Genomic DNA, 134,407 nt, shown 5'->3' on the forward strand with positions numbered 1-134,407 from the left:
TCCAGGAAAGCAGGGCTTCATTGCATGGAATGGTAATTCGAAGACAAACAGCATCACTCCAAATGCCCTCCTTCCCCCCCCCCCCCCCCCCCAGCTTTATATGCTGATCATGGTGTCATATGGTATGGAATATCCCTTTGGTCGGCTGGTGTCAGCTGTCCCAGCTGGGGTCCCCTCTCAACTCCTTGTGCACCCCCAACTTACTCACTGATAGGGTGAGGAGCAGAAGAGGCCTTGTCTCTGTAAACACTGAAACATCCCTGTGTTGTTAGCAGGGAAAGGGTGGGAGTGTGGAGGGTGTTAATTGCACCTGAATAGTAGGTAATCCAGATCCTGAAAGACCTACCTGCAGCTTGCCTGTGGGCTGTGAAAACAAAGCGCGGCTTAAAACAGGGGGCAGCTAAACTAAAGCGGGTGAGAGGGGATGAGAGGAAGATAACGCTCGGTCCCGGGGACCAGACGGTGTTCGGCTGCACGGGCGCCACTGATGGTAACCGAAGTGAGGGAGGTTGGGCAGGCAGAAGAAAAGAATTGCTATTGTGTCCTAAACGGCACAAGAGACCGTTCAAAACCGAGGGCGCTGTAGCCAAGCGCTCCCTGGAGACTTGGTGCGTGCTCACAGCGTTCCTTGTCCTTCCTGTCCCCACAAGCCATGCTGGCCGGCTTGGGAGCACCTTTCGGTGGGTGGGCGTGTTTTAGGACCCATGAGTGAAATTACTTTTGTTTTAAAATAAAACTGCCTTTCCCTTCTTTGTATCTTGTCGCACTGAGCTGCGCTGCAGCACCTCAGTGTTCAGGTGGTGTGGGTTACTTTAGGCTTGCTTGGTTTGTTTTCCATTTTCCCTTCTTCCTTTTCATACCAGTTAATCAAAGAGAAAGAAGCATTTGTTATGCAGCTCCTAGGCTGGATAACAGCTTAAATTCCAGAAGTGATATCCTGCCTTGCAGGGCTTTTTACCTGCAGGCACTGTGACCACTTCCTAGCATGGGACTGGGGAAACGTGTTACTGAGCTTGGTCTCACCCCATCTTTACCCATCAGCAAAGACTGTGCTCTGCCATGCTGTGTCATCTGTTCTGCTGCACACATGGGGATTAAATGCAGTTGATATATTCCAAAAGCTTCTCAAATCTCCTGTGCATCACTGGCACAGCTGTCTTTACCCTGACCCATCACTATAGGTTCCTGAAGACCTTCCAACATTTCACTGCATGCCTGCCCCATATTATGAGTGTTTGATGAAGTTATGATTGCCCCCTTTCTCTTGGCACCTGTGTTTCTGTATCCTATCCCTATCCCAAGCATACCACTGACCCATAAGGATGAGCCAATAAAGCTGTACAAAACACTGGTCTGTAAAAGCTCCAATCTGTGAGGCCATTAATAAGGAAGAAATTGATCCAGAGGGCACACACAAGTATTTTCAATAAATGCTCATTGTGTTCCCATGGATTTCAGCACTGTGTGCCAATGTTGTACTGAACATGTGGATGCAGAGCTCGGGGCATGATGGAAAAAGGAGGGAGAATGGTCTCTTGGACAGAGGCTTTCAGGAACAGCCAAAAATAAAATGCAATACTTCAGTTGTGATTCAGATTAATTCAATGTAATTCAATGGGCAGAGCTCTGAACATTTTCAGCATTAATTCAGACTGCTAATGGCCCATTAGAAGCAGGCAAGATTCCCCAAGATTGCAGCAATGCGGTGGTAACTAGTAGCTGATAATTTCTCTGTGCCTCGCTGCCCTTGGCCAGCTCATTGTCAAAATCACCATCGCACTGAGACGAAAGGACTCAGAAGCAAATGAAGGGATGCAAAGGGTTAATAAAAAGGCCTTTGTGATACCAACCGTAGCTAGAATGTAACAAGAACCCTGAATAAACACCACATTCATGGTTGACTGTTAACATACTAACAAAACTATGAGCAGAAGACCTTGAGGAGGAAACTTTGTACATAAGCAGAGCTTCCAGGAGAACACTTCGTAGATATAAGAGGAATTCTTGCTGTAATTGGATGTGCATGAGGAAATTGGACCAACCATGAAATTTAATGAACTCAAGAGTGTGGTGGGATGAAGATGCAACCCGTGAGGAAAAGCGCCCCTTGAGTCTAATTAGTTGAGAAGCGGAAATAACAAAGAGAGGAAAATATGTAGGAAGCCCCACTCCCGGGCTAGCTATGGATATATATTAGATTGCCAGTAATTTTGTTGACTATGTATGCAATGCTTTATGGAAACACGCTACACCTGTGGCTTGGTTTGCTGCAGGAGGAGGAATGATCCCCTAAGCCCCTGGCGCTGCAATGAAGGATCCCTGCTCAGCTGTTACGATGGACTCTGGTAAGTGAATTACCACGTTTCACAAAGAACCATGCTAGCTACCATTTAAATTATACAGTGAAATAAAACATTGATAAAAGTTTATTTTCTTATTACACACACACACAGGAAATATGGTGCTGGTTGTTGAAATTGAGCACAGTTTTCCTTAGTTGTTTCAGTTGTGTTCTCATGAGTTCTCCTAAATGGGATCATCTGACTGATTTTTTTTCCTGGGTTTTTTTTCACAGAATCACAGAATTATCAAGGTTGGAAAAGACCTAAAAGATCATCCAGTCCAACCATTCACCTGTTACTACTAGCTCCCACTAAACCATGTCCCTCAATACAACGTCCAGTCTTTCCTTGAACAGGTTTGGTGGTGATGGGGTGTTTGTGTTTTGTTTTTAGTATGTTTGCTTGTTTGTTTTTAGGAAAATGAAACATGTCCAGAAAAGGAATGCAGCTCACTTCTGGAAGCTGACTAGTCCATATCCATACAAATTACTTTAAAACCCTAACAGCACTAACTCTGCAGACACCAAAGAAAACACAGGGCTTGCCAGTGTTTAGCATTCTCAGGATAGTTTGGTAAGCTCAACCCAGGCCAGTACAGCACAGAAATGTCACCGGATGTAATGTGTCATCCCACTTCTGCATCCAGTGCCTGAAAACTGTAACAGGCAGCCACCCTGCCAGGCCAGTTCTTGCTGTTTCACTGGTTGTTTAGGCAGGTGTGTGCTGAGTTTGAGTTCAGCTTGCTACAGTGCAAGTGCAGCCTGCAGAAATAAAATGAGCAGCCAGTACTACATGAAGGAGTCAGTACTCATGTCGTGCTGGGAGAACTGGATGGCAGTTGGTATAGTGTGTGTGTGTTCATCTGTATGTGCAGTTGTTGTACATTTTCAGATACTGTAACTTCTGGGATCTTTAGGCTTAGCCTAAGCAGGATGAACAACTTCTTGTAAAATCCAGCTTGATGGTTGGGAATGAATGGTGCTAAGGCCACATTTAGGGGTGTTTTAAAATGCAGTGTGTTTCATGAACACTCTTACACAAAGTATTTCAAGAACACTTCCTAATAGTGATAATTTGTATCCTCAGGAATTTCAGAGAGTTAGTTTTGACTTTTGTTAGTGTTTTTAAGCACATTGGAAACAATGTTTAAGAGTTTCTATTTGTCAGGTGTTTTAACTGAAAACACAGGGTTCCCACTAGTTCATCACACTGCCCCAGTATAGATACAGAACTCCACTACATAGGCAGCCACCCTCACCCATGTCCCCAGAAATGCAAAGCAGAGCTCCAGAGCTTCCTTCAGACCCTCCATGAGGGTCGTTCAGGTGTTTGTTTTTGCAAAAGAGATGGTATTGCACCCCTTCTCCTCCTCAAGATATCTTTCTGTAGCTGGTTCATTTATCCATCAATCCTTTAGATAATTTTACTTTAGTAAGTAATATAGGTGGTAGGGGGACGGTTGGACTAGATGATCTTGGAGATCCGTTCCAACCTTAATGATTCTATGAACATTCTGATTTGTGTTTTGGATTTGTTAATTGCTTTTGCTTTGTAGGAATAGGAAGTTTATCTGGCTGAAGGATGACACACATGTGCTAATGGATGTATCCCTTAATTTTAGAAGACTCTAGTTTAAATGTAGAAATCAAATAGAAAGCTGAGTGGTGATAAGAAGGTGACTAAGCACAAAGGTCAAGAGGACCTCAGATGTGCTATGATGCTTAATGCTGTGGTCACAATTCCAAACCAGACAGTTGCCCAAACTGTAAAGCAAATTTCTAATAATGAATTTACTCGCTTTCATAAAACAAACCTGAACACTTTGGGTCAAGTTTTTCTGCTGAGGAGGGAAATAGAAAAAGAGCCAAATGACAATGTATGTTTAAAGAATACCGCCTCCCCCTTATGTTTCTATTTGGAAAAGGTAATATGTATCATCTTCTAAAAGGACTGCACTTTCCTTTTTGCACATTATCTGGCATGTTTTCAAGGAGATGATGGAGGGAAGGGAAAACGAAAGAGGTAAACATATTTCTTATCCTAAAAATATGTGAGCCATTATGATTCATAAATAAGAAATATGCAGGGGTGGGCTATGACAGTTTGCTAATTAAACATTTTTTGATTGTTTATTTTACAAAGAAGTTATATAAAGTTCTGACAGTGAGGATATTTGATAATGATATGAGGTCTCAGAGTATGAAGACCAAATGGAAATTAAAACATAAAATTAAACAAATTTCCTGAAAACTTCTTCAGAAAAGTATTTTTCCACATTTTTCAGTGACTGACATGTTTATTTCAATATTCCTGTATTAAAACATTATTTCAAAAAATAACTATAATTTTTGTAAATCTGTGCTGCTAAAAAGAAGAAAGGAAAACTCTAGGTAGCCCAATAAAATTTTATTTTTAAATTGTGAAGTTGTGCCTAATCTCAGAATAAATTAGTCTAATATTATCCGTGCCAGGAAGTAAACTTGATTAGTCCAAGCAAGTCTACCTTAAGCCCGGAAAGTTCGTAAAATTAGAACCGAGGGGTATTTTGTCGTTAAACCATTAAAACTGAGAAAGCATCTCGATGTGAAACGGCGCCTATTCAGCAAGGAGCCAACCCAGGCTTTCGCGGGAGTGTATTTGATTATAGTCTTCCGTTTCCCTGCAGCTGCTGAGCAGGAAAAGGTGCCTGGGTTCCCCCATAGAAAGCAGCCCCGGCACAGGACGTGGTCAGTTCTTGCTGTTTCCTCCCGGTCTGTTCTCTCCGGCGAGTTGTTTAGGATGATCCCTCGGGCCCGCAGCTTTGCTCGCAACGGTCGAATCGGGCTTGAGAGGGGAAGGTGTGGCAGAAACATATAGGGGTCTACGTGTGTGTGTGCGTGTGCGGCAAGGAAAACGGTCACGTTTTAATGCACACGAGGGAACCGCTACGTTACATTTAAAAAAGGAGACACCCCCGCCCCCCCTCCAGACCCCAACCCCCCTTTTTGAGCCTGTCCCCCCCCCCCCCCTGCTCAAACCAACGCCGAGAAAGCAAGAAGCGGCAGGTCGCAGAGGACGAGGCTGGTGGGGGTTATTGAAAAGCAACCGAGGGAGGTCTCTGTGGCTGCAAAGCGAAACAGCCCCAAGTGCAGAGCGGGACACGAAGCGTGCGGAGCCCGGCCGGGGGCGGGGCGGGAGCGCCGAGTGCGGCCGCGGATTGGTCGGATTTTGCCGCAGACCCGCGGGCAGCGGAAAGCGACGGGACGGGACGGGGGAGCCGTAGCCCGAAAAACGGGCCCGGGGGGCCGCCACCCCCCCCGCTCCGGACCCCATGGAGCCGCCTCGGATCAGACACCCGCGCACAGGGCCGGGGCAGGAAAGCCGCGGGGAGAGGCGCGGGCTGAGAGCGGGCGGGGGGGCGCGGGGCGGGAGCCCGGCCCCCGCCCGGCCGAGCAGAGGCGGCGGGCGCGTCCCGGGGGGTCGGGGCAGGGGCGAGCGGACCGGCCGCCATCTCGCGGGAATCACGTGCCGAGCAGCGCGGGGGCCGGCCGGGGGGCGGGGAAAGGGCAGAGACCGCGCCCGAGCCCCGCCTCCCCGCCGCCCGGCGCAGTCCTCAAACAGGTCGGCTCCCGGGGAATATACCGCGGCGCCGGGACGCCGCCAGCGTGCAGTGTGAGGCTGCGGGCAGAGCGAGTATGTCTGGCAGAGGCAAGGGCGGGAAGGGGCTCGGCAAGGGCGGCGCCAAGCGCCACCGCAAGGTGCTGCGCGACAACATCCAGGGCATCACCAAGCCGGCCATCCGCCGCCTGGCTCGGCGCGGCGGCGTGAAGCGCATCTCGGGTCTCATCTACGAGGAGACGCGCGGCGTGCTGAAGGTCTTCCTGGAGAACGTGATCCGCGACGCCGTCACCTACACCGAGCACGCCAAGAGGAAGACGGTCACGGCCATGGACGTGGTCTACGCCCTCAAGCGCCAGGGACGCACCCTCTACGGCTTCGGCGGTTAAGCTCCAAACACACACTTGATACTGTCAAAACACCAAGGCTCTTTTCAGAGCCACCCACACATTTCACAACGAGAGCTGTTTATTACTCTTACTTTCTTAATAGTTAGTACACCTGTGGTATTAACTGTTAACGAGTCGTTCAGCATTTTAGAACTTAACAGCAGCTGAAAGTACAATCCCTCTCAAAATGCCCTGAAAAAAGACCTGATTACTGTGTACTTTAGATTATGTCATTAGTGAATGTACTTTAGTGCATTTTCTCATGATTACAGTTGAGGTTTTTTACCTCTAATGATAGCAGTACTGTAGTCACCATCATTACAAAGCACCATAATTGTGTACATGCAGCGCCTAAGTTGTGATGGTTAACGAGAGCTGTTTATCACTATAAAAAACAAGTAAATGTTCACGCCTTGAGAACATGCAGCGCGTTTTTTATTTCAGGCTATATACCTCAATTGGAGCCCTTTCAATGAATGCCCATGCCCTTGGATGAGATTCCCATGTCGGGGTGCACTTTGTACACGTAGATCGTGTAGCTCTCCTAGTCTTTCTACACTTCTTATCACCCTTCTGCATCTTGGTCACAGCTTTTTTGGAACCCTTATTTGGTGCTGGAGCAGATTTCGCTGGCTCAGGCATCCTTAAAAGTTTCTTTACAAGCTACTCCCTAACTCAACAAGATTGAAAATGGCATGACACACAGGAACACTGTGCTGCCATTCAGCAAGACCTGGACAGGCTGGAGAGCTGGGCAGTAAGAAACCGGATGAAGTTCAACAAAAGCAAGTTTAATGTCTTGCACCTGGGAAGGAGCAACTGTTTGTATTAGTACAGGCTGGGGGATGACCTGCTGGAGAAGAGCTCCGTGGAGAAGGACCTGGGGGTCCTGGTTGATGACAGGTTTGCCATGAGCCAGCAGTGTGCCTCGGTGGCTAAGAGAGCCAATGGGATCCTGGGGTGCATCAGGAGGAGTGTAGCTAGCAGGTCAAAGGAGGTGATCCTCCCCCTCTACTCTGCCCTGGTCAGGCCCCACCTGGAGTATTGTGTCCAGTTCTGGGCTCCTTGGTATAAAAAGGACAGGGATCTCCTGGAGAGAGTCCAAAGAAAGGCTACGAAGATGATTAAGGGCCTGGAGCATCTCCCCTATGAGGAAAGGCTGAGGAAGTTGGGACTGTTCAGCCTTGAGAAGAGAAGACTAAGGGTGGACCTAATTAAAGTCTATAATTATCTTAAGCAGGGGATGCAGGGGGAATCAGCCAGCCCCTTATCAGTGGTCTGTGGAGATGGGACAAGGGACAATGGCTGCAAGTTGGAGCACAGGAAGTTCCGCACCAACATGCGGAAGAACTTTTTCCCAGTGAGGGTGACAGAGCCCTGGGACAGGCTGCCCAGGGAGGTGGTGGAGTCTCCTTCACTGGAGATATTCAAGACCCGCCTGGACGCCTATCTGAGTGATATGTCCTAGGGAGCTGCTTTGGCAGGGGGGTTGGACCCGAGGATCTCTTGAGGTCCCTTCCAACCCCTACAATTCTATGATTCTATGATATGCCCCTCTATTTATAAAGGAGTTATTCAAATACGAGGATTGTAATCGTTCAGTTCCTATTGGTGTAAAAAATACTAACGTCACTTCCGTCCTTAACCATCACAACTTAGGCGCTGCATGTACACAATTATGGTGCTTTGTAATGATGGTGACTACAGTACTGCTATCATTAGAGGTAAAAAACCTCAACTGTAATCATGAGAAAATGCACTAAAGTACATTCACTAATGACATAATCTAAAGTACACAGTAATCAGGTCTTTTTTCAGGGCATTTTGAGAAGGATTGTATTTTCAGCTGCTGTTAAGTTCTAAAATGCTGAACGACTCGTTAACAGTTAATACCACAGGTGTACTAACTATTAAGAAAATAAGAGTAATAAACAGCTCTCGTTGTGAAATGTGTGGGTGGCTCTGAAAAGAGCCTTGGTGTTTTGACAGTATCAAGTGTGTGTTTGGAGCTTAACCGCCGAAGCCGTAGAGGGTGCGTCCCTGGCGCTTGAGGGCGTAGACCACGTCCATGGCCGTGACCGTCTTCCTCTTGGCGTGCTCGGTGTAGGTAACGGCGTCGCGGATCACGTTCTCCAGGAAGACCTTCAGCACGCCGCGCGTCTCCTCGTAGATGAGACCCGAGATGCGCTTCACGCCGCCGCGCCGAGCCAGGCGGCGGATGGCCGGCTTGGTGATGCCCTGGATGTTGTCGCGCAGCACCTTGCGGTGGCGCTTGGCGCCGCCCTTGCCGAGCCCCTTCCCGCCCTTGCCTCTGCCAGACATACTCGCTCTGCCCGCAGCCTCACACTGCACGCTGGCGGCGTCCCGGCGCCGCGGTATATTCCCCGGGAGCCGACCTGTTTGAGGACTGCGCCGGGCGGCGGGGAGGCGGGGCTCGGGCGCGGTCTCTGCCCTTTCCCCGCCCCCCGGCCGGCCCCCTCGCGGCTCGGCACGTGATTCCCGCGAGATGGCGGCCGGTCCGCTCGCCCCTGCCCCGACCCCCCGGGACGCGCCCGCCGCCTCTGCTCGGCCGGGCGGGGGCCGGGCTCCCGCCCCGCGCCCCCCCGACCGCTCTCAGCCCGCGCCTCTCCCCGCGGCTTTCCTGCCCCGGCCCTGCCGGCTCGGCCCGGCCCTGTGCGCGGGTGTCTGATCCGAGGCGGCTCCACGGGGTCCGGAGCGGGGGGGTGGCGGCCCCCCGGGCCCGTTTTTCGGGGTGCGGCTCCCCCGTCCCGTCCCGTCGCTTCCCGCTGCCCGCGGGTCTGCGGCAAAATCCGACCAATCCGCGGCCGCACTCGGCGCTCCCGCCCCGCCCCCGGCTGGTCCCGACTCCCGCTCACGGGAGCCTCGGAGGGACGTTCCCTGCGCCGCGCTCTCTTTGTTCGCTTCGGCCGGGGCTTTTTCGCGATTTGTAAATATTTATTTTCCCGGATACTGCGCTCCCGACAACTTCGCCCACCCCCGCGCCGCCCGGGGGGTCGAGACCCGAGAGTCCTGCGCTTTGATGGCCGCACAGAGCGACCCGCAGGTCGGTGCGAGGGACAGAGCAGGGAGCGAGCGCCCGAGTGACGCGTATCAGTGAGGGGCTCCGGTGAGAAGCGCTTCGGCCTGAGGCTCCTGAGAAGGCAGCGCGGAGCGGCTGCTTGGGGCCGCAGGAGGAGCCGTCTGCTTTCCAGCCTCCGCCAGCCCCGCAGCTGGGGTCCCGGGCTCGTTCCCGGGAGATGCCACCCACTGAAACAGAGGCGAGCTCGGTAACGTGCAGCTGCATCCAACAAACGAAAAGAACCCCAAAACCAAACCCAAGCCTTGTCGGTGTTGCCAGCCAGCTGGCTGTGTGATACCTGAATAATCACCGATAACCAAGTGAGCAATACAGAAATTTTGGGGTGTATGTTACCCTTTCCCTAACAAACATCACGTACACGCTGCATGCAGTGGGTTGGGCTGTATTTGTAAAAGGGATGATTCATTACTGAAAGAGTTACAACGCTACATTGCTAAATAAAATGTGTTGAGATTTTAAATATTCCTTGCACACTCAGACCCAAAGTGACGCAGCTGTGGTACCTGACCGTTGCTATGGTATTCGTGTTTCTACCTTTGAAACACTCAGATTTCTACCATTGTTTAGATAATTTCATCCCTGAGCAGCATTTACAGAATCTAGGCAACATGTCAAGAATATTTCTTGACAGAATATATTGCCTAAATTCAGGGGAAATGTGATTGAAATATTCACATGTTAAATTACCGGTGTACAAATAAGCACAAGTATTTTCTATTATTATAATTATCAGTGTGAATTCAATTTTCATTCAAACTGTTATTTTAAACAAGTTAAAGTGAAGGAATTGCCACTCATACATGACATGAGCAGGCAAAACTAGCTTTCATTTAGATTGTTTGCTTTTACCCTGAACAGAATGAACCAGAACTGTTTCTAGAGAGCAACTAGGAAGTTTGTCACTAGTTGTCCTGCCAGGCTAGTGCCTACATTTGGCTCCAGAAAGTCTGCTTTGATCCTCATACCTGAAGTCCTGTGCATCAGTATGTTTCCTGAGGCAGTTATAATCAGCCTTCTGAAAAATAAGGGAAGCCTAAAGGAATTGCTCTAAATCTTATATTGTGTCAAAATCATAATTTCTTCAAATCTCTTCCTAGGTGCAGGGCAGGTGTCCTAGTATAACTTTTCCTTCTAGCAGTGTACCCAACAGGTTTGGAAAAATCACCTTCCAAAGTGTCCTGGCAGAAATGGGTGATGCAGAGTCTGAGACCAGTAGCTCACAGGTTAATTAACTGCAACCCCCTTTCCCCAAAGTGTGGAGAACATTTGATATAATTTCATATCAAATTAAATTTTATATTTGCGTGCACATACACTTAATCTTGGACACTTCTTCCTTCTTCAGGCTTGACCCTAAGTTCCCACAGCAGAGTCTTGGGGTCAGATTTTATAAAAAACTAATTTAATTGAAAGGTGCAGCAGCAGAAACAGCCTGAGCTGGGTGCCTTCAAAGAGAGGGACCCTGAACAAAGAAATCCCAGGGAAATTATACCCTTGGCACTGTCCTTGCATCTAGGTCCAATGGTGATTTTTAGTCTGAGGTTTTCTAACATCCAATTGGATTATTTTTCTGCATCCAGACAGGCTCTCATCCTGTTAATTTGCAGTTTCAGCTGAAGGTTTGAGCCTCCTTATCTTCTGTTTTACAGTCCTTGTGCACTTGTTGGCAGAACATTAACTGAAGAGTCCCATACTTGGGGAAACGCTACTGAGACATTAGTGTGATAGCAAAACACTTTGTTGTACTACTTGTTAGGGAATCTACTAGGAAAATTATTGAGAAAAATACTTCTATCATGGCCTAAAGGCTTCAGCAAATCCATCCTCTCCTGCTAAGCCAAGCCAAGCAAACAGCACAAATCACACTCTATTATAATTCTAAGGATTTTATATTCTAGTGAAAACCTACTTGTTTACACTGATGCACTAATGCCCTTCAACAACTGCACGAGAAAGTACACAGCTAGCAAAAAATAATCACATTGGTGTATTATATCCAACTGAAAAGTTGTTCTTCATTTTCTTGAGAGGTTGTATGGCAATTTAAATCCATATCTCTACCTGCTGCAGCTGTAATAGTGAGAAGATGCAAACTGAAGTTATGTAGGTCTTTTTAACAGAGGATGTTATTCCTACCATTGCAAACAAAGTAAAGGTGAACAGGAACAGAAAAGCCTCTCATCTTTTTAACTGTGCAGTTTTGAGACTTCTGATATATAGACTGACATAATTGGATTATCTCTAACTTAATTATGACCTGTAAAATTGCAGAGTTCTTGATTGCAGTGTTTTTTTTACATCATGAACTCTTTAGACTGTGAAGGTGTGTTGGAGCCCAGTGACACAGCTATGGCACCATAGGGTATGGTCTTCCTCTTTACTACTCTCTGCTGTATATGCCAATGAAAGAAAGCTCATTTTTAAAAATTTGCTTTGCTACATTCCTTCATCCAGTGGAAATTCTTTGAAAGCCACAAGTCTCTGATGCCAGCAGATTTGCCAGCACTCTTGCCCAGCTGACTTACAGGACACTCACGTCTGAGGCCTCATCAGCACTGGGGCAGCACAGGGTGCACAACAGTACAACTACTGGTGGCTAAGAGCCAAAGCAGGGACCTCAGTAGGACAGAAGGTGAAACCCCAGTGACTGATGTGAGCAGGGCCTGAAGAAAGAAGTGTTTGGAATGGAATTCTGAAGAAAATAATTTCTGTTCACATGGCACAAATGTGGAGGTGTGTATGTGTGTGTGTGTGTGTGTGTACTACCTCCTCACTCAGAGAAGGGCAGGACCCTCTCCTGTGATACCAACTCCAATTTCAACATGTAGGAGTTTGTTTATGGAGAAATCCTGTTCATGAACACAGATGCCTCCACAGGCTTTCTATGGAATTCCAGTGCTCTGATCTATAATGCACACTTGCAGCCCAGACATCAAATGTACCCTGGGCTGCATAAAAACCAACATGACAGAAGGTCAAGGGAATTGGTTCTCTTTTGCTGCTCTTGTGAGACCCCAGCTGGAGCACTGTGTCCAGCTCTGCGGTCCCCAGTACAAGGAGCTGTTAGAGTGGGTCCAGAGGAGGCCACAAAGATGATCAGAGGAGTGGAGCACCTCTGCTATGAAGACAAGATGAGAAAGTTGGGGTTGTTCAGCCTGGGGAAAAGGTAGCTCTGGGGAGACCTCATTGCAGCTTTTCCACATAGAAAGATGTAGGGAGACTTTTTACCAAGGCCTGTAGTGACCAGATATGGGGAAGTGGTTTTAAACTGAAATATTGTAGAGTTTGGTTGAGTAGAAGGAAGAAATTCGTTGCAATGAAGGTGAAGGGAGACTGGACCAGTTTCCCCAGAGAAGTTTGGGTGCTCCATCTCCAAGAAGTGGTTGAAGTCAGGCTGGACAAGACTTTTTTGTAGTCTGATCTGGTACAAGAGGTCTTGGGTAGGAATTGATGATCTTTGATGGTCTTTTGCAACCCAAACCACTCTATGTCTGCAATCTTCTGACACACACATATGCAGGCCTGTGATCTGGAAAACTAAATATGCAAGACTTGTGCATGTTTAAACAGTTTTTGTATCATCACAGTTCTTAAAGAAGCACAAATGCCAAGAGATATGCAGCTGCAGCTAATAATAAAACCCCAAACCCAACAGCATAACGAGAACATTACAGTACTAAATACACCCACTTGCAAACAAAACCCTTCGGCAGAGACACCATCACTGTATCAGAATAGTTTGGTGCTCCAGGCAGCACTCTTCCTTTCTATTTCTCTCCCAAAACGATCCCTGATGTCTCACCTTGGCTGTGACACAGGCCTACCTGAAAAGTCTCAGTACAACAGAATAAAGGTTGGAAGGAGAGGTACAGGTGGTAGTATCTTGCATTTCCTTTCCTCCAAGCCCACAGCATTCCTCATTCTCTTCTGAGAACGTGGAGAGTATGTGCTGCAGGGGTCTCAATGCACATTGGGTGCAGCTTCTGGGAATATCCTAGCAAGAGGAACACACCAGGGAATCCTGCTCATAACTTGTAATGATGAAGGTAAAGAGCTTTGACATTGTGCTCTTGGGTAATCCTTGTATCAACAATGCAGAAGACAACTTGAAATAATATTGCCCACTATTAATTGATGCAACGATAGAGCAACCTATGTACAGGGAGGGAAGCATGGCAAGTTTGAAAAATCCCACTTAAACTGGAAATAAACCAACAGTGCAAGGAATTTATTGTTAACAAAAAGATGCTACACTGCTGCTTTACAGAGCAGGCCTGACTGGTTAAAGCTCTAGACCTAAATAAGCCATTTTCCCTACAGCGTTTCTCTTTCACTTCTAAATAAAGTGAGTTCACAGGAAAGCTTTGCATCTTTTAATGAACAAAGCTCGACAAGGCCAGCTTTCATTCTTAGATGTAGTCATGACTACACAGGGTTTGGAACGGTTTCATGCTGCGTAGCTTTTCCTCCTTGCCCCTCTGCGTTCTGGGCACACACCACCACCAACCCCCCAGGGTATTCCCCACCTTAAGTAGCCTGCAAAGTCATCAACAGATTCAATATTTAAGTCTGTTTTACCGATCGCGTTACAAGAACACAAAAGAATAAATCACTGCAAATGTAACTCCCATTTATTCTTTAAAAAGGACTGATGAAAAAGAAAGCAAATGTATCACACCGCTCTTCGGCTGGGAACCAAAGTTTTTAGATGTTACACTACAGAGCAGGCATTCAGCAACGAACAAAAGCTGCACATAAAAGCCCCTTATCACCACAGTACTTCTGCGAGGAAAGCAATACAACTCTTTTTCTGACTGCGTGGGTGGCTCTGAAAAGAGCCTTTGGGTTAAATGTTTTACGAAAAACACGAGCAGCTTTGCTCGGTGAGCTTATTTGCTTTTCGCCTTGTGGCTCTCGGTCTTCTTGGGCAGCAGCACGGCCTGGATGTTGGGCAGCACCCCGCCCTGCGCGATCGTCACCTTGCCCAGCAGCTTGTTGAGCTCCTCGTCGTTGCGGATGGCCAGCTGCAGGTGGCGGGGGATGATGCGCGTCTTCTTGTTGTCGCGGGCCGCGTTGCCCGCCAGCTCCAGGATCTCGGCCGTCAGGTACTCCAGCACGGCCGCCATGTAGACAGGCGCTCCAGCCCCCACCCGCTCCGCGTAGTTACCTTTCCGGAGCAGCCGGTGTACGCGACCCACGGGGAACTGCAGCCCGGCCCGTGACGAGCGGGACTTGGCCTTGGCCCGAACTTTGCCTCCCTGCTTCCCGCGGCCGGACATCTTTCAACCGCTGGCAAAACAGCCGGATCCCCGATTCAAACCACACCGAGAAAATCGTACTGACGCAACCGCCCTTCCCCTTTTATGCCTTCCCTGGGCGGGATGGGGGCTTGGTGATTGGCTGGGAGCATGCATACCGTAAACAGCCAATGAGAAGGCGGATCACATCGTGACCAATCAAAGGCAAAGTTACACCCCCGTGCGGGAAGGTCCAATGGGATTGTGCGAGTTCGAGGTCGGTATTTGCATACAGCCCTATAAATAGGGGCAGCCGCAGCCATTTTACTTGCGTTCTGTCGAGCGAGAGAGAACGGTTTCAAAATGCCCGAGCCGGCTAAATCTGCTCCTGCGCCCAAGAAGGGCTCCAAGAAGGCGGTGACCAAGACGCAGAAGAAGGGCGACAAGAAGCGCAAGAAGAGCCGCAAGGAGAGCTACTCGATCTACGTGTACAAGGTGCTGAAGCAGGTGCACCCCGACACGGGCATCTCGTCCAAGGCCATGGGCATCATGAACTCCTTCGTCAACGACATCTTCGAGCGCATCGCCGGCGAGGCCTCGCGCCTGGCGCACTACAACAAGCGCTCCACCATCACCTCGCGGGAGATCCAGACGGCCGTGCGGCTGCTGCTGCCCGGCGAGCTGGCCAAGCACGCTGTCTCCGAGGGCACCAAGGCTGTCACCAAGTACACCAGCTCCAAGTAAACGTCTTTGCAAAGACTTCTTAACCCAAAGGCTCTTTTAAGAGCCACCCACCTTTTCAATAAAAGAGCCGAACGCTAAATTTATGAAGTTTTTAAGTTTAATTGAATTAGAAATCATACTACAACCTGCAGTGATTAAACATCTATCTATTAAATACTTTATACTTGTCAACTTAAAATCAAAATACTTTAATTATGTAAGTATTCTTGAAATTCTTTTAGATGTAAGCGGCATGGTTAAGCTTTTTCCCAGCTGGGATATGGGAAGAGGCACGTTATTAGACATTCCCGTCTAATAAATTCACATTCCACTAGCTGCGTTAACAGCTGCCCCAAAAATCCAGGGTGAGGGGGAAAGACCCCGGTCGGTGTTTGTGGTGTTTTTTTTTTTTCCCGGTAGCGCCGGAGCTTCAGCCGTTTCCGTTCCGCGTGAGGAGCCGGGAAGCTGCCCTGTGGCTGGGAAGATGCTTTGTGGGGTCGGGCTCTGGGCGGTGCGCGGATCCGGGACCGCCGGGTCGCGCCAGCTCCGCTCCGCGTCCCCTGCCGCAGCGCGCGCTTTTCGAAATGCGCTGTCACCCAATCAGCGCCGGCGGCTTCGCCCAACGGCCAATCACAACCGGCCGCGGCTGAGGTCCCGGAGCCGACGGTTGCTGCGGGGGTCTCCCCGCCGCTCTGCCACAGCTCTCCTGCGGGACGAAGCAGCCGCAGGCGCAAAGGGTCCTGCGTGCAGCGGCTCCGGGCGCCTGCCCGGCAGAGCTCCTGCCGCTCGGGCCGCACCGCCGGCAGGGTGCGGGAGAGGAGCGCCGTTAGAGATACCCGCCTCCCGGCCACGGCAAACTCCTCCTCAGAAAGCCGGTCGGTGAAGTCGCGCAGAAATTAAGACCTGCGCCGTGACAGCGGAGCCAGGAGGAAAGGTCATTGCCAAGGAAGCGGGAGGAGCCGTGCTGACAGTCTCGCCTACGGTCACTAAGAGGCGTGGCAGCCGCACCCAGGTCGTTAGGAACCGCGCTGGTTAAAGCGCCGAAACCTCCGAGCCCCGCAGCGGTACCCGCCCTAAGCAGTCCCTTTCACACGTACACCCTCCTGCGGTGCTCAAAAAAAAAAAGTCAGCCTTTAGAAAACTATTTCGCAGGAAATGTAAAACTTTATTTTCCGAGTCTCGGCGTAACCACGGCTGGAAGTTTAGCGTCCCATCCACTCCACAGACTAAGTCCCACACGGATAACGGCGCGTGATTAGCTCTGCTGCAGGCAGAGCTCGGTGACGGGAGTGTATCAGCCTTTTTCGGGACAATAGTGGGTGGCTCTTAAAAGAGCCGTTGGGTTTAAGTATTTCCACTTCAACACTTCACTTCTTGGCTGCCGCCTTCTTCGCCTTGGCCGCTTTGGGCTTGGCCGCCTTGGGCTTGGCTGCTTTGGGCTTCACCGCCTTCGCCTTGGCCGGGCTCTTCGCTGCTGCCGCCGCCTTTTTGGGCTTGGCAGCCTTAGTCGCCTTCTTCGGGCTCTTGGCTGCTTTTTTGGTCGCCGCGGCCGCTGGCTTCTTGGCTTTCTTGGGGCTCTTCTTCACGGCCGCTGCTTTCTTGGGCTTCTTGGCAGCGCTAGCAGGCTTCTTGGCCGCCGGCTTCTTGGGCTTGGCTGCCGCCGTCCTCTTCTTCGGGGCTTTTTCCTTCACTTCTCCGGGCTTCTTGTTGAGGCGGAAGGAGCCGGAGGCGCCGGTGCCCTTGGTCTGCACCAGGGTGCCCTTGCCGACGAGGCTCTTGAGCCCCAGCTTGATGCGGCTGTTGTTCTTCTCCACATCGTAACCGCCGGCGGCCAGCGCCTTCTTGAGCGCGGCGAGGGAGAGCCCCTTGCGCTCCTTGGAGGCGGACACGGCCTTGGTGATCAGCTCGGTGACGCTGGGGCCGGCGGGCTTGCGGGCTTTGGAGCCGCCCGCCGCTTTCTTCGGCTTCTTGGCGGCGGCCTTGGCGGCCGGGGCCGCGACGGCGGGAGCGGCGGCGGGAGCGGTCTCCGACATCGCTGCAGAGACTCCTTCCTAATCAAAAGAAAGTAATTGGACTACAGTAACCCCGATGCCTGAATTTATAGCGAAGCGGTGATCTGTGATTGGTGCTTTGCAGAGCCCGCCTAACTGTTAGCCAGGAAGAGCTTTTCGTCCTCCGAGTCTGTGTTTCTTCGGAGTTATAAATTCATATTTTTTGTAAAAAGCGGGCTACGAAATCACCCCAGTTTCTTCGGGGAGTGAGGAGAAGACGGTGGACTTTCATTCTGGAGAATTTCGTGCCGTTTGGGCCACAGATGAGGGAGAAAAGATGAGTTTAACCCCGCGTAGTGAAGCCAGAGAGACCCCCGGAACGGCAAACTTTTGTTTTTCCTTCTAAATTAAAATAAAACTCGTAGATAAAACGTCTCCCCTATAATGCAGACTTATTCTTTAGGGGGTTTTCTCCAGATTAGGATAGAAACCGAGTGGGCAGCTTCAGCATTTTTTCCGTAAATTGATTTTGAAGAGAAGGAAGTAACACAATTTCATGGCTGAGCTTTGAATATGGATAAAGATTCGAGTCCCTTAACCATATCTTTAACTATTAAGGATACAGTATATCCACAGAATTTCGTGTTTTGGGAAAATAAGGGACCTTCAGAAGATTATATATACTGTTGAAAAGTGACTGGGACTTGCTAGGGCTCTATATTTTTTGTGGTGTTCTGTAAGTGAATAGCAAGATTTTGATATTTAAAAAAATATCTTCTGTTTATAAAGTGAAGCTGTCAGTGCTCAGTTAATGCATATAACTTCAGGATAAAATGCTAGTTTAACGTTTTCTCGGTTAAAGTAATGTATAATATTATTTTTAAAGGCAGGAGTCAGAAGCAGACTTTTAGGGGGAAAATGTCAAACAGGTAGAGAGTGACACCAGTATGTGCTGTGCACTACTCATCACTCATGGAGCCAGCTGAAGCCTCGATTCTCCAAAAATAAATAAAAGAATGGACAAATCTGGCCTATATGAACAAAATGCTTCAGCTTCAATATTACCTATAAATATTTGGACACAGATTGTTGGGATATTTTTTTTTCTCTTTCCTCCCCCCCCCCCCAAGTTTCATAAAACCTGCCATTCTTTTCTTTAAAAGAAAAAGAAAACTCGTGCCAATTTAGGTTTTCTTCCAAATCCTTGGAATATTGAAATAATTTTCAGAGGATCCCTCTGAATCGTAATCAGCTTTAATTAGTATGATCCCACATAATTATTAAGTATCACAGAGTGACAATAGAAATTAATTTAATTTCTTTTGTGGACTGCTACGAATTGTTTGGGATTTTTTTTTTCTTTTTTATTAAATTAGAAGACATATGCCTCGACTGGCTTCTGAATAAAAGCAGCCAGAACTTTTTTCTTGGTTGAAAAGAAAAAATTGAGCCTAAACCTGATATTGCACCCCATAAAAAAGCTTGAATGCAAAACGTCAGTGGGCTCTTTCAGCAAAGTAGCCGCTCTTCTAGCATGGGTGAATTTGAGATTCTAAAAGAGGAGCAATATGTCGCAAAAGGCCCTGGTATTATTTTCATATATTAAAAATTGAAAACACAATTAAGTTATACTTAATAAATATTTTTAGTTTGATTGAAATTAAAGTGCCAAGAATAAATGAGATACATTAGAATAACAAAAGTTAATTTAATGAAGTGTTGCTTTTTCATATTATCTTTTAGTTCTGTTTTAATTTTCTTGTATCTGCATGCAGGCCAGCTAATAAATATTTAGAAGGCAAGAAGGTCAAGAAGGGAAAAGCAGAGAAAGGGAAAAATTAGGCTTTATAGTACCTCATGGTAAAAACCAGACTGAAACACGTACTGAAGTGGTCTGTGAAATCTGCCACGATTCTCCTGGGAATATGATTTTGTTGCCACAGAAGCAATTAGACCAAACCCACAGTAGCCATAGAGTTTGAAAGCTCAGGCTGGTAACCCAAAGCAACAATAAGAATTGCTGGTAGCATGATGAGGACATTATGCTTGTTTTCCACGTTAAGTGGACAGAGAGGAGCATAGAGCAGAATCAGACTAAACGATACAAAAGACAGAGCTGGGAAGCATTGTCATCTATCCAGCTCCATTTGATGTATTGCACATTCTTCTGGGAATAAAGACTGGAAGAAGTTTAATGTGCCTTCATCTCTGCAGCTTTGACAAATTAGTGTTAGATCTCTACAAATCTGTTATTACACTTGAAACTGGTAAGGATGCTGGGAGTAATTTGGACCAGTAATGGCTGGTCCAAGAGTGCATATGTAGCACGAAGGATGGGTCCTCTCCATCACCTCCACCCTTCACATCCACACATGTGGACAAGTTTCCCTTCAAGCTCGCTCTTCATAAATCTGTTCTCAGCCCACCAGGAGAGGGGAGAATTCCTTTCTGCCCCTATAACCAGGCTGTATGTTGGAGATAAAGACAGCAGGCAGAGATAGGAGCTCTCAGATCTCGCTCCCAAAGTAGCGGCAGTTCCTTGAACTCCATGCACAGCACATAAGGATGGCTGTCCCTCCTATGTGACAAGTTTTAAAGGGACAAAAATCATCAGCATTTTTGTAAAGAAAGCAGATGGAGGTTGTTGTGATCTGAGGATTTCAAGGAGCGGAATTTACAACTTCTCCCTTTTTAATTCTGGATGGGACTGTGTAAATCCACACGTCTTTTAAACAGATCCTTCCTCCAGGTGCTGCCTATTTTGAGTTCCACTTTTGAAGTTCTTAGCAGGCACTGGAATACTTGACAGCGGGCCCTTTATTGTGTCTGTTCCTCAGTGATCAAACTTGTGCTCTTCTCCATACAGCATTATTCCTGGTCTGCTTCTGAATGGTGAAAACATTATTAAAAAAGGCAAATTTTAATTTTTTTTTTTAATGAGGGGCTTTAGTGATATGAAGTGGTGTGGAACAGGAAGGCTTTTCTTGGGTAATTCCCCACCTGTCCTGTGTCCATCACTACCCACAGCACTAGCAACGACATTTTCTGCTTAACTGGATAAGATAAACTTTTCAGGACCTCTGAACAATTTGCAGTGCAGGAAGTAGCTGTTAAATGCAAGTCTGGACCAAAATAACAATTTTCAGTTTATAGCAAGACCAATTACCATCCGCCTTAGAAACAACATTGATATCACCTGGGGGTTTTGCAGATAAGAGAAAAAGACAAAGCAAAGCAAACATTCCACCACAGAACTTAACAAATCACTGTTAGACTATGGAACAGTTTTTTGACTTGACAGAGAAAACTTCTTACTGCCAAGCGACATTACTTCAAAATAAAATATTATTTTTGAAAGTGAACTGTTAAAAAAATAGAAATGGTTTGCAGTTTCCATGTGGAGAGTCAAATATTTAAATATGACTAGTTTCATACTAAATTTCAAGCAAAGAGCAAAGATTGAAAGATCTCCTGGCTTTCCTGTCTAAATCCTGTCCAAAGGCAGGCTCTGTTTACCCCATACTCAGAACCTCAAACAGATTTCTTATGGGTACTTAAAAGTGCATACCCTTGCTTCCCCAAAACAGAACCCCATTTCTATGCATCATCACACTACATGCCCTGGCTTCCTTCCTTGCCTATCCATAAAGGTGTTAGTGCAAAAGAGCCTACAAAACACATCTTTGGATTGCAAGGATCTTCTAAACAAAAATATAACATGTTTTCACTTTCATTCCGAAATCTGTACAGCAGAGAAAACACTTCTGGGTTAGTTTGGTTTTCTTTTTTTCTTTTCTTATCAAGAAGAAATTTTTCTCCTCCACACGGAGGAGAAACAGATTAGACATTAGACAAATAGAGGAAGATTCAGACTGCAGGAGAACAGTCCAGATAAACTGATCAGCTAAATTTACCTGAAAGTCTACCCACGTTCAATTACAATTAGTACTGTTGATGAGTGAAAGACACAGTTTTAATTGAATCATGCTATCATCTTTACAATGAATGATTTTGCAGACATTCAGGTAACCTCTCTCAATGTAAATAACAAAACCATCTTGCCAAGATAAAAAGATGTTAGCTAAGAGCCTCTGGCATGCTGCAACTATATTGGTAATGCTGATTTAGCAATTGCAAAGTTTGTATAGTAGGGAAGAGTTAAGCTGTCAAAGATCTGTCCATTGTAAAGAAGCCTGTAACCTTTTTGACATAAAGTTCAACTAACATAACAAAAATACACCAACAACTTTAAATGTTTGGCCAATCACATCTCCAAAATAAAGTGCCTTGCCATCTAATGTAACATCCAGCCACATGCTCAAAGAAGGGTTTGCTGGAGCCGGGATACAAAACAACCTTTCTGGGAAGCCTGTTCCAGAAATGTTTTTCTTATGTTTAAGAAGAATTTCCTGTGTTTCAGTTTGTGCTCATCACCTGCTGTCCTGGGCAGTACTGTGCAGACTCTATTTCTTTCTCCTTTATTCCCCCATCAGGTGTCTGACCACACGGACAGGACTCCTTTGAGCCTTCTCTTTGTCTAGATGACCAGTCTCAGCTCGTATGAGAGATGCCCCAGTCCTTTAATCACCTTTGTGACCCTTCACTAGACTCACTTCAGTTATATCCATGTCTCTGTTGTACTGGGGAGCCCAGAATAGGGCACAGCACTCCAAATGGGTTTCACCAGTACAGACTGGTGAAAAAAAATAATTTCCCTTAGCACTATTTTGAAATAATACTTCTCTGGACTGATTTGTGAAACCTGTTTACAGATTAAGCCTGAATGGCACTCCCACCACTTTTTAGTTTTGGTAGTTAAATCAAGGTATCTTCAAAAGACATTGTTACTTCTCACACAGTCCTTAGTCTCAAGGCTTGTCAAGATCAGTTTGAGCTACCCTAATTCATATCAGTGATCCGGTTATCCATTACTGTAGGACTTGTTAAGGCTAGTTGGAGTCTCAGCAGAACTTCCATTTTACAAGAAAATCCCTACATTGTAGGGTTATCAAAAAGCGTGGAGAGGGGACACACTTGCCTGTCGTAACTGCTAAGTACTTGACAACCAGCAAAAGAGAAGGGCTGTGCATTTTAATGATTCAGCCTCAAAATCCAGAAGATGACAGCCTAAAGCATCAAAATATTTCTTCCAGCTTCTGAAAGCCTTTAGATCACACAAAAGCATGGAAAATGTAACCCTATCTGTAACTTGGCTGAATTGTGATGCAGTATCTGAACCTACGTCACACATTATCTGTTCTCCCAGGTGTACAACGCAGTCAAGTGACACTTGTGAGTCATATTGCAAACACTGATTCAGCCAGAGATGGAAATCGAAACTGGGTCTCCAATATAGAATATGTATGTCCTTCCCCTTCAGTGGCTCTCAGGATGTATGTACTGTTAGATGCCATTTTCTGAGCTGTCAAAGGTAGCTCTAGCCCTTTGTGTTGAGCAGAGGGAAATAGGGGGCTGAAAGCTTACCCATTAGAAGTGAAACCAATAATCATGGAAACTTGACCCAGCACAAATTTTGTCCCCCGCCCCCCCCCAGAGGATAGGAATTTAGATTTAAAAGTTTATAATTGTCAACTATTATATTAAAATAAGGATATTTCATATATTAAAGGTGCCTGATAAATTAGAGACACTCTCTTCAAAAATCTGTAAAATATTTTACCTGGGAGAAAATATATCAGTGTTATAAATACTGGGCAGCTTCAGACAATAGTTATAAGTTGACAATGAATTAATAACTATTTTAATAGGTATTAGGAAAGGAACAGGATGACAACATCAAGACAGATGAAGATGATCTTACTCTTACGGGTGCAAGTTGCAGCATAGGAAGTTTCATGTGAATGTAAGGAGGAACTTTTCACTGTGAGGGTGACGGAGTCCTGGAACAGGCTGCCCAGAGAGGTTGTGGAGTCGCCTTCTCTGGGAACATTCAAAACCCACCTGGATGTGTTCCTGTGGGATTTAGTCTGGGAGATCCTTCTCTGGCAGGGGGGTTGGACTAGAGGTCCCTTCCAACTCCTAATGGTCTGTGATTCTGTGATACTCTGCAGTCAGATGTGGTATGGTCTCACTTGGGGTTTTAGGCCTAATTTTTATTATCGGCCTGGTTTTTAGTACTGAACTTCAGGTAGTGAGAAGTGAATAGTAAGGGAATACATAGAAGAAAGCCACAGTAATAACAGTCATTATCAGAGAGGACTAAGAACTGTTCCCTGATGGGAAGGTACATACTGCTGGAATTCCATCACTCAAAGAGGAGGCTAAAAAAATGAAGTTTCTTCTCAAGCACTTAAACCATGATGAGAAAAGAAGTCATTTTTCCTCAGCACACATCATAGGAAATACAAGAATTCATGTTCTTTGCTGCATCACAGTAGCAGTAAGAAAATAATTTCTGATATAGAGTGACACACTAGAAAATGTTACTTGGGAAGATAGTGGGGTCTCCAAGAACCAGTGAGATGGAAAACTATCAGAAATAAAATGTGTTGACTCCTGATGATGGAACAAAATTTGCTGATGTCTAGGGACCGGTAATTATTACAGAACTTTAGATAAGAAAAAATCTATGAGGACAGGGGAGAAGTGCAGGATGCAGTACTCTGGGTTTAGTGAGGCTTTTGGAACCACCTCACACAGCATTCTAGTTAGGGATTTGAGGGAGTATGGGGGAGGATCAACAGACTGGTAAGTGCTTGAAAATTGTCTGTAGAACAGGGTCAAAGGGCTGTATTTAACCACTTAATGGCTGTGGGCAACCACTAAAGAAAAAAATGCTCTGGGGATGAGTGAATACTTGATATCAATTGTGTTTTCAGTACAGACCTGGAGAACAGATGAGAATTGTGCCCTTAGGAGGTGAGGATGATACTAAGTTAGGGAGGGTAGACAGAGGCAAAAGTAAAACATCCAATTAAAAGGGACCTTAATAAACTGAGGTGTGGGGAAAATTAAACCTTTGCAGTTTGTCAAAGTGAAGTACAAAATGCTGCACATGAAGCAGAACAGCTACTTGAATCAGCATGGGCTGGGAAATGACTGGTCTGACCTGGACAGAACTTAGATGTTGTGGTGGCTTTCTCAAATGTTGGATCCTTAAAGGCTGCTGCTGTGTCTGGAGCCTAAGCATAAATAAAGCCCTGTAAGTAGCTGGGATTTCCAACTGAAGTATTTGTTTTTCCAACCAAGTGTGACTGTAACAAAGACAGCACAGCAGTAATGTCTGGAGGCACTGACAAAAAGCACATCACCATTTTCCAGACTTGGCTTCCTACAGAAACACACAGCCCAAACCAAAATTCGATACATTCCTACAAGGATGCTTGTGATAGATTCATTTCTTGGAAATGTAATGAATGTGGAGATTGTTCTGACAGGGCAGTACTTCAGCTGCTCTTAAGTACTTACAACTCTCTAAGACTCGGTTGAGTTCAGTGGGGAAACTTACTGCCCAGTGCAGCTCTGCAGGAGCCCAGGCAAGGAGAGGAGCTGAACAGTCTCAGCTGTGTGGGAAGCTTTGTGGTCACAACACTTTCATGATATTTCTTTCTATTTTAATCAATGCTCAATGTATCAGGAGACCTGTGCTGCTTTAAGTGTCAGTTTAGAAAGCAGAGTAAGCATTTAAAAGAAGCAGTCAAGTGTCAGCTGGGGTTGCAGAGTAGCTGATTTGCAATTTGCGGTCCCTTGCTCAAATGCAGGAGCAGATTTGCATGATGTGCTACAGAGCTCCGAACCCCATTGGACACCCTGTTCCTGGGAAACCACCTGGAGTGCCTGTTGGAGAGGTCTGACTGCGTCTGATCCTTCATTTTCTTACTGTGAGGAGCCCAGAGCCCAGGAAGGAAAACACTGGCAAAGGGGTACCTCTATCACTAGTTGCAGGTTATTGACCCTATTTCATGTCATAAACCAGCCTCACATAAGGAGTTTGGTTTATTATTTTCTTCCCAACACCTAAAACTTGTTTTAGGAGTTCCTCCAGCCTGGAGTTGATAACAAGCCTGCCAGCACCCTGCCCATGCCAAGGGAGCAGACGGGCTGTAGGTGAGGGTAACTGCTAGGCTGCAGTCAGAATTCAGGAGTGGATGTCACCTATAACTTTGATGACAGGGGAGAGGAGGACCTATGTATCTTAGCTAGGCTGCAACTTGTGCATGGTATGGTGGGGATGAGGCTCACACAAGCCTTCTCTTTCCAAGGCAGAGAGAGATACATTACAGTCACTACTCCAGAGCCATGCTGGGCAGGCCAGGAACTGCTGTCCAGACAGCTGGTATGTTGTTGTGTGAGAGAAACACCCCAGAAACCATATTTTTGCAATTCTGGCACAAACAACGTTGGTTTGAAAGGAACCTTGAAACATCTGGCCTGGTGAGGAGGTGTGAGTGGTGGCAGAGCCATGTGAGTGTTTGGTGTTGGTGGCTGCCAAGCACAACATTCCTTCGGAAGCGCGTGTGTAGTGTCTCTTCCTGTGATCACTAATCCTGTGATGTTATTTTCCAAAAGCAAACGGCATCCAGCTCTTGCTGGTTTGCAGAGCAACATAGCAGTGATTCAGACACCGTGCACTTGCTCTTGCCCACAGCTGGCACAGTGCAGGGGAAGCAAGGCAGTTTTGCCCCTGAACAGATTATCTTCTGACCTGTAAGGTGCCACGCTCTGTGCAGGGAAAACTGCATCCTCAAAGGTCAGGCCAGGATGGTGAGCCACGACACAAGTCTTTTCTATCTCCGGGTAGTTTCTGAACTTGGCAGCAAGGAGGTTGGAAACAGTCCAAACCAGGGCTGAAATCCAACCTCTTGGACCTCCAACTGTCTCGGTTGGGAGATATCCTCTCGGGGGAGAGGATATATGAAATTAATAATTAAAATACCAACTATTAGACTAAATTAATGATCACAGTCCCCCCAGATTTTTTGTCATACCTATCAAATGGTAGGTATTCAACCTAGATATGATCAACACACTGGGAAGCTGATAATTGGAACATTTAAATATTAGGTAACATTGTCAGCTAGTTTTACTTAAGCAACACAAACCACTTCTGCAACTATGCCAGGAGATTCCATCCAAATGGCAAATCTATAAGTGAAAACGTCAACTTGGTCCTCAGCCTCAAGATAAAACCTTTCAGTGCTTAAATATTTCTTCACAAAATCAAGTGGTCTGCTTGATCTCAGTAAGCAGAGCATTGTAGCTTGGCTTACATGCTGAACTGAAGGTGACACATATGGATACAGGGATACAGAGTATGAGGACCACTGAAGCGTGCCAAAGTAGTCAATTCTTGTGCTGTTTACAGTCCTATGCACCAGTACACAGTTGACCACATGTCTGTGCTACCAGAGCTGAATGATCTCCAGCCAGGTTCTTTTAGATAGTACACACAAGGTACTATCTGTTGTGGTTTCACCGCGGCTGAGAGCCGAGATCCACGCAGCTGCCTGCTCCTTAAAGGAAAAGAGCAGGGAAAAGGGAAGGGTGGGTGTATGTGTGTGTGTGTGTGTGAGAAGTAAGGGAAGGGAAAAGGAAGAGGAAGGGGCAAATAACCCCAAAACCAAGAAACTAAAAGGCCCGTGGGTTGTGATAAGGATAGTTTACTAAGATAACAGAAAGATAAAACATAACAATGCTAACAGGACTTTAGAGCAAAAATCTATGAAGCTGTTGATACACAATGCAGTTTCTCACCGAACCCACAGCTCAGGCCATGCCACCCAGAGCCGTCCTGGAACCCGACCGTCCCCCAAGAACCGCGCGTCCCGGAGCCGCCCCAGGCCTTCCTTCCATCAGCCCCCGATATCCTGGGCAGGACGTAACTGGCGTGGAATACTCTTTGGCCAGTTAGGTCACCTGTCCTGGCTTCGCCCCTCCTTTCTCATGAAGAGCTGAGAAAGTCCTTGACTGTCTGACAGCAATTAACAACATCAGGGTGTTATCAGCACTACTCCCATTTTAACTCTCAAACACAGCATTCCATCTGCTGCTACAAATGAAGTTAACTCCATCCTGACCAAAACCAGGACACTATCTAAAGTTAGTTCAATATGTAATGGACAATTTTCTTAATCAGCATATATAGCTTCAGATGGGATTCTGATTTAGCAGAGTGATACTGGGATGTACTGCAATCCCAATCACTTAATACAGAACTTGGTTGCATTCAGCTCTGATAGCAGAGAGATGTGGTTACCTGCACAAGAACTGACTTGTTTGGCAAACTGCAGTTTTTTAAAGTAGCATTATACAACTGAACCCAAATACAAATATGATTCTTGTGTCTGGTCTCTATATGTTTACTGTCACAATGCTGGGTGTTCTTAGTCAGTGGGAACAAATATGTTGGTCAAAAACATCTCAGGCCCGTTGCTCTCTCCAAACTTTGTTTTTTTTGTTCTCCAGGTTTTTTTATACTTTATGTTGGGCTGAGCCACATATACATAACCACCCTCTCCACACCCTTCATGCTGGTGTGACTTGTTCAGAAATACATTATTCTTTGTTAATTGTCTGAGGGAACCTGATGATTCACTGGTGCATCTGTCTTATCCCACTGTAACCCTACAGTCTCCCCGGTGTCTTTTACAGGACGTTATTCCTCAAGATCATTGTCTTTTTGTCCTACTCCTCTGAGCTCTCCTGCACTGTGGGGGTGTACAGCTCTGCCAAAAGCACCCAGGGATTCCATTTCTTTCCCCCAGATAGACCAGATGAGATCTACCAAATATTCAGCACAGTATATCACAGGATGATGACAACAGCACAAAGCAGAGGTCTGAGCAACTGGTCTCACTGACAAAGAACAGATTGAAATTCCATTTTTCCTTTGAAAGTGGCAGAGAATATTTTAACAGGGAATAAAGCACCAGCTGCTAGTGTGCAGAAAGCATGAGAAATATGAAAACCTGTAAAATATTAATACAAATTCAAAACTACTAATTTCAAAAACAGAAATACCTTTCCCTTTCCAGGAGTTTATTCATATATATTCTTTAATACAGTGTCCAGTGGTATTTTTCCCCCCTAATATCGTTTTAATCTTTAAGCCTGAAGTTCTATAGCATCTCATGAATTATGTGTTTTAAGTCAGGATTAAAATAATAACTGTATATTCTAATTACCCTGAGGTTATCAATACAGACACAATACCCTACCTCAACCCTAACTTATTCTGCTAGGCTTTAAACACATAGCAATCAATTACATGGAGGATGCAAAATCAGAGTTTAAACACAGCAGTTGAAAACCAATGCAAAACAAAAGTTGAGTGTTAAAATCATGGGTATAGAGAACAAACATTCTCAGTACACTAGAGGCATAATCATTTGCCTCTATTTTGCAAAATTAAATGTGTCTTGATGTCACCTTGTTGCAGATCTCTCCTTAGTCTACATGAACAACATTTTAAGTACTCTTGCTTAAGCACAGTCACTAGTAAGTACAGGCAGCTGTTGGGGAGCAGAAAGGGAGACATGTTGAAATTTGGTGTTCTGCTGCTAATGAGGTGCTAGTAAGCAAAGAAAAAGTCAGGGTTTTTTTTTTTTTAATGATAAAATCTTTCTTTATTCTAGTTACAGCAGACCCAGCTTTGTGATTTGTCAGGTCTGTATAAGAAGTGCAGCAAGCATAACACATTTCTAAGCCCCTGTGAATGCCTCTGCTAGGTGAAGGACAGTAACTGATTAAAGTTCAGTGAGGGGTGCTTCATATTGAAAGAGGGGAAAGGGAAGATCATTCCACGTTTCTTAAAATTCTCCTTTTCTATAGTGGTGCAGATTAGTTAGCGAGAATATTGATCTACATCATATTTGTTATCTTCTTCTTAAAAAGAAAACTGAAAAAACCCCAATCCCCCCATCCTCCTGACACCCACAAAAGACACATATTTGATATCAAACATGCTCACATATACGGACACCCTTATGAGATGTCAGGATAATGCATTCCTCCGTTAAGCTGTTTTGTATGACCACAGAGAGCGAAACATTCCTGTGGCTCTATAATGGAATTTAAATCCATCATTATCAAATAGACTGAGGGAAGCTACTCCTTCCCAGTATGTTTGCACAATAGAGATAAACTACTTAATACGTGTTCAAAAGAGTATCTAAAAACTATACTCGCATTTTCTACACAAAAGGACAGAAGAAAATCAAGTTATAAACATTCCCTCCCCTCCCCCTTGAAAAATAAAACCATTATTTATGTGTTAGTCCAGTATTTATTCTTCTCAGAATGTATACAGGAATACTGTGCATTTCTGACATCCTCAGACAAGGATTGCTTGTAAATACTAATTCATAACCATGCCTGTTACTAGTAGAGATAGACCCATATTACTATAGACCCATAAAACAGAAGATAAAGTTTTCAGAACTTGATTAAAAGGGCAAGTGAAAGGTAATTTTCTTACTAATTAAGAAACAGAATTTTAGTTCTATAGACTAAAGAACATGTAAAAAATAATAAAAGAAAATGCCGACAGCAGTACCTGCAGATGAGACAAATCAGTAACAGTCACAATCTAATATAAGGGTAATACTATTAAAAAGAATTATTCTTCTTGTGGTTAATATGTGCTTAAAGACTCAAATTTGCTTATGTAGAAATCGGAGGATATTATCAAACTTCCCACCTCAGAAATGGGAGCTAGAAAGCGAAATGCAAACCAAGTAAGTTAGAACACCAGATAACACAGCGTGGGAAATGCCAGTTTCGAAGCATTAAAAGATCGAACGAAGAGTTTATATACCTTTGGGGACAAACAGAACAAAACTGTTAACGAACAGCAGCATGAAACACCGAGACTTTCAGGTAATTCATATAAACTTCGGCCATTGCAAGAACGCAAGACACACACGCATGCAGGGCTGATGGGCTTGTAGGGATCCAAGGAGGACGGTAAACCCTTTCCCGGTGTCACGAACAGGCACCTCGCTGGGTTTTGTGGGTTCCTGGGGGGGGTTTGGCGGGGGAGGGGGGAGTGTTGTTTTTTGGTGTGGGGTTTTTTTTTTACTTTCTTCCTTCGTGGGCGGCCCAGCACTAATTAACGTTCATTCACCTCCTGTAACGGCGGGAGAAGAAAAAAGGCGGGAACCCCGCCCCTCCGCGCTACAGTCCCCAAACAGGTCCGACCCCACCGCACAAAACGCGCCGCGCAGCCCCAAGCCCGCCACTCTCGTTTCCACGAGCTCAGCGGTAACATGTCTGGCAGAGGCAAGGGCGGGAAGGGGCTCGGCAAGGGCGGCGCCAAGCGCCACCGCAAGGTGCTGCGCGACAACATCCAGGGCATCACCAAGCCGGCCATCCGCCGCCTGGCTCGGCGCGGCGGCGTGAAGCGCATCTCGGGGCTCATCTACGAGGAGACGCGCGGCGTGCTGAAGGTCTTCCTGGAGAACGTGATCCGCGACGCCGTCACCTACACCGAGCACGCCAAGAGGAAGACGGTCACGGCCATGGACGTGGTCTACGCCCTCAAGCGCCAGGGACGCACCCTCTACGGCTTCGGCGGTTAAAAAGCCTCTCGCTCCCGCACCATTCCGAGAACCCAAAGGCTCTTTTAAGAGCCGCACACTTGCACAACAAAAGAGCTGTATTACTTCCAAGGTGGATGAACGAAAAGTGATTGTTGTTAGGATTTTTCTTAATTAGTTGGTTACCTGCTTCCCTAGCCTGTGTTAAGCACGCGATAATGAACTACGTGTGCTGTTAAAAAGTTAGGGACCATCAAGTAGATTAGGGAACACACAAAGCTATTAAAGAGTTCGGTACTGGCGTACTTGTAGTAATGAATACCTTTGCGATTTCTAAAACCAAGCTGAATAGTTCAGAGAGGACCCGGGTCTGAATCATGCATTCATTGCCCGGTGGGCACCTCTCGCGGTCCGTTTTACAGTGAGTAAACGGTAGCAGAAGCAGTGAAGTATCAGTGTTTAAGTCACTTGGATCCCTGTAAATGATGCTTTGAGGTGGAAATGTACGGGCGAGAGGTATCACAGTTGATCGTCCCCAGAACACGGCACTGCAAAATTTCGCAACGCTCTAAATTCTGTCCTCTGAAAGGGGCTTTTAGGGAGTCGTCCACTATTCTTTGTGCATCCCATATATTTTAGGAAGCGCTTCCTTTCGATTCAAAGCTGCTGACGCCAGACCAGTTCTCTGTATTCAGTGGCCGTACCAGCCATTTCCTCGCCCCAAAAGTCCTTCTCTAATCCGACTCTAGGGAAAACTGGCTGGCAAAGCACCACCTCGGAGACAGCAAAGTCTTTATTTCAACAAGCGAGAGCCCGGGAATACACAATCCTTTGAACTCAGAGCATTTTCCTCCGGAATTCGTCAGAATCCGTTTTAGCACCGGTGTTACCTTTTTACTGTTTCCGGATTTTATTTATGTTATGTAAAGAAGACAAACACCCCCCCCTCCCCCCCCGAACCCCCCCTCTCCCGCACAATGAAAGCACACACACAGAGAAAGGTAAAAAAACTATTGCAACTACACGCGCAGATATTCTTAAGTGCCCCCGGCACCATACGAGATCAAACCAAAAACGTTATCCATTACCTAAGCCCGGACCACCATTACAGATGTGCCTATCGAGGAAATCCCGCTCCACTCTGCTCTGTTGTCCAGAGGTCTTGTCTCAAGTGCGTTACAAGGAAATAAACGTGATGCCTGCAAGAGCCCGTTCCCTTCTGAACAGGTTCCGCTGACGGGTTTGGGGTCCGGCTGGGAAAACTGCCGCAAGAAAGAGACAAAACCGGGAACGAGAGCAGCCAGCTCCAGGCGGGGGGAGGGTAGGAGCCAGCGAGCCGTTGATGAACAGGCGGGCTTTTTCGAATTTGAAAGTACCCAATAGGAACGGTCCGTTGCTGGCAGCCAATCAGAGAGGGGGACATTCCATAAAAGCCGCCACTGGAGCGGCGCGGGCTCACTCGGCAGCGGCTGTTGTGACAGGCAGGTTGTCTCGGTCCGGACAGAGCGATGGCGCGTACGAAGCAGACGGCGCGTAAGTCGACGGGCGGGAAGGCGCCCCGCAAGCAGCTGGCCACCAAGGCGGCCCGCAAGAGCGCGCCGGCCACGGGCGGCGTGAAGAAGCCGCACCGGTACCGGCCCGGCACGGTGGCGCTGCGCGAGATCCGGCGCTACCAGAAGTCGACGGAGCTGCTGATCCGCAAGCTGCCCTTCCAGCGCCTGGTGCGCGAGATCGCGCAGGACTTCAAGACCGACCTGCGCTTCCAGAGCTCGGCCGTGATGGCGCTGCAGGAGGCCAGCGAGGCCTACCTGGTGGGGCTCTTCGAGGACACCAACCTCTGCGCCATCCACGCCAAGCGCGTCACCATCATGCCCAAGGACATCCAGCTGGCTCGACGCATCCGCGGGGAGCGCGCATAAACCACTCAACGCAAATACTATCGCTAACACAAAGGCTCTTTTAAGAGCCACTCCATACACAATAAAAAGGGCTGTTACACTGCAAAGGTGTATTGTTAAAGTGTTAAAAATATATGGTGTCTGCTACAAAATAAATATGGTAGGCAAAAAGGTCTTTTATTCCCTCTTAAAAGTGCATGGACACACGTGTAACGTGAAATTATTTGAGTTTTGCCTATAGTACGAAAATAGGGGGCAGAGTAGGAAAGTATCCCAGTGTTTAATTTCATTGTCCTGCTGTGTCTTTGGGAGGGTGGAGGGGAGTTCCGTGCATGAGCGAGCTGTGATGGGTTACAGCTGCAAGGAAGCGTGTTACAGTGCTAGAAGGTCGGAAAGCTTTCGGGTGGCTCGGAGTTGGGTAGGAGTAAACCCTTGCAGCGAGGAAAAGATGCCGCGTGAAACGACAGCGGGAGTAGTTCCCGCTTTCACCCCGCTCCTTCCCCCCCACCCCCCACCCCTACCCGCCCGCCAGTTCCTCTCCCCTTCCACGCGCTCCTGCTCGCTGACACAACCCAACCGCCTCCCCTTCCCAGCCCGCGCTTTGCCGAGCCAGCTGCTGGCAGACAAGAGAGAGAGAATCCGGTCAGAAAGCGGCCATCTGAGCCGCGGCAGGGCGGGGATGGGGCTGCAGCAACAATGGCGGCGGGAGCGAGCACTGCTCGTCCCGGGCGGAGCCGCCACGCGAAGCCCGCCCCTGCCGCCTCGCCATTGGCCGCCTATAGAGAGAGGGCGGAAGCCAACCGGAGCTGTGGCCCTCGCTATTGGTCACGACGAGATTCGCTCCGCCATTGGGTGCGCGCCGGCCGGAGGCGCCCCAGCCTATGAGGAGGCTGCGGCTCGGCAACGGGAGGCGGTATAAAGGCGGCCTGAGCGAACGGGTGGCCTATCTGCTCTTTCCCGTCCATCAGCCGGGATCCTTTTGCTGAGAGAGCGTGAGGCCGATCGACTGAGGGAAGAAAGATGTCCGGCCGCGGGAAGCAGGGCGGGAAGGCGCGCGCCAAGGCCAAGTCCCGCTCGTCGCGAGCCGGGCTGCAGTTCCCCGTGGGCCGCGTGCACCGGCTGCTGCGCAAGGGCAACTACGCGGAGCGGGTGGGCGCCGGCGCCCCGGTGTACCTGGCGGCCGTGCTGGAGTACCTGACGGCCGAGATCCTGGAGCTGGCGGGCAACGCGGCCCGCGACAACAAGAAGACGCGCATCATCCCCCGCCACCTGCAGCTGGCCATCCGCAACGACGAGGAGCTCAACAAGCTGCTGGGCAAGGTGACGATCGCGCAGGGCGGGGTGCTGCCCAACATCCAGGCCGTGCTGCTGCCCAAGAAGACCGAGAGCCATAAAGCCAAGAGCAAGTAAGCCGGTACCGGGGAAGCGTCCCTGCCGCAGAAGCAAAACCCAAAGGCTCTTTTCAGAGCCACCCACCTACTCGAGAAAGAGTTTGAATCACTGGTTTAGTAGATGGCAGGGGAACTTACTGCCTGTGCTTTTTTGGGGAGTGAGGGATTGAAAAGGGGAGGAGGGTTGCCTCGTTTTTACGGTGAGGCCGTGTCTCCTCTGTAGCCGCCTTCTCGGCTTGGCCGTGCCAGAGAACTTGTTCGCCGCTGGGAAAGTGCGTTTCCTCGTGTGCCCCGCAGCTCCGCTCGGGCTGGCGAGCGGCGGTTCGCGCTACTCGTCCGGGGCGGGGCAATGCCGATACGATCGCTCGGGGAGCAGAGCATGGGCTCTCCCGAGCCAGTTGCTGCCAACCCGCGCGGAGCTCCCCAAGCAATGCGGACCCTTAACCCGTTTTCTGCCAGACAAGCCTGGTGTACAAACACCTCCAGCCCCCCCCCACTCGGCCGTTGCCCGAACCTGGTGTCGTCACCGCAGCATTCCTGCTTTAGGAATGAGCGGGCAGGAGGAAAGGAGGGATCTGCTGCCTTGTGCTGGAGAGCCTAGGGCTTTATTTATTTTACACACACGTACCCTTTCCCCCTCGTTCCCGAAGCATCCCCCGCACACACATCCCCCTTCACCCCACTCCCGACATCGTCTTTACTGGTTTTGTTGAGTCGGGCGGTCTTGAGGCGCCGTTGCCTTGGCGCGCGTTTTTCCCAGAGCCTCGTACAGGCGGGCACCGGACTCGCTGTACAATCCCCGGCGTTTTCCAGGACTTCCAGACAGCCGTAAATGTCTCCCCAAAACGCCCACCCTTAATCTCCTTCAAGAGCTACGCGCCTCGGAAAGGGAACTCTCCCAGAGCAGGGACGCGGGCGGGCAGCAAAGCAGCAGGGCGCTAGAGGAGCCCGAGCCACGCTGCCATGGCTGCCCGTCCCGGCCGCAGCTCCGCAGGAAAATGGCGGGTGGAGACCGAGAGCGGTGGGGGACAAAGAGAACGGGAATAAGCGAGCAAGCTCGATACACACAAGAATCGAGTCACTGCGACACAGCCCTTTCAAAAGACGGAGTGGGTGGCTCTTAAAAGAGCCTTTGGGTTCTCGGAATGATGCGGGAGCGAGAGGCTTTCTAGCCGCCGAAGCCGTAGAGGGTGCGTCCCTGGCGCTTGAGGGCGTAGACCACGTCCATGGCCGTGACCGTCTTCCTCTTGGCGTGCTCGGTGTAGGTGACGGCGTCGCGGATCACGTTCTCCAGGAAGACCTTCAGCACGCCGCGCGTCTCCTCGTAGATGAGCCCCGAGATGCGCTTCACGCCGCCGCGCCGAGCCAGGCGGCGGATGGCCGGCTTGGTGATGCCCTGGATGTTGTCGCGCAGCACCTTGCGGTGGCGCTTGGCGCCGCCCTTGCCGAGCCCCTTCCCGCCCTTGCCTCTACCAGACATGATGCTTCTCAGCCGCCTGCCTCAAGCTGTGGCCCCTGCCGCCCGCGCCGCCGCCTTTATGCGGTGGGGTCCGACCTGTTTGGGAGCAGGGGCGGGCACGGCTCGCCGGGGCGGGGATGCGGCTCTGTTCCCTCCGCAGGCGCGGCGAGGCGGAGCCTTCGCTCTTGGCAGCTCTCGGGCACCCCCCGGGGGCCTCGGGCGGCCGGGCGAGCAGCTGCGCCGGGAGCCGGCGGCCTTGCGGCCCCGCAGACCCTTGCTGTGGTCACGCCGTGTCTCGGGAGTTCACTGGTCACATCGCAAGGGCTCAATGTGCTGTGCCCCTCGTGGGCTTTTCGAGTGGGTTGGCTCATCTCTCCGTGACTGCAGTGCCGAGAAGGCTGGGAGAGCCTCTCCTGACTCTCTCTTGTTTACTTCCGCCATCTACTGGGCATAATTTAATTTTCCTCATACTTCTCATCTCTGTTTCGACAAGTTCACCTAATTTTTAAGATCATCTATTGGTCTTTCAAATTGTCTCTGTTTTTTGTCAGGTTTTCATTACTTATTTGATCTTTACTGCACTGCTATACGTTCAGCACATTTTTACCTTTCCATATCAACGTTTGTGTATTAGTTACCCTATCGCTTGGGAGTACTAATTATCATCCTATGGCTTTCTTTTCTGCATGGCACTAAATTCTTGAATTCTTTATATATAGTTCTTTTGATACTCAGAACTGTATACAGGGAACGAGCATTGCGGCACTCCATAATCTGTCTGAAACATGTAGTTTACAGTCAATAAGATCAGCAGTTTTGTTGTTTTTCAGAAAATGAGCACATAAATGTTTTTGTATGTAGATGAATTCTGATTTATATGTTAGAAACACAAAGCTGGCCTCTATATGTCATCAGTGAGTGTGATCATGAATACGTGAAATGTGAGCATGACAGCTCTAAACTGAATTTTAGTTAGTGTTTACATTGTTGGGAGACAGTGTTCCCGAAATTTTTTAAATTTACTCGTGAATTCCAATGCACCAATACCAGAGTGGGAAATCACGATAGCTTTGCCACCTTCTACTCTCAGTTTGCAGCCATTAGGTTAAATATAAATCACTCTCAAGTTATGTGTATTCAGGTAAAAGGTTCCTCATAGTGGTGTTCAAGAACAAAAGGAACTTACAGAATTAAAGGAGGAATGTAAGAGACTATCTTAGCAGAATAGTCAATTGACATTGTATGTTAGTACAGCGTAGAAATTGAGAGAATAAAAGGTCATGTTATGATCTTATTTTACAATTATTTTTTATTTTTAATGTTAAAATTACTGTATCTATTTAATAGGGATTGAAGCAGGCAGAGATACTTTCCTTTCACAGTACAAATACCCAGAGTTTGATATAAAGTAGTCCTTTGAACCTGGGCTGTTACACAGCAACAGTAGTTAAGTTATGGGGTATCAGTGGTGTCAGGGAACATCATGCAAGGCTTTTGCAACATGGAGGAAAACAGAAAAAAAATTCCAAGTGCATAAGGAGTTTTGCAAAATTCCTTGATGTTCTCACTACTACAACAAAACTCTTTCTGTTTGTGCCATATTTGGTGTTTCCAAAGAACATTGACTGGCTGTGGTCAAGAAGGCCCCATTCACATCCTAATCCTGCAATTTTGGTAGGAACTCAAATATTATTTTTAGAAAACATTGTTGTTCATTCTTCAGTTGGCTTTGAGACTCTGAGAGCTGGAATTAGCCTAAAGGTATTTTTTAGAATGTATACATTGAAAAAGCACAAATTGTTCCTTCTTATCATCCTCATCCTTGTGCCATTGAACCAGCAGCCTTTAGGTCCAACGCTGTGCCAGAAACTGCTTTTGATCCATGTGAAAGAAAAAGGATAATGAAAAATTCCAGTCCACTGGAGATTCTGGATACTGAGCATCTGCATTTCTGGTAGCTGAGCATCTGGGTTTCTGTCCTCTCAAGAGTGTTACTGAAAAAAAGCTGAAAGAGAAGTATTTGAATGGCATTCCTGAGAAAAAGAAAAAATGTTTTCAGTTCCAAGGAGGCGGCATATTCTGTTGCATGAAGAAAAACAAACAAACAAACAAGCAAACTGTATCTTTCCAGTATGGAACACAGACTTTTCTGAACGTTTTGTGATGCCTATCTCAGCATGACCTATGGCCTATATATAGGAATTTCGAAGAAGAAGAAAATGCAGCCAGTCCAAGGGCCTCACCATCATGGAAGCTGCAATTCACAGTTAAGAAATTGACTGCTGTTCATATGTGCATGGTGATAATGAAAATATAGCAGGCCTAGAAGGCCCTACAATTTATTTAAGCAAAAGGAAGCAAGGATTCCCAATTTACTGAATATTAGGATGCTTGTGTTTAGCATTAGTTTTGAAAGAGGGGATTAAAACACAGGGCAACAATCGTGGTGCTGTCTACAATGGTTTTCTTTTAAGTAAGAGCAAGTGTAAATGTCCAAGTTCAGTAAACACTGTGGATATAGTTGACCTGGTCCAAAGTGGGTGTGAGGTTTTGATGTTGAACCTGATCCCATCACAGACTTCTGTCAATGATGTATTTTCTTCTTAGTTACCTCTCAAAGAAATTCTAGATAGAACTTCTCCATAGGCCTGCACTAGTTCATAGGAGTGTTTATTTACTGGGGGGAAAAATGTGACAGCATTTTACAAAAATATTTCAGCATTTTTACTGACACTTGCTGATGCAAAAATTGAAGAAAAGGTGGATGGTGTGTTGATACCCAAATACATCATCTTCCTGAAGAAATAATGGAATATCAAAATGTGGGGATGCCTTCCTGCTTTATAGGTGTACCTGCATCAAGGTCCTGTGTTGTGCATGTGCTATCTTTTTGGAGTTCTATTCTACAGTGACTGAAAGAAAAATTTAGTCTACAGTGGCTGAGTCTACAGTAATTCACTTACTGGATTAACCCCCAGATGTTTGGATAGTTCTAGTACATTATGCTTGAACATCCAAATGCAAAACACAGATGAATAAAAGAGCCATAGGGGGGCAAATGATCTTCAAGTTGCTTCAATATCCAGACCCATCCTTCCCGTCTTCTGGTTCATGCCCTTCTTGGTCCTTCTTTGATTTCACCTACAGTGTAGGGAAAATGATAATGTCTTTTTTTCCTATGAGAACCCACAGCCTGATACTACTAATCTGTGTTTTCTTGGTCATAAATCTCTCTCATAGTGGGCATGGATAATGTCCGATGTACAGAAATATATACTACATGGAGCAGTGACGGGCTTGGGAGATCAGGATCAAATCTCTAAACACTTTCAACTTTAGAAGTAAATCAAGAAACAACCATCAGAATGAAAGTATGAAGAACGAAAAGAATAGATTTTTTAAATTATTATTTCCAGGAATCAAAGAGCCAGTTTCTGCCTTAAAGAATTTGGGAGGAATAAAAACATTACCAGGTGACATTAAACATGAATACCTTGAAACAAGCCAACCACTTTTATGCAGATATCAGTGGACCAGAGTTACAAAATCCTCTTGGCCTGGGACGACTTGAAATCTCCATTCTTTTTTACCTATGAGGGCACTGCCACTTTAGAAAAAAGCTTTTCCTCAGAGTGTCAGTTCTGACACAGTGTCCAGTCGTGCCAAGGAGGACTCAGGTTATAGGCAATAACCATTAGATAAAATGGGTAATAATTTTAGTTTCCAATTTCTGTGTGTAATCTATACACAGTTCTGCAGTCTCAAGCCTTTGTCTTACAGGCTGAAATGGTTTTCTGGGAGACCTCAAAAATCTGTATTTCTTCCTACATTTTCCCTCCAAGAAGAGAAAAAAAACCACCCAAACAACCGGTATGTTACATTGCTAGAATAACTCTTGTCCTTTCTTTGACTGCAGCCCTTCACCATTTTCAGGTAAACACGCATAGTCAGAAAATATGACATTTCTCTAATGTCATGGAGATTCAAGCCAGCATAACTGTATATTTTCACAGTCCCGGGTAGAGGGAACTCTACGTTTGCTACAGGTTTTGGGTTTTTTTCCTTAACCCGGAATAGATCTGTTCACCCGTGTTTAGGAGCTGGTAATGTCCTGGAATCTGCTGTATCAAGTACCATTTAATTGCAGGCAGACTGTTAACCGTTTCGTATCGAAAAGAAAGCATCATGCAGTTGAAAACGAAGGAAGAAAGTGAGAATTCGTGTATTCTTCGGAATATGGAGCTGTCGCTGCCCCAGGGCAGGAGCCCTCTTCAGAAGGTATAAATTCCTATCTTGCTTCTGAGACGAGCGATGCGGTGAATCACCAGATGCTGTTATCAAAGCAGGAAACTTAGAGTTATCAACATTCATTCATTAGAACAGATAAATTGGTTTTGCATAATAAAGTTTCCTGATTGTCCTCAACGGACGGAATTTTCAGCTCTAACTCCCCGACCACTCAAATTTCATTGCTCCCCAGATTCTTTTTCCCGATCCATTTTAAAAATCGCCAGGCAAAACCGAGTATTTTTATGTGTTTTAAGACTAAACCCCGATATATTGCAGTTGCACCTGCCCTGATTCCTTAATTTAACATATGAAACCGACTTTGTTACGGCTACACAGAAAGTGCAGAGACAGGAACATCAGCCTTCAGAGGGGCACGTCGGTGCTTAGATCCACTGAAATACCTGAGTGGAGGTGAAGTGACTTAAGTGACATCACCCCTCACGTACGATGCTAAAGCACAAACGTCTACCGAAAAGGCATCAGCTAAGACACCGCGGTGTCCGAAGGTACACTGAGCGGGATTGTGTGATTTCGGAGAGAAGCTGCTCGGCCGAAGGAACCAGCTCTTCATCCGCGTCCGACACGACGGGGCAAAGCTGTGTTACTTCCCCGGCTTTAATATCTCTTTACCCTGGTATCGACGGTTCAAATCACACTGTTCTTTGCCCTACTCTAGAGAGGACCTTCTAATGTACCATAATTCACGGCTGCTCTCCCCATTTAGCCGGTGGTCTCATTTTAATTTAAAAGATAAGTGGAAAGTTTCTCTCTCCTGAGGTCTCTGAGGCTCCGCGCCGCGGAGTTTCTGGGGTCGTTTTTCCCTCACTCCTGTTCCTTCCAGGAGAAAACTCCGTTGGCTGGTACGACGGACTCCCTCTCGCCGACCGGGAAGAAACGGGGTGCATCGGCGCTGGATTTCGGGAGGAAAACCCCCTTTTTGGACCGGGAAGAAACACAACGGGAGCGACGGCGGGCGGCGGGGCGGGGCGGGGCGCACCAATCAGCGCGCGCGGCGCCGCTATAAAAGGGGGTGGCAGGGCCGGTGCCGCTATTGTTTGCGCCAACGCCGAACGACGCGACATGGCTGAGACCGCTCCCGTCGCCGCGCCCGATGTTGCCGCAGCCGCACCTGCGACTCCGGCGAAGGCTACCGCCGCCAAGAAGCCGAAGAAAGCGGCGGGCGGCTCCAAAGCCCGCAAGCCCGCCGGCCCCAGCGTCACCGAGCTGATCACCAAGGCCGTGTCCGCCTCCAAGGAGCGCAAGGGGCTCTCCCTCGCCGCGCTCAAGAAGGCGCTGGCTGCCGGCGGCTACGATGTGGAGAAGAGCAACAGCCGCATCAAGCTGGGGCTCAAGACCCTCGTCAGCAAGGGCACCCTGGTGCAGACCAAGGGCACCGGTGCCTCCGGCTCCTTCCGCCTCAACAAGAAGCCCGGAGAAGTGAAGGAAAAAGCCCCGAAGAAGAGGACAGCGGCAGCCAAGCCCAAGAAGCCGGCGGCCAAGAAGCCTGCCAGCGCTGCCAAGAAGCCCAAGAAAGCTGTGACAGCGAAGAAGAGCCCCAAGAAAGCCAAGAAGCCAGCGGCAGCAGCGACCAAAAAAGCAGCCAAGAGCCCGAAGAAGGCGACTAAGGCTGCCAAGCCCAAAAAGGCGGCGGCAGCAGCGAAGAGCCCCGCCAAGGCTAAGGCGGTGAAGCCCAAAGCAGCCAAGCCCAAGGCGGCCAAGCCCAAAGCGGCCAAGGCGAAGAAGGCAGCGCCCAAGAAAAAATAAGCGCCCCTAAAAAAACCCTGTCTGCCTCGCAGATAAGCCCAACGGCTCTTTTAAGAGCCACCCAAGGTTTCCTGAAAAGAGCTGAAACACTTTTTCCTTTCGTTAGTGTGTACCTTGGCGTGTAATACTCGCTCCCTTCTCGGGCACTGCTCTTGCTTAAGGTCCACCCGGTACCGGTACCAACCTCTGTGCTCCTGTTCCCCACTAGCGCCGGGCAGCACGGCAGCAGTGCTGATTGCGGCACAGCTCACTCCAGTTCACTCCCGCGGCCGTGGATGCGAATAGCTTCCCGGTAGCTGCAAGAAACTGGTGCGAGCCCGAAGACCCCGGGGAAGGTTGGGCAGGGCTCTTGGGGAGGGGGGAGTGGTGGTTTGAGTCGCGGCCATCCATATCTTCCCTGCGATCAGACGGAGGATGAGAACGCGCTCGGAATCACTCCCGCCTTCCCCCCGGAGATCTACCGATTTCGAAAAGCCCGCGCTGCGCCGAGATTGGCCGCGACTCTGGGGCTTTGCTGGTGCGCAGCAGTTTTTGGGTTAAACGCGCTTGTTTTTTTTCCGCTTTTTCACTCGGCGGAAGGCGCTCATGAACTTCCCGGGTACGTGCTCGCCTCCCCTCCTGTGGGTTGTTTCTGTCCCAGCCCAGTTCTCGCCCTTGCGAGCTCATCCCTTCCCTGCAAATCGCAGGACAAGCGGCGCCCGAGAGGCACGGGTGTCTGGAGCTGCTTCTTGAGCCGCCCGTGGTGCTGCCGGCAGGTTCTCCGCTTCGGGGCTGAACCCTTTGCATCTCGAGGGGGTGAGAGGTGGGGGGGAGGGGGGGAGGGGCGGATCCGGCTCATTCCTACAGCGGAAAAAAGCTCTCGGAGGCAGCGCTTGGGCGGGGGTCGGAGCCTCCCACATCATTCTCCTTTTCCCGGTGACTCGACCGTACCCTCCTGCCGTTGCCGTTACTGCATCAAGCGATGCCCTTCGGTCCGCTTAGCGATGCCGGGGCGCCGGCGATGAGCAGCGGTCGGAGGGAGTTGGTGGGGAAACGCTTGGCAGCACCACTTCCCAGCGGGTGGCAAAACGGGGGATTTTGTGGAATTCCCTGCTCGGATTTCCACATAGACGGTTGCGTCTGTAGCTGTTAACCTTGTTTATCTGAAGGGATTACCCGGGAACGGGGTCGCTGAGGTTTGGAGGAGAAATGGTGGGGTCGGTTTTCTGCGGTATTCGTGTTTTGCAGACTGTCAGCGTCTGAAATCTCTGTACTAAGAGGGAAATAAATAAAAGAACAGAGCTCCTGGTTTTAAGCCATTGCTTCTTTGTGTGCTTCTGACTTCTTGGACCTTACTCGGGTTCATTACCTCTTTCTCTGACATACAAATCTGCATGCGCATCCCACTGCAACATTATCGGGCCATTTCCCTTCACTCCGAATTCCTGAGCTCGCATGGCTGTGCCCCTGTTGGGGATGGAGATGCACCTACCAGACCCTCATAGTTACCATAAGCGAAGGATGTTAGGAGTCACACCCACTAATTCTCAAAGGGTCTCACCCAACTTTGTGCGCTGACCCCAGAAGACTGGGTCAACCACAATTTTCCAGCCCTCTACCACTAGTTGGAAGGGAATACATTTTGACTGGTTCCTGTCAAACAGCAGGTATGCTGAGGTAACAACTGGAATATTCATGCTTAATTTATTTCTTTACAGCTGAGCCCGAGAAGGCAAAACCCAAACATGGGCAGAACTGTATTGCACACATCCCTGCCGATTGAATTGACCTCGGTGGCACTGCCCTGGAATAAACATTTCAGCCTCCGAAATGAGTTGGGGTAATGACAGCAATTCACTTTTGGTCTGTTGCAATTTGCCCTCCTGCTCAATTGGGAGCGGTGTCAGGATGCTTCTTTCTCTTTTATGAAAGGTAAGAGGGAAAACTCAAATTATAACAATTTAGAAATAATAATAATAAAACCAAACACCCCCTCCCCCCCCCCCCAAAAAAAAAAAAATCAGTTGGAGCATTTAGAAGATTAGCACATCACTGAAAACAAGTGGTGATGGAGAACACCAGTAAAATGATACGAGTCTAAAATACCTTTACAGGCACGGACTACATAGCCATGGGTTCAGCTGAGCAGATTTTATAGTCCTTAGCTGGAGGTGCTTGGCAATAATGTAAGAGATTGTTCCACACCAGAGAAAGGAAAAAATAGTATATGTATATATATATATGTGGGTACACTAAATGGACTAGCTGTATCAGCTCCACTGGAAATAAGCTCAAATTAATATCAAAACAAAACACATACACAGAAAAATGCTGTTCTGATTATTTACTAAACCAAAATGAACAGGCAATACTATTTTGCTGTCACAGTTCGACTTTCTACCTAACCTCCTGAGCTGAGGTTCAGGTGTGTGATTTATGATCACATTGACGACAGATCACATCTGCCTTTGTTGTATCATAGTCTTTTTGGATATCTCTGCATTAATTTATTTTCTCAAACTGTTGTTTTCATGAAACTGGGAAAAGAAGGAAGGGAAAGAGAGGAGCTCTGCCCAGTATCTGTCAAGATGTGCCATGTGCCAAGATGAATATTTCAGGACACCTGGAAAAGACTTGGATGCACACTCATAATAAAAAGTCAAAACTTAAAATTACTAAAAGTGCCTAATTTTGTCATCTTGGAATGCTGACGATCTGTGCAGATTCGGGATTTGGGTACATTTCTTGCAAGGATCATCTTCTGTCGTGCCCCATCTCTGTCTCTTTCAGTTGAGCATCCTTTTCTAAGAACTGCTGAGCAGAAGCTTCCTGAGATCATTGCTACCACATTCAGGGGTTGTATTAATCTCCCAAAATAAGATTCCAATGATACTTTCATATTATATTTCAGGACATCTTTGTGACAAAGAAGCATTTGTTTGTTGAACTGTTTATAAGGGCTGTGTCACGGCCCTAGCCTGCTCCACATTTTCTAAATGCCCAGACTAATGTATATTCTGTGTAAGTATTTCTACAATGCTCTCACTGCATGGACACTTCCCCACATTACAGACTCTAAGGAACTCGAATGCCACTGCCTGGAACACAATGCAGAAAACATATTCTGCTTTTTGTGAACAGCTCTGCTCTGGGAACAGGATTGGAACCAGACTGATCGGTGATTTTGCATAACTATTTGATGTGGAGAACTGAGGTGCTGGTTGCAAAAGAGGAAGTGGCTTAACAAGAGGCAAAAAACAGCCTGTGTTTACTGAGCAGCCATACTGAGATAGAAAAAACAAGTAGCCACTCCTTTTTTTTTTTAAAAAAAAAACAACCTAAGATGCTAAAATTAGGAGAAAGGTCAAAAAATGGGTTCAGAATTGCAAATTATTACAAAGCAGATTTGCTTTCATTTTTTTCTCTTCAATGAGGTCAACTTGTTATTTCAGAGGTTTACTTATTCAGTAAATGGTGATTTCAGAAGTCTGTGATGTTCCAGCACTGGAAGTAGAAATAGAGAACAAAAATAATGGCAAAAGAATCCATGAGTTTATCTAAAAAGTTCTCCATATGAAGACAGGAATGGACAGCATGGACAGGAATGCTTTTCAAGTCAGGTTACCCCCTCATACAATATATAAATCACTTCAGTCTGCTGAACACTTTGATATTATGGGTTTAGAGGATTTCTACTTGTCATTAGTCACCACAAAGCCAGATTACTACAAAACAGGTAATTTCTGTGCATATAATTTATTATCTCTTTGTTCTCTGCTATCAGTTTTGGTTACTCCTGTGCCTTATCACTCTCTCTTTTGATGTAGTTATGGTGTTGTTCTGCATGGCCTCAGCATTTCTTTGAAAAAACAATTAAAAGGTCCCTCTTAGAACCTAACTTTTTAAAAAAATATCAAAGCTGGAATTTTGGAGAAATTATTTCAGTAATAACATTAAAAGCTTCTGCATTTGTTACATGAAATGCAAAAATATATATTGAGAGGCTTAGGGGTTGAGATAAGGACAGGGAGAGATCATTCTGTGATCAGTATCATGGGAAAAACAGACTCAACACAGAAGAAAGGAAAGAAAACCCTCTAATTTATTACACTGCACCACATACCCAGTGACACCAGAGTTGGGTTAATGAGAAGTTTGACCAGATCTTAAAGCACCTTCCCCCCACCCCTCCCTTCTTAGCAGACTTCACTCTAATCATGATTTCGTTCCCTTCTTTCCCCCCATTGTGGCGCAGGGAGGGGCAGGGACTGGGGGAACGGGGGTTTCGGTCAGTTCCTCACGAGTTGTTTTCCTTCTTAGCTGGGGGAGAGGGGAGCACATTCCTCACACCCTTCCCCTGCTCCCGCGTCGGATCCCACCCACAGGAGACAGTCTTCATTAAACTTCTCCAATGTAAGTCCTTTGCCACTGGGCTTCAGCTCTTTACCAGCTGCCCCAGCGTGGGTCACTTCTGTGTGGTGCAGTCATAAGTCATAGAATGTCTCTGTCTCTCAGACCCAGACTACTCCAGCCTGGTCCTCCATGGAGCCGGAATTTCTTCCCCTACAAACCTGCTCTGGTGTGGGTCTCACTCTCGTCTCTGTGTTTCTCTCCACAGGCTGGAAGTGCTGGCAGAGGCTTGCTCCAACGTGGGTCACAGCATCTTCTGTGTCTCCACCTGCTCTAGGGCCCTCTCCGTGGTCTGCAGGGGGGAGTCTGTGCTTCCTCTTCCAAGGGCTGTGGGGGACACCCGCTTCACCATGGGTTTCTCTACGGGCTGCAGGGGCATCTCTATCCCAGACCTGGGGCGTGTCCTCCCCCTGCCCCTTCACTGACCTTGGTGTCTGCTTCTCATTCCCTTCTGTGGTGGCAAAAAGCATCTGCTAGTGGTTTTTTCCCTCTAAAATGTGCTTCCCAGAGGCACTGTAACCGTCGCTGGTGGGCTCGGCCCTGGTCAACAATGACTCTGGCCTTGAGCTGGCTGGTGTTTGCTCTGTTGGGCCTGGAGAGAGCTTCTAGCTGCTTCCTGCAGAAACCACCCCTGCAGCTCCCCTTCTCCACCAGAACCTTGCTACGAAAAACCACAACACGAGATCTTATTGTGGCCTTTTACTATAATAGCAGAACTTGTAAGAAAGACAGAGAAAGAGTTTGTACCAGGGCCTGTAGTGACAGGACAAGGGGCAATGGTTTTAAACTAAAAGATAGTAAATTTGGATTGGACATAAGAAAGAAATTGTTTATGATGAAGGTGGTGGGACACTAGATCAGTTTCCCCAGAGAAGTGGTTGATCACCCATCCATAGAAGTGTTCAAAGGCAGGTTGGAGGGAGTTTTCACTTAATGAGGTGAAAGATGTCCCTACACACAACAATGGGGTTAGTCCAGATGATCTTTAAATGTCCCTTCCAATGCAAATGATTCTATGAATCTTAGCAACCTTCCAGAAGATATTACTTTTCTATCTCACATTACAGTCACAAAGGGGTTCTGACATTTTGCTCAGGACAGCATGGAGACAAGGAGACAGACAGCAAGTGACGGGGGCAATATTCTATTTAGTCACAGATTTATGGGCAGAAGCAGCTCATTATGGAGCAGTTTGAAGGTGTAATACACTTTTATGTCATGGAAAAGGAGAAACAAAACCTCAGGTCTACAGAGGTGGATAACTAATCAGGAACTACATGGGGAGGTAATTAGTGAAGCCCAGAGTTGTGCAATAACCTCACAGCAGGGGTCTGCAAGTGGTAGTCATTCCTAGGGAGATGCTGTGAGCCTCCCAAGGGTTGAGTAGAATAAAGTGCATTTTCGTGGCAGAATGTTCAGGGAGCTCTGCAGCAGGTAAGGCTACACTGTTACTAATGTCCCAGAGACCTGCCTGTGCACTCAGAGAGTTACAAAGCCTGCAGCAAAGGTTTCAGAACGTGCCTTTCCTTACCAATGCACGATACAGCTACCTTACTCTCAGAATTTCTCAGGAATGACAGAGGACCTGACTACAGGTTGCTGTTTCTCACAATGGCCTGATCTCCCACAACAGTCCAGTTATGGTCCCTGAACTTCCCTCCCTGGAAGGAGAAAACCGGCCTTAGGGAGGAAACACCATGAATTTAGCCATGGGACTCCAGGATTATTGCCATAGCCCAACCTGGGATGCTATCAAGTCCCTTGTGGAACTGGTCTGAAACTTTAGGACTTCTCCTTCAGAGTTTTAGCCTTTGTCTTGCTCCATTCCAGTTTCCTTTGGGTCTATACTGAAAAGATTGTGCATAAACAGCATGACACTTGCCATTATATTCATCTGCCAGAGAAGGCCTGGAACAACAGGGATTTCTTTGCTTGCAGAAGCTACATCTGTATCTGTGGCCTACATGAAAATACAGACTGGTTATTGATTAATCTTATGTTGTACGCTTCCATAAGGATACGTTATATAAAGCTGCTCAGCCTGTAATGGGAAAAAAAACCCCAAAACAAACCCCAACCCCCCCCCAAAAAACCCTCCAAAGATGCCCCCAGCCCCAACCAACAAACAATGTCCATGAGAGGGCAGCAAACGCTCAATACTGAAAACTTTTTTTCACCTTCCCAAATTATTTTCAAGCCGAAAGGGAGCTACTGAATGGTATTTTTAAATACAGCTTCCGGCTTTCAACAGTAAAACATCGAATGATTTTCTGCCCTATTAGAAATCAATACCCCTGAAAGGCAAAAATACTTTTTTCCTAAGTACTAACTTTTTCAATCTCTGTAAAAAAAATCCATGTTATTGTCTAAGGCACAGCAAGAATGGAAAGTACTGTCAAAATATTTGTCTAAAAGAACCACATTACCTTAAAAAATGAAAATGAATCACGTAGGTATTAAACTCTTGAATAGTATGCCTTTACTGGTAAGATCTCTAAGAAAATGGAGGGAGTGAAGGGAGGGAGTTGGAAATGAAGATATACAAGGAGGAATAGAACCTCTCAGATACATGAGGGTCTGATTTAGCTGCAAAATGCTCCCCTAAAAACAACAGTGCAAGAGAAGCTACTGTGCAAAACACTCAAGTCATACATGAGAATCAATGCAACCAGGTGAAACTACAATTCCTATCACCTACCAGTGCATTAAAGTAAGAAGTAAAATTTTAAAAAACACACAAAATCAAAGAGCAAATCGAGTGATTCAATAACCGGGATACCCCGCTATAATCGAGGTTTTATTCCCGAATTCTCATGGTTTGTGACGTATTTTAAAAAGTTAGATAAACTATTATATCCACAGGCCCACTGTCTGTGGTATATGCATATGAAAAAAAAAACACCAAACCCAAAAGACAAAAAGAACCTGATAAAAAAGGCCTCAAAGAACCGAAATGAAATATAGAACACGCAAATTATTCTTATATTGCAGCTGTATCAACTAGTTGTCTCTTAAGCTACACCTGTATCAGTCTACTCGGCATTATCACGTGTCGCTGCCTCAGTACCGCTAAAGGGAGGGGCAACGGCACGAAACGCGCGGCGCGCGAAAGGGGAAGCGGGGAGCTCAGAGGGAGCGAGGCCAAGCCCCGCCCCTCCGCGCTGCAGTCCCCAAACAGGTCCGACCCCACCGCACAAAACCCGCCGCGCCGCCCCAAGCCCGACACTCTCGTTTCCACGAGCTCAGCGGTATCATGTCTGGCAGAGGCAAGGGCGGGAAGGGGCTCGGCAAGGGCGGCGCCAAGCGCCACCGCAAGGTGCTGCGCGACAACATCCAAGGCATCACCAAGCCGGCCATCCGCCGCCTGGCTCGGCGCGGCGGCGTGAAGCGCATCTCGGGACTCATCTACGAGGAGACGCGCGGCGTGCTGAAGGTCTTCCTGGAGAACGTGATCCGCGACGCCGTCACCTACACCGAGCACGCCAAGAGGAAGACGGTCACGGCCATGGACGTCGTCTACGCTCTCAAGCGCCAGGGACGCACCCTCTACGGCTTCGGCGGTTAGAAAGCCTCTCGCTCCCGCACCGTTCCGAGAACCCAAAGGCTCTTTTAAGAGCCACCCCCTTTCTCCTAAGAAGAGCTGTGATACTCTCGGACCGGACATCTGAAGCTTCTACTATCCGATTTCTAAAATAACTTTGAATTTCATTCATGTTTGTGGAATACTGCTGAAACGCTTGGTTATTAGATCAGTGTGGAATGTTTAAATTCAACTGTGAAAAGTAATGCTTTTGCAAAGTGAAAACCTTTTATGTATTCACGAAGTTCCCCAACAAATGTCTTACCCCACTAAAAATTACTTCTAGTGCTCTTTGTAATCAAATCTGAATGTACCGTTTTTAATCCCGATTCAAATCCTCTAAATTATTACTGTAATGTGCTTTTAAATTTTCTTCGAACTGATAATTTACCACAAGGAGTGAAGTGAGACAGATGTGTTATCTAGGGAAATAATGCAAGTTGCTCTGAGACAAATTTTCATTCTGCTGTTTCTAAATAAACTTTATGTAACTTCTCAATTCTTTGTCAGTATTTCTTCTAAAATACAGTTCCAGGAGCAAATTAAATAGTTTTGACTGCGGGGGGGGGGGGGGGGGGGGAGGAGGCGGTGGGTGTAACCCATGAATAAAAATTATGTCCCTGGCAACACGTTTCAATGAAAATGTGTTAAACAGGAGCCTCGTGTGAAGCTTTTCTCATTCCTCTGGTAGGTCTCTTACATCACTGTTAGAAGAGCTCCTGTAAGTTTCCAGTGCGTGTTTTCTTCATCGTGGGAGGAAAAGAACTGCAAAAACAGTTTTCATGTTTATACAGCACTATCTCTAGTTACTGATTACTCACATACAGGGGAAAGGAGCAAACGTTCGCGGTTGCTTCTGGTTTTCTTACAGCTTTAAGGATTAGGGGCAAGTCAAATAATAGGGCATTTTTCTATTCCTCTAAGATCTCCATTTCACAAATAAGTTCATTGATCCGGTATTCTCAAAGTCCTGGTTTTACCAACCAGATCTAGGATTTTCCTAGGGACAAAAAAGTAATGTGAGAAGAATAACTTAAAACAACACCCTCCGTTATTAAATCTAGAAACTTGTATTATAGGATTTCTTGAGTCTACCTCTGTGATTTGAGGTACCTGGCACTCTTTCCCTTTGAGATAATGTCTGTGTAAAAGAGGGTTCTGTACAGCGCTGAAGGAAGCTTTTCTGCCAACGATAGAAAAATCTATTACGAAATTTGTGCTTTAAGAACAGCTCTTGAATTTGAGCCTACGCACGGCTTTTAACCTGCCAGGACCCGGGCGATAAGGGAAAGTGAAAGGAGCAGAAGCGGTAACGAACGCTGCGTCTGTGTCTCAGCGGGGGCGCAGTGGGGGTGGGGAGAGGGGGGGTGCAGAGCGCGGCCGCTTCGGCCCGGGCCGGGATTTTCAGGGTAACCAATGAGGTCCCGTATCGCGTCGTCCAATCGGAGAGGAGGCGGCTCTATAAATAAGGGCGCTGCGCGGCTCCACTTGCTCATTCCCATCTCATCGGAGGGAGGTTGCTGGGTGCTGGGAGATGGCGCGTACGAAGCAGACGGCGCGTAAGTCGACGGGCGGGAAGGCGCCCCGCAAGCAGCTGGCCACCAAGGCGGCCCGCAAGAGCGCGCCGGCCACGGGCGGCGTGAAGAAGCCGCACCGGTACCGGCCCGGCACGGTGGCGCTGCGCGAGATCCGGCGCTACCAGAAGTCGACGGAGCTGCTGATCCGCAAGCTGCCCTTCCAGCGCCTGGTGCGCGAGATCGCGCAGGACTTCAAGACCGACCTGCGCTTCCAGAGCTCGGCCGTGATGGCGCTGCAGGAGGCCAGCGAGGCCTACCTGGTGGGGCTCTTCGAGGACACCAACCTCTGCGCCATCCACGCCAAGCGCGTCACCATCATGCCCAAGGACATCCAGCTGGCCCGACGCATCCGCGGGGAGCGCGCCTGAGCTTCCACCGAGCGGATCTTTGACCACCGAAAACACAAAGGCTCTTTTAAGAGCCACTCCATGCACAATAAAAGGAGCTGGAGCACACTTTAAACCGGTGTGGTTTAGAAACAACTGCGTGTTTTGGTTTTTTTCCCTTGGCTGTAACTAATTTTAAGTTCCACAGCATTTCCTGTGCATAAACTTCTAATAAACTCACAAAGCTCTAAAATCTCTGCAACTCACCAGACTTCTTGCAAATAGTGACTGGGAATAACAGGCACTTTATGGATACTTAATGTGGTGGAGGAGTCAAAATTGGAGGGTAAAAGTTGATACATTGATTTAAAGAGGATAAAGCTGAGAACATCAGGTAGAATAGAGGCTTTGGCATCACTACAACTATGTCAGACCCGGAACAGCTTTGAAGGAGAAGAGGCTGTGGGGACAGGGGGAACAGCTCTATTTACATCCATGGGCTCAGGAATCCTGCACCTTTAACTCTACTGGCTTGGGTGGGTCTGAGCACAAAGCAGAAACTTCCTACAGCTCTTTGGAAACCTGTTACAGTTGAACTTGGTAAGGCAGTCTGTATTCATAAGTTTTGGCAGCAAGAACATCTGTCTCAGAAATGGTTTTTTTTGGAAGCTAGTCTAAAAAGCATGAGTAACATCTAAAGAGACAGGGCACATGAGGCTTCTCCCTCACGTAACTAAGTGCAGGCAACTATGGTTGAAAAGAACTGGATACAGGAATAGCTGTCAGTGTTCACATCTGTTATCATTGTAATATAAAACTGGGGGGGGGAAGTATTTAATGAGTTTGGGGGTGGTTTTTTTTTCTGGGATTTGGGATTATTTTGGGGGTGTAAACATTTTGAATAAGGGTTTATCAAAATATTTGAGTAGAAGTTTACTTGTTCCTGTAAGACTACATGTATTTGTCTTTGAACTTGTACTTCCTCGGGTGCTGTTTATGAATTTTTAGGCAGCTAGAAAATGTGCTGAGCTGTCAGTTTTCTCAATTAGATTTCTGGGCTTCTTCAGAAGATACTATCAGGACATATACATATATGTATGGAGCTTTCAACCTTGTAAGGATACACCTTTGCTTGGATTCTGAGAGACGTGCAGAGCAATGACCAGCCTAATAATATCCTAAGCATTAAAATAGGAACTTAAAAAGTAGAATGAATCACAGAATGGTTTGGGTTGGAAAGGGCCTTAAAGATCATCCAATTCTACCTCGGCATTTTCTACCATGGGCAGGGACACCCTCCACTAGCCCAGGCTGCCCAATGCCCCATCCAACCTGGCCTTGAACCTGGACTCCCAGGGAGGGGGCAGCCACAGATTTTCTGGGAAACCTGTGCCAGGGCCTCTCCACCCTCACAGGGAAGAATTTATTCTTAATACCTATTTTCAGTCTCCCCTTCTCCATCTTAAGTCCATGCCCTTGGAAACAGTCCCTTTCCAGCTTTCCTGTAGGCCCCTTTAGGCACCTTTCCCATGCTTTCGTTTAGGAGTGCTTGCTGCATTAGATACAATTTGTCAGACAGCACTGGGATGGACCAGAGAAGGTGAACATGCTTCAACAATGTATACTGTAGTTGGTGTTGTGGCTCTTTCTTCCCTCACACCCTTCCCATCCTGCCCCCACCCCCCAACCTCATTTAAAGCCCCTCAGAGCAGTTTGTTGATCTTCATAGCCTTGTTTGAAAACGGATTGCAATAGAAAAGAGCTACAATGTTACCAACTGAGGAATGGCTATGCAGTCTAGGGTAGAGGAGGTGGCCTACCTTTTTCTCTTCCAAATGGAATGTGTAAGTATTTTTTATTATATGTTTCACCTCTATATATTTGTATGTAAAATAAAACCTATCTGAATTCATAATGAATAAGAATAAAAGAATCTCAAATGATGCAGAAAGAAAATAGCAAATTGTGATTTGAATACTATGGTGTAGTTAAGATTTCTTATTGTAATAGGATGCAGCAAGCTGTGAGAAGAGAAATTGCACTTACAGCCTGGAGAATGAAGGAAACCTAATAAGCCATAAAGGTTCTGTGTTCCCTTAAAAGTCAGATGACAAAAGCACAACCTCATTCCTTGCTTCTACTGGTTCAATCGTCCTAGAGTATATTTAATGTTAAGGGGGTGGGGGGAAGGGTAGGGCAGGGAGGGCATGGGCAAGACCTCTTTCATTTCTAACCAACACCACATTGCTCACACTGTACAGTCCTACCCAGTCCTTTATGGTGATTTTACTGGATAGCACCAATTCAAGACCTGGGAACAGAGACAAGGCATTAACAGTTACAGTTGAATAATTTCCTTATTCACTTCAGAGAGTAGATTCCACAGTGTGGAATCAGTGAGGGCTCCTTACAGAGCCTGGGTGTGCACTACAAGCAGGTAGCAGTGTCTGTTCCACTAAGGTCATTTTAATTCACCCCATGACTTTTATTTATTTACAGTTATAAGAAGTCTGAGGCTTTAGCCATTGTAACTTTTGCTAACCTCACAGAATGGTTTGGGTTCAAATTTCATCTAGTTCCAATCCCCTGCCATGGACAAGGACATCCTTCAACCTGGCCTTGAAAGCTTCAACACCTCAAAGTGGAGCCTAGCCACAGAGTGAGGTCATTTCAGTTAATGATACACAGCTAATGTGGGGGAAAGCTTATAATCAGGATGGAACCTTCTGAAGACTTTTAGTGTACCCAGACATATAGATAAATTTAAAATTCTAATCGTTTGAAATTACACTTACAGGCACAGTCTCTGTGCTATTCCAGCAGAAGCACTTCAACCTTCAACTTTATAAAGCTGTCACCAATTACTCTGCAAGTGGTGATGTGTAAGTAGATTAGTAAAATAGAATATTTCAGTCAGAAGGGCTCTACAATTTTCACCTAATCTGACTGCAAAGTAGCTTATTTCATTTGATCTATCATATTGTAATGTTGGAACCATAAAAACATGAACCCAGATGATTAAAGCAGAGTGGTGCTGAGGCAGAGGGGACTGGGAAAGAGACAGAGGTGGATGGAAACTGAGAATTCAAATTTGGGGTGAGCGTAAAAGCATAGATATGTGTGCATCTAGAGAGTGTGTGTGTGTGTGTGTGTGTGTGTGTGTGCATACACCCATCCATACCTACATCATTATGCTGTATTAGTTCTACCTACTATAGTTTATCGCCTGTATAGTGTTTCTGAAACACACATTAGGAAACGTCCTGCAGAGTTCCCAAGACGCCATACACAAACCGCTGAACTTTCATTTCAGGCTGATTTAGCTGTTAACATTTTGGGAGGTGTGTTGGACAGGCCAGACTCCATTACCAGGGACACAGGAAAAGGTACTGTGACCAAAAAAAAAAAGAAGAAAAGACAATTCTAATACGATTGTTTTATTTGTGAATGTATAGAAAAGGTTATTTCATGGAAATGCTACAAGTGGTAGGCCCTGCAAGGCTTAAAACAGTCAAAAAAGAAATTGAAATGAAATAAAGGCCAACTGCAATTCCCTGAATACAAAACTTTACTGAATCAACTCGGCTCCAGTAAATTTTGACCTGATCCCTCTGTGTGTGTTCTTCTGCTGACTCCACCTTCTTCTTATCATCAAAACCAAAATGCTTGTCCTCAATTCTCAAAACCAAACAAGAATATTTTATCTTCAGGCCTCTCATCTGTTAGAAAGATGCCAAGGCTTGATAGTGACTTTATTTCTTCCCCACTTGAATTTGGTCCTCAGGAAACTTTCCCTAGTGCTGGTGCTCTCGATTTATTTGTAAAATGGAAGAGCAGTCTTCCCAGGAAAATCCACCAGATTGCCTTTGCTTTTTCTAAGTCTCCTTTGGCTTCTACTCCAGCCTTTCCTCAAAGTCATAAAGCAAGCAAAGAAAATTGAGATTTCTAAATAACAATTAGACTAGTTAATTGAATTTTTCATGTTTTATATTTTGCGTCAAGGCTTACTTTTATGTTTTGCAGCAGTCTTTAGTACTTTTTATCATCTCATACTTCAGAGGTGAAGCTCTCATATCTGAAAGAGTGTTAGGATTTTTAGAGTATATCCTAGCAAGAGCAAAATGTAAGATCTGCTTGTGCTCCTAACATATGTATGTGGTCCTAACAGTATGATGTCTGGGGAGGACATGGGACAATTATCATAGGCTAAAGATTGGCAGTAGTGTTGATCTACCAGAGGGTAAGCAGACTCTACAGAAGGACCTGGACAGGTTGGATTGATGGGCCAAGGCCAATTGTGTGAGGTTAAACAAGGCCAAGTGCTGTGCCCTGCACTTGGGTCACAACAACTCCATGCAAAGCTACAGGCTTGGAGTGGAGTGGCTCAAGAGCTGTCTGTAGGAGAGACACCTGGGGGTGTTGATCGATACCAAGCTGAATACAAGCCAGCAGTGTGCCCAGGTGACCAAGAAGGCCAATGGCACCCTGGCCTGAATCAGGAACAGTGTGGCCAGCAAGAGTAGGGAAGGGATCCTTCCCCTGTACTCAGTACTGGTGAGGCCACACCCAGGAGTGCTGTGCTCAGTTTTGGGCCCCTCACCACAAAAAGGAGATCAAGATGCTTGAACTTGTACAGAGAAGGGCTACAAAGCTGGTGAAGGGTTTAGAACACCAATCTTATGAGGAGCAGCTGAGGGGAGCTGGGCTTGTTTAGTTTAGAGAAAAGGAGACTGAGGGAAGACCCCATAGCTCTCTACAACTGTGTATAAGGCGGTTGTAGTGAGGTGGGGATTGGTCTGTTCTCACTGGTAGCTAGTGACAGGGCAAGAGGAAACAATCTGAAGCTGCATCAGGATAGGTTTAGGTTGAATATTAGAAAAAATTCTTTACTGAAAGGGTTGTTAGATATTGGAACAGGCTGCCCAGGGAAGTGTTTTAAAGAGCACATGTTGTACTTGGTGACACAGTCTAGTGTTGGACTGGACAGATGGTTGGACTGGACCTTGAAGGTTTTTTCCAACCAAAACAATTCGAGTCTATAATTTCTGTCATGCAATTTAATTAATGTCTAATTAAACTTATTGCAAGCTATTAAATGAAAGAGTATTTTTCATTTATCTTACCTGAGCCCTCCTTACTCCATCTTGCAGTTACTTTTTCTGCATATTCCATTAGATATTTCCAACCTCCACAAGCTAACAAGATGCAACATTGCTCATAACATTGTAGCTGAGTAGTTGAAGGTGACTGCTTAGCAAACCACGTAAATACTTTCAGTGTGTTAAAATGTTGTATCAAACTGTCATTTAAGACTGTGTCACAGCTCTCTTGGGGGATGTGGTGGCTCTTAAAAGAGCCTTTAGGATGTGGGGATGAAGGATGACAGGGAGGGGGAAAGTGGCAGCAACCACAGAAGGCTCAGGCACGCTCCCCGCGGATGCGTCGGGCCAGCTGGATGTCCTTGGGCATGATGGTGACGCGCTTGGCGTGGATGGCGCAGAGGTTGGTGTCCTCGAAGAGCCCCACCAGGTAGGCCTCGCTGGCCTCCTGCAGCGCCATCACGGCCGAGCTCTGGAAGCGCAAGTCGGTCTTGAAGTCCTGCGCGATCTCACGCACCAGGCGCTGGAAGGGCAGCTTGCGGATCAGCAGCTCCGTCGACTTCTGGTAGCGCCGGATCTCGCGCAGCGCCACCGTGCCGGGCCGGTACCGGTGCGGCTTCTTCACGCCGCCCGTGGCCGGCGCGCTCTTGCGGGCCGCCTTGGTGGCCAGCTGCTTGCGGGGCGCCTTCCCGCCCGTCGACTTACGCGCCGTCTGCTTTGTACGCGCCATCGCTCTAAAGCAAACTGAAGCGAAAGGAGAAAGAGTACTGTGCTCTTTCCGCACTGCAGGAGTATATATAGCACCGGTGCCGTCTCTGATAGGCCGGTGGGTACATCTCGGCGCTTATTGGTCTATCCGAATTTTAAAAATCCCGCCAACGAAAAGCCCGGGTTTTCGCTTTTATTTTTGCTACATTCTGTGTGTCTGCTAAAGCGGCAATTATTTAACCCCCCCCGTCTATTTTCCATTTTCAGAAAACTTTTATTATTTCGATTTTTAACAATGCTTAGGCATTGAGTCTTTCAATAAAAACTTTTTTTCCTTTGAATATTTTTCTCTTTTCACTGTGGGGTTTGGTTGTTTGGGTTTGTTTTTTTTTTTTTGGAGGGGATTTCCATAGAAAGTTATCAAGCATAAAAAAATGCCAATGGCTTTATTTAAATAATTTTCAATGATATAGGAATACAGAATAAAAAAAAAAAAGTTTGAGAAAAGTGGTGGAGGTTGGAAAAACGTATTTAAAGAAATAACAGGAAAAGCGTTACTAAAGGAGCTTAACTAAATAATGAGTTCTTCCCTATTGGAGTTTTGTCTATAGTAAGAAAATAGGGGTCAGAGTAGGAGAGTATCCAAGTGTTTAATTTCATTGTCCTGCTGTGTCTTTGGGAGGGTGGAGGGGAGTTCCGTGCATGAGCGAGCTGTGATGGGTTACAGCTGCAAGGAAGCGTGTTACAGTGCTGGAAGGTCGGAAAGCTTTCGGGTGGCTCGGAGTTGGGTAGGAGCAAACCCTTGCAGCGGGGAAAAGATGCCGCGTGAAACGACAGCGGGAGTAGTTCCCGCTTTCACCCCGCTCCTCCACACCCCCCCCCCATACCCGCCCGCCAGTTCCTCTCCCCTTCCACGCGCTCCTGCTCGCTGACACAACCCAATCGCCTCCCCTTCCCAGCCCGCGCTTTGCCGAGCCAGCTGCTGGCAGACAAGAGAGAGAGAATCCGGTCAGAAAGGGGCCATCTGAGCCGCGGCAGGGCGGGGATGGGGCTGCAGCAACAATGGCGGCGGGAGCGAGCACTGCTCGTCCCGGGAGGAGCCGCCATGCGAAGTCCGCCCCTGCTGCCTCGCCATTGGCCGCCTATAGAGAGAGGGCGGAAGCCAACCGGAGCTGTGGCCCTCGCTATTGGTCACGACGAGATTCGCTCCGCCATTGGGTGCGCGCCGGCCGGAGGCGCCCCAGCCTATGAGGAGGCTGCGGCTCGGCAACGGGAGGGGGTATAAAGGCGGCCTGAGCGCACGGGTGCTGTATCTGCTCTTTCCCGTCCATCAGCCGGGAGCGTTTTACTGAGAGAGCGTGAGGCCGATCGACTGAGGGAAGAAAGATGTCCGGCCGCGGGAAGCAGGGCGGGAAGGCGCGCGCCAAGGCCAAGTCCCGCTCGTCGCGAGCCGGGCTGCAGTTCCCCGTGGGCCGCGTGCACCGGCTGCTGCGCAAGGGCAACTACGCGGAGCGGGTGGGCGCCGGCGCCCCGGTGTACCTGGCGGCCGTGCTGGAGTACCTGACGGCCGAGATCCTGGAGCTGGCGGGCAACGCGGCCCGCGACAACAAGAAGACGCGCATCATCCCCCGCCACCTGCAGCTGGCCATCCGCAACGACGAGGAGCTCAACAAGCTGCTGGGCAAGGTGACGATCGCGCAGGGCGGGGTGCTGCCCAACATCCAGGCCGTGCTGCTGCCCAAGAAGACCGAGAGCCATAAAGCCAAGAGCAAGTAAGCCGGTACCGGAGAAGCGTCCCTGCCGCAGAAGCAAAACCCAAAGGCTCTTTTCAGAGCCACCCACCTACTCGAGAAAGAGTTTGAATCACTGCTTTAGTGGATGGCAGGGGATCGCGCTTACTGCGCTTCTCGGGGCGGGTGGAGGTGCGGGGGGAATGGAGGGTTTCCTCCTCTGTAGCCGCCTCCTCGGCTTGGCTGTGCCAGAGATCTTGTTCGCTGCCGGTAAAGTTTCGTTTCTTCGTTTGCCCCGCAGCTCCGCTCGGACTGGCGCGCTACTCGTCCGGAGCGGGGCAGTGCCGGGAGAGCGGAGCGCAGGCTCTGCCGAGCCCAGTCCCACGGAGCCAGTTGCCGTCCGCCCGCCCGCCCAGAGCTCGCGGACGCTTGATCCGCTCTGCACGGAGAAGGGCTCGGCGTACAAAGACCGCCAGTCCCCCACACTCCGGGGATGCCCAAGACCGGTGTCGTCACCGCAGCTTACCGCTTCAGGAATGAGCGGGAGGGAGGAAAGGCGGTATCTGCTGCTCTGTGCGGTTTATTTTACACACACGTACCCCTCCCACTGTACCTGACGCACCCCTCGCCCACACGTGCCCCTCCTTTCCCCCCCCCCCCCCACATACTCCATTTTTCCTCCCGTCCACACTACTCCCCTTCCTCCCCCCCCCCCCCCCATCGCGTTTATTGGTTTTATTGAGTCGGGCGGTCTTGAGGTGCCGTTGCCTTGGCGCGCGTTTTTCCCAGAGCCCTGTACAGGCGGGCACCGGGCTCGCCGTACAATCCCCGGCGTTTTCCACGACTTCCAGGCAGCCGTAAATGTCTCCCCAAAACGCAAAATGTTGTGCTCTGCCCTCCCTTAACCCCCTTGCAGAGCTGCGCGCCTCGGAAAGCGAGCTCTACCACAGCAGGGACGCGGGCGGGCAGCAGAGCAGCAGGGCGCTAGAGGAGCCCGAGCCACGCTGCCATGGCTGCCCGGCCCGGCCGCAGCTCCGCAGGAAAATGGCGGGTGGAGACCGAGAGCGGTGGGGGACAAAGAGAACGGGAATAAGCGAGCAAGCTCGATACACACAAGAATCGAGTCACTGCGACACAGCCCTTTCAAAAGACGGAGTGGGTGGCTCTTAAAAGAGCCTTTGGGTTCTCGGAATGATGCGGGAGCGAGAGGCTTTCTAGCCGCCGAAGCCGTAGAGGGTGCGTCCCTGGCGCTTGAGGGCGTAGACCACGTCCATGGCCGTGACCGTCTTCCTCTTGGCGTGCTCGGTGTAGGTGACGGCGTCGCGGATCACGTTCTCCAGGAAGACCTTCAGCACGCCGCGCGTCTCCTCGTAGATGAGCCCCGAGATGCGCTTCACGCCGCCGCGCCGAGCCAGGCGGCGGATGGCCGGCTTGGTGATGCCCTGGATGTTGTCACGCAGCACCTTGCGGTGGCGCTTGGCGCCGCCCTTGCCGAGCCCCTTCCCGCCCTTGCCTCTGCCAGACATGATGCTTCTCAGCCGCCTGCCTCAAGCTGTGGCCCCCGCCGCCCGCGCCGCCGCCTTTATGCGGTGGGGTCCGACCTGTTTGGGAGCAGGGGCGGGCACGGCTCGCCGGGGCGGGGATGCAGCTTCGTTCCCTCCGCGGGCGCGGCGAGGCGGAGCCTTCGCTCTTGGCGGCTCTCGGGCACCCCCCGGGGGCCCTAGCCAGCCTCGCCGCGCCAGTCCCCGCCTCCGCCTCCTCCTCTCTCGCCTTCCCCCAGCGCCGGTGCCCCTGACGCGCCGTTTCCTGGCGTCTTCCTCTCCGGGCGGGGCGACGGCGCGCAGCCCTTCCTTTGGGGAGGGGCCGAGCGAGCAGCTGCGCGGGGAGCAGGCGGCCTTGCGGCCCCGCAGACCCTTGTTGTGGTCACCCCGTTTCTCGGGAGTTCGCAGGTGACATCGCAAGGGCTCAATGGTAGGATTGTCAACTGGCTGTTAAAGATAAGAATTGACATGTCACCTCTGTGGCCTTCTTGCTAATCTTTGGATTATTTTGTGAAGCATTGGCAACATCACATAGAGATGTGCCTTTGTCTAGGAACAGAAAAAACGTTGTGCATGTTTTCCTAGGTGCTTCTGTGTGACTTGGGCTATTGAATCACTGTCATGTCCAGAAAGGCCCTTTTCAGCATAGAACTGTGGAAGACCCTTTTCTGTCTGTCCTGTGTCTGGAGTGTAGCTTTATACAAAGTCTCAGACATCCTGGTCACATTCATAAAGCATTATGTTTCCTGTTTAGATCACTGGTACTTACCGTATGAAAATGAATTATGTATGTCAAATGCACAACAAGGATGTCCACACCAGCTATGTGCATGTGTATCTTCGTGTTTTCAAAAGCTTGACATCTGAGTGGGTGCTCTTCCTTTCATGTCTTTTTTTCCTTTCACCACTATACATTGTCATTGACATCATTTCACTTTGTTATTTTAGAACAACTTCACAACTGAAAATTTGTCATCATGAGTGCTAATCCATACCTCATTTATGCAGGCTGTCCTCCCAGTGCTCCTTTTTTGTACCTCTGGGCCCACTGAGGCTATGAGATTAGCATAATTCCAAGATGGAGAATTTTCCCTCTGCTCATCATGGCTGAATACGCAATTCATTATCCACGGAGAGGCAGAGGAGATCCTTTCAAGATGAAGGACTCAGGGAGATCTTTGTGAACTCTGACAAGCCTTTGTCTCGCTGACATTAGCGTTTGGTTCTGCCTCAGTCACTCTGACTCCAGGAGGGAAGGGCTCTGAGAGTGATGCGATCTAAAAATACAATGGTGAGGTAATTTTTCCCTGCATCTTTCAGCTCAGATATTTCATACAGGAATGTCTCTGCCTGGCCTTGAAGGCTCCTGATTTCTTTTTTTCTGTTCTTTCAGATGACTTGTCATTCTTCCTGTTTCAAATATATTCTCTTCAACTCTCTTCAGCTACAGAAAGGGGGTTCGGTTCAGCCTCTCTGCTGGTTGCCACTTTGTCCCATTTCATCTGCACTACAGAAAGCATGTTTTCCAGCACCATTTTGTAGCAGAGACACACCAAGGGTGCTTAACTGTATATAAATGAGATTTTCCTCTATGATAAGGATGTGCTCCATGTAGTATACATGATCATCACCCATTTGTCTATGTATCACTCCCACTGTACCTATTCCTTGTGAAATTTGTTGTGTTAAAACCTTATCATAAAGTGTAAAAAATGAGAGAGCATATGTCCAGGGAAAGCAGTTAATAAACACATAGGAGAAAAACATCCATAGAAACCTCCGATTCAGAGATATTCCCTCTGACTCAATGATTCCCTGGACTACAAACGACCAGACCAAAGAGATCATTTTAATGAGGTATCGGTTATTGTTCTTACACTCTTTTGTTAATGGCCTCTGACATAGAAAGGATATTGGCCCAGATGGAAGTTTCCTGTGAATTATTCTGTTCTGCCAGTATTATGTTTGTAAGTCTGTCTGGAATTCAATTCAAAGGGCCATGCAATCTCAAGGCTGTCCCACTCATGCTGCCCATTCATTTCTCCCCACTCAGTTCCATGCTGATATTCCTAACTGCAAAAACAAGTTTTACTACTACATTTTGTATTCTTCCTTTGTCATCTCCCAGACTTGCAGCTTGTGTGTCCTAGATACTAGCCCAATAGAGCTAATGTCTTCTTAAACACTGATGAGACAGAGTGGTGACTCTGCTACCTTAGAGATAAGAATGTGACCCAAAAAACCCCACAACCCCCAGAAATGACCCTTCACCCTACTAGGATAATAAGTACATATTGTAAAATGGAAAAAAAAATCTACACATCTACACCAAATTAGTTTTCAAGTGTAAGAATATTTTATTTTCATTGGTGTCAAGTATAAAATGAACATTCCTGTTCTCAACTGATGATGTATCTGCCATGAGTAACCCTTGATCAAGGACATCAAATCTTGTTTTCTTCTAAAGAATTAATAAAACAAGATTTTACCTTTGCCACCATTTAGGTTTTGGTGGTGGGTTGTTTTTTTTTTTTTTTTCCTGAATGAAGATATTGATGTGAATGAATGTGCATTAGATCTGGACAGTTATTATCAGAATTACTCAATCATTTGCCTTATTCATCAGCTGGCCTTTTTCTCAACAGCTTTGGGCAATTTGGGCTATTAAGGTGTTTGTGGTTTAGGCTTTGTTGTGTTTTTTTTTTTTTTTTTCTTATAGCTGTCGCATTGCAGTTTGAGTAAACCTGAAACCCCATCTATTTCTCTTTACTTACCACCCCCATATAGCTGGACACAGGTTGATCCTACAGGAAAGTGGGAGAGGGACTGTTCACCAGGAACTGTAGTGATAGGACAAGGAGCAATGGCTTCAAGCTGAAAGAGGGTAGGTTTAGGTTAGACATTAAGAATAAATTCTTTACTGTGAGAGTGGTGAGACACTGGCTCAGGTTGTCCAGAGGGGTTGTAGAAGCCTCATCCCTGCAGCCATTTAAGGCCAGGTTAGATGGGGCTTTGGGAAACCCAGTCTAGTGAGGGTGTCCCTGCCTGTGGCAGGGGGGTTGGAACTACATGATCTTGGAGGTCCCTTCCAACCCAAAGCATTCTATGATTCTATGATTCCATGATCTCTGCTCATACCTACTTATTGCTGACCTTGTGTGCTAGTTTTAACCACACAATTTAATATAAGATGTTGCAAACTACTAACCTCAAGCAGCACATAAAAGTTATACTTGTTATTCTACTCCTTACTTCATGTACTAATCAACCAAAACTTGATTGCATTTTCAGTATCAAAAATGGAGAAAAACTATGTCAGAAAGACCAAGATTTAGACTTCATAGACTTATGGAAGCAAATCCTTCTTTCTGAGACCAGATCATATAAGACAATTTGCAGATTAAATAGGTGATAATAATTCCTTCTTGAATGTGCCTAGAATGTATACACACACATTCATGTGCCTATGAAGCAGGCTTTCTGACTTCCCTTTGTCCTAGGGAACCTGCTTTGGCAGGGGGTTGGACTTGATCTCTAGAGGTCCTTTCCAACCCCTACAATTCTGTGATTCTAACTGTCATATTGCAGGACTGCAGATTGATTGCCCTCGTTGTGAGGAAATCCAGACACCAGCCTGCCATTCCAGTGCCCCTGGCAGTCTGGGTGACATCCTAACCAGGGACAGTGCAGCTCTGGCACCAGCCTATGGTGAAGCCATGAAGCTTGTACTGTAAAAAAACCCATAAGCTACAGCACAAAAGCCTTGCAACAAATACCTCTTCAAAATCTTTTTGGTCCCTTTTATGGTAAGACAGACAGACCTAATTGCTACCTTGTGTTACTCCTGCTCTAGAAAGATGATACAAACTGCCTTATCTAGAGCCAGTGCCTGCTTTATCCTCACACACCTCTGAGGAAGACTGGCAAGTACCTTCACATGGTGCATGACACAGTCCTTCAGCTTTCATATAACCTACTCTGTGTCTGGGTGCCACCATCACTGCCTGTGTGACCAAAAAAAAAAGGTCACCTGCCAACCCAGATGTACCTGGAAACCTGTCGCATCACCCCTTGGGGTGTGACCACCCAGAGAGATGGTGGATTGTAGACCAGCTGAGCATGCACTGTGTGCTCCATAGGTACCAAACATAATTCTGGCATAAGGGAACATATAAATTGGGCACAGAATCATGGAACATTTTGAGTTTGAAGTGACCTCAAAGATCATCTAGTCCCAAACCCCTACCATAGGCAGCGATACCTTCCATTAGCCCAGGCTGTCCAAAGCCCCATCCAACTTGGCCTTGAAGACTTCCACTCACATCACTCCCTCCCTCTTATCAGTATTACCAGAGAGTATTGACATAGAAATAGGAAAGAACAGAGGGCAGAAAGCACACAGAAGTTCCAGGGTGTTGTGGGTAGAAAATTGGGTTGCTCAGCATTGCTCTGTGAGGGCTGCTCACTTCTCTGAGCAGCCAGGCTTCAGTGCTCATGGAGATGCTGCTCTGAAAGGACAGTGTGGTAGCACCTGTCCTTGGTGGAATTCACTATTAAATAGAGGTGAGAGGCACTGTTAGGTTCAGGAGGAGAGTCTTTGGGGAGCCATGGCTGATGCAGTTTATATTAATGTTGCTTATCTTTCATGGACAGTTTCCCTCAGGGCCTGAGGTCCTCAATCCCTTGTTGGTGATTGCATGCAGAGCATGCCAGGGTGGTCCAGAAAACAGTTTGTCAAGTGCTTTAGGTTCCTTTTTAGAAGTCAAGTACTTAAGACCTCAATAATTCTGTTCCTTGATATCTGACTGACAGTGAGGATTTTTTTTTTTTTTTTTTTTCCTGTGCCTGAGAGAATTGGAACTGGGTTAACCTGGTAAACTCCTGCACAACACAGAACAAAGTACACCCTTTTTCCTCATTAGCTGTTCTGAGAAGTGCTTTGGCCCCCTGTGTTTTTGACGGATTTTTTTCCTCCTTCTTTTGTGTGAGTGTGTGTGTTTGTATTGGGTTTTCTTTTCTTTTGTTTTAGTTTTGGGGTTTGGTTTGTTTGTGGGGGTTTCTTTGGGATTTTTTTGGTTGGTTGGTTGGTTGGTTGTTTTTTTGTCCAAGGAAAGGCATCCTTCCTTGTTCCTCTTAACTATGCACATGTCCAGGTTTTGGACTATAGGTTTTCAATTGCCAAATGATGTTCCATGGCAATGATGAAGGGATGCCACAATAGGTGCCCCAACCCTTACCCAAGAATACAGGGAGGAGTCTGCAACATTCCAGGGAGCTGAGTCTTTGGGGGACAGTCATCCCTTGCCTTACCCTGTTTGTCCTGCCCACTACAGATGCTCAGCTATACATTGGATTTAAAAGGCCTTGTATGGCCTCATTACACTTAGGAGTCTTAGCAGCAGCAGCAGTATCATTAGCATTAGTTAGGCAGAGACTTGTTTGCTGAGCGGCAAGGAGTTTGTAGATTGGTAGGTACCACTTTAAAACTGCTTAGCTAAGGGTTAAAAGCTGTTAAACTGTGCTGGCTGGTTTGATCACACAAGTTATTACATTCGTAACTCAGATGAAGGATGAAGTCAGTGAGGGCAAGTAAGGCATGGGTGTAACACTGTAATATGAGTGTAACCACAGTTGCAGGGAGTATTTACACCTCTTTCCTGTGGAACGTGTATGTGGGAGTGAACGTAAAGGCTCTCTCTCCTCTAAAACCTCTCTGCAAATCCTCACTTCAAGGAAGGAGAGGGGCTGTGGTGCACTGGCGTGTCAGCTGTACTTCCTCCAGCTGTCTAAGAATGACTGACCACAGCACTCCCTTACAGCAGGCAGAGCAGCCCAGTAAGCCTTCTAAAAAAGTTGCTTGAGAAGAACAACTACTGTGCCACCTCTCATTACTGCAAACATATCTAAATATAACCCAGAGCTCATTTTCTTAGAAACAAGTACTAGCAGGTCCTAAACTGGAGATGGGAATGTTTGATAGCTCTCAGGTGCAGGGCCAGCCCTTGGCTGTGGTTCATGTGTCTCCTTGCTTATGCCAAGAGGTCTTAGTAGATAATTGCAAAAGTTAGGCAGATCTGAGTATCCAAAGGCTTGTAGGATTCAGTTTCCAATCCTGTGCATGTTTATGATACATTGTGGCATGCTGGGCTGCCCATGTGGTGAGACAGGCTGAACTTGTTCAGGTGTAAGAGACATTACAGAGATCTTTCTCCCTAAAACTTTTTCTGGAGATCCTGCTATCTCTCTCCTCTTTTAATCAGTGATGAATCCTGTCTCTCTCCAGCCTCATTGGGAAAGCCAAGCTGCATGTCAGAGTCTATGTGGCACCTTCTTCATGAAGTCTTTCTACAAAATCATGTATACCTGAACCAGAATGGTTTCCTTTTCTCATTTGCTCATCTAGAAGTGAAACTGCCATTCCTGCCTTTTATGTAAGCCTTCACCACATTTTCTTTGCCTGACTACATCTGTTCATTTCTTCTCAGCTATCTGCTCCAGCAGCAGAGCAAAATCTTTTTAAAATTGTCAGAAGCACCTTAGTTTTCCAAAGTCTTGTTCCTGTATGCATTTCTTTCACATAGAGAAAAACATGTCTAGCGAGCAACAATTCTACATCACTGAAGTTACTTTATGTATTTGCTGCAAAGCCATTAAAAGAGAAAAAATCAGACCTTCTCCCTGTGTACTAGAATTTCTGAAGTTACCTCAGCTGATTTTAAGCTGTTAGACTGTAACTGTTGAACATCAGAAACTGCTACACGTATCATTACCTCTCCCTTTTGGGAACGGGAACACGGTAGCCACTGCTGGGAGAATCGTCAGGCAGACAGCTGTGGTGGTGACCATTTTAGCCACCTCAATTTCAGGCACCAATAAATGTGAATCAACACCACTTTGTGAAGCCACATCCGAGGGCTGGAGTATTTACATCTCCTCCCATGAAGGTTACTGAGGGAAATGTTTATGAGTTCAAAATAACAAGAGTAGGCAACATGAGGTTTCGTTTTGCTGACATGTTACTCATGGTTTTCCTCTGTCCAGTGCACCGAAATGTCTTTGTAGCTACTAACAGTCACCTCTTCCCTGTGTTGCTGCTTTATTTCAGTATGTAGTAAAGTCAATGGGAAGTCCTATTGATTTACAAATGTGTTTAGGGTAAAGTTTAAAAATAAATATATTTATTTTACTCAAGTTTTGGCAATTTATGAAGGTATATTGACAACATCCATGCCCACTCCAATTTCATTCTTGTATCCTTATTTTATGTTACATACCTTTTACAAAAAAGACTCTGAAACTCATGATTTGATTAGTTCTTCCCACAATTATCTTCCTCATGAAGCATTAGAGAGCTCAGGTGCACTTTTCCTGCAACCTTTTATCTGCTACTTTTTCTTCTATGGTGCAGGTAACAATTTTCCCCTTCAATCTATTTATTCCTAGTTTCATATTCACTGAAACACAATTTTACAGCAGACTAATATGTTTCCACATCATATGCACGTTTAGTATTTACAAAGCAACCAGTGTAAATGAAACAAGATAGAAATACAATTACACTTACCTAAAAGTGCCTATTAATAAAATCTGAAAATTTGGTTACTCGTATTTAGTATTTAATACAGTGTTTACATTATATGCTACGCCTGGTTATATCAAAGGAAATCAGAGAGCAGGCCTTAAGTGTAGTCGTTGCAATTCTTAAATAACTGCAAAAGGCAATGGATAACACACTTGTTTATAATCAGGTGCAGATTCATGAAATATTATTCCAGAGTTCTGTTCTGCTCAGCATATTACATCATCTCCAACCAGATATCAATATTGATTGAATTCTTCCTGATTCTTCAGGAACGACCTATGGCCTACCTCTCCCCTTGTTAAAACCCAGGTTATCACAAAGTGCGTTAGTTTTTGTCCTGAAAGCATTTCCTCATTTCAGGGATGGCTGTAAAATGCATAAGGAAAAATTAGGTGGGTTTTACTTAGAGTGGGAAGAGGATTCGGAATTGGCTTTAGATAAAACCTTTGTGTAGGCATACTGTGTGAGATGTGTTTAAAAAAAATCAAAATCAACAAACCAAACAACAAAACACACCCCACCCCACAAAAACCCCCAATAATAATATGGTTATAAGTCCTAAAACTATCAGAGGAAATATATAACAAGATAATACTCTCAGGGCAGGAAGAGCATAACTGCTACACTAGCCCTAGAGAAACAAAGATAATGTCAGCAAATACCACCAGAAGTTTAGGAGCTTTTCTTTTACAAAGCAGCAGTTTTGTAACATCAGATATCAAATGACAGTTTCCTTGAAAGTGACACGAAACATGAAAAGCAAAAAGCTTGGTTTACTTAATAATTGGAACAGAAATTCATATGGAAAACAAACAAAAGAAAGCAAGCACCCAACACAGGGCAGCAGGGTAACTTTGCCTCCCTGCTACTGAAATTCAAGGAAGACAAAATAAAACAACTGTGTGTTCATAAATCCCCAGATATTAACAAATTGCTTATAGGTCTATAATAAGTACAGTGGGAGGTTGTACGAGACCCTATTTCACTAGACTTTAGCGTTTTAGGAGGTAAAACACATGGTCAAAGGAACCGGTTCTTAATCCATATTCAGAGCTGAAAGAGGAGTTTGTGTTACTTCCTCCTCTTCAAAATCAATTTAAACTGTCAAAAAAGCTTTAAATCGGCAGATTTTGACTTTGAGCTCAAGAAAACCCTCTAAAGAATCAGACTGAGTCGTTGCTGTAACATTTATGTCAATAGGAAATTTTTAATTTGCAAGGAAAAACAAAAGTTTCTCTCTTCAGAGGTCCCTCCAGCAGCAGCACACTGGATTTATCGCCTCTCCTTTAACTCAGCCGGCGTGTTTGCGGCTGGAAACTCTCCCGAACGCAAGTACCTGCTCTTCTCCTCCCTCACCGGGGAAATGGGGTGATTTGGTGGCAGAAATTCCGAGGAAAATACACTTTTGTTAGTCCAAAGAAACACAAATCGAGCACACCGAAGGGCTCCCCGGCCGTGCAGCGGGGCGGGCTCTGCAACGCACCAATCACCGCGCGGCTCCTCTCTAAAAATACGAGCATCTGACCCGCGCCAGCCCAATTGTGTTCGCCTGCTCCGCAGAGGACGTCGCCGCGATGTCCGAGACCGCTCCCGCCGCCGCCCCCGATGCGCCCGCGCCCGGCGCTAAGGCCGCAGCCAAGAAGCCGAAGAAAGCGGCGGGCGGCTCCAAAGCCCGCAAGCCCGCCGGCCCCAGCGTCACCGAGCTGATCACCAAGGCCGTGTCCGCCTCCAAGGAGCGCAAGGGGCTCTCCCTCGCCGCGCTCAAGAAGGCGCTGGCCGCCGGCGGCTACGATGTGGAGAAGAACAACAGCCGCATCAAGCTGGGACTCAAAAGCCTTGTCAGCAAGGGCACCCTGGTGCAGACCAAGGGCACCGGCGCCTCCGGCTCCTTCCGCCTCAACAAGAAGCCCGGAGAAGTGAAGGAAAAAGCCCCGAAGAAGAGAACGGCGGCAGCCAAGCCCAAGAAGCCAGCGGCCAAGAAGCCTGCCAGCGCTGCCAAGAAGCCCAAGAAAGCAGCGGCCGTGAAGAAGAGCCCCAAGAAAGCCAAGAAGCCAGCGGCCGCGGCGGCAAAGAAAGCAGCCAAGAGCCCCAAGAAAGCCGCTAAAGCTGGCCGCCCCAAGAAGGCAGCGAAGAGCCCGGCCAAGGCTAAGGCGGTGAAGCCCAAAGCAGCCAAGCCCAAGGCGGCCAAGCCCAAAGCAGCCAAGGCAAAGAAGGCGGCGCCCAAGAAAAAGTAAATTATACCAGAAGAGTCCTGATCTACATATTTTGTTATCCAACGGCTCTTTTAAGAGCCACCCACACTTTCCCTAAAGGAGCTGAGGCACCGAGGTCGTCAGTAACCTGCAGCCAAGGATCCAGTAATTCGTAAGTCGTCAGAGGTCAATTATGGCTTTTCTTTTCCCCCTACGATTACCGAAAGAATCGCTAACGAGCACGGTTTAGCGCGGCGGCTTTAGGGAAGTGTAGACTCTTGCGTCTTTTTTGCCGAGTAATTGGTTTGACTACAAGGAAGCAATGTTTTATAGCGTTTGATGATTTGATAAAAATCGGATGTAAGGTTTTTTAAGAATATATTTTGTAACAAAAGTAATGCAATTGTCAGGCACGCTACTACTGAGCCATGTCTAATGTATGGTATTATCTCTCTTAAGGTGTCTCCTAAAATTCTTTTGTCTGTTCGGGGGGGGGGGGGGGGGGGGGAGGGGAGGGTTCTTACTGATTTGAAAAGAGCTCTGAGCTCTCCCTTTTCTTTTGTTCCCGATGAGAAAGAGAAGGACCTCTAAGTATTGAAAAAGCCCGCCCTGGCCTAGGATTGGCGAGCGGAGAGCCCGGCCCACTGCCCCTTCCCCCCTCCCCTTCTCCTCCTATCTCGGGTGCAGTTTCGGCCGCTCTCGGAGAAGAAAAATGCGGAAAAGGTGGAAGGGAAGGAAGGACGGGACGGGAGCTCTCACGGAAACTTGTTCCCGTATTCTCTGTCTGTATGGAAAACGTAACATCGCAGGAAGAATTTGCTCTAGGACATTTCGGCTCGACCTTTTTGTGTTAACAAAAACATGGAAAGCGTTGTTACTATCACCAAGTCAAATATCAATAAACTTGGAGAAAACAAGAGAAAACACGGGTTGAGTAATTCATAAAATAACGTAATTGCAGTAGGGATAACTGAGCTCTCTTATGATTTTGTGGGTGGCTCTGAAAAGAGCCTTTGAATTATCCGGAGGAAACAACGTGCCGCGTTTCTGTTGAGCGTTTACTTGGTTTTAGCCTTGTGGCTGTCGGTCTTCTTGGGCAGCAGCACAGCCTGGATGTTGGGCAGCACCCCGCCCTGCGCGATCGTCACCTTGCCCAGCAGCTTGTTGAGCTCCTCGTCGTTGCGGATGGCCAGCTGCAGGTGGCGGGGGATGATGCGCGTCTTCTTGTTGTCGCGGGCCGCGTTGCCCGCCAGCTCCAGGATCTCGGCCGTCAGGTACTCCAGCACGGCCGCCAGGTACACCGGGGCGCCGGCGCCCACCCGCTCCGCGTAGTTGCCCTTGCGCAGCAGCCGGTGCACGCGGCCCACGGGGAACTGCAGCCCGGCTCGCGACGAGCGGGACTTGGCCTTGGCGCGCGCCTTCCCGCCCTGCTTCCCGCGGCCGGACATCCTACCGTTTTCCCAAGAGCGACCCGCAGCAGTACAGACGCCGCTGTGGCTCCTCAGCTATAGCCTGGCGTTCCCAGCTCGCCCCTTCGCTGATAGGCTGGGAATTAGGTCTTCTCCTGTTAGCCAATGAGGAGGTGAATCGAATTTTGACCAATAAAAACCTCTAGCGGGGAGACAGGACGCGCGTTGCTGTTCTGACCAATGACAACGTGCACAGGGACTTCTCCTCATTTGCATACAGCCGCTATAAATACGTGGCACGCGGCTCCTTCTCTTCAGTTCGTCTCTCTGCTCCTGCCTTTGTGGTACTTTGTGCTTCCGATAGCTGCGCCTGCCGCGATGCCCGAGCCGGCCAAGTCCGCTCCCGCGCCCAAGAAGGGCTCCAAGAAGGCGGTGACCAAGACGCAGAAGAAGGGCGACAAGAAGCGCAAGAAGAGCCGCAAGGAGAGCTACTCGATCTACGTGTACAAGGTGCTGAAGCAGGTGCACCCCGACACGGGCATCTCGTCCAAGGCCATGGGCATCATGAACTCCTTCGTCAACGACATCTTCGAGCGCATCGCCGGCGAGGCCTCGCGCCTGGCGCACTACAACAAGCGCTCCACCATCACCTCGCGGGAGATCCAGACGGCCGTGCGGCTGCTGCTGCCCGGCGAGCTGGCCAAGCACGCTGTCTCCGAGGGTACCAAGGCTGTCACCAAGTACACCAGCTCCAAGTAAACGTCTGTGAAAAGACTTCAACCCAAAGGCTCTTTTAAGAGCCACCCACCTTTTCAGTAAAAGAGCTGTACAGTCATTCAGAAAAAATCCCCAAGTGTCAGTATAAATTACTTGGTCTCTTTACAGTCCTGCTTAAGATGAATTTTGATAAAATATTTTCCTATCTTGTGTCAGGGAATAGGTACTAAGTGCAATCAGCATGTCTCACTGTGACTAACCTCTTTTTATGAAGATTTTTATCATTTTTTTTCTACATGACAGTTCTTACCTATAGTTACAATACATTTTAAAGTTTATGGTATGTGTTTCTTGGACAATATATCGTTGTTCAATGTGTGTTTCTTATTTGCGTTCTAAATTGAAAGAAATTTACTAATGGAAACCGACTGCTGTATCCAAATCTACCGCTTGATGGTGCTCAATCTTTTGTATCTGTGATGTCTTGTGTACAGTAAAAGAATTTATGTAAGTTACGTTTATCTTAAGCTAAACCATAGTGCAGTGATATCTTCAGAATTTGTTTTTAATAATTCTGGGCGTGTGACTCTTACAGTAACTTGCACATCTCTATAAGACTCCTTTAGAGAGCAAATACTTTAAAAAAAACCCCACCAAAAAACAGAATAAAAATACAAACTAAAAACCACAAAATGAAGTTGAATATTATTTCCTACCTACTCGATATTTCCTGTATCTATATAGCATTATTTGTAATAAAAATTAACAAATAACAGACTAGCCACCAGGGCCCGACTTAACCTCAGAGTCTACCATGTAACTGCTAATCAGCTCTGAAGTCTTTCAGCCTCAAGCCACTGGGTCTCATTCCTGAGTAATCAGGTACTGCTGTAGGTGCAGATCCAGGCTCTTAATCACATTCTCTCTATCTGGACCTGAATAATAATTGATTCCAAGCACATTCTGTGGGTTTGATAACACAGTAAATAGAGGGCCCACAGAATGACAAAAGCCAACCTTTCTAGTGCTGACTGCATGTTGTTTGGTAGTACAGATACAGAGGCAGGCACCGGGCCTCTGAAATCTGCCACGAATTTATCAGACTTAATTTCAGCTTAAAAGTTGTTGGATTTTATTTATTCAGAGGCAAGAAACATCCTCCTTAATCGCTTTTCCAGCAGTTTCAAATGGAGTTGAGAGATCTGTTCTGTAAGTTCCTTTGTGCAAACTGAAATACAGTTTGAGTATTCTGGGCATCTCTATACATCCTGTACCTAAAAAGATCAATAACCATAGTGTATTTCAGTCTCCCGGTTTTTGTGTAAGGGGATGTGTGAGTCACTAGAAAGAGATTCTAGAAATATTGTATGCCAAAAGCGCACAGATTTTGACAGTGATGGTGATCATTGGAACAGTTTGTCAGTGGTTATTATTTTCTAAAGTCAGAAATGTGAAAGCCAAAGCCAGTTTTGTAGTCCTAAAAAAACCCCAACCCCCCAAATTATTTAAAGCTACGTTTATCATAGAGCAGATATATTGTCTGAGTTACAGGAGCTCAATAGTGCCTTTTGGCTTCCCAGTTCAGGAATTCATGAGCTTTTTTTTTTTCTTTCTTTCTTGACTTTGTATGCTTCATGCTGCTTGCTTTATTAACATAGCATTCATAGACATTGTGTGTGTGTATGTGTGGACTTTTTACAGCAGTTTCAGTATGTGAGATTGTTTCTAGACTCATTAAATTCTTCACTCAACAGAAAAGAAAATGTTGCTTGTGGTTGCTTCTTCCAATCTCAGTACAAATGGTAAGGCTAGATTAAGGGTTATGATGTGAACATAACACTTCTACCTGCACACACACATCTTCAGCGCTGATTCTAACACAACCATTATTTTTCCATCAGTGCTGGCACCAAAGATTCTGAAATTACAAAACCCAACTAAAAAATATTGAGTGTTTTGTATGCTTGTTTCTTTCCACCAAAGGTAAAAGTAATAGGATTTTAGGCTCAGCCAGAATGGCAAACATAACAAATCCATCACAAGGGAGGATGAACATTCAAAACTAATAAATAGCATGAATATAAGAGTGTATGAAAGTATGTTCTACCACCTTTCATGTTCTTTCTTATTCTGTTCAAAGCAGCTTCCTTTGTATTTTTAAATCCAGTCTACCCAGATGACATCACCCAGCAACAATAAAATCGTACAGTGTTGAAATACATCATCCTGATACAGCAAGAATTATGCCGCTAAAACCTAGACTGTGGCTGGAGTTATGAAGATGCCATTTCAACAAGGCTTGGCCCTAGGAAGTTCCTGCTCTAAGATGATGAGTCTCCAGTTTGCTGAGTAAATCAATGGTTTATTTATCTGATGTTCAGAGCAGCTTGACGGACCGCCCTCCTGTATTGTGCCTCCTACTTATACTCCTATCACACATCCCCAAGTCAAATCACTTAATTCTGATCAGTGATCTCTTACTTTCTCTTTGCTTTTCTTTGTTTCTGGGCTCCCCACCTTCTGAAGTTGCCTCATTCTTTTGGAATTGTTTCCTTGGTCCTTCCTATTCTGCTCAGATCTGATGTTTACAGATAGTTCTGTGATTGCAGCATTAGTTTTATCAGAAACTTTACTCTGGATCAGCTTTTAATGCCTAAGGCTTCAGCTATTTTAGCTTGTAGTGCTAAACAAGTATCAATCCTAACAATTCTCAACACTGGGAATTGCTAGAACATGTAATCTTTAAACAGTCCCTTTATGCAGTATATTTATCCTATTTTCAAAATACCTCCTTATTCAAAACAACTGAAATCTAGGGTATATAAATTTTTGGTTGCACAATTTTTTTCCAAAATATTTTTTTTTCAAAATATTATTTTTCCTTTTTTAAATAAGCGACATTTTGTATATTAAATTATCAAAATTGCATTACAGTTTACTCTGTGGTGACTAAACAGCCATAAAGAATACTGAAGAAAAATCCAAACAGTTACAAAAAAAAACTCTCTCTTGTTTTAATAGAATAATAAAGTTGTTATTTTTCCTAATGGTCAGAGATTATAATTGCTCAACACACTGGGCAAATTATTGCTATGTTAGTTTCCTAGAGACTTTCTTTTCCAGTTTTAATAAAACCAAATGTGTTTCAAAATAAGCACTGAGGGAGAAAGTGTTAACTGCAGCTAAGGTAAAAAGATTTGTTCTTATATAAACCTTGATATAATGGGGTCACAGAACCAGAGGCCTGTGTAGCCAGAAAGGGATTTTTAGGTTTTGGGCTGGTGTTCCATTGGTGGCTGCAAAGAACTAAAGTATTTGACAGACAGTTCTTATGGAGTGGTTGTTCCAGAAGAATTCCTTGTCAAAATTGATACTGAGTATTCATCACTAAGATTCTTCCAATGATTTTTTTTAACACACAAAAGCTCAGGAAGCCATTCTGGACATATGTGCATTTCAAAGCTAGAAAATAAGTAGTCTGTGTGTGAATGAAACAGCAGGACAGCTTGGAATTTTAATCTCCTCTAAAACCCACATGCTCTTTGTACTTGCACACCTACTTGCATTGCATGTAGAATTTGTTCTTAAATTTATTTCCAAAACAAGAGGGCAGGCATGGAGAGTTATGGTTGAAATTTATAGTTCTTACAGACTAAGGTGTCTTGCACTGCCTGTATGCAGCATCTGAGCTATGAATAAATTCATGCATCTCTTCTATTCATCCCCTTTTATTTTTGCAGCAAGTAACAGCCACCACACAGCAAAACAATCTGAATGGTCCACATTACACCATTTTTGGGTTAGTTGGTTTGGCTTTGGGTTTTTTTTGCCTTGTGTGGTTGGGACACAGTGAGATTAGCGTCTTTAATCATCTGGCTAGGAAAAGATGACAAGGTTTACCATAGGAATGGCATAGGCCCAATCTCTACACGTCTAAATATGTTTTGAAGTAGTGCTGCCTCCTCCTGTACTCCAAGCACCGGCGGACAGGGCTGAACGCATTGCAGGCAAACCGGGTGGGTGGGTTCAGCTGGGCTGGCTCAGGAATTCCAGAAAATTTATCTGCATCGGTTCTATTGCCTACATCCATGGGTTTTTCAACTCTGCCTTTTGAAATCGCTAGTACAAACCCCATGCGAAAAGTGAAGTGGCCACATTGGTGATAAGACGTATTCAGCAACTGATACTTAAATGTCATGCAAAACCTCATGGGGTGCCTAAATGCACAACCCCCCTCTGAGTGGTTTTGGTTCTTTTTCTGTGTCCCTCGCTCAAGGAATAAAGCGCACAAAGAAGAAAGAACAAGACCACGGTTCGATGTCGAGCAGCTCTTCCGTCGGGGTGTCGCTGTGCGGCCCCCGCGGGACAGGCGGGGGCGGGGGCGTTGCGCTTACTTCTGCCCGGCCGCCCGCAGAGCCGGATCCTCAGAGCTGCTAAGTGGTGCCATTCACACGTACTCGAGGCGGTGGATGTCTCTCTGTCTCTTGATGACGGGAGTTTCCACCTTCCCCTCCCATTCCGCTGTTGCGAAACCTAGGTGATGTTAAAGAAATAACCGGGGGATAATCCGTCTGTGCCGCTTATAGGAGACTGAAGGTGTTCACACTCGCCTTGCTAAGATGGGTATAGATGTATTTTCAAAACCGACCTTACCACTGACCCCAGTTTTGGTAAACCCTATCTACACGAGAGTCTCTGGCTGTACAAGGTGCATTTGAGGCCCTGCGACCCTTCACGGTTTAGAGGTCACATAGCCCCATCCGGGATTTCAAGGCTTTGTGTTCCCAGATATATGATTTGAAACTAGAGCTACATAATGCCTAAACGCATTCTGCACCAGGGAAATAAGAATCACTATGATAATTAATACTCTATTTTCCGTGATGTGTTTGTACTGAATGGTACCAGAGGTTTCATTTATAAAGGAAAGAAATACAAAAGATTGTCCTCACACATCATCGAAATGATGAAAATCTACCCGGGGTGTGTGTGTTCACAGGACCCTCCCCCGTTTTTGCTACAATCCCTAGAGCTTCCAATACTCAGATGTCAGTTTCATTAGATGAAAGACATAGACGGGCACAAAGACTTCCCTACGCTGTAGACAGGACAATTTATTGCCGACTCGACTTTGGGAAAGTTAAACTCAGTGAACGCCAAGACCACAGATACAATAGCTCACAAGATGTTAGCCCACATGTCTTTTTTCCCTGTACCAGAGAGCAGAGATGGGGAAAACTGTACACATTGAAAACCGCTCCTATTGCTCTAGTGAGCTTGATCACCAAGGCTGGGTCGGGCTCCACAAAGCACAAAAAAAACCAAGCCTCAAGAAGCTGGTGGTCTCTGCATCCAAGAGCCTGCACAAGACTTTCAGGCCAAGAAAGCAGTGAGGAGCCACGCTAAAGCTAGAAGGACATCAGAAGCAAGCATGGTGACATCAGAGAAATGACATTAAAGTATTTTAAAAGCCTTAAGGCAACAGCGTACCCTGCTGCAGTAGGTCTTCTAAGAGTCTCTCACGTTGTCCCAAACCGAGGTGGGAACTCAAAGATTTCCCACACCTCAGAGAAGAGGGAAGAGAACCAGTCAGTAGTACCAGAAAATCGCAATTAAACACGACAGTATTCATCAGAGTACAGTGTGGCATCTGCTGCCTTGGAGGCACATCACCCACTTCACTAAGAACATGAGTTACTCTCCACTGCCTGAAAGCTTGCCCTAGTGCTCTGCGGTTCGTTTTGCCAAGGAAAGCTAGTCGAACTCTCTCACATCAGAGCATTAACACGCAGCGGAACACTGGAAACAAACCAGGGTTCAGAGAACATCCCTCCTGTTGCGAAAGAGTGCATCGCTGCCAGGGTTGCGTGATTTCATCAGGGTTGTTCAATTTTTTTGTGTTTGGTCCGGCACAGCCCCGAGTTTGAAAACTCTGTTGCCTTGAGAAGAAACAGGGGTCAGCTACTCTAACATTACCCAAAAGTAATATAGAAAGAAAGGAAAGAACCTGGTCTACAGCATCCTCTAATAAAGAGCTTAGAGAGAGCAAGCCAGTTAGTTTACTAGATGGTGCAGTGATTACTGTTTTTTATGATATTAGAGTATTAGTAACTAATCACGCATTAAAACTGTATTAAGACTTTATCAAAGCATAATTTTATTAAAACCGACACCACCCCTCCCCCCCCCCCCCCCAATAAACAACTAAATTAAATGCCTCGGGATAAGTTAAAAAAGTAACTTTAAACACTAGAAACCAACCAACCCACTCCAGCAACAAGGAAAACCAAATCACTGGGCCAGGAACAGATAACCAATATAAAAGGCAAATGGTTCAAAAAGCCAAGTAACGGAGGCAGACGTTTCTGCCTCTATTCATTACAAAAAGGAAACTGCAGAGTGACTCAACCTTTCATGATGATTGTGAGTGGCTCTGAAAAGAGCCTTTTTGTCCGTATTTGTTCTGTTTATCAGCTTTAGCGGCATTCACTTGCTCTTGGCCTTGTGGCTGTCGGTCTTCTTGGGCAGCAGCACAGCCTGGATGTTGGGCAGCACCCCGCCCTGCGCGATCGTCACCTTGCCCAGCAGCTTGTTGAGCTCCTCGTCGTTGCGGATGGCCAGCTGCAGGTGGCGGGGGATGATGCGCGTCTTCTTGTTGTCGCGGGCCGCGTTGCCCGCCAGCTCCAGGATCTCGGCCGTCAGGTACTCCAGCACGGCCGCCAGGTACACCGGGGCGCCGGCGCCCACCCGCTCCGCGTAGTTGCCCTTGCGCAGCAGCCGGTGCACGCGGCCCACGGGGAACTGCAGCCCGGCTCGCGACGAGCGGGACTTGGCCTTGGCGCGCGCCTTCCCGCCCTGCTTCCCGCGGCCGGACATCGCAGCGACTCGGAGACAAAAGACGAGAAGAATCAGTAGCAAAGACGCAGCTCGAGGAACGAGTCGCTTCCGGCGGCGCGCGCCCGTTTATATTCGCGTCGGGAGGAGCGGCGGCGCCTTCGCTGATAGGCTGTGAAGGAGGCGTAGTTCTGACAGCCAATGGGAACGCGAATCCAGAGTTGTCCAATAGGAAAGCTGAGAGCGGCGTGAGGCCCATCAGGGGAACTTTCCACCAATAGCGATGCGCCGCTGTCGAGCCGGGGCCGCGCAGAGCGCTGCTATAAAAGGCGGCTCCCGGCGGCGGCAGCTTTGTCCTGTGCTTCCCGACTTGTGCTTCCTGTGTGCTTGTGAGTGCTGCCCTTGCCGCGATGCCCGAGCCGGCCAAGTCCGCTCCCGCGCCCAAGAAGGGCTCCAAGAAGGCGGTGACCAAGACGCAGAAGAAGGGCGACAAGAAGCGCAAGAAGAGCCGCAAGGAGAGCTACTCGATCTACGTGTACAAGGTGCTGAAGCAGGTGCACCCCGACACGGGCATCTCGTCCAAGGCCATGGGCATCATGAACTCCTTCGTCAACGACATCTTCGAGCGCATCGCCGGCGAGGCCTCGCGCCTGGCGCACTACAACAAGCGCTCCACCATCACCTCGCGGGAGATCCAGACGGCCGTGCGGCTGCTGCTGCCCGGCGAGCTGGCCAAGCACGCTGTCTCCGAGGGCACCAAGGCTGTCACCAAGTACACCAGCTCCAAGTAAACGTCTGTGAAAAGACTTCAACCCAAAGGCTCTTTTAAGAGCCACCCACCTTTTCAATGAAAGAGCTTTAATTTCATTTTAATTTTTACTAATGGTACGTCTTCTCGTTATTATAAGAAATTTTCATTTCAAATAATGTAAATGCCCTGGCATTGTGCACTACTGGTAACGCCTTTTTCTGGTCTAGTGCTAAGATAGTTTTATAGAGATATATATCTTATCTTTGTAGCTGGACCCCGCCATTACCGGTGAGTCTTCACACTGCCCATTGTGTCTCCGCTTCTATGGGCTGCTTCAGTTGCAAGCTGATTGCAGGGTATCTTTCTTGTCACGTGAGCTTCTTGCATGCCTCTGCTCAGCGAAGGTTCCTGGAAAGGAGAGAAAGGGGTTATGAAGTATGGTCTTCCTGACTCAGACTGGTTTCAGCCCGGATCCATCCCTTCTCTATTCGCACACCATAAACTCGCAGGTAGGTGCTAATGTATTTACAAAATGTCTAAAATATAGTTAATAAGGAAACACTTTAGTTCTTGTATTCTTTGGTCTTCCCTAACTAGGTAAAATCTTCTGTTAAAATATCTTCCTTAAAGTGTTTTCAGCGTTATTTCCTGCTATTTCTTTGTCCTCAAGTTGCACTACTGTTTGAACTGACATTAATACCAATTAAGTCTAATCGCGCCTTAACGACTGTGCTTTCTTCTTTCCTGCTGCACCCTAATTAGCATTTCAGAAACTTTGTCGTTCTGCATTTTAGAACATCAGGTTAAGGCTGCCGGTTCAGAGTAAAAAATCCCCTAGCCGATGGAAATCTGGTCCCGAAGGACACTGCAAGCGAGACTTAAAAGATATAGAAATAAAATATAATACAATAAAAGCGCAAGTGAAAAAACTCTTCAAATGAAAACGTGAGTGGCTCTTAAAAGAGCCTTTAGGTGGAGCAGGTCTGTCACAGGGCGCAGAGGCAGCTTACTTGGAGCTGGTGTACTTGGTGACAGCCTTGGTGCCCTCGGAGACAGCGTGCTTGGCCAGCTCGCCGGGCAGCAGCAGCCGCACGGCCGTCTGGATCTCCCGCGAGGTGATGGTGGAGCGCTTGTTGTAGTGCGCCAGGCGCGAGGCCTCGCCGGCGATGCGCTCGAAGATGTCGTTGACGAAGGAGTTCATGATGCCCATGGCCTTGGACGAGATGCCCGTGTCGGGGTGCACCTGCTTCAGCACCTTGTACACGTAGATCGAGTAGCTCTCCTTGCGGCTCTTCTTGCGCTTCTTGTCGCCCTTCTTCTGCGTCTTGGTCACCGCCTTCTTGGAGCCCTTCTTGGGCGCGGGAGCGGACTTGGCCGGCTCGGGCATCGCGGCAGGCGCAGCTCTCACAACCACACACAGACCAGCGCTGGGGAAGCACAGGTTGCTGCTGTTGCCACCAGAGCTGCTTTTATAGAAAACCGTTAGCACCCCGAATGAATCATTGGGGCGGGCAGGGGGAGTGTCCGCCCAGGGCGCTGTTAGCTTCCGCCGGCTGCGCTACGATGCTTGGTGATCGTAGCGATGCGTGTTACCGTGTAGGGAACAGCGATGTGTTTGTCACCGCTGAAGAAACAGAGACCCTGCTGTCTCTGTCGGGAAGCAGAGGTGCATTTCGTATACCATATAGAGGTGGCAATAACGTGCAGCGCTGAACATCGTGCGTGAATAGGAGCAACGGTGAAGCGTTGGTGGGGGACAGGAGCGGTGGCGCGGAGAGCGGTGGAGGGGTGGCGAGAAGGAGCGATGGCGCTGGGGAGGAGCGGTGGGGGGATCAGCAAGAGCGGTGGTGCTGGGCAGGAGCTGGTGAGCGATGGTAAGGAGGAGCGATGGTGCTGGGGGGGATCGGCGAGAGTGATGGCGCTGGGGAGGAGCGGGGTGGGGGGGAGCTGCGGTAGCGATGGTGCTGGGCGGGGAGCGGTGCAGTGATGCTGCTGGCGAGGAGCGGTGGGAGGGGAGCGGTGAAGCGATGGTGCTGGGGAGGAGCGAGTGGCGCCGGGTGGGGGATCGGCGAGAGCGATGGGAGGAGCGGTGGGAGGGGAGCGGTGGAGCAATGGTGCTGTGGGGGTCGGCGAGAGCGACGGTGCAGGGGAGGAGCTGTGGAGCGATGGTAAGGAGGAGCCGTTAGAGGGGAGCGATGGTGCTGGGGAGGAGCTGTGGAACGGTGGGATGGGAGCGGTGGAGCGATGGTACTGGAGAGGAGCTGAGAAGCGGTGGTGCTGGGAAGGAGCTGTGGAGCGATGGTAAGGAGGAGCGGTGGGAGGAGAGCGGTGGAGCGATGGTTCTGTGGGGGATCGGCGAGAGCGATGGTGCTGGGGAGGAGCTGTGGAGCGATGGTAAGGAGGAGCCGTTGGAGGGGAGCGGTGGAGCGATTGTGCTGGGGAGGAGATGTGGAACGGTGGGAGGGGAGCGGTGGAGCGATGGTGTTTGCCTTGGGAACTGAAAATCTGATGTGTGTTTCTGCGTGCATTGTCTTTCTCGGGAGCACAGTGCTTGTTGGGGAGACACTGTGTATATCGTTTTACAGTAAACGTATTATTGAGCGTTAATGAAGTGAGAGCTTGTTCCCAGAACAAATCAGTGTACTCGAACACAGAAGTGGGCTTTTAGGAGAAGCGGTAACAAGTGCTCCGTGTTGGGATCCCCGACCACGAGGAAGGGGACATCAGGTCTTCCTCCTGCAGTTTGATGACATGGGAGTATGTTGTGTACTTCACGGAGATAATCTTTTGCTAGTTGAATGGCAGGTTTCTGCCGCAAGCCGCGATAGCACAGCGCCGGGACTACCTGGATTTATTTGAGGATTTCAGTATCCCCCTTTGCCGAGCACGGTGCTGCTCTGCCATCAACCGTGCCCGAGGCTCACTCGGTGGGACCCATCCCTGTTCAGCCTACGTAGAACGAATCTGATCGTAGAACGAATCTGATCGCGGAGGTGGTTAAACGTTAGGAGAGATTCTTTCATCTCTAGCCCCAGGGCCGAGACCGCCGCGCTCCCGGGTTCTTTCCCGGTCATGCCTCGCGAGGGAGATATTAATCAGATACGCGTTTCTTTAACGAATTTGTATTTGCCTCATCTGGCTATTACTTCCTCGAAACGTTCGTGTTAAGGGCTCCATTACCTTTCTGCTCTTGCACTGCTGCCGGAAACCCTTGAACAGAGCTGCTATTCCCCGAATTAACCCTTACGGGGCTTCAGCGGTAGAGTGTGGGAACAGGGGGGGTTGCGCAAACCGCGTTGTGTCGGAGCCACTCGGGAAGGAGTGAAACTTTCCCCTTTCTACCTCTACGTTGCACCTCAACTCGCCCGCCCTGTCCAGGAGGGACGGGCCGGGGGCGGACAGCAGCCCGAGAGGGGAAGCAGCGCGGGTACCGAGGTTCTGAGGCTGCCTTGGCTGGTTCTCGAGGGTATAAACGATTGTACGTGGAAGATTTATACGTGTGAGAACTGCTGAAGTAAAAAGCTTTGTTTAATCCCCTATTGGACACCTCCCCAGACTCTCCCGTTCCTCCATTTCCTGGTGCTCAGACCTGTGGTGGGGCTCAGTCACGCGCGAAATAGCCGCGAATAGAGAAATGCGAGAGCAGAGCCCGCGGCATTTGCACTCAGGGCTGAATCATAGCAGGGCACTGACTGGCAGCCTGCTTAGGCATCCTCCCCCGCCACCCAGGTCCCTCTCCTCTCCATTTTCCTACGCTCGTTCCTCCCCCATTTCCTCCAGCTTTAGGCTGACACATTCCGTCACCTCCGCAGCGGGGCTGGAGCTGCGGCTCCGAGCCCCGGGAACACACGCGGCCGTGGGCGGGATCTTCGGCCGGGGCGGGGAAGGAGGCTCCGGCAAAGCCCGCAGCGACGGTGAGGGGCAGAATCCTTAACCTCCCCGCTCCTGGGGCCCAGTACTGTTCCCTTCAGCAGCCGAAACTCTGCTCCCAGTCTGCGCCAGGTGTCAGAGTCGTCCCACCCCGTCCCTTCCATCAGAAGCACATTCTCATGCGCACAGATTTGGTAGGGAAGCCCCTCTTCGCCTAATTAAGGGCTACGCATTAGTTTCACTCACTAATTGATTTTCTGTGTTTCGCCGTTTCATACAGTCCCTTCAGAGTGGAATAGTTAGCAACAGTGGGGAGAATATCTTGGTAGGAGCTGGGGATGAAATTTCTCTTTTCAGTGGGAGGATGAAGTGTTTTCTCAAAACTATGGTGCTGTCACTGATATAAGCGATATTTTACCAATCAACGTTTTGGTAACTTGCGTGCGACCTGTGCCCTTAGAAAGTCGCACAGTTCAGGACTTTTGTTTTTTTAAATCTAAATTAAAACTCTCTTCTCTAGCTTTTTGCAAACATGTGGCACCTCTCCGCCATTTATCGCCTGCTAAAGTCTTCTCTCTGATACACACTGATATGTATTGGATATTGTCTGGGAGAGAAAGCTAAGTGCCATGGAAAGAGATTATGAGAAACAGCTGGAATCAGCACCAGAAACTGCAATAGAAAATAAATAAATATATAAATCCCAGGCACTATAAATCACTTTTCGTTTGGAAGTTACTTACCACACTTCGCCCAGAAGTCACAGGTATAAAGAAACAAAAACATACTAGCCACAGCTTAGTTCGATGTTTTCCTAGACGCGAATTAAATTGTATGGAGAGTAAAAAAAGAGTAAACTGAACTCATTCCTCAGGGTGACTCTACCAACCTCATGACAAACGAGATAGGAACGAGGACAAAGAGAGAGAAAAAGAAAAGTACACCTGAAGACAGGGGTTTAGCGCTCTTTTGTTCTTGTAAAGTACTCTTGCCCGCACCCCGTAGAGATACTCGGCCAGCCTGTTCCTCTCCTTTTTGTGTGCTTTCAGATCCAATGGAAGAATTTATTCCCTGAACTCATGCTGATATTTGGAAGGGGAGTTCTGGGCACCAGTTTCACGGGTTGGAAAATTCGACCTTTGGCCAGCAATACAAGGGCAAAAATGCTTTATTGAGATTATTAAATGTGTACGGGTAGAATTCATAGCAATTCTGCTTGTAATTCTGCATCCAAACAGACTGTTTCTATAAGGAAAATATTTCTTGTTGCTAAAACTTTCTTCCTCCTCTACCCATTACCAGACTTGAAGGTGACTTGTTTGAGGATTTCTCAAGATGAGCCCTCCACCCGTTGGTTTCAGCCTTTTGGCTTTGGGGTTGCAGGTAGGCTCAGGCTTTACCTTATGTGCTGTCACTGTGCATCTGACTCCACTGCTTGCACTCTGCTTTCCCCCATGGACTTGCCCAGTGATCTAGCCTGTGCCTATCCCTGATCATTGCCACCATCCCTGTCCCACTTGCCAAGTGCGGGTGGGGTGGGGCTGTATCCTTGTTGATGACCGCATGGCCCTGCCTGCCCCACTGTCCTTTCCTCTCCAGTTCACCTGCCCTTGTGGGCCAGGCCCTTCTTGGTGTGTCTCCACAACCTTTGGGGGTTTTTTTGTTCACCTAGGAACCTATTAAGTTAAATTAGAATTAATACAGAATCTACTCCCCATCAGTCATCATTTACACATCAGTTCCCATTTAGTGTGTTAGTGATGGTACCATAGATATGAAGTGCTGAAATTAAAAGAAAACTGAGGCAAAAATTCAGCCACTTCCAAGCACTTCCTGATACATCAGCCTTTGCTGTTGATACTACACAGATCGTTTTTTCTAGCTTGACATTCCATCACCTTCTCAAACACCTAATGCTGGGATAATATGAGGGCAAGCTCCCTTAGATTTGCATAAAGATGACCTATTGCTGACTTGGACCCCCATAGTTCACTATTGCCTCATGTTGGCTGCAAAGTACAGTAGGTGTCAGTAGTGGCCATCGGCCTGTTCTGTCTTCCCTTTCCGCTTCCTTCACCTGTCCTCCTTCCTTTCCACCTCACACATCTGAAAGTTCCTCCTGTTCATCAGGCCCCTAGTTCCCATGAAGTTGCTAGATACCAGCACTCTCCCATCCACACTCCTCCTCCTCCTCAGGAAGGATGGTTTCTTCCTTACAGCATGCAGGCAATGCTTGTCATTACTGAATGTGTAGCCTGCACCTCTTCCCTGCCTCATCAAATGTCCCAAATCCTGATTTGTGGCACTGAATTGAGGTTTTGCACTGCAGTAACTCAGCCAAATAACGTGCTGAACAACAGCATGTTAGCCTAGACAGATGGGAGGAACTCTACTCTGCCCTGGTCAGGCCCCACCTAGAGTACTGTCTCCAGTTCTGGGCTCCCTGGTATAAAAATGACAAGGATCTCCTTGAGAGATTCCAAAGAAAGGCTATGAAGATGATTAAGGGCCTGGAACATCTCCTCTATGAGGAAAGGCTGAATAAGCTGGGGCTATTCAGTCTTGAGAAGAGAAGACTAAGGGGGAACCTAATTAATGTCTGTAAGTATCTTAAGCGTGGAATGCAGGGGGGATTAGCCAGCCCCTTTTCAGTGGTCTGTGGGGATAGGACAAGGGGCAATGGCTGCAAGTTGGAGCACAGGAAGTTCCACACGAACATGCAGAAGAACTTTTTCACAGTGAGGGTGACAGAGCCCTGGGACAGGCTGCCCAGGGAGGTGATGGAGTCTCCATCTCTGGAGATATTCAAGACCCATCTGGATGCCTATCTGTGCAATATGAGCTTGGGAGCTGCTTTGGCAGGGGGGTTGGACCCGATGATGTCTCGAGGTCCCTTCCAACCCCTGTGATTCTGTATTCTTAGGCACCAGAGAAGACAGACGATGTCTTTGTCTAGCTGAACAGAGAATGGTCGCTACCCTCACTATCTTGCTTCAGTTTCTGCGTGCAGTCAGGCAATAAAGAAATGCACAAAGGAGAGAGCTAGTGGCAGTGGTGCCGTAATAATGTAGATACCTTTCTCTCATTGGGATATCATGTATCCCAGGGGACCTGTAAATCAAAGCTGAGCCACACTGACCACCTGCCATAAGGGTCTGTATGCCCAAGTGATAGTTGGCACCTTCCTGTAGGGAAGTGGACACTGGTAAAGGTGCCACACTTTCCTCTGCAGTGGTCCTACTGCCAGGTGGGGCATCCAAGGTACTCCTGAACCAGCTTAAGAGAAGGAATCAAAAAAAATAGAGGTGTCATAGGTATATCCTGCTGATTTTGCTGATGTCATTCTGTGAATGTGATTCACTTATTTTGTGAATATGGGGCTGCATGCAGAGCAACCTCGTCAGTGAAGCTTCCAGAATAATCTTCAAGGCCTATAACACTACTATTTTATTTTTTTTTCAGGACGAGGGAGGAGGAAACAGCAGTTAAGGATTGTAGCAAACCACCAAAGTGGCTCCTCAGAGCAAAAAACCCACCATGACTTCATATGCATCACCTAGAAGAAGAGGAGTACAGGGGAGCACAAGCTCCTTCTGAAATGCATAGGTCTTCCCAATCTCAAAATGTCTGGAAAGAAGCCATAGATATCAGCTTTTCAGTGTCTCAGCTGTCTTCTCAGAACTCACCTGAAATGTTCCGCTGCTCATTTGTCACAACCTATGAGAAAGAAGGATAACTTATATGTTTTCCCCATCCTGAAGTACATCAATTTTCTGCACTCTTCCCACTGTTGTAGTACTGCTTTCCACCATCAGTCACAGGTCTCCTCAGCCAAGGTTACAAGTAGCTGAAAAGTAGCTCAGCCACTCCATCTCTGCCCATGGCTTGTAGGATACCACACAGGACAGTTCGGTACTGCAACAAGGTGTACCATTACATCTGTCACTTCTTATTGCACCCTGACAAAAAACAGACCCACAGTGCTTCAGGGGCCCAGCAGAAGTAAAAATTAAAATTTTCTTCTCACCAGTTTGAAATGAGAACTTGGTCTTGTGGCACAGCACATTCACTGACACTGTTTGTGCGATGGACAGCATAGGGAAGAGTGAGCTGCTGCTTCCCCAGAGTAACCTGCAGCAGGAAGGAGCTGCTGCTCCCCAATGCTCAGGGCAGGCAGCAGCAGTCAAGATATGCTGCACTGGGAGATCTGAGATGATGTGTACAAAGTGTGCAGCAGCAAAGGAAACATAACTGGCATTAAAATGTGTTATTTTATGTGTTCATGTCCCCGTCCCCCCATCCCGCCCCCCCCCCCCCCCCCCCAACACCTTGAACATTTGCTTGAACAATTAGAAATATTCAAACTATTGATGCCTGGAGTTTTCAATCTATGCATCCTTCTGGTCTCCAGCTTGTGCACACATTTTCTGGACACATCATATTTTGCATGGCCTTCCCAGTTTACTAAAGGAGTGGGGTAAGCAGAAAGGAGGAGTTGTGACTGACTGGCTACTTTTCTCTACAGGAATTCACATTCCCTACTGCCAAATAGGCTTTTTATTAAACCATTAATATAAATTCATCCAATACAGTACCATTTTCATACAAATTATATTTATATCAAATTGTAACTTAAAATACTAAACAAGAAACTTTATAATCTGACTTAATTGCTTGCTTGATTACTTGATATGAACTGATTCTTGGAATTATCCTTTAATTGAGTTTGTAAGTTATAAAAAATAGTCTGGAATGATCAAAGAGCTGTTTGTCTCTTGTTTTGAACAGAAGAAAACTTTTTTTTAAAAAATTGAATACGTTTCCAAGGAGATAATTTTAAGAACGATGACGAAAGCTCTATCCATGGATCCCTTGTTATAACTACATAACTAGTTATAACTAGTGCCTACCATAACTCTGGTCATGGATTTCTTTATTTTAAGAGATTAGCGATCTCTCTGAAGATTTTAAATTTCTATGAATATAAAAGTCTTTTATCATGGTGAAGAGTCCTTTGCTGGGGACTGAACAGTATGCAGTTGTAACCCCTTCCCTGGTGAGACGTAGATTTTTCCTACTCAGGTAACAATGTGTTATGATTTAGAACATCTAATAAATCCACTTTTAAAATAAAATTTATCATCCACAGACAAAGCTTATCTCCAAAATCATTCAAATTCTGCAATTACATAAAGGGCAGATTTGAATTGCCTGAGTGACTGTGACTTCATTTATGTTTCTCCAGGTATATACCTGGAGAACCCATCAGTCAGCATGAATTTAACTGGATCGCCTATAGAAAGCACAAATGCTCAGCAGCACAGGCATCAGGAAGGGCTGTACAGCATTAGGCAGCTTGAAGTGAGAAATATGTTAATGGGGCTTCGCAGCTATAGGTTTAATGTGTGACTTGGTCACTCTGTCAGAAATGCATACACATATGAAGCAGATGAAACAGCCCTGCCTCCTCAGCTGCATCTGTCAGATGGATGCCTCCATATATCCCCCTGAGCAAATAGTAAAGTACTAGCACAGTCATAGTTCACTTGGTGGGGTGAATCCCAAGGCTGGAGTGCTGCAATTGATGGCTACAAAGAGTTCAGAAAGGACAGGAAGGAAGGAGTGTGTATGGGGGGGTGTTGTCCTCTAGGTAAAAACCTGGTTTGATTGTAAAATGTTGCTTTGAAAAACAACAATTAATAGTTAAGAGCTTATGGGTAAAAATTAGGGACCAAGCCAACAAACGAAATGTCATGGTTGGTATTTTCTACAGGCTGCCCAATCAAGGGGAGGATGTTGATGAAGAGGTCGTACTTCAACTACAGGAAGCATCATGCTTGCAGGCTCTGATCCTGCTTGGGGGGGGGTCTTCAATCAAACGCACATGTCCTGGAAAAGCAGCACAGCAAGCTGTAAGCCATCTGGGAGACCCCTGGAGTATGATCAGGATAATTTTTTTATTCTGAGTACCACCAGAGGAGAAGCACTACTGGGCCTGGTGCTCACCAGCACAAATGAACTAATGGCCCCATAACAAACTTGCAACACATGGGCCAAGCAAAACATATAGTTAATACCATGCATTTTAGAAACAGAAACTTTCAGTTGTTTAAGGAACTAGTGGATGAGACCCCTTGGGAAACTGCCCTCAGTGGTAAAGGAGCACAGCAGAGACAACAGCTATTTAAAGACCTTAGAGAACAAGTTGCTTAGAAAACAGGTGCCCACATGTAAGAAAGCAGGCTTCTAGGCAGGAGGCCAATAGGGCTAAGTCCTTCAGGTTAAACTGAAGTGCAAGAAGGAAATGCATAGGTGGTGAAATCAGGGACATGCATCCTGGGAAGAATGCAGGGATACTGTCCAGCTATGTAGGAATGGGATCAGGAAAGCTAAGGCACATCTGGAGCTGAATTTGGCAGGAGATAGGAAGAATAATAATAAGGGCTTCTGCATGTATGTTGATCAAAAAAGGAAGACTAAAGACAATGTACCCCAAATAAATAAGCCAGGACACCTAGTGACAAAGGACATGGAGAAGGCTGAGGTACTCAACTTTTTTTTTTTTCTCAGTTTTCACTGGCAACGTCTCTTCCTACATCTTTCAAGACCCTGAACCTCAAGGCAAGGACTGGGGGAAGAAAGTCATAGAATCATTAAGATTGGAACTAAGACCTCTAAATCCCACCTTCATCCCAACAGCACCATGCCCATTAAACCATGTCCTGAAGTGCCATGTCTACACATGGTATGAAAGATTTTTTGTACACCTTCAGTCATCGGAAAAGATCAGATCACAGGAAAAAAAATCATGTTCAAGACCATCTGAGGAAACTGAACATGCACAGCTTCGTGGGACCTGATGAGATTCATCCCAGTGTCCTGAGGAATTGCCATATGTAGTTGCTAAGCCCCTCTCCATAATATTTGAAAAATAATGGCAGTCAGGTAAAATCCCCAGCAATTGGAGAAAAGGGAATATCACAGCCATTTTCAAAAATGGTGTGACACTCCTTTATAAGGACCCTGGGAACTACTGACAAGTCAGCCCCACCTCAGTGCCTGGTAAGATCATGGAACAGATCCTCCTGGAAGCTATTCTCAAGTACATGGAAGATAGGGAGCTGACAGACAAGAGCTATGGATTTGATGGATTTAAAGGGCACTTACAAAATTATTTCCTCCTTCCTCTTCTTTACCTGATATTATTTTCAGGATCTCTGCATTTCCTCCTTTGCTGAGCCTAAAACAATTGTCTAAGATGATAAAACCTCCTAAATTTAAAAGTACAGATATATGGCCAAAATTTTAGAGGATTACAAAAATGCACTTGTAGGATTTCAGAAACGAGCTTTTAGGAAAGCACACAACCTGCTCCAGGACTGTGCTGGTACATCAGGTGTGGAGAAAGATAGAGGCCTAGCCTAAACCAAGGAAAATGCCTTTGCAAGGGATTGAAAGAATTCTGAGGTAAAGCTGCTAGTGGACTGACTGCTATGGGTGAATAGAATGGAGTAAGTTAGAGAATTTGAAGGAAATATGTCTGCTACAGAACTCCCAGCAGTGTCTCCTCCACGCTATGTGTCCTTCACAATAGGTTTCCTTTCATAAGAATGTAGTGCACAACTGTTGCAGAATGGCTTGAGAAGCAAGGCCATGAGCCTATGGAGCAGTTGTCCAAGCAGTCGCCTGTGTAGCTCAGTCAGACCAGGCCCCACGCTGACTTGGTGAGAACAAAAGGGTCAACAATCGGTCAGCGTATTTTTGTGTATCATACAGCATGGCCACAAGATGTGGGAGTAGGAGGTGTGATAAGGATTCAGTGTTCCTGGGACTGAGAAGAAGAGGTGATTCCCAGGCTGCAAGATGGGTGGAGTATGTAAATGTAACTTTGAGTTAAGAGCCAATTAGAATATGACAAGTATAACACGTGGTAGGAATAGTATAAAAGGAAGTGTGTGCTTGCAATAAAGTTGAAGTTGCTCTATCAATCACATTGATTGGCAGCATTCTTCCCTCTTGTCGTGGCACACAACCACAGTCTGCAGTGAGATCAGCAGGTGAGAACACCTTGAACTACAGTATCAGTACAGGCAGTGGCTCCAAACCCACATGTTCTTCTGCTTTTATATTCTGGCACACGATGTCATTCTGCTGTTTGTCTTCTCTAGACAAAAGAAAGATCCTCTAAAATGCTACCACATCTCTTTGGATTTTCTCACAGTTCAGGCACACCCTAGTCATGGTAAACCAGCAGGACTGACAAGCTCTGAAAACTGACACCACCACCCCCTTCATTGCCAAAACTCCACAAGACATTGTGTGACACTACATTATCGAAAGAAAAAGTGAAAGCAGCCACATGACCTCACTTACAATCATATAAAATAATTACCAGGATCTCCTTATCTCCTTTCCCACGTGGTACTACCTATTTTTAACATGACACTCCTCTATCCACCTCATCCAAAGGAAAAAACCAAAATCACTTTTAAGTATATTCAGTTTATCCCATATCACAAAAGTCATGGGTTAGAAAAAGGCATGCCCTAGTTCTTTCTGGCAGTTCTTCCTTAAGTTTTAATTAAGCCATTTCATGTATATTACCTTATTAAATAAATCCCTGCAGCCTGACCTCTGTTTTTATAAAGAAAACCTTCACACCACATTTTGGTCTTTTTTTTTTTTTGCACAGCTGCTGATGCTAGGTGAGGTACAATGTGAAAATAAGGGCAGAAATAAACTTACTTTAGAATAATACCATGTAGATGATTGTGTTTACCACTTGTGTTTAACCAAAGGAAGTATTTTGGAGGGGACAAACAAACAAAGAATATAGTTCACCAAAATATTAATAGAAGGATGCAGGAAGCTGCGGAAAAAGGTGGAAAAACTTCCATACATTCTTATGATATGTTAAAGGTACCTGCTGATTTAAGAAAGCTGGTTCCACATTAAAGTTTTCCAGTGAAAACCCTCTTTCTTTTCCTTTTTATTAGCCCCGAGTAGAACTAAATAGGGCACCACGTCCAAAGGTTTTGAAGAGATGAAGCCGTGTTGCGGGAAACCTCTCACAACCCAGACACCGAGCTGAGCGGCGACTTTGTGTTACTTGCCTCTTCTCAAACCTGATTTCTGCCAAGAGATTGTCCCGAGATTACCTCCATTTCACATTGCCTTGACGAAAAACCGTCTCGGGAAGAGGAATCCGCGGTGAGTGGGACGGTGCTGCGGGCGGAGAAGCTTTAATTCCCGAGGAAAAGTAAAAATCCCGCCGTCCAGCTCCGCGCGCCGTCCCCAAACTCGGGGTTTCTCGGGCTGCCGGGAACGCGCTGTAACTCCCCGCGGAAAGAGAGGCCGCAGGACACACACTCCTCCTCTCCCCAGCAGCACTGCCGGGGCGCGGGGTGCCGCGGTCACCCTTTTTTTGCGAAAAACACACTTTTTTGCGAAGGAAGAAACACAAGCCGGGGCGCGGGACGCCGGGCGAGGGGCGGGCCGGGCTCGGCAACCCACCAATCAGCGTCCGCAGCGCTGCTATAAATGGAGGCGCCGCCGCCGCTGCTTCTCTAGCCGCTGCGTTCGTGTCTGTGCAGCCTCGTCATGTCCGAGACCGCTCCCGCCCCAGCTGCTGAGGCAGCGCCCGCCGCTGCGCCGGCCCCCGCCGCTAAGGCCGCCGCCAAGAAGCCGAAGAAAGCGGCGGGCGGCTCCAAAGCCCGCAAGCCCGCCGGCCCCAGCGTCACCGAGCTGATCACCAAGGCCGTGTCCGCCTCCAAGGAGCGCAAGGGGCTCTCCCTCGCCGCGCTCAAGAAGGCGCTGGCCGCCGGCGGCTACGATGTGGAGAAGAACAACAGCCGCATCAAGCTGGGGCTCAAGAGCCTCGTCGGCAAGGGCACCCTGGTGCAGACCAAGGGCACCGGCGCCTCCGGCTCCTTCCGCCTCAGCAAGAAGCCCGGAGAAGTGAAGGAAAAAGCTCCGAAGAAGAGGACGGCGGCAGCCAAGCCCAAGAAGCCAGCGGCCAAGAAGCCTGCCAGCGCTGCCAAGAAGCCCAAGAAAGCTGTGACAGCGAAGAAGAGCCCCAAGAAAGCCAAGAAGCCAGCGGCCGCGGCGACCAAAAAAGCAGCCAAGAGCCCGAAGAAGGCGACTAAGGCTGCCAAACCCAAAAAGGCGGCAGCAGCGAAGAGCCCGGCCAAGGCTAAGGCGGTGAAGCCCAAAGCAGCCAAGCCCAAGGCGGCCAAGCCTAAGGCAGCCAAGGCGAAGAAAGCAGCCCCCAAGAAGAAGTAAGGCCCCGCGGCAGAGAGCTTTTCGTCTGCACTTAAACCCAACGGCTCTTTTAAGAGCCACCCACCTAATCTTAAAAGGGCTGAAATGTGATTCCCCCCCCCACCCCCCCAAGTCCTTTATTTCGCGGTGTTGGAGAGTAAGTCTTTGTAGTCCTTGAATTTATCATAACTAAGCTGATAAAGTATGTGTGGTGACTGGGGCCGACCTCTCCCTTTAGGAACACCTCTTGGTGATACAGTAAGTGGGGCGATCGTTCACGCTTAAGTACTTAGGAACCCGAAATCACTTTCTCAGCCGGTATTTTAGCCAGTACACTTTTCCGCATCTGCAAAGTGACAGGAGGAGCAAAGGCAGGGGCGGGGACGTTCTCAATGCTGCTCAATTGCTCACCTTATCGGTGAAATGAGAGAGCAAAGATTTGTGCGTTGGAATTTAGGGTGCGAATCAAGACAAATTTCGAATTAGGTAAGACAAAAGACATGAAAAAAACTACGTGTATAAAGAAGAGCAATTAACGTACTTTGGTATTATACAATACCACTTGCATTTTGCCAGCATTTTCAAATATACGTAAACGATTTCAGCTTTTCAGTGAAATAGTGGGTGGCTCTGAAAAGAGCCTTTGGGTTTCTGTGGGAAAGACTTCCCGGGCGTTGTACTTGAGCGTTTACTTGGCTTTAGCCTTGTGGCTGTCGGTCTTCTTGGGCAGCAGCACGGCCTGGATGTTGGGCAGCACCCCGCCCTGCGCGATCGTCACCTTGCCCAGCAGCTTGTTGAGCTCCTCGTCGTTGCGGATGGCCAGCTGCAGGTGGCGGGGGATGATGCGCGTCTTCTTGTTGTCGCGGGCCGCGTTGCCCGCCAGCTCCAGGATCTCGGCCGTCAGGTACTCCAGCACGGCCGCCAGGTACACCGGGGCGCCGGCGCCCACCCGCTCCGCGTAGTTGCCCTTGCGCAGCAGCCGGTGCACGCGACCCACGGGGAACTGCAGCCCGGCTCGCGACGAGCGGGACTTGGCCTTGGCGCGCGCCTTCCCGCCCTGCTTCCCGCGGCCGGACATCGCAGCGACTCGGAGACAAAAGACGAGAAGAATCAGCAGCAAAGACGCAGCTCGAGGAACGAGTCGCTTCCGGCGGCGCGCGCCCGTTTATATTCGCGTCGGGAGGAGCGGCGGCGCCTTCGCTGATAGGCTGCGAAGGAGGCGTAGTTCTGACAGCCAATGGGAACGCGAATCCAGAGTTGTCCAATAGCAAAGCTGAGAGCGGGGTGAGGCCCATCAGGGGAACTTTCCACCAATAGCGATGCGCCGCTGTCGAGCCGGGGCCGCGCAGAGCGCTGCTATAAAAGGCGGCTCCCGGCGGCGGTAGCTTTGTCCTGTGCTTCCCCAGCGCTGGTCTGTCTGTGTGGTTGTGAGAGCTGCGCCTGCCGCGATGCCCGAGCCGGCCAAGTCCGCTCCCGCGCCCAAGAAGGGCTCCAAGAAGGCGGTGACTAAGACGCAGAAGAAGGGCGACAAGAAGCGCAAGAAGAGCCGCAAGGAGAGCTACTCGATCTACGTGTACAAGGTGCTGAAGCAGGTGCACCCCGACACGGGCATCTCGTCCAAGGCCATGGGCATCATGAACTCCTTCGTCAACGACATCTTCGAGCGCATCGCCGGCGAGGCCTCGCGCCTGGCGCACTACAACAAGCGCTCCACCATCACCTCGCGGGAGATCCAGACGGCCGTGCGGCTGCTGCTGCCCGGCGAGCTGGCCAAGCACGCTGTCTCCGAGGGCACCAAGGCTGTCACCAAGTACACCAGCTCCAAGTAGAGCGTCTGTGAAAAGACTTTAACCCAAAGGCTCTTTTAAGAGCCACCCACCTTTTCAGTAAAAGAGCTGATGTTGTGATGTGTCTCGTTCTTGGCTGTGCCAGGTTCATATCTGGTAAGGAGAGTGAATGCACTCGCAAGGAATCTCAGGGGCAGTAGGAGGTGTTTTTTATAGCTGCTTTCTCTGTGGGGAGTGCTAAAAGTCCTCGGAACTTTGGAATTCGCTTCCATTACCGGGTAGGTCTAACAATAAACGAACGATGTACATGACATTGAATGTCTGTTACAAACGAGTTCTTGGTAGACGGCGCTTACTGCTTTCCCCGCTGAGGCAGTCAAGTAGGAGGAGGATACAGCAAAAGTACTGATGGTTCGAGGTGCCTGTCAGCTTTTTTTGGCGTTTCGGTTTCAGGGGTGGGCTCTACGGGGCGACACGGACACGTAGAGGTTTGGCTGGGTCAGGGCTTTGTCTGGCGTAACGCTCCGGGTCGTCCCCTTCCCCGCCGTTACCGTTCTCACGGGGGAAGCGAGCGGCAGCGCTTCAGGGCGCTCTCGAGCCGAGCAGCCACTCCTGCCGTCCCGGGCACAGTGCACGTCCTCGGCTTTCGCCCTCTTTTCCCTCCCTTGCCCTATTTCCAGCGCAGCAGAGCAGCCCGCGGGTGCGGGGCCCGGGCGGGGGCCCGGAGAGCCGCGCGGCTGCCGGGGTTTCAGTCCGACCTGAGTGAGGACTGCACGGCGGCTCCCGGGAGCGCGGTGATTGGCCGCGGCGGCGCTCGCGTCTCGGACCCGTCCCTGCTTCAGTGAAGCGCGGGCGGCAGAGCAGCCGGGAAACGTTCGGCCTTTAAGAAACGCCGGCGGCCCCGAACCAGGCGCGGCTACTGATCGAGAGGCAAGAGCGAGCTCTCGGGAGAGGCGGAGGCAGCAGAACGAAAAGCTTTAGCCACCGGTCCCGACTGGACGGGGAGGGGAGCAGCCCGGGAAGAGGCTGATCCCGAAGCGCGGGCGGCGGGATCTGCCTCGCCGGTTCCTACCACCCCCATCTCTCCTCGGCTCCTAAACCGCACGTTCGCGGGGACGGTACCCTCATTTCCTCTTAAACAGCGAGGGAGCCGGCGCTAAAGCGTCTGGAAAGTCGGGGAAGAGCAAGCTGCGGGGCGGGGCCGCGGCCGCTCTGGCGGCGCTGTGGGTGGAGCTCTGCGGGGGCGGAGCGGGTTTCCCGCCGGCGAGGCGCGGGCTTTTCGAACGCTCGCGTCGCCCAATGGCAGCCGGGCTCGCGCGGGCGACCAATCGGCGGGGAGCTGCGGCTATAAATACCGCCGCGGCGGAGCCGCCTGTGCGGTTCGGTGTCTGCCGGCTCGGAGGTCGCTTTTGTCGCTGCAGTCAGAGCGATGGCGCGTACGAAGCAGACGGCGCGTAAGTCGACGGGCGGGAAGGCGCCCCGCAAGCAGCTGGCCACCAAGGCGGCCCGCAAGAGCGCGCCGGCCACGGGCGGCGTGAAGAAGCCGCACCGGTACCGGCCCGGCACGGTGGCGCTGCGCGAGATCCGGCGCTACCAGAAGTCGACGGAGCTGCTGATCCGCAAGCTGCCCTTCCAGCGCCTGGTGCGCGAGATCGCGCAGGACTTCAAGACCGACCTGCGCTTCCAGAGCTCGGCCGTGATGGCGCTGCAGGAGGCCAGCGAGGCCTACCTGGTGGGGCTCTTCGAGGACACCAACCTCTGCGCCATCCACGCCAAACGCGTCACCATCATGCCCAAGGACATCCAGCTGGCCCGACGCATCCGCGGGGAGCGCGCCTGAGCTTCTGGCCGCTGTCCCTTGCCCGGTTCCGGCGGATGCCGCAGCAGCCCACACAGACCCAAAGGCTCTTTTAAGAGCCACTCCATACACAATGAAAGGAGCTGGAGCACAGTTTAACTGGCACACTTCCGTAAACGTATTTTTTCATCTGGTATCAATTTTTGTTTAAAGTATGCTTCACGACATTTGCTGTCCTTAATAGTTTTAAAAAATAATAGCACAAGACTTGAAAGGTGTTCTGCAGTTCACTGGGACCCTTAGCAAATGATGCCGTGTAATACTTTGCCATCTTTCAATATTTTTACATTTGCAATCTAAATAATGCCAGCAAACTAAATCTCCCAACTCAACTCATCCCTTCAAGATTACCTTTAAGACTCCAACCTAACACATTTTCTTTCCATTTTTAATATTTTTTTCCCAGTTTTATATTACAATGGTAAATGTGAATAAGTTTTGCAGGTATTGCTCCATATAGCACTTTCAATATGTTGCCTGCCTTTTAAGTTTTGCAAGTAAGAAGCCTCACATAAGCTGTTTCTCCCTCTGTAAGCATCCTGCAAAAAAATTGAGATGAAAAAAAAATAGAGCCTGTTAAAGAGTACATTACCAGCTTTATTAAAGGCTACATACAGGGAGTATGTGCTTAAATCCAGGTAGCCGGGAGTTTAAGGCGCAATATTCCTGTCCCAAGGTCTTCCCCGGATAGAGGCCCCGTACCCCACCTCCCTCAAAACCGTTTCACTAACTGTACACCTATAGCAATATAAGCTTTTCTACCTGACGGTGTCTCATTACCATATTTATATCAGGAAATTGATGACTCTCCTTTCTTCTCACTTTCCTCACCCATCATCCCTGAAATGCCTCCTACACCTCATCATTTGCTAAGGGTCCCAGTGAACTGCAGAACACCTTTCAAGCCTTGTGCTATTATTTTTTAAAACTATTAAGGACAGCAAATGTCGTGAAGCATACTTTAAACAAAAATTGATACCAGATGAAAAAATACGTTTACGGAAGTGTGCCAGTTAAACTGTGCTCCAGCTCCTTTCATTGTGTATGGAGTGGCTCTTAAAAGAGCCTTTGGGTCTGTGTGGGCTGCTGCGGCATCCGCCGGAACCGGGCAAGGGACAGCGGCCAGAAGCTCAGGCGCGCTCCCCGCGGATGCGTCGGGCCAGCTGGATGTCCTTGGGCATGATGGTGACGCGTTTGGCGTGGATGGCGCAGAGGTTGGTGTCCTCGAAGAGCCCCACCAGGTAGGCCTCGCTGGCCTCCTGCAGCGCCATCACGGCCGAGCTCTGGAAGCGCAGGTCGGTCTTGAAGTCCTGCGCGATCTCGCGCACCAGGCGCTGGAAGGGCAGCTTGCGGATCAGCAGCTCCGTCGACTTCTGGTAGCGCCGGATCTCGCGCAGCGCCACCGTGCCGGGCCGGTACCGGTGCGGCTTCTTCACGCCGCCCGTGGCCGGCGCGCTCTTGCGGGCCGCCTTGGTGGCCAGCTGCTTGCGGGGCGCCTTCCCGCCCGTCGACTTACGCGCCGTCTGCTTCGTACGCGCCATCGCTCTGACTGCAGCGACAAAAGCGACCTCCGAGCCGGCAGACACCGAACCGCACAGGCGGCTCCGCCGCGGCGGTATTTATAGCCGCAGCTCCCCGCCGATTGGTCGCCCGCGCGAGCCCGGCTGCCATTGGGCGACGCGAGCGTTCGAAAAGCCCGCGCCTCGCCGGCGGGAAACCCGCTCCGCCCCCGCAGAGCTCCACCCACTGCGCCGCCAGAGCGGCCGCGGCCCCGCCCCGCAGCTTGCTCTTCCCCGACTTTCCAGACGCTTTAGCGCCGGCTCCCTCGCTGTTTTAGAGGAAATGAGGGTACCGTCCCCGCGAACGTGCGGTTTAGGAGCCGAGGAGAGATGGGGGTGGCAGGAACCGGCGAGGCAGATCCCGCCGCCCGCGCTTCGGGATCAGCCTCTTCCCGGGCTGCTCCCCTCCCCGACCAGTCGGGACCGGTGGCTAAAGCTTTTCGTTCTGCTGCCTCCGCCTCTCCCGAGAGCTCGCTCTTGCCTCTCGATCAGTAGCCGCGCCTGGTTCGGGGCCGCCGGCGTTTCTTAAAGGCCGAACGTTTCCCGGCTGCTCTGCCGCCCGCGCTTCACTGAAGCAGGGACGGGTCCGAGACGCGAGCGCCGCCGCGGCCAATCACCGCGCTCCCGGGAGCCGCCGTGCAGTCCTCACTCAGGTCGGACTGAAACCCCGGCAGCCGCGCGGCTCTCCGGGGCCCCGCACGGCCCCCGCACCCGCGGGCTGCTCTGCTGCGCTGGAAATAGGGCAAGGGAGGGAAAAGAGGGCGAAAGCCGAGGACGTGCACTGTGCCCGGGACGGCAGGAGTGGCTGCTCGGCTCGAGAGCGCGCTGAAGCGCTGCCGCTCGCTTCCCCCGTGAGAACGGTAACGGCGGGGAAGGGGACGACCCGGAGCGTTACGCCAGACAAAGCCCTGACCCAGCCAAACCTCTACGTGTCCGTGTCGCCCCGTAGAACCCACCCCTGAAACCGAAACGCCAAAAAAAGCTGACAGGCACCTCGAACCATCAGTACTTTTGCTGTATCCTCCTCCTACTTGACTGCCTCAGCGGGGAAAGCAATAAGCGCCGTCTACCCAGAACTCGTTTATAGCAGACATTCAATGTCATGTACATCGTTCGTTTATTGTTAGACCTACCCGGTAATGGAAGCGAATTCCAAAGTCACGAGGACTTTCAGCACTCCCCCCAGAGGAAGCAGCTATAAAAAACACCTCCTACTGCCCCCGAGATTCCTTGCAACTGCGAGTGCATTCACTGTCTTTACCCCTTGCCAGAGATGAGCCTGGCACAGCCAAGAACGAGACACACCACAACATCAGCTCTTTTACAGAAAAGGTGGGTGGCTCTTAAAAGAGCCTTTGGGTTGAAGTCTTTTCACAGACGTTTACTTGGAGCTGGTGTACTTGGTGACAGCCTTGGTGCCCTCGGAGACAGCGTGCTTGGCCAGCTCGCCGGGCAGCAGCAGCCGCACGGCCGTCTGGATCTCCCGCGAGGTGATGGTGGAGCGCTTGTTGTAGTGCGCCAGGCGCGAGGCCTCGCCGGCGATGCGCTCGAAGATGTCGTTGACGAAGGAGTTCATGATGCCCATGGCCTTGGACGAGATGCCTGTGTCGGGGTGCACCTGCTTCAGCACCTTGTACACGTAGATCGAGTAGCTCTCCTTGCGGCTTTTACGCCGTTTCTTGTCGCCCTTCTTCTGCGTCTTGGTCACCGCTTTTTTGGAGCCCTTCTTGGGCGCGGGAGCGGACTTGGCCGGCTCAGGCATAGTCGATTAGCTCATACCTCAGGTTCGACAGTAAACCAGCAACCGAGGATGAGAAACCGGCGTGAGCGCTCCCCTTTTATAGGGACCGTATGCAAATTACGGTTTTCTCCACGCTTGCTTTTGATTTGCCGAGACAGGTTTGACGTTGCGTGTCCATATCGCTCATCGGGATTGGTTAGAATTCGATCCGCGTCTCTATTGGCTGTTTCGCTAAGTCCCCTTTTCAGCCTATCGGAATTCTCTCCTTTTACTGAGAAGGGATATAAGGGCGGGGTGCCGCACTTCAGCCATTTCTAGACGTCTTTAGGTTTCAGCGCTCCGGTAGCTACGATGTCCGGCCGCGGGAAGCAGGGCGGGAAGGCGCGCGCCAAGGCCAAGTCCCGCTCGTCGCGAGCCGGGCTGCAGTTCCCCGTGGGCCGCGTGCACCGGCTGCTGCGCAAGGGCAACTACGCGGAGCGGGTGGGCGCCGGCGCCCCGGTGTACCTGGCGGCCGTGCTGGAGTACCTGACGGCCGAGATCCTGGAGCTGGCGGGCAACGCGGCCCGCGACAATAAGAAGACGCGCATCATCCCCCGCCACCTGCAGCTGGCCATCCGCAACGACGAGGAGCTCAACAAGCTGCTGGGCAAGGTGACGATCGCGCAGGGCGGGGTGCTGCCCAACATCCAGGCCGTGCTGCTGCCCAAGAAGACCGACAGCCACAAGGCTAAAGCCAAGTAAACGCTCAAGTACAACGCTCGGGAAGCTTTTCCCACAGAAACCCAAAGGCTCTTTTCAGAGCCACCAACAAAGTCAAAAAAGAGAGCTTGAACTTCATTCCAAGTGTTAAATTGGTAGTCGCGTAACTTACACCCATAACTCGCGATCTACCCGTAATCAACTTCCAGGCGCTCAACCCCAAGAACTCACGCACAGACATTCCACACCCCCGTCCTGTTTCTTCACTTACCCCTTAGCGGGGGCGGGGCTGGCGGTGCTCCCGCGAAGGAGCTCTGCCCATCCGAAACCGCAGCCAATCGTCACCCTCGCGGGGTTTTCCAAAGCTATCGCCGCGCTACGCAACTCTCCCGGCTAAGCAGCTCAGGGACTTAATGGCAGCAACTTGTTTCTCTGTCTGCCTGTCCCCGAACTAAAAGCATTTCTACCAGCAGCACAGCACTCCCCGTAATAACTCCCCGATACCTCCTTTCCCGAAATACAGAGAACCTACAGAGTTTCAGCTCTTTTAAGATTAGGTGGGTGGCTCTTAAAAGAGCCGTTGGGTTTAAGTGCAGACGAAAAGCTCTCTGCCGCAGGGGCTTACTTCTTCTTGGGGGCTGCTTTCTTCGCCTTGGCTGCCTTAGGCTTGGCTGCCTTGGGCTTGGCTGCCTTGGGCTTCACCGCCTTAGCCTTGGCCGGGCTCTTTGCTGCTGCTGCTTTTTTGGGTTTGGCAGCCTTAGCCGCCTTCTTCGGGCTCTTGGCTGCTTTTTTGGTCGCCGCGGCCGCCGGCTTCTTGGCTTTCTTGGGGCTCTTCTTCGCTGTCACAGCTTTCTTGGGCTTCTTGGCAGCGCTGGCAGGCTTCTTGGCCGCTGGCTTCTTGGGCTTGGCTGCTGCCGTTCTCTTCTTCGGAGCTTTTTCCTTCACTTCTCCGGGCTTCTTGCTGAGGCGGAAGGAGCCAGACGCACCAATACCCTTGGTCTGCACCAGGGTGCCCTTGCCGACGAGGCTCTTGAGCCCCAGCTTGATGCGGCTGTTGTTCTTCTCCACATCGTAGCCGCCGGCGGCCAGCGCCTTCTTGAGCGCGGCGAGGGAGAGCCCCTTGCGCTCCTTGGAGGCGGACACGGCCTTGGTGATCAGCTCGGTGACGCTGGGGCCGGCGGGCTTGCGGGCTTTGGAGCCGCCCGCCGCTTTCTTCGGCTTCTTGGCGGCGGCCTTGGCGGCCGGGGCCGGCGCGGCGGGGGCCGGGGCGGCAGCAGGGGCAGTCTCGGACATGACGACGGCGCGGGTAGCACTGGGTGGGCCGGTGGCGGCGCCCCCATTTATAGCAGCGCGGCCGGCGCTGATTGGTGCCGCCCGCCCGCCCCGCCCCGCCGCCGCTCGGCGTCCCGCGCTCCGGCTTGTGTTTCTTCGGGGAGAATAAAGTGGGTTTTTTCTGCTTTATCTGCCACGCACTCGCCCCTTTTCTACACGGGGGTGGCCGTGGAAGTGTCACTTTTCGCGTGTTGGCGTTTTGCCGCGAAAAGAGCGGCGTTTGGGGAGAGCAGGGACAAGAAACCCCCAGTCCTGGAACCGGACGGACCTTCAGAGCCAGAGAGTTTTGTTTTTCTTTGTAAATTAAAAATTCTCCTTTCAGGTTAACGTGAGATAAGAAACTCGGCGTTAATCTCCAGAGGGTCTTTTGCACATTAACGAAGGAAGGAAGCAGTTAGCATCTCGGTTTTGGAAATGAAATGCTTTCAAAGAGAGGGAGGTAGCACAAGCTCCCACAAGCCGCGTCTCCGCTTCTCTCCCCGAGGTTTGTATCTCTGGCTAATGCGAAACAGTCAATCAGGGGTGGTTTTTCGCTCCGTACTCCCAAACCTAAAGTTTCTGGAGGCTATGTGTGAAATTATAGACAGCATATACCTGATTTACCTCAGGACAGGCACCTTCTTTGGAATTCTTCGCCGTTTTTAACATAGAAAATGCTCTCTAATGTTAATGGAATAAATTGGGACAAGAAGACCAAATGTGAAAAGGTTGGTGTCGAATCACTGAGCTTCATATAAAGTCTCTGGCACACAGAAACAGACCACGCTCTAAATAAAGCACAGAGTGCTATTTCTGAAAAATCTGCTTGTATGATTCAGTAAGATGGAAAATATTGGCAGAGATCGCGCCAGCAAGAGATGTGAAACCACCATTTTGTTCATATTTAAATGCCAGGCTAGTAAGAAACACCACGGGTTCTGCTCACTGCTCTTTTGCCAGGTGACAGATCAAGTCACAGCAGTTTTTACTCATAAAACCTTTGGTTGCAGCACAAAGTGAGGCAAAGCTTTTTATCCACAACGTGGTGACTACTCTATCAGCATGCATACCTTCTTATCAGCTGAAAAATCGTATATATTTTTTGTTTCCACAGCAGGAGTTCCTAATTAATTTATCTTGCAGTTTAATGGCCATCAATGCACAAACCACACTTGCACAATTTATGTAGGAGGCTGCCCAGATGATAAACATCACTATTTCAATGAAATGCAAGAACTGTGAGTGGAAAACACCACCTCACTCATCTCTTTCATTCCACTACAGGGAAGGTAAAATGCACATCTTGAAGAATTTGTGTGGCCCTTCATCTTCAATTGACTCACAAAGTCCCATCCTTTAAAACTTTGCATAGGTAGTCTGACCTTTTCTTGTATATTTATGGTTAAAAGTACTTCAAGAAAACAAATGTATTTTTCTTTCCCACTTATGTTTTCTTTTTAACTCTTCGTCATCATTGAGGTCTCTTAGCTAAGGAGTTACCCCTGAGACAGGGAAGGTGAATGGGATGGCAAATTCAGCAAATCTGGATCTAGGCTGAAAGCAGGTGGATGACTGTATGTCTGCTCTGTCCCATCCAGATTGGGTAAAAACCCTGATGCTCCTTAAAAACTAAACTTATTGTAGCATCTGTAAGCTGATTCTTTTTATAGTCAATAACTGTTGTGGTGGTTTGACCCTGAGTGGAGGTCAGATGCCCACCAAAGTCACTCTATCATTCCTCTTTTCAGCTGGATGGGGGAGAAAATATATATTGAGAGGCACAGGGGTTGAGATAAGGACAGGGAGAGATCATTCTGCAATCAGTGTCACAGGCAAAACAGACTCAACACAGAAGAAAGGAAAGAAAACCCTCTAATTTATTACACTGCACCACACACCCAGTGACACCAGAGTCAGGTAATGAGAAGTGTGACCAGATCTTAAAGCACCTTCCCCCCACCCCTCTCTTCTTAGCAGACTTAACTTTAGTCATGATTTTGCTCCCTTCTTCCCCCCTACTGTGGCACGGGGAGGGGCAGGGACTGGGGGAATGAGGGTTTTGGTCAGTTCCTCAGGAGTTGTTTTCTGCCTTATCTGAGGTGGGCACTCTGCATACTCTTCCCCTGCTCCAGTGTGGGGTCCCACCCATGGGAGTCTGTCCTCCACAAACTTCTCTGTGAGTCCTTTCTGTTGGGGCTTCAGCTCTTCACCAGCTGCCCCAGCATGGGTCACTGCTATGGGGTGCAGTCATAAATCACAGAATGTCTCTCAGTCTCTCAGGCCCAGACTGCTCCAGCCTGGTTCTCCACGGAGTCACAAGCCCCGGCTCCCAGCAAACCTGCTCTAGCATGGATCTCTCTCTCTCACTCATCTCTCTCTTTCTGTCTCTCTCCATGTGCTGCAAGTGCTGGCAGAGGCTTGCTCCAACATAGGTCACAGTGTCTTCTGCATGTGTCCCCCTGCTCCAGCGTGGGGCCTCTCCACAGGCTGCAGGTGGGGTCTCGACCTTTTCCATGGGCTGTGGGGGGACACCCGCTCCACCATGGGTTCCTCCATGAGCTGCAGGGGCATCCTTCTCTTCAGCACCTGGGGCGCCTCCTGCCCCCCTCTTCCCTGACCTTTGTGTCTGCACAGTTTCTTAAATCTTCTCACTCCCTTCTCTGGTGGCAAAAAACAGCTGCTTGTGTTTTTTTTCTCTCCTAAATGTGATTCCCAGAGGCACTGTGACCGTCACTGATGGGCTCGGCCTCGGTCAGCGGCAGGTCAGGTCTTGAGCCGGCTGGTGTTTGCTCTGTTGGGCCTGCAGAGAGCTTCTGGCTGCTTCTTGCAGAAGCCACCCCTGAAGCTCCCACCCTCCCCTCTCCACCCCTCAGAACCCAGCCACACAAAACTACAATAACTCTTTTCACAGTGCCAATGCCAATACTGGGGTTGGGACAGAAGCCTTTCTGCCTCACAATAAAACAATTTCCCCCATTTAATACAACTTTTATTTTGCAAGAATAACAATGCAGCACATTTTCCTCCAACCTGTAATTTGAGATTCTCAGGATTGTTTTCCTTACAGTCAGATGGAATACAGATGTATGTCTAAATCCTGTGTAGCAGTGATAACTACACCAGCCATCTCAAGAGGAGAAGCCTCTTAGTATGTGCCAGAGCAACACTCAGCTCACTGTTGTAGTTCTCATCTTATTCCACTTTCAAGGCTGTTGATTTCCATCAAATGTTATATGGTCATTTTGCAACTTGAAGCTCTTTTTTTTTTGTAATTATTTAAAGTGCTTCTACTTATTTGCTTTTCCACTTATAAGTTCACTCCATTATTCACTTCCCTTATTGTTGAGAAGACAATGTATTCTCATGACCATTTCACATACAAGCCATGAAGCCATGTGTATTAAGGGAGGATGCTGAAGTACCAGAGAAAAATCAAGGCATACAAGGAGAGCTGAATACAGTGTCACTCCATTCAGTAATGAGTACACAAGGACCTTGGTTCACTGGTATTCCGTGTGTGATTAACTACGTGAAAACCTTAAAGTTGTGCACCAGATGTCATTAGCCTGTTCATGAACAAGCTTAATTAAGGATAGATGGTAGTAAACCACATTTCTTGCAACACAGACACAAAAAAGGAGCTGATCAGGAGGACACCTGCTGAGAGAGATTCTCCCTCCCTCCTTACGCATTTGCCATCACAATTGCAGCCGACTTTGCTGCCTCACCTTTGAAGAGGTGACCATCAAGAGCAACAGGACCTGAACAATATTTGACAGCGAAATCTGGTAAAGAAACAAAGATCTTCCAGCAAATCCTACAGAAGCATTTTTTGCTAGTGTTACCAAGTGTAAGCAGTTCAAACTTGAGGGCTAGAGCTGAAAACCTCTTTAGAGCCCTTCCCAGCCAGTGTGAATTTTATAGATTATTATAACCAATAACATATGCCCACTAACTTGACAAAAATACATAGTAATCCAATCTAAACTTAATGCCTGCAAAATAACAAGAGATTTTTGCAAGATTAATTTATTGCAAATCCTATTGTGATACTTAACCTGGCACAGGTGACAAAGCATAGTGGTCACCATTGGTAATGTAACAAATCCTAGGAAAAGCACCTTACAGAAGTTCAGTATTCAGCAGTTTGGACACATACTGAGGATAACTCTTCCTCCTTTTCCTCCCCTTCCTTGTGGATTTTCCACACAAGTATCTAACTGCACTGCAATTAGTCATTTCACATTGCCATGCCTTTGCAAACATGTAAAGCACATCCCCGGTTTAGAGGTGGGAGAACTGACAGTCACTTACTCATATTTCTTAAAAATGCACCTACTTGGTTCCTCTGATTTTTGTCTGGTTCAGGTTTTCCACCCTCCTCCTGCTGAGGCCCAGCTACATGTGTTAACTCATAATTTCCTATGTCACAGAAGAACAGTTTAGAGATGATTCATCTAATTTCACAGGGGAAAAAAAAAAAACAAAACCTGTTCAAAATGCAATGAATTTGTCTTCTCATTTTAACTTTTAATTTGCCACAAATCTCAGCTCCCTCCTGTACACACACAGGCCAGCCCAGGATGTCAATCTCTGGTCGAGGTCAGGATCAGGCCTGGTGAGGGGCTTCAGGGTCAGACCCAGCCCTGGGCATCAGGCACCTCCCTGGTGCAGTGGGGCCATGGCCAGGCAGGGCTGTGGGGAACTAGTGACTGGACCTATTGTGGTGTTGCTGAGGCAGATGCTGATGGCCTCAGGGGACTGAAATGGTGTCCTGGGATCTTGGCAGGTTGGGGCTAGTCCCAGGAGATGCTGGGCAGGGACAGAGGGATGGTCATGCCCTGACAGGATCTCTTCTTGGTGAATATGTTCCTTATATAATCTTGTCTAGGGATTTTAAAAGGCTCTCAAAGCTACTGCTTCAGCATCCCCCTAGATCTGTACCATAGAGAACAACTTGGCCAAGTTGCATGCAGATATTTGATCACAACCCTAGTAGACAGAGAAATAGATTTCAGTTATAACAACACTCTACTGCCATTTGCCCTTACCATTGCCACTGAACATCATCACTAGCTTTAGGGTCAAGACAGCTGAAAAAAAACAGTTCTTGAACCTCAGTTTAATGATTCCCATCTCTTCTGTCATCAACCACATGAAAATGTGGGAATGACCATGTATAGGGCACACAGTGGTCAGCTGGATCTGAACCATCCTTACACCTTCAGTTCATTGGGAAACATCTCAGCCAGCTTCAGTTGCCAAACTGTTCTAAATAACAGCATTTCCATCCCCTCTAGCAAAGTCACAAGATCCAAAACAGACCAGTCGAAAGAACCACCCTTTATCTCCTATCTGGAGAAAATGCCCACAGTTTTGGTCTGGTTGTCAAGACACAAGGCTCCCTACTAACTGCTGGTGGGAACTCCCATTCTTTCCCATCCTACTATGAGTCATGACACTCACGTCACAGGGGTGCCTCAGCCCGTTTCATTTCCTCTGTGGCAGCTGGTCTCAAACTTCTGGGTGGCATGCAGCCCTTGGGACTCACCTGCTTCCCCATCACTGCCCGCCCTGGCAAGTAACTGCCCTTACCTGCAATCACTAGCTAAGCACATTAGCTACGCTCCATGTGGAGAAGCCAGGAAGATGAGCTGCCACCCCAAAAAAACAAGCTCAGAGTGGCTCAGCACAGGTGGATGCACATCCTTGAGGGAGAAGAGATTGGCCCCTGTGTTGCTGGAGGGCAGGGACTGAAGATGACAGTTCCCTGCGCTTTTCCTAGAGGACGCTGGGATGCAGAGTCTGCACAGGAAAGGAGCAGCTTGGCACAGATGTCCAGCAGCTGAACTGCTGCCTGGAGTTAAGTGCAAAAATAGCTGCTGGCATCACTGCACTCCTGAAAGCAGGGGAACAGTGTGGAGCTGGGCAAGGAGGCATCCTCAGAGAAGAGCTGGAAGAGGAGGGATACTTCTGGTGGGTTGTTTTTCCACCTTCTTTTTGGGCATATGTAACATGTGTGATGTAAAGTGCTTAGCTTTGGGACCCTGGATACATCCAAGTTTCTTGTTCCTTTTTCCAGCAGACTCCTCTGGTAGTTTAGAACTGATGCACAGCTTCTAAGAGGTTTTTAAAAATTACCTGCATGAAGCTATATTCTATCCTTATTGCTGGTGTGTCTTCAAATGACAATTCCTATGACAGCTGTCCCATCACTTCCATATTTAGAAAAAAAGAGAAATTTTGTCCCAGGGGCCTTACAAGGGAAAGATTCCTGTTGGCTTACTGATGTCTTTTCTTCTCCAAGAAATATAAACAAAAGAATGCTGTGGCCTTGAAAGCTGAATTAGTATTCCTCATGTCAGGCTGTCTAGAATCAGAAGTATGATATAAACTTAAAAATGGGAAAGTATCACCTTCCTGTCTTGAAGAGGCCCAGGACAAGGGAATTTAAAATCACAAAAGCTGTACTAGGTCACAAGGCAGCCTCAGAGAGCAAACACTCGCCTGAAACTGAGGCCACCTACATTCACCATTCGGTTCTGCCCACGACACAATTAAGCAGAACACCAGCTTCCTCCCCACCTCTGCTTCCCTGCACATCAGCTGCTAACAGGCAGCTCCCAGGTTCGTTGAGATTTCTGCAGAAAAGCAAGAATGTGGGAGCTGTCTGTAGCTTCATGTTGGTAATCAGAAGGTCCTGGATCCAAATGGATGTGATTTTTGAGGATACATCAGGAAGTAGGTCAGCACCATATGCTTCCTGAAACATAAAAGGTAGTGAGAAGTAGGCAGCCGGATTGCCAACGCCTACTTAAAGTCTACTGTGCTAAGGAGGAAGAGACTCCTACTGAGGAGATTTTAGGGAAAGAGAGTGCTTTTTGCTTGGCTCCTTCATGACCACCCACCACGGGAAGGTTTGCCTACAGAACAGCTAAAGAAGAAAATGAGTTCCAGGTGTGATACTTGGTCTGTACTAAAGCTGAGAGAAGGATGCTCATCTTCAGACACCTCTCTAAAGAGGCACAAAATAGAGCAATGTATTTGCTTTCAGAGACTGGATCTAGCTCCCTGGTGACTGCACCGTGCTCAAGCAAGCGCGGACAATGAGGCCATATCCACAACTCTCTGCCCAGTTCTCATTCTCCAAGCCTGCAGCGCTGCTTCAAGTGTGAAACGTTTTTGAGGGCGATACCAGTCCAGTGCAATGTGTTGTAATCACATCCGTACAATCACTCAATATCTGATGTCATGCAAATATAAAATAGTATCCAACCTAGGAGGGGAGCCCTAGGATACTCCAAGAGGTGTTAAATCTTGTGGATTTTTGTTTAAAATGTAATCTGAATATCAGGAATGAAACTAGTCCTTACAGGCAGAGCCTACAACCAGCCTCCAAAGCAGGTTTGTCAAATTCAGATTCTTGACTCAAGATGGACATTAAGTCCATTCCAACAGCCAAATACTGAATTCAGTAAGGACGTGAGCAGCAGTACCTGTGTAAGGAGTGTTTGAGAGGAACAGAAGGAAATCTTTATAGCCATCATGGCATCACCACAGTGCACAGCACCAGTCCAGGGAGGTGTGGAGTGTCTGGAAGTGGGGATGCTCCAGGCAAAAATGTTCTTGCTCTCAGCAGCAGGAGCAGCAACAAACAGCAGACCAGTGGCTGCCCTCAAGAGTGCAGCTCTGCTGCCTCTTGTTAACCTGTTGCAAAGCTTCTAAGCTTAAGTGAGGCCTCTTAGGCAGGATTTTTGCTGCTGCTGTGACAGATGAAGGATTTAGTACTAGGTTTGCTTTTTTAACCAGCTAATCCTTTTTTTTTGACAGCTCAGTTATATTTTTACGTTTGATCTCCCAGAGTTTTCTGTGTTTTTCAATCAGACACAAATGTAGCTTTTTGAATGATGCTTTCTTATCTCAATCCTCCCTCCTGTTACCAGTGGCAGCATCTGTGTAGGTGGTAGTCCTACCACTGTGCCTCCAGCATGGTCACTTCAGCCATCTTCAAGGATTTAATCCTCCAAGCTGTTCCTTTGAGCTTTTTTTTTTAAACAAGCTCAGGGTTTCCAAAGTACCTATTGTATCAGCAAAATGTGCCAGTGCTTCTGTCTTGTTTCCCAAACTTCAAGCACTGATGTTGAGACAATCACAGCATTGATTTATGTTATTGCTGGTTGGCTTTCCTGCACTCCTCAGTTTAAAAGCTCACTTAACCACCTCCTGCATGCTCATAGCCAGAAGCCTCTTTCCCTTTTGATCCCCATGAGGCCCATCCCTTCTGTGCAAGTGTTCTGTGATGCAGAAGGTTTCCCAGCTCCTGATGAAACCTTATTCTCAGCTAGGTCATGAAACCACCATCCACATCCCTCCCTAGCCTCAAGCTAGGGAGGAACTTTTCAGACATTCTGGTTTTCATCTTCTTCTCCAGGATCTTACACACTACATCCAGGGATTTTGTCCCTCCTTTCACTATGACACAGGTACTGAAGCTCTCTGGCTTATCCACAGAACCACCCATGTAGCCTGTGAAGTTTGTCATGCTCAGGTCCTTCCCCAGAGTGGTAGGAAACTCCTCTGGCCTTCCCCACCTGTGTCTCAAAACAGATTTAGGCTGGAAAACTGGATGCTGGATCTAGCATGTGTGCACAAAGTCTGGATGAGGTGAGTGCTGAAAGGGCCCTGTTGGGGATATACAAGGAACATGTGTTAGAGAAGAGGGTTCAGTACGTATGGCATGGGGCGAGCATGAGCCATGAGACCCTGTATGCATGTGGGAATGGCATAGCTGAGTCTGGCAGCTGACTCCAGTGTTCTCCTCTGGGACAGTCCTCCCAGGACATATGGATGTGTCCTCTAATCAAGAATGGGATAGGGAGAGTGAATGGGAGAGCTCATATGGTCAGGAGATGGGCTACAACATAATCTGTGGAAAAACTCTCTTAATGCCTAAATAAAACAAGTAGCCAGTCATGTGCAGTCTGTGAGGAAATAAAGAGGACATTGCCTTCCACACAAGCATCTCTTCTGCACAGGACTTGTATGGACCGTTATCCTGATGTAAGGACCATGAGTGGTCCTTGGTAATCTTATTCTTCCCTGGTGCATCTTAGGGTTTCGATTTTCCCAGAACTCTAAACGTCATGGAGCGCAAAGGAAATGCTGTTGGTAAGATGTCTGTTTTTATAGAATCTTCATTGCAAATACTTTTTGGGTATTTCAGAGGAGCAGCTCATCATCTCACCCAGTGATTTCCTGCTGCCAGTGGAGCATCTTCTGGGAGTGAGAAGTGAAGTGTAAGGCAGAACCTGTTCTGAGTTTCCTTCAGTGACAACGGGGTTTATCTTGGCTTCATCCAACCTGGGAGATACAAACAGCTTTACTGACTTCTGTGAGAATTGTCCTAGGTCCAGCTCAACTAGACCCAAAATCTAGGTGTCTCTTTAATATTTGGGTTAGAAAAAAAAAAAAAAGAAAGAAAGACTAGCTAAGGAAGCATATTGTTTTCATTTGTGTGTGTTTGCTAACTTTGGTTTCAGGGTGGGGTTGGGTTTTTTGTATTACTCTTCTGGTAAAAAACAGGCAGTTCTTGATCTTTTCAAGAGTTAGATTTGATGACACAATATCAGAGAGGTTTAGTATCCCTCCAAGCCCTTGTACCTCCCAGAACGATGCCATTTTTAGAAAGATTTTTTTTTTAAACTGCCTGTGTTTGCAAACCACAGGGTCAGTCAGACATGCCCTGCCCTTATGGCTTCTGCTAATCATGCAGGGTGTATCTGCAGATACAGAGGAGGTCATTCTTTAACAAGTTTCCTTTCCTCTCTCCCATGTCCCGATCATTTGTTCAGGAGGGTGCAGGAAACAGGTCAAACCCACCTGGGCCAAGAGCATCTGCTGAACTTCTCTGTAGTCTCATGAAATTGCTCCAGGGACACTGGGTGCCAAAGTGCTCAGGCACAGCACACATCTGAACCAGAAGCCTGGGAGAAATGCCAGACTCCCAGCCCTATCACATCCTGGCTCTACAGCTGGCCAGCTTCCCCTCTTTTGGAAGCATAGGCTGGTGTGCTGAGTGGTGACTGGTCTAGCAGAATGAACCTGGTCTAGTGGTTCATGGTAGAAGGTTTGGAACTAGATGATCTTTAAGGTCCTTTCCAACCCAAACCAGTCTATGACTCTATCAATTTATGATTTTATGATTTAATGATTCTATGATACTATGACTTGCTCTTGCCAGATCTCCCACTAACAGATGGTACTGTGCTTGAAAGATGTCCTTAGCTCTTTCTTCAGACTACCACCCCCTTACCACCCCCTCTTCTTAAATTTCCCTTCAAAAAGGTTTATATTACTGACCGCTATTCTTTCTGATCAGGTCTGTGGACTCTGTAATAAGTAGTTTCTGAGACCCTTGCACTGGGACAAGCCTTAATGTTAGTGCTAACACAGGTACAAAAAGATCTGCCTGGCCTTTAGTGAGGAAGCTTTTCCCTTTGTCTCTCCCTCTAAGCACACTGGCAGTAGGTCAAAATGTGTCTGATTATTTTTCACAGCCCTGGTGGGTTACCAAGAGGAATCACCTTGCAGCTGCTTTTTTTTGAGAACAGAACACCTGACCTTCTGGTGTTCTGAAAAGAAACCTGGCTTAACAAAAATAATTATTCAAATTGAGGGGTTTTTTGGGTCCTGATTTATCCATTTAAAACTGAATCTTAGTCTCCCTGGACCTAGAAGAAACCATTAGGACTTTGTTTGCATCAAATGTGTTATCTCTAGTTCCAAGTGTGGCTCCATGTGAACATTAGGAAAGCCTTTTTCACTGTGAGGGTGATGGAGCACTGGAACAGGCTGCCCAAAGAGGCTGTGGAGTCACCGTCTCTGGAGACATTCAAAACCCGCCTGGACATGTTCTTGTGTGACCTGATCTAGGTGATCCTGCTTTGGCAGGGGGGTTTGACTTGATGAACTCCAGAAGTCCCTTCCAACCCCAACCACTCTGTGATTCTGTGATTCTATGAAAGCAGAACATTAGCTGAAAACAGGCAAAAGAAAATGCTGGGTTTCTACCGTAAGTAACTGAGACCTTCTGGACTTTGCTGTCCCAGGAGGCAGTGGAGGCAGATGGAATCGGAAGGGTAAAAATGTACCAGATAAATCCACAGGCCTGAAAAGTACAGGCAGGAATGTACCACTGCCACCTGCACTCTTCCACAATAGCATCTCCTGCTAGCACTGCACTAGCACCAAGTGCTGGGTTACGGGGACCATCTCTGGCCCTGAGCAGCCTCTGTGGGATGGAACATTTGAAATCGGAGTACAAACCTAGAGTGGGATAAAGAAAATTGCTGTCTATAATAAACGAAATATTACAGAGCATGTGCCTGAAAGAGGACTGAACCAGTCTTCGGGGTGGCTATTTCTTCTCCCGACTCTAGAGGGAGCTTTGGAAAGTGAACGAACTGTGAAAAACTGAAGAGAGCTGAAATTAGGTGAGATGCACCCCAGTCTGAAGTTCAAGGTAACATTTTTCAACTTCTCCTGGACTTCTCTATCTCCTTGTGTGTCTGTGATGTTTCTACAGTGCCAGATGAAAAGGTTAACCAATGCAATTAATTTATGTTGTTTTCATCCCAGTGCATTTTTATATGGAATGTTTCCTGCTGAACCTGAATCCTGTCAGTAAAACTTGAGCAATATGAAATTATTCTTTTTAAAGAACATGAAATAAATTTGATTTAAAGTTCTCTTAGCTAAGTTATATTTTAATTAAATGTCTGTGTATTGTTATGAATATTAAATAACATATACAATAGAACCGTTGGTTAATTTGAAGAAGCAAGAAAACAATTAAGATTAAATAAAAGCATTAATTTTAAACCCATATTGTTTTTCTTTCATATACTATAAAAGAAATACCAGCACTCATAGAAATAGTAAAAAAAAGGTTATTTTCTTTACAAAATTTGCCAGACAATGTGAATGCACTGAGACTTCATGTCATCTCATGATTTTTTGTTTTTATTTTTACATTCTTGGTTCAATAGTGGAGCAGATGCTTTTTTAGCACGTTTGAAGCCACATTGGCCTGCCACTACCCAGGGAGATGGTGGGGAAGCAGACAGGAATGTGGTGTGAACCCAGTTACTGCAGCTTTCTGGCCCTGGCCAGTGACAAGTACCGAGACAGGGTCAGAAACTTTTAATTGTGCAAATACAGGATAACAACAAATCCAGTTTTCCTGACAAAGGTACATTTTCCTATCCCTTCCCTCCACCATGAACAACAGTGAATTATTGCTTGGACCCCTCAAGCCTGCGAGTTTAAGGTTGTCTGGGCACCCTCAAAGCTGAGACTTGTTACCTCACCAATGGTCATGTCATAGCGTCCTGGTTTCAGCTAGGAAAGAGCTAATTTTCTTCCTAGCAGTTGGTGTAATGGTGTTTGGGAGTCAGGATGAGAGCAGTACTGATAGCACCCTGATGGTTTTAGGTGTTGCCAAGCAGTCAAGGACTTTTCAGTTGTTCATGTTCTTCTGATAAGACAAGGTGGGGGGGGGGGGGGGGTGCCCAGGAAGCTGGGAGGGGGCACAGCCAGACCAGGTGACCCAAACTGGCCAAAGAGGCTATTCCATACCAATTACCCCCTGCTCAGCATAAAGGGGGCTGATGAGGGGAGGAGTGCATGGCTCCAGGACATGCAGTTTTTGGGGATAGTCCAGCTTCAGGAGAGCTCTGAGCTGTATGGCCTGAGCCATGTGGTTTGGTGAGACACTGCATTGTGTATCACCAGTTTCATATATTTTTGCTATAAAAGTTATTATTGTTATTTCTCTCTCTGTTGTCCCAGTAAACTGTCCTTATCAAAACCCATGAGGTTTGCCTTTGGGTTTTTTCCTTTTCCCTTTCCCCTTCCACTCCTCAGAGCGAGCAGCTGCAGTGCTCAGCCCCGGCTGGGGGCAGAACCATGACACAGAGCAAGTGAGAGCAAGAACTGAGGAGCAGAATAGTGAGTGTCTCTGTCAGAGATCACTAACTCAGGCAGCAATCTGCTATTGGCAGGTGGCAAATAGAGGAGTCAGGTAAAAGCTCTGTCCTGTGCTGCCTGGTGGAAACATGGACACAATTTCCTAGCTAACAGATGCTACATCTACCCGGTAATCTGTTATCCCAAGGGTCCCAAGAGTAGTTTGGGGATTTACACCTGAGGCTATCCAGCACATTAGTTATCTTTGTAAAGACATGCTGTTGGTGCCATACTTCCTAGCTGAGCTGCTTTTCCTTCCCATTCAAACTGTGGTCCTGAGGGCACTGCCCAGACCTTCCAGCATGTGGTACAGAAATGCCACCAAAGGCTCCTGCACCAGCAGCTCCTCCTGCACTGGAGGACATGGACATCACCTTGGCAGGGGGAAGACCACAGAGCAATACATGAAACAATTCATGCCAGAAAAGGAGAATAAGAAACCACAGACATCTGTGCTTTGTATTTTGGTTGCAGGAACAGAGATTTGTTCTAGCCTGGCTCCCTACAGAAATGAAGGCTACAGAGTGGGGCTGTCAGCAGTTTTGTTAACGACTAGCTTTAGGGCTTCCTGGACAATCTCAGATGGAATTTGACAAAGCAGTCAAGGTTTCAAAGACAGCATGTTCTTGCAAGTTTCATGAAAATAGGTAGTTTTGTAGGCAAGAAAAATCCAGACTCTTGTTTCCTTTGAGAGAAATGTTGCAACATGAACTCAGCCATCAAGAAGTCCACAGGAAAAGAACCACAACACACCACCCCAAACCAGGCTACCTGAAATTTCTACTTTTCACCAAGCGATTAGGTTCCTCTGCAGTTTTGGAAACAGAGCAATGATTGTCTGTTCTCTACAGTGCTTGAGTGCATGGGTACCCAGGCTTGCTCTTCGGGGTGTGGCTCCTGCCACTGCTGAGACACCGAACTGAGAAAAGTCCTGCAGCAGCACAGGTCTTAGCAGGACCTGCGTACGGCTGCACTCAGCTGTGCCACAGGCAAGGCTGGAGGCACACGGGCCTTTTGTGAGCCAGAGAGCGAGCCTTATGCCAATCAGCCTGCACTAGAACAAATAATTAAAGGTGGGAAATGGCAGCAAAAGCTAGTCTCAGTCCATGGCAGAAATTCACTACGTCCAAATGAACAGTTGATCTCTGCAGACACTGCCGGCAGCGGTTTGACAAAGCAATTTAGGATGGTATTTTTGCTGCAAAATTGCTTGCTCACAAAGCAGGAGCAGGCACAGTCAATGAATTTGGCTAATATTCTACTTAATTGGAAATAACAAGAGGTGTTTCCATCCCACAGGCTGTCCTGTCCGCCTCCCCCACCCCCGCCATGATCTTTGCAGCTTTCTCTAAAGTCAGCTGAATTCACACACACGCTGGTGACCAAAGCCCAGAACTGCCTGTATCATTCTGGAATGCTTTAAAAAAAATAATTTAAATCTACTGGTAAGGTTACTAAAAGCTGATGCAGCTCCTTTTTATCTAATGTTCTTTGTTTGTTTCAGTTTCGGACTACTCAAGTGCCCACTGAATCTGAATTAATGTCTTACTGTGAAGAGTTAAAATTTGTCATCGATTCAATTGACTACAGGAAAAAAGAAAAGAAAAAGGAAAAAAAGACAACTTTCAGCCCCAGGATCCAGCAGTTAAGGTTGAAAGTATCAAGCTGACAGAACCTCCCTCTTAACAAGATGGTATTTGAATGCAAATTTACTCAAAATGTCTCCATTCTTTTATCAAAGCAATGGTAATACAGGATGTACATCTTTGAAACTCCGGCTTCAAATGTTACACATTTACATCCATGTGTTACATTGCAGTACTCCTGCTATATATCCCTCCTGCTGGAGGGAAGAGCAGAAAGATCAGACCTTTCTGCCAAAATCCACTGGAAGGAAGAATGCTGAGGCAATAAAACATCCTTCCTTCCCCTTGCTGGTCATCTGCTCCCACAGAATGCCTTCAGGGCAGATTTTGCATGGGTCTGGCTTCTGCCCATTTCAAGAGGATGTGGTTAGATGGGAAAGGGTGGAGCAGAGGGAACATTTTTGGCCAGAGTAGTGGTAAAGCACCTGCTGTGCCCCTCCCACCTCCAAACCTGAGTGCTTCATAGGCCAAGAATGAAGAGACTGCAGCAGCAGCAGAGTGTTTGGGTGAAAATGTACAGCAGGCAGGACTGTGAGACCTCTTGCACTATCTTGCAGGACTGCCTAGTGAAGGTCAGCTACTCACAAGTCTGGAGATCCCTAGTAGCTAAGATTCACTTCAAGCAAGCCCCTGGAATCTACTCAGTGACTCAGCAGATGTGCTCACCTCTGGGCAGGTATGGTAACGGCACTGAAAGACTGAAGGACAGAAAGTCCCTGGGAGGCACTCAGATAAGATGCTTCTTTCCCATCCTGCTCCCATTCCCACCTGCTCACCTTTGCTGGAGGGGGTCTCTGTCATGATTGGTGGGACAGAAGACCTGCACTCTTACCAAAGGGATGCTTGTGAGAGTGTCAGCAGGCACAAAATCAGATCACACCATACTGCTGTAGGACAGGTCCTTAGGAAATAATGTTTCTTATTCTAATTTTAAAATCAAGTTGACTTCCTATAAGAAAGCTACAGAGAAAGGCATTCACCTCATTATTGGGGTGGCTCATAGAGAAATATTCTCTTTAGATGGTGAAGGAGTCCAGGGATGATCCTTGTGAGAAACCATCCTAGGCTGAGACCAACATCTCATCTCATTTGAGGTGCAGTTCTTTCAGTGTGCAGGAAACTCTGTGAGAGTTTTGTGTATAAAAAAAAAAACTGAATTAGCTCTTTTGCACTCTAATCATGTCCTCACCCATGAACTGTGTATCACAGGGGTTTCTGACAACATTTTGCATCTGAGTATATTGAAGGAAGAGCACTGGGAAAGGAAGAAGAGCAACCAAAATTGTGCCATCTTCTCAGGCTCATTCTTGGCTTTTTTTCCTCTGTTATTTTGTTTTTAGCCAAACTCACTGTCCTAACAAGGACATGTCTGCTGGCAGAAGTGGTAATGCAGATGCAGTTACACACACAGAAAAAAAGCCTATTCTGTTTGGGAATGTGTGAAAGTACTCCTGTGTCTGTCAACGGCAGGTCTTCCCCAGGGCAGATGGGCTCCCATTCAAGCCTCTGTTTGCTGAAACAAAGGGAAGGGTCAGAGCACCTTTTCCATCAGTGTCAGAATCACCTTCCTGTCGACATGTGACATGTACAAAGTGTTACAGACCCAGATTGCTTATTTCAGCGTCTGCAAAACAATATTTTCTCTTTGCAGGTCTGTGACAGGTTGGAGTAGCTCTTCAGTGCTGTTTATTTATTTGCTCATGTCCCATCACATGCAGGTCCACCCTGACAAAACACTTGACATACTGTTTCGCAGTGATTTTAAGATGATCTAAGATCAAGTTGCCATTGAAATAAATAATACCATCTATCTTCTCTCCCTGCCTTCCAGTACTTGTCCCTTCCTAAGGTCACTTGCAGCAACTGTGTGGCTACGCATCTCGCACATTCAACAGCAAAGCCTCTCAGTGACATCTTTCAGATTAACCAGGCCAGGAGGACACTAGGAAACAACCAGAAGTCCCCTGCCAACAAACATCCTTGGAAAGTAAGAATCCACCAAGCAAGAAAGTAGATGCCCCATCTTCAAGCACAACTGCTCAAAACAGATGTCCCTGGCACAGCATGCCCTGTGTCAGTAAGGGCACACGTCACTGTGGTCTAAAGTGGGCTGAATGTGTCTTTGCCCTGGTTCAATGTGAAAGACAGCACCAGGAGTGTCACTGAGGTTGTTCCTGCCCAACACCATAATCACTTCCTCCCAATGGACACATCTGTATGTGGGCACAACTGCCAGGCAAGAGCGGGCAGCAAAAGAAGTGATCCCAATGACCCTTTCTTTCTGATCACTGACGGCTAGGCAGGCGCCCTAGGAAAGCATCAAGGGTTTTTTTCTCAACCATCCTGGTGCCCATGGTTAAGAAACAGAGCAAAACCACAGGGAGTTCACTCCTTTTGCAGGATGCTGCATAGTTTTATCTGCTCAGAAGGAGAAGGTATGAGAATTCAGATTAATCTTCTTGCTGTGGAGCTGCTTCCCTTTTATGGAGTGGAGCAGTGCTCCAGCTCTCACACAGCAGTGCTGTGCTCCAGCCAGTCACAGACCATTGTTCCAAAGAGCTGGGATTTTAAAAGTACACTGCCTTGAATGAAGTAGCTGGCTGGCTGATGCTCCACTGGCTCCAGACGTGGTGGTGGGGGGGAAGCTTCAGTCATCAAGCAATTGGTGGCTCCAGCACAAAGTCAGTTGCTATTTCAGGGAAAGGAAAGGCAACTGCTCCCTGGGGAGAATGACTGCACTAGCTCAGCACCAGGAATAGGCTGAGATTTTTTTTTTTTTTAATTTTTTTTCCCCTACCCTTCAGGAAAAATGAACACACAATGTTCATTCGCAGGGATCGTTTCCTGAACATGATGTGTGCTTGCTGTCCCGCAGGTCACTTTCCAGTGTGTCACATCCTTCTGCACAAGGGAGAGCAGGAAATGGCAAACTCCCAGTATGAGGCAAAGCATTCCCATCGCAGCAATTGGTCCACAGGAGCTATAAATTGGTCTCCTCCAGAAACAGATCAAAATTTGTCTTTGGGGAGGCCAGCTGGAAACTGAAGGTAAGTTTAAATGAGCATTTTTTGGAGTGTCCCTGAGTACTGTGTTAGGAAGGCATTTACAGGTTTTGGACTAATGCATACTTTTAGTGTTGGGGAGATTTTTCTCTAAGAGCAGGAGCTGGTTTTATTTCCCTTTATGCTGGCATAAATCAGTGTGTTCAAAAGAAATATATTATACTGTACTGCATATGCTATATATTGAATGACTGTTCTACTAATGGCAGTGAGATGGCTGCTGTTAATATCTGAGACTGTTCTCAGCAAGAAAATCTGCAGAACATATTGTTAGGAGGTTACAGGAATTGATATATGTAATGATCACCATATTGATGTTGTTAGGCTATTGATGATATATGCTCATTGTTCATTTCAATGACATTATCCATTTAGCTTAGTGTTAGTCATTGTGCTTTTTAGTTTCATCTCTGACTATAGAGTAAAAAATAGGACACTGCTTCCAGCTAAGGAAAGAACATAGTACTAAGTGGTTCAAATGGCCCAGTGACACCAAGAGAGATTGGGGTCATTGTTCTGAAGAGCACAGGAGGAGGTCCTAAAGGACTAGGACACGTAGAAGATTTAAAAAATGCAGTGAGAATTATTTATTTATACACTTCAGAATGGAAATACTCTTCATGATAGGAGGTTTCCTCCTTCTGAAACCCAGGGATTCTGCAGAATGAAAGCCCCAAGGTTCCTGACTATATAGCATGCCTGTGTGAGAGACCAGGCACCTCCAGCTCACAGTCAGAAGTGGGGGGGGGGGAAGGGGGAAAGTGAAGTTAGAGGTGAAAAGGTGGCTGCAGCAATGAATGCTCTTGCTTAGTTTGCTCTGGGACAGGGTCTTTCTGCTACAAAGACATTTTTTGGCTATGAGAGCATTATGGACTGCAGACAGCTTCTTAGCTCTATGACTAGACCTTGCTAGGTGCAGAAGCTGCACAGCCTTTTTGCTCAATGCAGTGCTGTGGAGTACAAAAGCTGTTCCCACCAGACAACTGATGACACTGTATCACTCCTGCTGCCTCCCTTGCCTCAGTTGCCCTATATGTAAGCAGGGTTAAAGATGCTGACTTCCTTTGCAAAGCACTTTGCAGCTCTAAAGCAGCCCGCAGATGCTTATTGGAACATTTCTTTCCACCCTTGTGACAAAGAACAGAGAGAGAAGACAGAGATTGCCTAGTACCAAAACCCTGAAGATTCATCCTTTAGACTGTCTTGCCAAGGGAGACTCCCATGGTCAGCAGTTTTCAAGCCTTTACTATTCATGGACCCCTGTATTTCCTCTGTTTCCCTATCCCCAAAGGAGTGCACACTGCAAGTGGGTTTTCTTTTCTGATGTGCCCTTCATAAAACTTCTAAACAAGGTCCACTGACCTCATTGCCACTGTCACTGGGCATCCACCACCACAGGCTGGACTGAGAAGTACAGAACAGTTTTCCCCATCTTTGTCCAGACTCTGACGCCAGGTTACAATAGAAAAAAAAAAAAAAAAAAGTGCTGCAGGACCTTGAATTGCTTAGGCTTAAAGAAAGGAAGGATGTTCACAATACCAGTCTGAGGCACCAGTGAGATTCTCACCTCGTAGATGGAAAAGCCAGACCTTGACTCCCCCCAGCAGCTTCCTGCTGTCCTCCTTTAATGGAAAATGAACTCTAAATAGTAACCTGGGATGGGTGGCATTCACCTCCTCAGAGCCTGGCCTTTCTTGCAAAAGATGCCCTTGAATATTACAGATCCTCTGAATCCCATCATAAAGACAACATATTAGTTCTGGCAGCATAACTACTCTGGGCACTGAGTCACCTAATCTCAAAGAGAATTTCTTTCCCTGGTGTTGGAAGAGATGTTTTATGATTTCACAGAGGTAATAACGACAGCACCTCTGACCCCAGACCTTGAGATACTTTAGTCTTCTCAGGGAAGAAGAAAAGCATTTCAAAGTCCCTCTGTCTGAAAGGTGCAGTGCAACACTGCAATGAAATGTACACGTGTGTATGTGCACCTGAGTGTGTGAGTGTGGAGGTGCCTGCAGCCAGACAGCCTCGCGTTTAGCTGCGTGAAGAAAAAAAAACGGGCTTGATGCCATCCCTGAAATGATGGTCCAGGCTGAGCACATCTCCTGGGTTGTTTTAACATAAACCCCAACCAACCTTTTCTATTTCAGGACAGAGACCATGGAGGGAAACAGTGGTGCCTTTCCCCAGCCACTGGATCCCACACACCACTTCCACGTAGCGCTGCTGGATCAGAGACGGCGGCTGCGTGGCCAAATTGCTCATCTTCACAAGGCAGCTCGGAAACTCAACAAGCTCCGCAAAAGGTCCCTGATTGCCAACGTCAGCGGCAGCACCCTGACTGCTGCGGGAGCGGTCACAGCCATTGTGGGACTGTCCCTGAGCCCCGTGACGCTGGGAGCCTCTCTCCTGGCATCGGCCGTGGGTCTGGGCCTGGCCACTGCTGGGGGGGCCGTCAGCATCACCTCTGATCTCTCCTTGGTCCTCTGCAATTCCCGGGAGGTGCGGAAGGTGCAGGAAATTGCAATGACTTGCCGGAAACAGATGAGGGAAATCCTCGGCTGCCTGGAGTTCCTTCGCCGGGGGCAGGGTCCAGGCGACCCCACGCTGCGCCAGTCGGAAAAGAGGGCCTCCATCTCTCTGTACAACTCTGTCTGCTTCATGGTTTTCTGCGGCTCCCACAGCCTCCTTGTGCCAGAACACACAAAGGAGGTCACAAAAGTGAGCCAGGCGGTGCTGAAGGCCAAAATCCAGAAGCTGGCTGCCAACCTTGAGACCTGCACCAGGGCGATGGATGAAGTCTGTGAACTTCTTGAGTCCAGGACAGAGCTCTCCCCCCACACAAGGAGACTCAACCTGCATGCTAAAACCACTGCTGAGATCCCGAGACCATCCAGCTGAAACAGTGTTTGCCCCATAGTTAAAACAAGACCTGCAGACTTTACATTATTGTCACCATTAGCACTGCTACCTGTTGCTACTGTAATATTGGTGGTGCAATCCACACAGCTGTGCACATTTCTCAGGTGCCTTATCTATATCTGAACACAAACTCCTTGAGAGGAAGCTAAAGCTTCCACCCACACACACACCCCTCCCCTGCCAACTGGCAGCATCCACCTGCTTCAGGTTAGAAGCTATGATGGACACATGGACTATTGTGTACACAACAGCAGATCCTGAAGGCATGGGTAGGTGGCTGCTCCTCAGGCCAATGTTTTCCCAGCCATCTCCACTTCCCCAAGGCATCAAAATATGTGGGTCAGGACACTGATGAAATCACTGTAGTCCTGGTACTGACTGACCCTGGTCTGTAACTTACTTATGAATGGCAAAAGGGCTGAGGTACCCTCAAAAAGCCAGCAGCTGCCAATTTCCAGTACAGTCCTGTTACCAAGGTACATTTGGAAAGGCTGTTGAAGGAAGCAGCTCCAGATATGATAGATTGCATGGATGGCTCATCATCCCAGAGTGCAATAGCATGGCCAGAAATTTTTATCCCTTTTGAAGAAACCTCTCCAGGCTGAGAACTGTGATGTTTGTGTTCTATTTATTTACATGGGATTATTTTAAGGTTTTGATATTGTATTTAAATATTTTTTTCTTTTAAAAAATGAGGTCTCTGCTTCAAAGGAAAGCAGCTGTTCTTAGAGGCAAAGCAAGTATGTGGCATGTTAGAGCAAGTAACCCGTTCTATGGCTGTGAGGGAGGGCAAGTCCCTGTAGGAAAGAAAAGCATGGCCTGAATGCTGATAGTGACAAAACAGGTGAGACCCCTATGTCAAACAGGGTCAGATCTTAGGAAAGAAAAAAGAGAGAAGGACATGTAGGACACTGGTGGAAGAAAGCAGCTATATCTCTTGCAGCAGGGAGGGAAGTGTAGGTTGGTGTCTGAGCTGGTGATGGGAGCACATCTGCGAGGTGGAGGTGCCGCTCTACATGCAGTTGAGTAGCCTGTGAAAACCACAGTGATTTGTCTGTGAGGGAGGAGGCAGTACTCATGGAGAGCTGCACATACTCCTAGCAGTGCTTCCCAGGGAAGGCTTCATGTTAGCAAAATATATACTGGTACTCATACTCAAGAGGGGTGCAGAGGAGTAGGATGATTTAGTGGCAGAGCACTTACAAGCAGGAGGAAATGCTTGGACCCGTTTCAAGTGACTGTTCTGCTAAATATATCCTTTATGATTTTTGACCCCTCGGTGCCTCAGTTCTCTGTCTAAAAATTGAGATAATAGCACTTCCCTACCTCACAAGGATGTTTCTGGGATAAATATTGAAAAATGCTCAAGTACTCTGATGATGGGGATTATGTCAGTTCCTGGAAGAGGTACAAAGAAGAGAACCCAGAAACTAGCTTAAGACAACTACAGGAGTTAATGCAGGGACAATTCCACTTCCACAGGCATGCTCCAGTGGCTAAGGGAAATTTCCCTGCAGATGCATGAATCAAAATCATCAGAAAAAAACACTCTCTAACTCTATAACTCTGAGCAAACTCTTAGGAAGGGAAACACTCCATTTTACAAAGCTTGAATCCTTGTCTTTTGTGTCTCTCCCTCTCATGACATCAACATTTGTTTTTACACATAAGAAGAACAAAAGCTTTGGTCCCTCAGAGTATGACTAAGATGCTTGTAATCCCCATGCCTGTTTGCCAGAAATGAACAAGTTTGATTAAATGAATATGAAGCGCTTTTGTGTCAGTGTCTCTCTGCACATCTGTGTGTGACCACGTTCCTGCGCCCTGGCTCACCCTGCTTGATTTCATGCTCCAGGCACTGGGTCCAGGGCAGCTACATGCTATGGGAAAGTGAGAGTAAAAAGTGAGGTCATCAGATCCATGCCACAGAGCTGGCATTGGTGTACCAGTGTATATGTTTATGTATGCGTGGGTGCACATTAGCCCATGTACACTGTGGATGTTGGTCTCCTGGCATGCAAACACCAAGGTGCATATGTGTGAGCATGTAAGTGTGTTCCTGGAGTGTGAGCTGCACTCTATGCAAAGGCAGATACAATGCAAAATTTGTCCTAGCACTCCAGTGTATCACAACTAACTCCACCAGAACAGCTACGACTTTACTAGGCTCCTGCGATGGATGTTTTTATCACCACAGAGAAAACTGTGCAACATGTACTTCTCCTGCCTCCTCCCCACTTTCCTGGCAATGCAGCTCTTCAACAGGTCCACATACAGGAACAACAGATCTGAACGGACTAATCTGACTGGCAGGAGGATCTGAATTTGGTAGCTTAGAGCTTCACGAGCGCTGGTTTGCTCTGCTCAGCACAGTCTTGCACTGCACTCACAGCCACTGTTTCAGCAGCTGCAGACAAATCAGCTTTTGTTTCCCATCTCAGCCACACCAGCAAAAAACCCTGCTTCTGTTCTGCTCTTCCCTAGGCTAACCCTTCACTTGAAGTCAGGATTTGGGTTGTTGCTCAGTGCTCCAGTGTGAGTGGCCAGGTCTCAGCCTGGAGGAGGTTCGATCCTCCTCAGGCAGCTCTGGGCTTGCTGTTCTGTCTCCTTCTATGCAGTCAGCATTGGATCTCATGTAATACTCTGGGGAGCCGAGCTTTGGGAGCTGTGCTAGCAGAAATATACCATATTTGGGGGCAAGATTAATTTCTTACTCCTTTTTCTTCCTTAACCAGCTCACTGCTGTGTCACATGAGCACCAGAAGCAAGCATCTGGGGCAGGGGGTGCACCTACTCCAGTATTTCTATTGGCTTAGTTCCAATATTGTGGCTCCCTTAGAATCACAAAAAAACATTTGGGGGAATTATCTTTGATAAGCAGGTTTTTTTGCTACTAGTTATGTTATTTACCCTTCAAAGTAGTAGATCTGCTGGTGGAACCCTTCCTTTGGTAGCTAGACAGCAGGGGGAGAAGGGTATATGCATGATCTGCTGTTTAGCCTCAGCTAATGCCATTTTTACTCCCCTTTCATTGAAACTGCTTCAGGGAGGAATTATTCAATGGTGAAGCAGGAGTGCAAGTGTCATTTTAACATGATGTCCCATAGTATGTTTTGTAAGCTGGCTAAACCACGACAAAAGTGTGATAAAATATGTTTATGACAAAGGAGCCCAAACACAAACAGGGAGTCAGGATATCCCAGTAGTCTCCCTCAGGGCATCCCAGCGCAGACAGGATCATTTACCATTAACTATGACCTACTATACACACCGTCTTATTACACATCCCTCATTAAATAGTTGGCATTATACCTGCACTAAAATTCATCTGCTGTGAATTTCCCCACTCTGTCTCCCCTCAGGAAGACTGAGCTTGTAACACACAGTAGGGCTAGGAACACATATGGTCAAAAATAAAGTCTAAAACCCCTGTAGTGAAAAATTCTAAATCTACAAGAAGGGAATCACCATTTAGAAGTGGTGGTTATTTTATCACACCAATGCTCCCAACAGCAGTTTAGGATAGAAGAGGAACTTTTGTGCAAATATATCTACTGAATAAAGGGAATTACCCAAACTGGAATTTCACCAGATTAGGATTCCTCCACCCTGCTCTCCCCCCAAACAGCACCAACCATATTATATGGGTCACGAGTTCTACAAAGAATCACGAACAGTGAGTTCTCATCACATCCCTGACTCTGTTTCCTAAGGCATCCCAGTGACCCTTACGAGTGCTTATGTCTAAGTGCTGTCCAGGCTTAAGCTTTAGCACTAATGGCAAGCTCATGGGTCAGATTGCTATAATTTTTGAACCATATGGTCATAAATAGCATCTACACTGGTTGTTGTTGGGTTTGGGGTTTTGGGGGGGGTTCTTTTTTTGTTTATTTTAATCTATTGCTTTAAAATCACTGCTCCTGAGCACAGTGGGATGCAGCAGTTTCATTTCCATGGCTGCATAGTGAATTGTTTCAGGTTTCCTCTCCTTTCCCTGTCACGCAGAGAGTTTGTTGGGATTTCCTCTCACTTTCCTCATTGTTCTGGAAGCAGAGGAAATGGAATCCAGTGACAGATGCTCAGGTACGTCAGCATTTCCTCTCTGAGCACACCCAACTGGGCTTCCCAACCAGCAAGAGAGAAGGTCTGCTCAGAAATGCAGTCACAAGTTCCATTTTGCAGTCAGCTCTGCGGTCCTTTCAAAGCCCAAATTCTTGGATACCTTTGCATCCTTTTCCCTAAAACAAAGGGGAGGGGGGTCACTTAACTACAAGGTTGCCCTGTTGCAATCAGCACTGAAGCCACAGATCAGAGGCCACACCTAGAGCAGATGGAAACCAAAGAGCTCAGGAACTACATATTTTGATGCCACTCTCCCTCAAAGACACTGAATCCATCATCACTTTCACCTCTCGCTGTGCATTTGCAAACTCCCTGCCTGAGTCACATCAGCAGTAATCAAGAGAGTTGGGGGAGTGTTTGCATCTATTCCCATCTCATACTCTCTCATTTTGTGTGGTGAGTTGCCACAGTGCAGTTGATTGTATGTATTTCTGGCACTTCAAAGCGGCATATTGGCAACTGCCATAAACGAGGGGGGAAAGTGGAACAATTACAGTTCTTGACTTTTTCCCCCCCTTTTCTAGTACTTCAAAATGTTTTATACCAGCACTTCTGAAGAAGTTAATTTGCTCCTCATATGTATTATGTATGTCAGTTCATACATACTATTGGGTTTTTATGCCTGGCTAGCTCATTTAGTTAGAGGTGTCCCTGCTTACTGCAGAGGGATTGGACTTTAAAGGTCCCTACCAACCTAACACACTCTATGATTCTATGATTTATCTTGTTCTTTCTCAACTGTAGAATTTATGAATACAGAACATCACCAGGCACACTGCCTGAGCAATGCAAGTGCTGAGCTGCAGGCCAGAGGCTTAGCCATCTGCAGTTAGTGCCAAGCAGGCAGGTTTTCACACAGCCCATTCTGTGTGCTCTTACCTCAGTACAGGTGGCTATAGCTCGGTAATTTCCCCTTCTCTGGAGACCTCTCCGGAATTCAGTGAAAATCCACCCCATTCCTAGTTTGGTGAAGTGTAGCACTCATCACAGAAACCACCCCCCAACACACACCCCTTCCTTGCAGAAGCACAAACCTAATTAAGTTTATATAAGACAATCCTTGAACACGTTTATATGTGTTTATAAGCTTAATAGACTTGTGCGGAGTCAGGATGCCTCCACAGGCATCTCAGTCGATGTTGGCTCCTTTAGAAAAAAAGGGAGAAGAAACAAATGAAACATTTCACATGTGAAATGCTAAAATTTGCAGAGGAAAAGCCAGAGATCTTCAACATGCCACCTGCAAGGGGACACTCAGGTGGCCCATTGCAGTTGTCGCTTCAGTTTAATCAGAAGCCAGACCAAACAGGGTTCAGGGCATAGACGACTGGGGAAACTACTAGGTTGCCAAAAGAAAGGGGTTGGCGTTCTGGGGTTAGTACTCCTCAGTCACACGCTCTGGCTCGGCTGGCCCTGTGTGGAGGCAGGAGTTGGACTTGGTGATCCTTATGGGTCCCTTCCAACTCCGGAGGTTCTGACAGCACTTGGTATCCCGAGTGTTACACACACTGGCACAGGCAGCCCAGAGAAGCCGTGGCTGCCCTCTGCCTGGCAGTGTTCCAGGCCAGGCGGGGTGGGGCTTTAGGCAGCCTGGGCTAGCGAAGGTGTCCCAGCCCACGGCAGGCGCTGGACTAGATGGGCTCTGAAGCGCCTTCCAACCCAGACCAGCCTGGGATTCTATGATCACACACAGGGCTGCCCTCTGAAGAGGCCCGGAGACAGCGGACATCTGACCTCAAGAAAACGAGGCCGCCCGCACCTCGCGGTAGCACTACCCCTGCCCGGCCCGGCTCCAGCCGCCGAGAGCGCAGCCACAACGACCGCCCGGGCGGGTAACGGCCGCCGGTCATTGCCCGCCGAGCCCCACCCGCACCGATTGGCTCTCTCTTCCGAACTACGAGCCCCATAACACCCCCAAGACAGACTACAACTCCCAGGGTGCTTTGCGCTGCTTCAGAGGGGGACGGTCCAAGATGGCGGCAGGAGGCGAGGAAGGCCCGACGGTGGCTGAGCCGGAGGTGGTGGCGGCGGAGGAGCCGGAGGTGCAGGAGCCGCAGGAGCCGCGCAGCTTTAAGGACTTGGTGAGGCTGGTCTGGGGCCATTTCTGCCCCTGCCGCTCTCTTTTCCGCTGCGCGTACCATGCTGGGAGGCAGCAGGGGAGCCCCGTGTGCTCGGCCATGCCTCATGCCGCCCCGTCGTGGCGTGGCCGCGGGCCGAAGCCGGCCCCAGGCCCGGCGGGACAGCCAGTCGGTGCGCCGGGGGCAGGCACGTGTGTGGCTCTCCCTGCTCCGGTGCCGTGCCAGGGCTGGAGGTCTAGGGAGTTTCGGCCTCCGCTCCGGTGAAGGTGGAGTTGCTGCTGTCCGTGCCTCTCAGCCGACTGCCTGTGCTTGGGGTTGTGTCGGTTTGTCCGGGTATTCGCTGTTGTGCGTGCTCACGGGATACCTGCCCCCGGATTGCTCCGTGTCTGCGTGAGGTTGCTTCTCGGAAAAAAAAAAATAGAAGTTTCTTACAATGGCGGCCACCTCTAACGGTTTTTGAACAAATCATGAAGACTTATGGAGGTGTGGATCACTGTGAGCAGCTTGTCCTTATGTGCAGTTGCATTGAGGGCCTGGTGGAGTTTGTCTTTGCTAGAGACAAGCTTGGCTTTGTTGCACCAGGTATTTAACTGAAGCCTATGTTTTAATTTAGGTCTCTTTGGTGATGTCTGTTTTCCTTTTCTTTTTTTACTAATGTTTAGGGAGTGACAGATGTCCTCTGTGAAGCTTGTGACCAGTTAGGATGGAAGGTGCCAACAAAGATCCAAGTTGAGGCTATTCCAGTGGCTCTCCAAGGTGAGCTTCTCAGATCCTGACTGTAGACATGGCCCAGGAGCAATGTGTGAATTCATTTTGCTGAGAAGTGGCAAGGATGAGAGTGTTCTTGCTGTTTAATCATTGAAAATCTCAGTTAGAAATAGTATCTTCATTTTGGTACACTTCCTAGGTGGAATTTGGAATGCTGATTTCCCCCTTTAAGACTACCTGTCACTGCAGACTTTCAGATTGGTACATACGTGGGTTCTTGAGTGTTCACTCCTGTTGTGTAGTTCTGATGCTTCATGTTAAAGAGAACTGTTGTCAGTCATTTGAGCTGATGATCTGCATTCATCATTTTCTTTCTGGAATACTTAAGGATACACAGGAAGATTCTGATAGACTTAGGAGTGTGTCTCTTCTGGTAGAGACCTTCAGTGTGTGTCTGAAGTCGGAGATGCCTTTACTGATTACATAGCTTGTATAATCTGGTTTGCTGAGAAAAGACAATTCTCTGAAATTAGACTTCTGGAGTGAGTAATAACCACAGCACAGCGACTTTCTGTAAGCATCCAGGAAAACACTGAATTAAGGATACATTTCTACCTCTAGAATATTAGTTTGGTGTTAAAAAACAACACACAAGAAACAAAAAAATAACCCATAATACAACCTATGGTGTAGAAGGAATAGAACAATGTAGTGACAGAATAGGAATAAACTTTCAGTATCTAGTCTGTCCTAGTACTTAGCTGTTGTCAGACTTTTTTTACTCCATACAGAAGATTCTTTTAATGAAACTCAAATGAAAACTCAGATTGCATTCCTGAGGAGCTGTCTCCTGTTTATGGCTGCATGTTGGTGCCTAAGTGTTGTTCTCAGCTGCAGGAGTTTAAGAGGTCAGAGCGGATCCTACTGATGGATTCTACCCTGTTGCCTGCATTGGTTTTGGGCAAAGGGCTTGCTGTCCTAATCCTTCCTGCTGCAAACTTTGTTTAGATTACTCTCTTTATCAATGGCACAAAATACACAGCACTTTATAAAACAGTTTGGTAGCATCGTTGTCTTGTAGTTGGTATCAGCTAAGTCTCAAACCCTGGATTCTATATCCTTTTGAAGCCAGTAAAGAGGCAACATATGGTCTAGAATACATAGCCAGATAAAAGCAATAGGCTGTAAATTTACTGTCAGGTTTGAGCCAGTGATAAAGTAAAGCTTTTTTTTCAACCTGGAGTTTATATGAAAACCTATATATATTGCCCAAAAATCAACCAGAGAAGGAAAGGCATTGTGACTGCAGTTATTGTATAAATGATGCAGAAATGTTCTGAAATTGTTTGGTTTGGCCTCCAAACGTTCTGGTTTGTTCTTCTTTACTCTTTGAGTGTACTGTGCCACCCCCACCCCACCCCACATACACACACTTCCTGAGGGTATCTTGTGCTTTTTTGCAGTGCTTTAAAAAATTCTTTGTCTAGATTTGTTAACAGTTTTTGCCCTCCTTGTTGATCCTTGTAGGCAGAGATATCATTGGACTGGCAGAAACCGGCTCCGGAAAAACGGGAGCCTTCGCTTTGCCAATTCTTCAAGCGCTGCTGGAAACACCTCAGAGATTATTTGCTCTTGTCCTCACACCGACAAGGGAGCTGGCCTTCCAGATATCAGAGCAGTTTGAAGCTCTTGGATCCTCCATCGGTGTCCACAGTAGTAAGTAGCCTTGTGATACTGGAGCAGTTTTCCTGAACGCTGGTTTGTCAGCTCTTGATCTCAAAGGAAAAAGTAGAGAGCACTTGTATGGAGGGGTGAGAAAAGCTTGTGATGCTGGAAGACAGAGAACTGGTATCAAGTTTGGGGAAGAAAGACTATATAGTCTTTTCCCATGGAGTATTCTGTAGCTCTTCTGTATTTTATACCCAAACAGTTAAAGATGGAAGTATGAGAGAATCTTCTCAAATAATAAGTTTGTGTTCAGTGAAATTGTGCAGAGCTCCACTCTGTGTGATCTAGTGCAGTATTTCTTCCAGTGTCCCTGTATTGGTTCTTTAGATACTCTACAAACATAAAAGTTCTGTGGGTGTTTCTGGAATTCTTAGATTTTGCAGCTGAGTTAAGCTACAAGGAATACACTCTGCCCGTAGCTCTTCAGCTGTGAAAATAAAACACTCTGGGCCAGTAAGGAGTTTGGTGTATGGCTTAGGAGCCTTGGGAAAGTCAGGTGTGCTAAAATAAAGAGAATACTCGTAAAGAGTAGTAGTTTATCATTTGTACAGAGTTGCTGTGGGTGGCAAGGAGTAGAAGGAAACACTGTGGTGCCAGGGGCTGGCTGAGAGATTAACTACATTCTCTTTGTCCTGCAGCTGTTATTGTGGGTGGAATTGACACGATGTCTCAATCTCTGGCCTTAGCCAAGAAACCACATGTTATAATTGGTAAGTTAATGTGCTGGGGGTATGGGATACCAATCTTAGGTAGTTCATAAGGTTTTGTGCTTTTGAGGAAGTCTTCCATCTCAATACAATTCATCTACACTCTGTTTTGATTTGCCTTTGTTTAGTGGGAAGTGGAGGGAGAAGGAAGGATGGAATTCTTCAGTGTGTCTGACTCATTAGTCTTATTACCAAACACTTTGAAGATACCCTATGAAAGAGTCCTTCCCACAAAGCAATCTGCCTTTACTTTTTTTGGGCAAGAAATCCCCTTTCTGTAATTCCCTTTCTCTTGCCTCTTGGAATCTTTTCCTTTGTTTTCATTTTAAATATGCTCTTGTGCTTCTGTTGGTAGCAACCCCTGGCCGTCTGGTGGATCATCTGGAGAACACAAAGGGCTTCAACTTACGAGCTCTGAAGTTCCTAGTAATGGATGAGGCTGACCGGATCCTTAACATGGACTTTGAGACAGAGGTAGGACTCTGCCCAAATTAGATTTTGGAACACCACATGACTCCCTTGAAAACTGCTCAGTAGACTCATGTAGTAAGGGCTGAGGTGTTCTGTAGAAATTAACAGCAGTTGCACAAAAGTATATGGTGGGAGTAGAACTTTGAATTCTGCAGAGCACTAGCAAGACAATAGGAAGCATTTTGTCTCTTGAAATCTACTGGTTGCTTGACACTGGCACAGTTACCACAGAATACGATTGCGTGCACATTGCTGCATGAATATTGCCTGATATTTGCACTGCTATTGGATTTCTGGAGTTGACAGTACCTGTCAAAGGATCAGCTTACACATTATCTTTAGAAGAGGGGAAATTTGTTCCTACTCTGAGTCTGTTGCACCCAGGCATTACTCTTCACTTGGATAATTGTTGTATTTGGAGGAAGCTCCGTCTTAATTGCTGCTGTATCTGACATTTCTGTTTCCTTTATATTTTTACAGGTGGATAAGATATTAAAAGTTATTCCTCGAGACAGGAAGACATTCCTGTTTTCTGCTACCATGACCAAGAAGGTGAGACCACTCTGCTTTAGTTCTTCCATAAGGCTATAGTGTTAACTAGACTGAATGATACAGGTTCCTTGCAAGATCTCTGTCCATCTACTACTAACTTACATTACTCTTCCCAGGTTCAAAAACTCCAGCGTGCTGCTCTGAAGAATCCTGTTAAATGTGCTGTTTCTTCAAAATATCAGACT

General features: G+C 47.7%; 31 protein-coding genes and 1 long non-coding RNA gene across 32 annotated transcripts in view; 19 read left to right on the forward strand and 13 right to left on the reverse strand.

The window, feature by feature from the left end:
- Positions 1 to 6,003: 6,003 nt before the first annotated feature.
- On the forward strand, positions 6,004 to 6,361 carry LOC311204932 (histone H4). The gene has a single exon (XM_084279196.1). The coding sequence runs from the start codon at positions 6,017 to 6,019 to the stop codon at positions 6,326 to 6,328; it is 312 nt and encodes a 103-aa protein (XP_084135322.1). The 5' UTR covers positions 6,004 to 6,016; the 3' UTR covers positions 6,329 to 6,361.
- A 1,970-nt stretch (positions 6,362 to 8,331) lies between these two features.
- LOC311203188 (histone H4) lies at positions 8,332 to 8,663 on the reverse strand. Its single transcript, XM_084277836.1, has one exon. The coding sequence runs from the start codon at positions 8,648 to 8,650 to the stop codon at positions 8,339 to 8,341; it is 312 nt and encodes a 103-aa protein (XP_084133962.1). The 5' UTR covers positions 8,651 to 8,663; the 3' UTR covers positions 8,332 to 8,338.
- A 5,374-nt stretch (positions 8,664 to 14,037) lies between these two features.
- LOC311189469 (histone H2A.J) lies at positions 14,038 to 14,741 on the reverse strand. Its single transcript, XM_084261133.1, has one exon. The coding sequence runs from the start codon at positions 14,705 to 14,707 to the stop codon at positions 14,318 to 14,320; it is 390 nt and encodes a 129-aa protein (XP_084117259.1). The 5' UTR covers positions 14,708 to 14,741; the 3' UTR covers positions 14,038 to 14,317.
- Positions 14,742 to 15,017: 276 nt separating this feature from the next.
- LOC311189599 (histone H2B 1/2/3/4/6) lies at positions 15,018 to 15,468 on the forward strand. The gene has a single exon (XM_084261286.1). It carries the CDS (start codon positions 15,029 to 15,031, stop codon positions 15,407 to 15,409), a length of 381 nt encoding a protein of 126 aa, XP_084117412.1. The 5' UTR covers positions 15,018 to 15,028; the 3' UTR covers positions 15,410 to 15,468.
- A 1,070-nt stretch (positions 15,469 to 16,538) lies between these two features.
- LOC311205128 (histone H1.01-like) lies at positions 16,539 to 17,437 on the reverse strand. Its single transcript, XM_084279421.1, has one exon. It carries the CDS (start codon positions 17,419 to 17,421, stop codon positions 16,756 to 16,758), a length of 666 nt encoding a protein of 221 aa, XP_084135547.1. The 5' UTR covers positions 17,422 to 17,437; the 3' UTR covers positions 16,539 to 16,755.
- Positions 17,438 to 30,594: 13,157 nt separating this feature from the next.
- LOC311205100 (histone H4) lies at positions 30,595 to 30,996 on the forward strand. The gene has a single exon (XM_084279392.1). The coding sequence runs from the start codon at positions 30,606 to 30,608 to the stop codon at positions 30,915 to 30,917; it is 312 nt and encodes a 103-aa protein (XP_084135518.1). The 5' UTR covers positions 30,595 to 30,605; the 3' UTR covers positions 30,918 to 30,996.
- Positions 30,997 to 32,354: 1,358 nt separating this feature from the next.
- On the forward strand, positions 32,355 to 32,824 carry LOC311205093 (histone H3.2). Its single transcript, XM_084279386.1, has one exon. The coding sequence runs from the start codon at positions 32,384 to 32,386 to the stop codon at positions 32,792 to 32,794; it is 411 nt and encodes a 136-aa protein (XP_084135512.1). The 5' UTR covers positions 32,355 to 32,383; the 3' UTR covers positions 32,795 to 32,824.
- A 951-nt stretch (positions 32,825 to 33,775) lies between these two features.
- Positions 33,776 to 34,183, forward strand: LOC311190808 (histone H2A type 2-C; the record flags this gene model as incomplete). The annotated part of the gene is made up of 1 exon (XM_084262841.1): positions 33,776 to 34,183. Exon 1 carries the CDS (start codon positions 33,794 to 33,796, stop codon positions 34,181 to 34,183), a length of 390 nt encoding a protein of 129 aa, XP_084118967.1. The 5' UTR covers positions 33,776 to 33,793.
- A 1,091-nt stretch (positions 34,184 to 35,274) lies between these two features.
- Positions 35,275 to 35,660, reverse strand: LOC311205289 (histone H4). Its single transcript, XM_084279635.1, has one exon. It carries the CDS (start codon positions 35,642 to 35,644, stop codon positions 35,333 to 35,335), a length of 312 nt encoding a protein of 103 aa, XP_084135761.1. The 5' UTR covers positions 35,645 to 35,660; the 3' UTR covers positions 35,275 to 35,332.
- Positions 35,661 to 40,979: 5,319 nt separating this feature from the next.
- LOC311194917 (histone H1.03) lies at positions 40,980 to 41,820 on the forward strand. Its single transcript, XM_084268160.1, has one exon. It carries the CDS (start codon positions 40,994 to 40,996, stop codon positions 41,675 to 41,677), a length of 684 nt encoding a protein of 227 aa, XP_084124286.1. The 5' UTR covers positions 40,980 to 40,993; the 3' UTR covers positions 41,678 to 41,820.
- Positions 41,821 to 49,282: 7,462 nt separating this feature from the next.
- LOC311190160 (histone H4) lies at positions 49,283 to 50,145 on the forward strand. Its single transcript, XM_084262017.1, has one exon. The coding sequence runs from the start codon at positions 49,320 to 49,322 to the stop codon at positions 49,629 to 49,631; it is 312 nt and encodes a 103-aa protein (XP_084118143.1). The 5' UTR covers positions 49,283 to 49,319; the 3' UTR covers positions 49,632 to 50,145.
- A 1,008-nt stretch (positions 50,146 to 51,153) lies between these two features.
- On the forward strand, positions 51,154 to 51,685 carry LOC311201431 (histone H3.2). The gene has a single exon (XM_084275818.1). It carries the CDS (start codon positions 51,181 to 51,183, stop codon positions 51,589 to 51,591), a length of 411 nt encoding a protein of 136 aa, XP_084131944.1. The 5' UTR covers positions 51,154 to 51,180; the 3' UTR covers positions 51,592 to 51,685.
- A 5,282-nt stretch (positions 51,686 to 56,967) lies between these two features.
- On the reverse strand, positions 56,968 to 57,378 carry LOC311201658 (histone H3.2; the record flags this gene model as incomplete). Its single annotated transcript, XM_084276081.1, has 1 exon — positions 56,968 to 57,378. The coding sequence occupies one exon, from the start codon at positions 57,376 to 57,378 to the stop codon at positions 56,968 to 56,970; it is 411 nt and encodes a 136-aa protein (XP_084132207.1).
- A 1,346-nt stretch (positions 57,379 to 58,724) lies between these two features.
- Positions 58,725 to 59,132, forward strand: LOC311200636 (histone H2A type 2-C; the record flags this gene model as incomplete). The annotated part of the gene is made up of 1 exon (XM_084274924.1): positions 58,725 to 59,132. The coding sequence occupies exon 1, from the start codon at positions 58,743 to 58,745 to the stop codon at positions 59,130 to 59,132; it is 390 nt and encodes a 129-aa protein (XP_084131050.1). The 5' UTR covers positions 58,725 to 58,742.
- A 1,110-nt stretch (positions 59,133 to 60,242) lies between these two features.
- LOC311190415 (histone H4) lies at positions 60,243 to 60,621 on the reverse strand. The gene has a single exon (XM_084262324.1). The coding sequence runs from the start codon at positions 60,610 to 60,612 to the stop codon at positions 60,301 to 60,303; it is 312 nt and encodes a 103-aa protein (XP_084118450.1). The 5' UTR covers positions 60,613 to 60,621; the 3' UTR covers positions 60,243 to 60,300.
- A 9,141-nt stretch (positions 60,622 to 69,762) lies between these two features.
- Positions 69,763 to 70,507, forward strand: LOC311205136 (histone H1.01-like). Its single transcript, XM_084279431.1, has one exon. It carries the CDS (start codon positions 69,784 to 69,786, stop codon positions 70,441 to 70,443), a length of 660 nt encoding a protein of 219 aa, XP_084135557.1. The 5' UTR covers positions 69,763 to 69,783; the 3' UTR covers positions 70,444 to 70,507.
- A 142-nt stretch (positions 70,508 to 70,649) lies between these two features.
- On the reverse strand, positions 70,650 to 71,849 carry LOC311205138 (histone H2A-like; the record flags this gene model as incomplete). The annotated part of the gene is made up of 1 exon (XM_084279433.1): positions 70,650 to 71,849. One exon carries the CDS (start codon positions 71,847 to 71,849, stop codon positions 71,460 to 71,462), a length of 390 nt encoding a protein of 129 aa, XP_084135559.1. The 3' UTR covers positions 70,650 to 71,459.
- Positions 71,850 to 72,033: 184 nt separating this feature from the next.
- Positions 72,034 to 72,968, forward strand: LOC311205137 (histone H2B 1/2/3/4/6-like). The gene has a single exon (XM_084279432.1). It carries the CDS (start codon positions 72,051 to 72,053, stop codon positions 72,567 to 72,569), a length of 519 nt encoding a protein of 172 aa, XP_084135558.1. The 5' UTR covers positions 72,034 to 72,050; the 3' UTR covers positions 72,570 to 72,968.
- Positions 72,969 to 78,750: 5,782 nt separating this feature from the next.
- Positions 78,751 to 79,448, reverse strand: LOC311205139 (histone H2A). The gene has a single exon (XM_084279434.1). The coding sequence runs from the start codon at positions 79,401 to 79,403 to the stop codon at positions 79,014 to 79,016; it is 390 nt and encodes a 129-aa protein (XP_084135560.1). The 5' UTR covers positions 79,404 to 79,448; the 3' UTR covers positions 78,751 to 79,013.
- Positions 79,449 to 79,771: 323 nt separating this feature from the next.
- LOC311189136 (histone H2B 1/2/3/4/6) lies at positions 79,772 to 81,082 on the forward strand (the record flags this gene model as incomplete). The annotated part of the gene is made up of 4 exons (XM_084260716.1): positions 79,772 to 80,246; positions 80,382 to 80,400; positions 80,490 to 80,621; positions 80,907 to 81,082. One exon carries the CDS (start codon positions 79,772 to 79,774, stop codon positions 80,150 to 80,152), a length of 381 nt encoding a protein of 126 aa, XP_084116842.1. The 3' UTR covers positions 80,153 to 80,246; positions 80,382 to 80,400; positions 80,490 to 80,621; positions 80,907 to 81,082.
- A 36-nt stretch (positions 81,083 to 81,118) lies between these two features.
- Positions 81,119 to 81,531, reverse strand: LOC311189253 (histone H2B 1/2/3/4/6; the record flags this gene model as incomplete). Its single annotated transcript, XM_084260874.1, has 1 exon — positions 81,119 to 81,531. The coding sequence occupies exon 1, from the start codon at positions 81,497 to 81,499 to the stop codon at positions 81,119 to 81,121; it is 381 nt and encodes a 126-aa protein (XP_084117000.1). The 5' UTR covers positions 81,500 to 81,531.
- Positions 81,532 to 84,497: 2,966 nt separating this feature from the next.
- LOC311189147 lies at positions 84,498 to 87,513 on the forward strand. The gene is made up of 3 exons (XR_014617149.1): positions 84,498 to 84,748; positions 85,285 to 85,365; positions 87,445 to 87,513. It is a non-coding gene; the product is annotated as an uncharacterized lncRNA (long non-coding RNA).
- A 6,055-nt stretch (positions 87,514 to 93,568) lies between these two features.
- LOC311197994 (histone H1.11L-like) lies at positions 93,569 to 94,423 on the forward strand. Its single transcript, XM_084271858.1, has one exon. It carries the CDS (start codon positions 93,583 to 93,585, stop codon positions 94,261 to 94,263), a length of 681 nt encoding a protein of 226 aa, XP_084127984.1. The 5' UTR covers positions 93,569 to 93,582; the 3' UTR covers positions 94,264 to 94,423.
- A 297-nt stretch (positions 94,424 to 94,720) lies between these two features.
- On the reverse strand, positions 94,721 to 95,320 carry LOC311193429 (histone H2A-IV; the record flags this gene model as incomplete). The annotated part of the gene is made up of 1 exon (XM_084266259.1): positions 94,721 to 95,320. The coding sequence occupies one exon, from the start codon at positions 95,318 to 95,320 to the stop codon at positions 94,931 to 94,933; it is 390 nt and encodes a 129-aa protein (XP_084122385.1). The 3' UTR covers positions 94,721 to 94,930.
- Positions 95,321 to 95,650: 330 nt separating this feature from the next.
- On the forward strand, positions 95,651 to 96,155 carry LOC311191059 (histone H2B 1/2/3/4/6). The gene has a single exon (XM_084263155.1). The coding sequence runs from the start codon at positions 95,691 to 95,693 to the stop codon at positions 96,069 to 96,071; it is 381 nt and encodes a 126-aa protein (XP_084119281.1). The 5' UTR covers positions 95,651 to 95,690; the 3' UTR covers positions 96,072 to 96,155.
- A 1,266-nt stretch (positions 96,156 to 97,421) lies between these two features.
- LOC311205091 (histone H3.2) lies at positions 97,422 to 97,923 on the forward strand. The gene has a single exon (XM_084279384.1). The coding sequence runs from the start codon at positions 97,459 to 97,461 to the stop codon at positions 97,867 to 97,869; it is 411 nt and encodes a 136-aa protein (XP_084135510.1). The 5' UTR covers positions 97,422 to 97,458; the 3' UTR covers positions 97,870 to 97,923.
- A 1,040-nt stretch (positions 97,924 to 98,963) lies between these two features.
- On the reverse strand, positions 98,964 to 99,465 carry LOC311199849 (histone H3.2). Its single transcript, XM_084273986.1, has one exon. The coding sequence runs from the start codon at positions 99,426 to 99,428 to the stop codon at positions 99,018 to 99,020; it is 411 nt and encodes a 136-aa protein (XP_084130112.1). The 5' UTR covers positions 99,429 to 99,465; the 3' UTR covers positions 98,964 to 99,017.
- A 1,081-nt stretch (positions 99,466 to 100,546) lies between these two features.
- On the reverse strand, positions 100,547 to 101,521 carry LOC311205133 (histone H2B 5). The gene has a single exon (XM_084279426.1). It carries the CDS (start codon positions 101,206 to 101,208, stop codon positions 100,828 to 100,830), a length of 381 nt encoding a protein of 126 aa, XP_084135552.1. The 5' UTR covers positions 101,209 to 101,521; the 3' UTR covers positions 100,547 to 100,827.
- Positions 101,522 to 101,538: 17 nt separating this feature from the next.
- On the forward strand, positions 101,539 to 101,940 carry LOC311197808 (histone H2A-IV; the record flags this gene model as incomplete). Its single annotated transcript, XM_084271627.1, has 1 exon — positions 101,539 to 101,940. The coding sequence occupies one exon, from the start codon at positions 101,539 to 101,541 to the stop codon at positions 101,926 to 101,928; it is 390 nt and encodes a 129-aa protein (XP_084127753.1). The 3' UTR covers positions 101,929 to 101,940.
- Positions 101,941 to 102,483: 543 nt separating this feature from the next.
- Positions 102,484 to 103,226, reverse strand: LOC311188509 (histone H1.10-like; the record flags this gene model as incomplete). The annotated part of the gene is given in 2 exon segments (XM_084259945.1): positions 102,484 to 103,211; positions 103,214 to 103,226. Coding segments are annotated over 2 exon segments (717 nt in total). The 3' UTR covers positions 102,484 to 102,507.
- A 17,672-nt stretch (positions 103,227 to 120,898) lies between these two features.
- On the forward strand, positions 120,899 to 125,623 carry APOLD1 (apolipoprotein L domain containing 1). The gene is made up of 2 exons (XM_084265203.1): positions 120,899 to 120,916; positions 123,085 to 125,623. Exon 2 carries the CDS (start codon positions 123,095 to 123,097, stop codon positions 123,833 to 123,835), a length of 741 nt encoding a protein of 246 aa, XP_084121329.1. The 5' UTR covers positions 120,899 to 120,916; positions 123,085 to 123,094; the 3' UTR covers positions 123,836 to 125,623.
- A 4,328-nt stretch (positions 125,624 to 129,951) lies between these two features.
- Positions 129,952 to 134,407, forward strand: part of DDX47 (DEAD-box helicase 47) — a gene marked incomplete at its 5' end in the record, with an annotated part of 7,990 nt that continues 3,534 nt past the window's right edge. The window contains 7 exons of the mRNA XM_084279422.1: positions 129,952 to 130,059; positions 130,719 to 130,812; positions 132,292 to 132,480; positions 133,131 to 133,202; positions 133,555 to 133,673; positions 134,151 to 134,222; positions 134,339 to 134,407. The exon at positions 134,339 to 134,407 is cut by the window's right edge and continues 48 nt beyond it. Coding sequence (XP_084135548.1) covers positions 129,952 to 130,059; positions 130,719 to 130,812; positions 132,292 to 132,480; positions 133,131 to 133,202; positions 133,555 to 133,673; positions 134,151 to 134,222; positions 134,339 to 134,407 — 723 coding nt within the window. The remainder of the gene's footprint in view (positions 130,060 to 130,718; positions 130,813 to 132,291; positions 132,481 to 133,130; positions 133,203 to 133,554; positions 133,674 to 134,150; positions 134,223 to 134,338) is intronic.

This window comes from Gallinula chloropus (assembly GCF_964237585.1).
Source record: "Gallinula chloropus genome assembly, chromosome: 1".
NCBI lineage: Eukaryota > Metazoa > Chordata > Aves > Gruiformes > Rallidae > Gallinula > Gallinula chloropus.

Excerpts from the sequence above, each read along its gene's own strand:
- LOC311205128 (XM_084279421.1), bottom strand. The coding sequence starts at position 17,421 with ATGTCGGAGACCGCTCCCGCCGCCGCTCCCGCCGTCGCGGCCCCGGCC.
- LOC311205136 (XM_084279431.1), top strand. The coding sequence starts at position 69,784 with ATGTCCGAGACCGCTCCCGCCGCCGCCCCCGATGCGCCCGCGCCCGGC.
- LOC311191059 (XM_084263155.1), top strand. The coding sequence starts at position 95,691 with ATGCCCGAGCCGGCCAAGTCCGCTCCCGCGCCCAAGAAGGGCTCCAAG.
- LOC311189599 (XM_084261286.1), top strand. The coding sequence starts at position 15,029 with ATGCCCGAGCCGGCTAAATCTGCTCCTGCGCCCAAGAAGGGCTCCAAG.
- LOC311194917 (XM_084268160.1), top strand. The coding sequence starts at position 40,994 with ATGGCTGAGACCGCTCCCGTCGCCGCGCCCGATGTTGCCGCAGCCGCA.
- LOC311197994 (XM_084271858.1), top strand. The coding sequence starts at position 93,583 with ATGTCCGAGACCGCTCCCGCCCCAGCTGCTGAGGCAGCGCCCGCCGCT.
- LOC311190160 (XM_084262017.1), top strand. The coding sequence starts at position 49,320 with ATGTCTGGCAGAGGCAAGGGCGGGAAGGGGCTCGGCAAGGGCGGCGCC.
- APOLD1 (XM_084265203.1), top strand. The coding sequence starts at position 123,095 with ATGGAGGGAAACAGTGGTGCCTTTCCCCAGCCACTGGATCCCACACAC.
- LOC311201431 (XM_084275818.1), top strand. The coding sequence starts at position 51,181 with ATGGCGCGTACGAAGCAGACGGCGCGTAAGTCGACGGGCGGGAAGGCG.
- LOC311205100 (XM_084279392.1), top strand. The coding sequence starts at position 30,606 with ATGTCTGGCAGAGGCAAGGGCGGGAAGGGGCTCGGCAAGGGCGGCGCC.
- LOC311205137 (XM_084279432.1), top strand. The coding sequence starts at position 72,051 with ATGACAACGTGCACAGGGACTTCTCCTCATTTGCATACAGCCGCTATA.
- LOC311203188 (XM_084277836.1), bottom strand. The coding sequence starts at position 8,650 with ATGTCTGGCAGAGGCAAGGGCGGGAAGGGGCTCGGCAAGGGCGGCGCC.
- LOC311205093 (XM_084279386.1), top strand. The coding sequence starts at position 32,384 with ATGGCGCGTACGAAGCAGACGGCGCGTAAGTCGACGGGCGGGAAGGCG.
- LOC311189469 (XM_084261133.1), bottom strand. The coding sequence starts at position 14,707 with ATGTCCGGCCGCGGGAAGCAGGGAGGCAAAGTTCGGGCCAAGGCCAAG.
- LOC311205139 (XM_084279434.1), bottom strand. The coding sequence starts at position 79,403 with ATGTCCGGCCGCGGGAAGCAGGGCGGGAAGGCGCGCGCCAAGGCCAAG.
- LOC311205133 (XM_084279426.1), bottom strand. The coding sequence starts at position 101,208 with ATGCCTGAGCCGGCCAAGTCCGCTCCCGCGCCCAAGAAGGGCTCCAAA.
- LOC311205091 (XM_084279384.1), top strand. The coding sequence starts at position 97,459 with ATGGCGCGTACGAAGCAGACGGCGCGTAAGTCGACGGGCGGGAAGGCG.
- LOC311205289 (XM_084279635.1), bottom strand. The coding sequence starts at position 35,644 with ATGTCTGGTAGAGGCAAGGGCGGGAAGGGGCTCGGCAAGGGCGGCGCC.
- LOC311199849 (XM_084273986.1), bottom strand. The coding sequence starts at position 99,428 with ATGGCGCGTACGAAGCAGACGGCGCGTAAGTCGACGGGCGGGAAGGCG.
- LOC311204932 (XM_084279196.1), top strand. The coding sequence starts at position 6,017 with ATGTCTGGCAGAGGCAAGGGCGGGAAGGGGCTCGGCAAGGGCGGCGCC.
- LOC311190415 (XM_084262324.1), bottom strand. The coding sequence starts at position 60,612 with ATGTCTGGCAGAGGCAAGGGCGGGAAGGGGCTCGGCAAGGGCGGCGCC.